This window comes from Capricornis sumatraensis, chromosome 21, assembly GCF_032405125.1.
Source record: "Capricornis sumatraensis isolate serow.1 chromosome 21, serow.2, whole genome shotgun sequence".
Taxonomy (NCBI): domain Eukaryota; kingdom Metazoa; phylum Chordata; class Mammalia; order Artiodactyla; family Bovidae; genus Capricornis; species Capricornis sumatraensis.
This window is the reverse complement of record NC_091089.1, coordinates 37,211,487-37,329,637: the sequence shown is the minus strand read 5'-3', so window position 1 is coordinate 37,329,637 and position 118,151 is coordinate 37,211,487. Positions and strand designations below refer to the sequence as shown.

The following is a 118,151-nucleotide window of genomic DNA, read 5'->3' as shown; positions in this document are numbered from 1 at the left end:
AAGCTCAACATTCAGAGAACAAATGTCATGGAATCTGGTCCTGGTGGTCGGGGGGCGGGGGCGCCATGTGGTTCATCCGCCGGACTTTATTACCTGGCCGAATTGATAGAAGAATACACAGTTGCAACCAGCAGGATCATAAAATCCATGATCTGGTTCTCCACAGCTGTGCTGATTGGCTTCTACGTTTTTGAGCGCTTCCCCACCTACATGATTGACGTGGGCCTCTTCACCAACCTTGTCTACTTTGGCCTCCTCCAGACCTTCCCCTTCATCATGCTGACCTCGCCCAACTTCATTCTGTCATGCGGGCTAGTGGTGGTGAATCATTACCTAGCGTTTCAGTTTTTTGCAGAGGAATACTATCCTTTCTCAGAGATGACGTGGTCTCCAATTACTTCACCAAAGGCAAGCGGGGCAAACGCTTAGGGATCCTGGTTGTCTTCTCATTCATCAAAGAGGCCATTCTACCCAGAAGGCAGAAGATATACTGACCCCCAAGGGAGGGGATGCTAGCGCAGGAGACGGAGAGTCAGGCCCCTGGGCCTCTGCACTGGGTGGGGGCTGGGAGTTGGAAGGCACCTTCCCCCAGCCCTGGCCCTCCTTCCCTCCACTCCCCTGGAAGCCCTCATCCCCACCCTCCTCAGGAGGCTCAGCTCAGGTCAAATCTGATACTGCTGGAGGCTGAGACCTCAGAGGCTGCCAGGGAGGAGTCAGGGCCTGCTTAGCCAGGAGGCCGCCACCCACCTGGGTGCACAGAAGCCGAGCCCCTGTGGCCCTCCTGCTCCCTCCTGTGATCGGTCAGGAGTTCTGGCTCAGCCCGGGCAGGTAGTGCCAGGGCCATGAAGCTGAAGGGCAGACAGTGATAACTGCCAGTGGACAGATGGCCGTGGGAGGGGCTGTGACTTAGCACTCGCAAGAGAAAGTTTTTGCTGTTGAACTGTGATTTCTGTCCAAGTGCTGATTCCCATTTGAATAAAGATTCTAGGTGGCACTGTTTGCCTTAATACCCTGAAAAAAAAAAAAAAAAAGAATCTGGTCCTGTCACTTCATGGCAAATAGATGGAGAAACAGTGGAAACAGTGGCAAACTTTAATTTGGAGGGCTCCAAAATCACTTCAGATGGTGACTGCACCCATGAAATTAAAAGACGCTTACTCCTTGGAAGAAAAGTTACGACCAACCTAGACAGCCTGTTAAAAAGCAGAGACATTACTTTGCCAACAAAGGTCCGTCTAGTCAAGGCTATGGTTTTTCCAGTAGTCATGTATGGATGTGAGAGTTGGACTGTAAAGAAAGCTGAGCACCAAAGTGTTGATGCTTTTGAACTGTAGTGTTGGAGAAGACTCTTGAGAGTCCCTTGGACAGCAAGGAGATCCAACTAGTCCATTCTAAAGGAAATTAGCCCTGAATGTTCATTGGAAGGGCTGATGTTGAAGCTGAAACTCCAATACTTTGGCCACCTGATGCAAAGAGCTGACTCACTGGAAAAGACTCTGATGCTGGGAGAGATTGGGGGCAGAAGGAAAAGGGGACGACAGAGGATGAGATGGTTGGATGGCATCACCAACTCGATGGACATGAGTTTGAGTAAAATCCAGGAGTTGGTGATGGACAGGGAGGCCTGGTGTGCTGCAGTCCATGGGGTTGCAAAGAGTGGGACACGACTGAGCAATTGAACTGAACTGAACTTAGCATACTGTGTTGTGCTTAGTCGCTCAGTCACGTCCCACTCTTTGCGACCCCATGGACTGTAGCCCGTCAGGCTCCTCTGTCCATGGGGATTCTCCAGGCAAGAATACTAGGGTGGGTTGCCATGCCCTTCAGGGGATCTTCCCAACCCAGGGATTGAACCTAGGTTTCCCACTTTGCAGGCGGATTCTTTCCCATCTGAGCCACCAGGGAAACCCAAGAATACTGGAGTGGGTAGCCTATCTCTTCTCCAGGGGATCTTCCTGACCCAGGAATCCAACCAGGGTTTCCTGCACTGCAGGTGGATTTTTTACCAGCCGAGCTACCAGGGAAGCCTCTAGCTTAGCATACTGGAGCTAAAAGCTCTCCTGATGACCTTGAGGAAGCCAACAGCCACATAAACTGCCCATAGAGCCACATGACAGGGAGCTAGTGATGGTCTCTAGGGTTTATGGGTAGCCTCTAGCTGACAATCAGCTACACCTCCTGGGAAATGAATTACTCCAACACCCTGAATGAGCTTGAAATCAGATTCTTCCCCAGTTAAGCCTCCATATGAAAACACAGCTGACCGACATCTTTACTGCAACCTTGTGAGAACCCCCAGAAGAGGGTTCAGCTAAGTTGTGCTTGGACCCTGGACCAAGGAAACCATTAGAAAATAAACATATTATTTTAAGCTGCTCATTTTGTAGTAATTTGTTATGTGGCAATAGAACACAAGTAGAGAATATAAAATGGTCTTAAAAATCATTCAAGATTAATAAATATCAGTGGCTCATTATTTATTGTAAAAATGTTTGAAATAAAGATTTCAGCTACTTCAATCAAAAGTTAAAACTAAGCAACCCACAGAGAGATTTTTTTTTTCTTTATACTTCTCTTTTTAAAATTGTCACAATTAATATTTACTTTTTAAAAAGTTTTTTTTTTGGCTCTGCTGGGTCTTCATTGCTTGGGTGGCTTTTCTCTAGCTATGGCAAATGGGGCTACTCTCTAGTTGAAGTGGGCAGGCTTCTTATTGCAGTGGCTTCTCTTGCTGCAGAGCACCAGCCCTGGGGCATGCAGGTTTTAGTAGCTGGAGCTCCCGGGCTATAGAGCACAGGCTCAGTAGCTGTGGCCCACTGGCTTAGTTGCCCTGGGACATGTGGTATCTTCACAGACCAGGGATTGAATTTATGTCTCCTGCATTGGCAGGCAGATTTTTTCCTACTGAGCCACCAGGGAAGCCCTGAACATTTCCTTTTTAAACATTAAAAAAGGTGATGGCACCCCACTCCAGTACTCTTGCCTGGAAAATCCTATGGACGGAGGAGCCTGGTAGGCTGCAGTCCATGGGGTCGGAAGAGTCAGACACAACTGAGCGACTTCACTTTCACTTTTCATTTTCATGATTTGGAGAAGGAAATGGCAACCCACTCCAGCGTTCTTGCCTGGAGAATCCCAGGTTCAGGGGAGCCTGGTGGGCTGCCATCTATGGGGTCACACAGAGTCGGACACGACTGAAGCTACTTAGCAGCAGCAGCAGCATGTATGTATTATACATATACATATATATATACGTATATTTAAATTTGAAGCTAATTGTAAAGGAGTAAGTCACAGAAAAAGATATATAGCTAAAAGTAAGATAGGCTAAAACATTCTGAGACATAAATGAAGACAAGTTTTAAATAGGAAAGCATCTTCACAAATTTTGTATAAAGTGCCCTTGTACTTTTTATTAAGGAACAGTATTTATTTATTTATTTATTTATTTAAGGAACAGTGTTTAGAAACCAAGAGCTGGGTCCTTGTTTTATAGTAATAGGTAGATAGGTAGGTAGATAGATAGATAGAGTTGTTTCTGTATCTATCCCTCTGTATTTCCATTAAGATAAAGGTGAATTCAGAATATAACTCTTCTATGTGGACTCCCTGGCAGTTTTAGGAGAACTTGCATCTCTTAGCGATGTTTCTGGTTTGTTTTTTTTCCCCCTTTAATTTTTGGTTAAAGCAAAAATCCTACCTATAATCAGAAATGACATAAATCCTTAACCTCCTCAGTTATATGGCGTTTCAGCCACAGAAATCAGAGGACAAAATGGTTTACATTGACAGAGAATGCAAGAACTGCAAATCATAAGACACACATTTAATGAAACACAAAATTTTAGGTTACATTCAATTTTTTAAAAATATAACTCTATATGGATTGTTATTAAAAATTGCAGATGGTTGCCAAATTATTATTAATCAACTACTCTGGCCCTAAATCCCTCAGTTTTAATTTTTATTGCACTGACTGCAGCACTAACTTTAGCACTAACAATCCCCAAAACTAACAAAGTCCAACCTTAACACTAACAATCTGACTTCCAAGTGATCGAGTTTTTTGGGAGATGTGCTGTACCCTAGGAACTGAACCAAGAGACTTGAGGATGAGAAAAGGAGTTAAAATAAGGAAGGGCTCAAGAAACAGGCAAAAAGTTGTGTTGAAAAGGAGGAATCCCCCTGTGGGACCCCCTGTGGAGGCCTAGGCAAGAAGCAAGTTGAACTTTTCGAAAGCTTGGGGAGTGGTCAAGGGGGCAGATGAGTCTCTGGTCCACAGCCCAGCCTGTACTGTTTATCATTGTGATGGTTAAAGTTTCCTCAAGGTTAATTTGTGTTTATTAGATTCAGAATATGGCAGCCAAGTAGTATCCACAATAGGGAGATGAATTAGCCTGCTTCCTCCAAGGTAACTAGAGTCATTTGAGAATACCTTCCTATGGAGCAGATTAATTTGCAGGCTCTAACCCAACTGGAGGAACATAGAGTTGATGCTTCTTCTTCCTCCTTCCCCAGGGGAAGGCCAAAGACACATTCTGTGTAAGACAGAACGACTAACAGACAGATAGAAAGAGAAAGAAAGAGAAGTTATCGTATGGACTCCAAGAGAAATGGTTGAAATCAAAATTGTCTTAATAGAATGTCAATATAATTACCCTTCATGCAGAGATGCAGCTTTCTGATCACATGTGGTTGGAAAGAGAAATATTTTTGGCCACTTTGACATCTGTGAAAACACCCTGCCCTGTTAATTCCCAAATAGATTGTTTACAAGTTAATGTGCCCATGGTAGGCAAGTGTGGAGTGGTCATGAGAAACACTGCAAGGATGTGCTAAAATCAGTCCTTAAGCAAGGCAACTCATTTAAGTTAAATTTAAAAAACAGAAAAGAGAATAGTATATTCTTACCTTCTTTGTTGAAATCTCCAAACTTACCTGTATACACATTCACATGTGTATGATTGATGGTCTTTGAAGGCTTAGGAGAGGGGACAATGATAGCCAAACACAAGTGAAGGTAATGATATTTTTCCTACTTCATCAAAGATCATAACCTATGGTAGCCAGAATTCTAAGATGCCCTCTTCTCAATATTCCTCCCGCTGATGTTCAAGTTTACTTTGGATACACTGCATTTGGTTCTGCTGCTGCTGCTGCTAAGTCGCTTCAGTCATATCCGGCTCTGTGCGACCCCATGGACTGCAGCTTACCAGGCTCCTCTGTCCATGGGATTTTCCAGGCAAGAGTACTGGAGTGAGTTGCCATTGCCTTCTCCCCATTTGGTTATAGATCACTGCAATAAAACAAATATCAAAATAAACAAGTCATACAAATTTTTTGATTTCCTAGTACATATGAAAGTTATTGTTTACACCATAGTGTCGTTTATTGAGTGCAATGATAGCATTATGTCTAAAGAAAATAACGTACATACTTTAACTGAGAAATACTTCATTGCTAAAAAAACAGTTAACCATCACCTGAAAAAGCAGGGTTGCCACAAAACTTCAATGTGTAAGAACTCAGGATCTGCAAGGTTCAATAAAACGAAGTGTGATAAAATGACGTATGCCTATGCACAGATTTGTATAGCTCCCTTCATGTGTAAATATGATGGCCCGTAATTTCTGTGATTATGTTGCCTTCTATGGCAAAGGTGAAGTGATTTTGCAGATGTAATCAAGGTCTGTAATCAGTTGACTTTGAGTTAACTGAAGCGGAGATTATCCTGGTTGGACAGATATGAGTTTGAGCAAGCTCTGGGACATGGTGAAGGACAGGAAAGCCTGGCATGCTGGAGTCCATGGGGTCACAAAGAGTCCTACACGACTGAGCAACTGAAAAACAACAGTAAATCAGATGAGCCTTTTAAAAGAGGGTCAGAAGAATCTCTGCTGGTATTAAAAAATATATATATATTTATTTGGCCATTTCAGGTCATAGTTGTGACATGCAAACTCTTAGTCAAGGCATGTGAGATCTAGTTCCCAGACCAGGAAAGGAACCCAGACCCCTATACTGGGAGCATGGAGTCTCAGCACTGGACCACCAGGAAAGTCCCTCTGGTGGCCTGTAAGAATCAAGTCTTCATGAGTTCTAAAGAGGCAAGGAAAGGAATTCTCTGAATAACCTTGTGAACTTGGAAGAGGACTTTAAGCCTCAGATAAAAGTATAGCCTTGACCTTTGAGTAGAATGTTAGTAGTGAGTTTTTCGTAAGTGATGTTTATCATGGTGAGAAAATTCCCTTCTACTCCTAGTTTGTTGAAGGTTTTCATCATGAAAAGGTGCTGGATATTTTCAAATGCTTTTTCAGCATCAAATGAGATGATCATGTGTTCATGTGTTTTTTTTTCCCCTTCATTCTGGTAATGTGGTATAGTTTTCATAAGTTAAACGACTCTTGTCTTCTGGGATAAATTCCACTTGTTCATGATGTATACTCCTCTTAGCCTGCTGCTGGGTTAGGTTTGTTACTATTTTGTTGAAGATTTTTTTCATCCATATTCATACGGGAAATTAGTCTTCACTTGCCCTTTGTTGTGATAGTTTTAGTATCAGGGTAAAACAGGGGTCACAGAGTAATTTAGGAATGCTTCTTCCTTTTTTATTTTTTGTAGGAGTTTGAGAAGTGTTTGGTGTTAATTCTTCGAATGTTTGGTAGAGTTCACCAGTGAAGCCTTCTGGCCCTAGGCTCTTTTGGGGAGAAAGTTTTTGATTTATGTTTCAATTTTTCCTTGTTATAAGTCAGTTCACATTTTTCTGTTTCTTCTTCCTTTTTTTTGGCTGCTCCAGGCGGCTTGTGGGATCTCAATTACCCAACCAGGGAGTGAACCCTAGCCACAGCAGTGCGAGTGCAAAATTCTAACTATTAGAACACCAGGAACTCCCCCCAATTTTTCTCTTCTTGAGTCAGTTTTGGTAGTATGTATTTTCCTAGGAGTTTGTCCAGTTTGTTTAACTATCTAATTTGTTAGCATATAATTGATCATGAAAGTGAAAGTCACCGAATCGTGTCTGACTCTTTGAGACCTCATGGACTATATAGTCCATCGAATTCTCCAGGCCAGAATACTGGAGTGGTTAGCCGTTCCCTTCTCCAGGGGATCTTCCCAAACCAAGGATCCAACCCAGGTTTTTCGAATTGCAGGTGGATTCTTTACCAGCTGAGCCACCAGGGGAGCCCATAGTTGGTCATAGTATATTTCAATAATACTTTTTGCCTCTGTTCAGTCCCCACTTTCAATTTGATTTTAGTTAATTTACATCTTCTTTGTTTTTCTTAATCTAGCTAAATGTTTGTTCCTTTGGTTGTTTTCAAAAAATTAACTTCCGGTTTTATTGGTTCTTTTGTTTTTCTATTCTTTATTTCATTTATCTCTGCTCTAATCTTTATTATCTTCCTTCTGCTAGCTTTGGGTATAACTTGCTCCTTTCTCTTAGTTAATTGGGGTATTGTTGTGGTCATGGTTTAGTTGCTAAGTTGTGTCAGGCTCTTGCGACCCCATGGACTGTAGCCCGCCAGACTCCTCTCTGTCCATGGGATTTTCCAGGCAAGGATACTGGAGCGGGTTGCCATTTCCTTCTCCAGATCTCCCAGACCTAGGGATCAAACCAGGTCTCCTGTGCTGCAGGTGGTCTCCTGCATTGCAGGCGGATTCTCTGACTGAGCCACCAGGGAAGCCATTGATTTGGGATCTTTCTTCTTTTTTGATGTGAGCACTTTTCAGCTATAAATTTCTCTCTGAGCACTGCTTGTGCTGCATTCCCGTGAATTCTGACACATTTTCATTTTCATTCATCTTAAATTATTTTCTGCTCTTTCTTTGGATTTCTTCTTTGACTCAAAGGTTGTTTAAGAGTGTGATCCAAAAAAAAAAAAAGAGTGTGATCCATTTCCACACATTTGCAAAATTTCCAAGTTTTCTTCTGCTATTAGTTCCATTCCATGGTCATATAGAATACTTTGTATGATATTCAATCTTTTAAATTTATCAAGATTGTTTTGTGGCCTAATGTAGACCTCTCTGGGAGAATCTTTTCACATTTAGCTGAGAAGAATATGCACTCTTGTTGTTGGGTGGTGTATTCTATAGATGTCTGTTCGGTCGATTTGGCTTATACTGTTGCTGCTGTGGCTAAGTCGCTTCAGTTGTGTCCGACTCTGTGTGGCCCCATGGACTGTAGCCCACCAAGGCTCCCCTAGCCCTGGGATTCTCCAGGCAAGAACACTGGAGTGGGTTGCCATTTTCTTCTCCAGGAAATCTTCCCGACCCAGGGACTGAACTCAAGTTTCCTGCATTGACAGGCAGATTCTTTACCACTGAGCTACCTAGAGAGCCAAAAACAGTTTTACTGAAGTATAATTCATGTACCATACAATTCACCAACTTAGAGTGTATAACTCAATAGTTTTTAGTATATTACATCATAAATTTGAAAAAATTATAGATTCATGTAGTAAGAACATATGCTGTGTTGTTACCAATGTATGTATTATACATAAAACAAACTTATCACTTAAAAATTAGTCACTTAAAAATTAACCATTTTTAAGTGTAAAATTCAGTGACATTAATTACATTTTCATGTAATCAAGCACATTTCGTATATTATGAAATCATCACCATTTCCATTTCCAAAATGTTTTCATTGCCCCGAGTAGAAACTCTATAACCACTGAGCAGTAACTCCTCAATGCTTTTCCACCAACCTCTCTGGTGACTTCTAATCTACTTGCTATCTCTATTAACTTGAATGTTATAGGTGCCTCGTATAAATGGGATCATGCAATATTTATCCTTTTCTGTCTGGCATATTTTACTCATTATAATGTCTTCAAGGTTCATCCATGTTATGGCATCAGAACATCACTTGTTTTTGCAGCTAAATAATAGCTCATTGTATGTATATACCACATCTTGTTTGTCCATTCACCTGTTGATGAACACCTGGAGTGTTTCCACATTTTGACTATTGTAAATTACATTGTCATACAAATATTTGTTTGAGTAAAGGCTTTCAATTTCTTTGGGTATATATCTAGAGGTGGAATAGCTGGACGGCTTCCCAACTGGTGCTAGTGGTAAAGAATGTGCCTGCCAATGCATGAGAGTTGGGAGATGTGGATTTCACACTTGGGTCAGGAAGATCCCATGGAGAAGGGCATGGCAACCCACTCCAGTATTCTTGCCTAGAGAATCCCATGGACAGAGGAGCCTGGCAGGCTAGAGTCAATTGGGTTGTGAAGAGTCAGACACAACTGAAGTGACTTAGCATGGACACGTGGAATTTCTGGATCATATTATAATTCTTGTTTCATTATCTTTTTATTGTGTCAAAATGCACATAGCATAAAATTTATCATTTTAATTATTTTTTTCATTCTAACCATTTTTAACTGTATACTTTGGTGGCATTAACTTCATTTGGATTGTTATTCAACCATCACCATCACCTACCTCTAGAATTTTCATCTTCCTATTAGAATATTTCCAGTGAAATCGTGTAAGTATGGCAGATCATGGAGGTAGAGAAGTAACAGATAAGACGAAGTTTGTACAGTTTAGCACTTGGAATTATAATTGGACTCACTGTCTATTGGCAACTTTTTCTGTGATGGAATGCTTGAGAGGACTCAAAGGGTTCACGGGAACACAAAACACTACTGAAATTTATATGTTCCCAAGCCAACAGGAAGGTAAGGATTGCTCTCTCATCTTTCTGGGAAAACAAAACACATCTTAAGATTTCACAAGAGTCTTGTTACTTTACTCAGGTTCTCATGGTTGGTGAACCTGATTTGGGAGGACAAAGGAAAAGCAGTAGTATTTGTTGGCTGGGATTGGGGGGGACGTGGGAATGATGCAAGTGTGCCTCAGCTCTCCAAGACAGATTCTTCTTTTTTTTAATTTATTTATTTTTAATTATTTTTGGCTGCACTAGGTCTTTGCTGTTGCTCACAGATTTAGTTGCTCCAAGGCATGTGGAATCTTCCAAGACCAGGGATCAAACCTGTGTCCCATGCATTGCAAGGCAGATTCCTAACCTCTGGACCACGTCGGAAGCCCCCAAAGACAGATTCTGACTGGCAACAGATGTGTGGGGGCTGATATTGTCCCTACTTGTGAGTGTAGGGGCTCACAAGTAGAGTGCCTTCAACCCATCCTGACACACAGGTCAAAGATTTTGGCTCCCTAGATCTTCCCTGGTAGTCCAGTGGCTGAGAATCCACCTGCCAGTACAGGGGACATGAGTTCAATCCCTGATCCGGGAAGATACCACATACTGTGGAAAAAATAAGCCCGTGCACCACAATTGTGGTACTGAGCCTGCACACCTCAACTGCCGAAGCCCGCAAATCTAGAGCCCATGCTCTGCAACAAGAGAATCCACAGCAATGAGAAGCCTGCTCACTGCAACTACCGAAAGCCTGCATTCAGCAATGAAGACAGCACTGCAGAAGGTAAATAAATAAATAAAACATTTATACAAGGATTATGGTCCCTAATATGTATGCGTTTCCAAGTTTGGCCACAGAAATGCTTGAGCTAACTCCTCAGACACTAGCCTTAGGTGCTTCTCAAACCTAAGCATGTTGGGATATATTTTTTAAAAAAGAATCAAAAGCACTATTATGTACAAAGATTATTAACCCTTTTGTCTTACATGTGAAGTAACTGAATCAGAGAAGTTAGGTGATTCGCTGAAGCTCATAGAGCGGGTAGCCTCAGTGTAAGCTTGAATCAGTGCCTTGAGTTCAGTGCTCATTCCGTTCTATCACGTTGTTTCTCTTCAAAGGACTGGCCCTATCTAACATGTCAGATGATTTCCCCTAAATCTGTTTCAGAATTCAAACAATTTCAGCTTAAGCACTGGCATGATACGTTCCAACAGAGTCATTAGTATTCATTTTCTGAAACATTTTTTCTCGAGCATTTATCCCGTTTTTCTCTGGCACTGGTATCCTTGCTTCTACTGCTTTGGGTAGGGCTGACACCACATCTAACTTATGAGTGACATGACACCCAGATGGATCATGACCTCAGCGTTTGATTTAAGGATGAAGTCATTGTCCCACAAGGAGACTTTTGCTGAGACTGTTGGCAGGGGGTGGGGAACCTCTTTTCTGGCTGAACTTCTAGCAGCAAGGATGAATGGAGCCAGGAGCTTGAGGCCACTTTCACTACAGAGGAAGTCAAGAAAAGGAGAAAAATGAGAGCTGGAGAAAAACTGAAGAAAGAAAATGAGAGCTGGAGAAAAAACTGAATTCTGAAGATGTAGTTTGAGCTCCTTAGTCAAAACACATATTAATCTAGAACTTGTGTGTGTGTGTGTGTGTGTGTGTGTGTTTCCCAGTAATATGACCTAAGAGATTCTCTTTTGGTTAAGCCAATTTGAGTTGAATTTTCTGTCTTTTGAGATGAAAAGATCCCAACTAATATAACATTGTTTTGATTGTTTAAAAATAATTTTAGGAAGGAAGAGAATGAAAGTCACTAAAGAGTAGCATTTTAAAGTATCATATCTAATTATGAGTCAAGAGCTTGAATTAGGGCTGCTTTCAGCTTCAAGTTACAAAAACAACTTAAACAAGAAAGATATTTGTGTCTTCACAGAAAAAGATGTCTGTAAGCAGAAAAGCAAGGAAGGGTTGGTTAACTCATCACACCACATAACTGAGGGCCCAGAATCCTTTCTACAGGCATAGATTGGGAATCTCACTTAAGTACTTCTAGATTTATACAATCAGAGTCTCTAGCTCTACTTGTCACAGATACGAGTCATCACAGTGAAAAGCCATGGCTTTGCATCCAGTGTGCAGATATATGCCATTTTGCAGGTTCTTGAATAAAGAGGAAGTTGGATCTTCTTGAGAAAGCCCTGGAACAGCCAAAAAATTTATCTTGTAATTCTCCCCACTATTTCCTCTCCCACTCCCCTTCCCAAAACCAGCAGCCATTTTCCCAATCAAGTGGGCACTAGGAAGGGGAAAGTTCCCTTAATGAACTCCTATATACTGGCTATGAGTAAGCCCATCCTCATAGGCACCCAAGAAGACACTGGGACCCACTGATCAGAGCGGTAGCTTGTGAAGGTCACGTGGTTAATCAACTCTTGTCTAGAGCGCATTGTACAAATATGTCAGCGAACCATTTATATAGTTCGTTCCCTAGTTCCTGAATACATAGTTGGAAGAGACATGCTTGGCAACTAGAAGAACATGCATATTGGCCGCCTGATCTATGGAGCAAAACATAACAATAAGGAAGTCCAAACAGAAGTCCTATAACTGCCCTTCCTTGTCAAAACGATAAACTCAAAGCAAATCACATCCCTAAGGGAACTGCAGAGATTAGTGCCACCATCAGACTTAAAAAAGGTGGAGACAGTGATTCCTGTCACCCCTCTATTGAACTTGCTCTTTAGCCTGCAAAGAAAGATGCCTCTTGTGTATTACAAAATTAACCAGGTAGTGACTGAATTGTAGCTACTGTTTTAGATATGGTCTCTAGTGGAGCATACGATTGTGTAACTCCAGCTATTGCTGATCTACAAAGAGCTTTTTTTTCGGTACCACTTGACAAGCATCATTGCACACACATTGCTCATATCCAGCAGGAGCAGCTGCACCCCTTTCACGTCTTTCTTCAAGGCTATGTAATGTCTACTGCTCTCTGCCATAATCTAGTTTATAGAGACCTTGATTGTCTCACCATCTTACAGAGAATATCATGCTGGTCCACTCCAATAATGTCATTACATTGACTTGATTTGGAGGGCCAGAAGTGATAAGAACACTAGATTTAGTAAGACACATGCTTACCAGTGGATAGCAGATAATCTCTAGGAAAATTTACATCTTATCACTTTAATGAAGTTGCCAGGAGTCTAGTAGTCTGGGGCACATCAGACTATCCTGTCTGAAATATAAGGCAAATTGTACCTTTAGCTGCTAAAAAAAGAGGGAGAAACACTGGAGCCTTTTTGTCTTTTAGACAAGATATATCACTTTTATATTGCTTTGTATAAGCCAGTCTTGAGTAGTTCCTAAAACAAGAGAAAACTCTGCAGGGCAAGCTTCTCTGTCATGTGGGCCATATGACCCAGCAAAGCCTGTGTTGTCATGTGTCTGTCACAGACTGTCATACAACATGGATCCTCTGTCAAATGTTAATGGTAGGATCCCAGTGCGAAACTCTGAGGGTTTAGTTCAAAATTAAGTCCTCTTCTGTTGATAAATATTTTTCCTTTTGAGAAATAGCTTTGAGTTATGGTTGAATTGAAATGCTTAACCATAGAATACAAACTGAGGTATATGCTTTGAACATGTGACCAGCATATGGTACTCCCATACTGAATAGGTTCAGGAACCAAGGGGTCAACATGGCTTTACTCATTTTTATACTATTACATAACCATCCTGGAAAAACTGTTTTGATTCCCATTTCTACACCTGTGTGTTTTATTGGTTGAAAGAACTTATTTTTCAAGTGAGGAATGTTTCCACCAGAGAATACCAAAATATCTCCACTGAACTGAAGGTTGAGACAGACACTTGAACACTTGGGGTTTTTCAAGACTGAAGACAAAAAGAAGGGGATGACAGAGGATGAGATGGTTGGATGGCATCACCAACTCAACAGACATGAGTTTGAGCAAACTCCTAGAGATAGCAAAGGACAGGGAAACCTGGTATGCTGCAGTTCATCGGGTTACAAGGAGTCGGACACAACTTAGCCACTGAACAACAACAACAAATTGACAAGCACAGAAGAGGGTTACTGTGTTGACTGAGTCATGGATTCTGATTACCAAGTGGAAATGGGATTCTTGCTACAGAAACGGTTAAGAAAGAACTGCATTTGGAATCAAGAGATACTTTGAGGCATATTTCAAAACAGTACACATAGATTCTAGTAAAATTTAATGGTAGACCACATGCATCAGGGCTCTCCAGAGAAACAGAGCCAATAGGATGTATATATATGTAAACACACACACACACACACGCACATACACACACATGGCACAGTTCTCAGGGGTGTGGTGGGTCAAAGAATCTGCCTGTCAATGCAGGAGACGCAGGTTTGATCCCTGGATTGGGAAAATCCCCTGGAGAAGGAAACGGCAACCCACTCCAGTATTCCTGCCTGGAAAATCCCATGGACAGGGGAGTCTGGTGGGCTAAAGTCCATGAGATCGCAAAGTTTGACATGACTGAGAGACTGAACACACACACACGCACACACACACACATTTGTCTTCATATAGATAACATATACAAAAATATAAAATATATTATTAATATATGACAATGTGTAATAAAAATACACATCTTTATAATAAAGAGACCGATTATGAGGAATTGGCTCATGGATTATGGAGGCTGAGCAGCCCAGAGATCTTCAGTCAGCAAGCTGGAGATTCAGGACAGTTAATGCATTCAGTCTGAGTCCAAAGGCCTGAGAACTAGGAAAGTTGATGATATGTGTCAGGTCTAGTTTAAAAGTCCACGGACTCAAAACCCAAGAGAAGTTGATGTTTTTAGCTAAGTCTAAGGACCAGGAAGAAAAAAAGCAATGTCGCAGCTGAAAGTAGTAAAGCAAAAGGAGCTCCCTCTTATTCAGACTTCTTGTTCTATTTAGGTCTTCAATTGTTTAAAAGAGAACCACTCACATTACGGAGGGAAGTCTGCTTAACTCAGTCTACTGATTCAAATGTTAGCCTTATCTGGACACACCTCACAGAGACAGTCACAATAATGTTTGATCAGATGTCTTGGTCCCCTGTCAAGTTGACACATGAAATTAATTATCACAGTAAAATGACCCACTAAGGACTGAGAGTAAAGTCCTTCAAAAATGAATACTTGAAGCACCTGCCAGGTATGGGACTACAGTCAGCTGACGTGTTGGCAGAGGGAAAAGGAAATATGAGCTGTGTAATGGAAAGAGGGGAGTTATAAACATCAACTATGGTCTTGTGACCAGTAACAGAAAAGAGAACAGTAACAGCTAGGCTTATTTTCATCCTTGCTTGTTGCATTCATTTCCAAGAGATGCCATAAGAAAGTATCACACATCTGGTAGATTAAAACAACAGGAATTTATTCTTTCACAGTTCTGGAGGATAGAAGTCCAAAATCAAGGTGTTGGCAGGGCTCTGCTCTCTCTTTGAAAGCAGTAGGGAAGAATCTTTGCTGGCTTCTTCCTGGTGGCTGGCAGCCTTTGACCTTCTTGTCTTACAGGGGCATCACTGCATTCATCCTCTGCATCTCTTGACACAAGGTCTTCTCCCCCATACATCTGTGTGTCCACATCTTCTAGTCTTTCCTTTTGTAAGGACACCAGTCATTGGATTCAGGGCCAACTCTATTCCAGTATGACCTAATCTTAACTTGATTACATCTATGAACACTCTTTTTTTCAAATAAGATTGTTTCACAGGTATCAGGGGTTACCTTTTCGGAGGACATAGTTCAGTCTGCAACACTTACGTATGAAACCAATTATTTTCCTCCTTCTCATTTCCCAGACTAATTTTTTTTAATTGAAGTCTAATTGCCATGTAACATTATATTAGTTTCAGATGGACAACCTAGTGATTTGATATTTGTAGATAGTGTAATGTGTGCTAAGTTGCTTCAGTCATGTCCGACTCTGTGACCCTATGGACTATAGTCCTCCAGCCTCCTCTGTCCATGGGATTCTCCAGGCAAGAATACTGGAGTGGGTTGCCATGCCCTCCTCCAGAGGATCTTCTCGACCCAGGGATGGAACCCAGGTCTCTTGATTCTCCTGTATTGGCAGGTGGGTTCTTTACTACTAGCGCCACCTGGAAAGCCCATATGGTGCAAAATGATCATCAAAGTAAGTTAACATCCGTCACCACCCAGTTACAGTTTTCTTGTGATGAGCACTTTTGAGATCTATTCTCCTAGCAATTTCAAATAAGCAACACGATATTTAAAAAGTTTTTAAAATGCATTTTGTTATTTTTGGCTGCGCTGGGTCTTTGTTGCTGCATGTGGGCTTTCTCCTGTTGTGGTCTGAGGTCTTTTCATTGAGGTGGCTTCTCTTGCTGAGGAGCACGGGACCTAGGACGCATGAGCGCTTCAGCAGTTGTGGCTCAAGGGCCCAGTTGCCCTGAGACATGTGGAATTCTCCCAGGCCAGCGATCAAACCCATGTCCTCTGCACTGGCAGGTGCACTCCTAACCACTGGACCACCAGTGAAGCCTGCAATATGGTATTAAACCATAGTTGTTAAGCTCTACATTACATCCCCATGACATTTATTTTATAACTGGAAGTATGTACCTTTGACCTCCTTTACCCAATATACCCACCCTCCAATCACCGTTTCTGGCAACCTCCAATTTATTTTCTGTAACTATGAGAACTTGTTTTTCTTTTTTTTTTTAATTCCATATATAAGTGAGATCACATATTATTTGTCTTTCTGTTTATTTAATTTAGCATAATGTTCTCAAGGTCCATCCTTCTTGTTGCAAATGGCAAGATTTTATTCTTTTTATGGTTGTATACTATACCATTGTGCGTGTGTATACACACATCACATTTTCTTTATTCATTCCTCCATTAATTGACCTTGTGCTGTGTTGTATTGTACAACTGCCTAGACACGACTCAGTGACTAAGCACAGCACATGTTGTATTGTTGGGTCTATGTGCTATGTTCTATGTCCAACTCTTTGTGACCCTATCAGGCTCCTCTGTTTATGGAATTCTCCAGGTAAGGATACTGGAGTAGGTTGCCATTTCCTCCCCCAGGGGATCTTCCCGACCCAGGGATCAAACCCAAGTGTCTTCTGTCTCCTGTCTTGGCAGGTGGATTCTTTATCACTAGCGCTACCTGGGAAGTGTTGGTGGTTGTCTGAATCTTCTCTCTTTTCTCTTGGTCTGTCTAGGAAAATGTGAATTTCATTGGTGGTTGTTTACATTAAAATGTAGGTTACAGGCTATCTAGGAGGAACTGGCTGAACTCGAATTAATATCTCTCAGATAAAAATATGCCAATAGATGGGAATTTGTGTCTTCTCTTCTTGGCGGAGAGAGCGAGATGGTGCAGGTATCTTCGTGTTCAATAGAATAGTTGCATGCTGTTAGGCAGATGCTTGATGTTACTTCTTTGTTATCTGTAAGTATTTAAGTACAACAGAGCGAGAATGGTGCTGAGTACCCCAGAGGGTAGACTATTCCCATTATTCGTGGGAGATCACTGATGAGAGAAGTCATTTTGGTTTCCTGCTTCTGAGATGGAGCTTACAGCAGCTCTGGTTTCCTCCTCAAGCAGGATGGTTTCAGGGGTTGCAACAGCAGAGTGTGCCTTGCACTCATGGAGCTCTGACTTTGGCAGTGGCAGTGACAACAGGAGGCAACTTTGGGCTCCTGGTCTCCTGCAGCTTCAGTGAGCATGGGCCCCTGATTTCCTGCAAAATAGCGTTGTTTCAACACCATTAGCTTCAATGGCACAGTGGTCATGGGTCCTTGGTAACATTCTTTTCTCTTCTAGTCCTGAGGGATAGTGTTCTACAGTATTTTCTAATCTCATCTTGCTTCTGTATCCCTTTGAAAACTTTTGCAAACAATTGACTACATTCATTAAATTCCTTGTTTGAGTATTTAGCATATTCTGTGTTTTCCTAAGTGGACACTAGCTGATACACTTTTCTTCTTGGGCACCCAACTAAGCTACATTTTTCCTCCCTTCAAGTTACATGTGGCTGACTTTTAGGAGATGGTATATAACTGAGTGATATATGCTGTTTGGGTCCAAGACTTTTGAAAAGTGAGTATGCAACCTTCTCTACTTTTCCTCCACTTTCTTAAGTGTGACATGGATAACTTTAGGGGATGGTGGAATAACAATAAGTCTCTGGATGGCCATGTGGAGGAAACCATTAGGCTATTATTTGAATGGGAAACAAAAATTGTATTTGAACCTTTATGTGCCTTGGTGTCCATGAGAGCAGATGGTGTTACTCTAGCTGATAAAGTTATTCTCCAAATATTACACATTTTTGCTGACTATAAAGCAGCCACAAATGCATTCATAGTAAAACAGTAGTAGGTGAACAGCAGAATTACTACATTTCTGGAACAAGGATTTATTTATCTTACTTATGGTTGGAATAAAAAGTCTACTATTTTTGAATACCCCTAAATGTTTCTGAACAAATGGGAAGATAAGCCTACATATGTGCAAAATGACTGGCATATTCGGAGATGTGCATATTTTCTAAACATGACAGACACATGTATGACACAGTGTTTTCCCAAGTGTGGTGTGACTACTAACTTAAACATCTAGGGATGCAGAAGATGATCCACTGGTGTCAAAGAAAGTGTGAAAACTTTCCTATTTATTTGGTTTCTTATCCTCTTGTAATTTCTATTTTTGAGTATGTTATGTAACATGCTACTACATATGTAAGTTATACAGTCATAACTACATATTGGAAGTACATGTTCAAAAATTTTGCACTGAAAAGGATGCGTGAACAAAAATATTTAGAGACCATTGGCAAACTTAATTTAAGGGCCTTGAAGTAGTCCTAGTGACATGATAATGTTATAAATTCACAGTGTTTTTAATGAGGTAATGGATGTATAGGAGAGTGTTTAATATATAGAAATTCACCTAGTATTACATGGGTTATAACTTTGCTTCTTTCTTAACTTTCTCTGAAATCCTGGATGAGTTACTTATTTAGTGCTGGTCTCATTTCTTATCAAATATGGGGATTAGGTTAATTTGATTAATTGTGCTCAGTAGTACTCCAAAAGTTTTGATGAGTTTCTCTAGAGCGCCTGCAAAGGTAGGAGGCAGGGAAGACTACGGGAAGACTATAGACAAGACTTTCAGCCTTGCTCTATTACTTCGTCTCGGGTACTTAGCTCCTGTTATAGGTCATACGTACACGGTAAGAACAGACGATTTGTCAAACGGCAGGGAACGGATGGAGGAAGAAAGGAAAACCCCTGGGCTAGATCACTTCTTAGCATCCATTTCCATTTTAAGGGCCAATAAAAAAACTATTATAACTAACCTCTGGTATTGAGAATAAATGCCTACTTAAATATTACATGATGTCCTCTTAGGTAGCTTCCCTGGTGGCTCAGACGGTAAAGCGTCTGCCTACAATGAGGGCGACCCGGGTTCGATTCCTGGGTTGGGAAGATCCTCTGGAGAAGGAAATGGCAACCCACTCCAGTACTCTGTCCTGGAAAATCCATGGACGGAGGAGCATGGTAGGCTACAGTCCATGGGGTCGCAGTCGGACATGACTGAGCGACTTCACTTTCATATAAAACTCCTAGGTGAGATAAATACAATCAAATGTATGGAAAGTCATTATCAATATACTGGGCTTGATGTAAAATGCAAGGTTGTGCTATTAAGAGTCTTAGCATCCCAGTTGGCTTTTTCTTAAGTTAGCTTACTTTACAAAGTCAACCACAGTGTAACTTGTGCTGTGGCTATATTTTTTCCTAAAATCTTTTTATCAACTTATTAATGCGTGTCATATGATCAATTTAACTGGTTAACAAGAAAAGAAGGAAACCAGTAAAGATTCCAAGAGGGAAGAGTTGGCAGAGAGAGAAAAGCACATCTAACACTTCCAGGATGAAAACGCTTTAAAATAGACTAGATATTAGGCTGGTCTATTTTGAACAAATACTTTAACTGTTAATTTTCTAAAATAAGCTCTGTTTGGTCTTTGGGATTCCATATTGTTTTTTTCCTGTTCTGAACATGAAAAAGTAAGAATACTTATTTCGCTACATTACTATTCATTGGTTATACTTTACATCTGATTATTTGATTTGGCCAGAATATTCCTTGCTCCCTTGACTCTCAGGAAAAGCGACAGCAGGCTGATTCGCGTCCTTGCTGCGCTGTGAACCACTTATTTTAAATCCCATACACCATAATGTCATTTAAGTAAAAGCAGCCAGAGACCACTCTTACAGCCCTCTTATTTTGTTGTTTTGTGACTGGGGGCCGAATTATGTAATGGATAGGGGTTGTTACAATGGGCAAGGTGCTTGTAAACTCTTTCCAGGAACTTGTGCTGTTTGGGGTCTACTTACCCCTCTGACTCCATATAAAGGTAAGACACATGTCATTCAGAACCATTTTGGTCACATTAGAAACACACCACTAATTACCCATGGTGGTCTGAAATGCTTTCAGTTTACATAAACAGAAACACAGGTCGCCCTTAATTTGTGTCATAATCTGTCCTACTCCTCGCCCTGTAAAAAGGAAGACTAAAATGTTCAGTTGAGTCGCTCATTATGTCCAACTCTTTGTGACCCCCATGAATCGCAGCACGCCAGGCCTCCCTGTCCATCACCAACTCCCAGAGTTTACCCAAACTCATGTCCTTCAAGTCGGTGATGCCATCCAGTCATCTCATCCTCTGTCATCCCCTTCTCCTCCTGCCCCCAATCCCTCCCAGCATCAGGGTCTTTTCCAATGAGTCAACTATTCACATGAGGTGGCCAAAGTATTGGAGTTTCAGCTTTAGCATCAGTCCTTCCAATGAACACCCAGGACTGATCTCCTTTAGGATGGACTGGTTGGATCTCCTTGCAGTCCAAGGGATTTTCAAGAGTCTTCACCAACACCACAGTTCAAAAGCATCAATTTCAGCACTCAGCTTTCTTTATAGTCCAACTCTCACATCCATACATGACCACTGGAAAAACCACAGCCTTGACTAGATGGACCTTTGTTGACAAAGTAATGTCTCCGCTTTTTAATATGCTATCTACGTTGGTCATAACTTTCCTTCCAAGGAGTAAGCGTCTTTTAATTTCATGGCTGCAATCACTATTTGTAGTGATTTTGGAGCCCCCCCCAAAATAATGTCTGACACTGTTTCCCCATCTATTTCCCATGAAGTGATGGGACCAGATGCCGTGATCTTCATTTTCTGAATGTTGAGCTTTAAGCCAACTTTTTCACTCTCCACTTTCACTTTCATCAAGAGGCTTTTTAGTTCCTCTTCACTTTGAGAAGGAAATGGCAACCCACTCCAGTATTCTTGCCTGGAGAATCCCATGGACGGAGGAGCTTGGTGGGCTACAGTCCACAGGTCGCAAAGAGTCAGACACGACTGAGCGACTTCACTCACTTTCACTTTCTGCCATAAGGGTGGTGTCATCTGCATATCTGAGGTTATTGATATTTCTCCTGGCAGTCTTCATTCCAGCTTGTGCTTCTTCCAGTTCTCATGATGTACTCTGCATTTTAAGTTAAACAAGCAGGGTGACAATATACAGCCTTGACATACTCCTTTTCCTATTTGAAACCACTCTGTTGTTCCATGTCCAGTTCTTTTTTTTTTTTTTTTCATGTCCAGTTCTAACTGTTGCTTCCTGTCCTGCATATAGATTTCTCAGGAGGCAGGTCAGGTGGTCTGGTATTCCCATCTCTTTCAGAATTTTCCACAGTTTATTGTGATCCACACAGTCAAAGGCTTTGGCATATTCAAAAAAGCAGAAATAGATGTTTTTCTGGAACTCTCTTGCTTTTTCCATGATCCAGTGGATGTTGGCAATTTGATCTCTGGTTCCTCTACTTTTTCTAAAACCAGCTTGAACATCTGGAAGTTCACGGTTCACGTATTGCTGAAGCCTGGCTTGGAGAATTTTGAGCATTACTTTACTAGCATGCGAAATGAGTGCAATTGTGCGGTAGTTTGAGCATTCTTTGGCATTGCCTTTCTTTGGGATTGGAATGAAAACTGACCTTTTCCAGTCCTGTGGTCACTGCTGAGTTTTCCAAATTTGCTGGCATGTTGAGTGCAGCACTTTCACAGCAACATCTTTCAGGATTTGAAACAGCTCAACTGGAATTCCATCACCTCCACTAGCTTTGTTCGCAGTGATGCTTTCTAAGGCCTACTTAACTTTGCGTTCCAGGATGTCTGGCTCTAGGTGAGTGATCACACCATCGTGATTATCTGGGTTGTGAAGATCTTTTTTGTACAGTTCTTCTGTGTATTCTTGCCACCTCTTCCTAATATCTTCTGCTTGTGTTAGGTCCATACCATTTCTGTCCTTTACTGAGCCCATCTTTGCATGAAATGTTCCCTTGGTATCTCTAATTTTCTTGAGGAGATCTCTAGTCTTTCCCATTCTGTTGTTTTCCTCTATTTCTTTGCATTGATCGCTGAGGAAGGCTTTCTTATCTCTTCTTGCTATTTTTTGGAACTCTGCATTCAGATGCTTTTGTCTTTCCTTTTCTCCTTTGCTTGTCGCTTCTCTTCTTTTCACAGCTATTTGTAAGGCCTCCTCAGACAGCCATTTTGCTTTTTTGCATTTCTTTTCCATGGGGACGGTCTTGATCCCTGTCTCCTGTACAATGTCACGGACCTCCGTCCATAGTTCATCAGGCACTCTATCAGATCTAGTGTTATGTAATCCCAAATTCACACGTAGTACAATCAGGCCACGGTAGAACTTTAATGAAAGACTGACCCAGAAGGACTCCGTTTCAGCAGCCGGGGCGGCATCCAGAGCCTCACTTCCTCCAGCCCCACCTCCAAGCTGTCCAGATGGAGTTCCCTGCCCCGCCCTCCCCTCACAGCGAATGGGACACGCCGGACCACCGGGGTCCGCCGGGACCATGGGGAGCCGCCTCTCCTTTGCCCCAGACTGGGGCGGGGCGTCTACCCCGCCCTGCTCCAGGCTGCGCACATGCGCAGTCTCACAGGGCCTGGGCGAGACGCTTAGGGCTGGATTTTCCTCTGCTTCTTTTCCCCACCTAGTCGCGCGACTTCCCCAAAGCCGTACACCGCAGTGTTACTGAGGGTCCTTTTCCTAATCCCTCAGAGGACGTGCTGCTCCGGCCTTGGGTGCGCCAGTACCCGGATGTGGAGCCGCTCTCGCCCGGCGGGGACTCTGTGGCGGGGCGGAGCGCGGCGGCGTGCGCGGGGGCAGAGAGAAGGGGGCCCCTGGGCCCGGGCGCTCGCCGGACGCCGGGAGGTACCATCACCGCCCACGGGGGAGGAGGCGGCGCCGGCGCTCGGGCGTCTACCCCGGGGCGAGGGCCCGGGGGAGAAGATAGGCCGGCAGTTAAGCTTGCTCCCCGCCGCCCGCGCCGTCTCCTCCGGGCGAGCCTCCCTCGGCCCCCTCCGCTCCCCGCGCTCCCGGTCGGGGGAGAGCGTGGTTTCCTGGCGGCCGTCGCTGTAGCCCGGCCGGGGAGCCCGGAGGAAGCGGGGGAGTCCCCGCCCACGGCCCCCTCCCCTCTGCCCGCCAGCAGCCGCCTCAGCCTCCGAGCCGCTGCAGTCCGGCCTCCAGTCCGAGAGGGGGGCGCGGCGGCGGCGACGACGGCTGGGGAGCGGCTGCGGGCTCGGGGGGGACCGCGCCGCCGCCCCCGTGAATTATTCCCACGTCCCCCGGGGCTCGCTGCCGCCCCCGCCGGCGCCGAGAGTCCGGCCCGGGCCCAACTCCCTTACGGGCCCCCCGGCGGCGGCGGCGGCGGCGGCGGCGGAGCCCGCGGCTCGGGCCCCAATGAGTAACTCCAGGAATAACCGGGTGATGGTGGAAGGGGTCGGGGCCCGCGTAGTGCGCGGCCCGGACTGGAAGTGGGGGAAGCAGGACGGCGGCGAGGGCCATGTGGGCACGGTCCGGAGCTTCGAGAGCCCCGAGGAGGTGGTGGTGGTGTGGGACAACGGCACGGCCGCCAACTACCGCTGCTCCGGGGCCTACGACCTGCGCATCCTGGACAGCGCGCCCACGGGTAAGGGCGGCCCCCGGGGCTCGGGGCCTGCGCGTGGGGCAGGGGCGACGCGGGGTGGGCCGGGGGGCGTCGTGCGGCCTGGGCGAAGCCCCGCGGTCCAACGCCTCCGTCGCCGCGCCTGGCCGGAGGGAGCGGGTAGGGAAAGAGCCAGAGGGAATTTTAGATTCCTTACCCGGTAAACACAGACTTACAGAAAAAAAGACTCCCTTCCCTTCCCTCCGCCCAGTCCCCAAGGGAAATGATGGCTGCACCAGTACAAGGATGCTTTCAAGCCTGGAAGGCACAAAGCACCGGGAAGACCACAGACCCCTCCCCTCTTCCAGGGAAGGGATCTGGAGAGGCCTGTCCAATAAGCCATTGAAATAATCAGCCGCCGATAAGTGTCTGAAGGGAGGCTTGCCTTGCCATATGGTGTTTCGTTGGCCGCTTAACAATTGCCGAGGGGCCGTTGGTACCTCGGTTTTGTTGCGATTCCCTTTCTTCCTCCTCTGACGTGCAGAAAGACTTGGGAGTTCTGTAGCTGAATGCCACTTGATACCCTGTGGACTGATTTTTCATCTTAATTGTTTCGTTGTGTATCTTTATAGCAATCGAAGGAAAAACAGTCTCAATATTGAACCCTTTCTTTGTGTTAAATACTCTCTCAAGTGGAAGATAGGCATAGGGGTCACCTGGTATCTTTTAACCTCTCAGTTCATCTGTAAGGTTAAGGCAGAGACTTATCCATTAACAAGGCTCTGAGTCATTGTCCTTGATTCACCAAATTTCAGGGAACTGTTGGTTACTGATTCTAGAGCTTGTTCTCAGAATAATTTAATCGAATTCATTTTCACGTAGATTTATCCTTGGGACCCTGTTCAGTAGGAAATAGTTTCAGATTTCATATTTGATAGTTTTCAGCATGCTTTAGCTATTTCTAAAGCTTTATGATTGAGTTTGGCAAAACCTAACAGATCCTGAAATGGGTACATAGTTATTGTTAGCGGCCAATAGAAAGGAAATTAACACAAAGGCAATTCAGTTATTGAATAGATAATGCCTAGAATTGTGTTTCTTAGCTGGTTGTTTAAATATTGCAGAAGATTTATGTGCAGGGCCAAAAGAAAAGATTTCCCAGTACAGGAAGGGACCACCAGTGTGTTCTTACAGAATACTCATTGCAAGCATATGTAAATATCAATGTATTGTAAATCTGCAACCCTTTTAAAACAGTGTTAAGAACCTACTGTATTATTCTCTTCTGTACTTCTGCTTCTTAACTTAATAGTACCTATTATTGATTGTTATACTATGCTATGCTAAGTCGATTCAGTCGAGTCCCACTGTTGGCAAGCCCATGGACTTTATAGCCTGCCATGCTCCTGTGTCCTTGGGATTTTCCAGGCAAGAATACTGGAGCGGGTTGTCATGTTCCTCTCCAGGGGATCTTCTCCATCCAGGGATCGAACTTGCATTTCTTATGTCTTCTGCGTTGGCAGCAGGTTCTGTACCACTCGCGGCACTGCGCCACCTGGGAAGCCCCTTGGTGATTGTTCCATGTTAGCGGATATAGATCTACCTTATCATTTCATAGCCGCATAATATTCCAGTGATTGTATGCAGTACTTTATTTAACCAGTGCTGTGTTGATGGACATTTGTATTGTTCCAGGTCTTATTTACAATGGTGTTCTGAATAAGTCCTTGAATATGTATATGCATGTGTATTGAGCACTCCGGAAGTGGAATTGCCGCATTAAAGGGTACATATATGTAACATTTTGGTAGATGTTGACTACATGCCCTGCAAAGACATTTTTACCAATTTGCCCTCCTAACAACACTGTATGGGGCATATTCTTGTTTCTGGACACTCTTAATTAAAATTTTATTCTGCTGGCGCAAGCTAAACTTTGACTACAACTCAACAATTTGAAGGCATCTTGGGATCCGTAATGGTAGGTTTATGGGGAATTTTAAGTATCTTTCCAGGGTAAAGGTAAAGTGTAACAAATCCTCTGCTGCAGCAGGTTTGGAAGGGATATTCCTGTTCCCTGTATGTTTTATAGTATGGAATATATCTGTCCTATAAATAGTTTCATTATCTTATGTAAAAACAGGTATTTTTCAGAGGTTTAAAAATCTTAGTTTACAAGATAATTTACACATTATTTAGTTTATTGGTATGTATCAATTCATCTTGTTCATCGGATGCTGTTAGCAAACGTTTTTAAAACCCCTATAGAGAATTAGTGTTAAGCAAATAAAGCAGGAAGGTAAAGTTTCTTAAAGGAGAAAACGTCTGCTATGTTAAAATGTAGAACAGTCCTGTTTACTGTTTGGGACAAGGTTTCTCAGTTTTGGCACTATTGCTGTTTGGAACTGATTAGATAATTCTTTCCTGGAGGGGCTGCCCTGTGCACGCGCCTCTGCCCACTGGTTGTAGCCATGATAACCAAGAATGTTTCAGACAGTGCCATGTGCCCCCTAGGGAGCAGGGTTGCCCCCAGTTGATACTCATTAGTTTAAGGATTTGTGCTTATGTGGTAAAAGTATACCAAAAAGTAATAATAAATGCCAAACTCAAGGGAGTGGATATCTTTACATTGAAGGAAGTGTAGTGTGGTAATTTTTTTGGTAAATTTTATGTTGTTAACTGGGTTGTGGGTGTGTAGGTGTTTGTTATATTTTTATGCCTTTTGTGTTCTTAAACTTCGTTTTTAAAATTCTTATAATATTTACCAGGACAACTGAGATTGGTTATTCAATTTTTTGTTTCTTATGTGTACTCATTATATGAACAGAAAATTTATTGAAGTCTGTTTGGGAATTAAGAAATGGGTGTGTTTTAAAATAAAATTCTGTGAAACTTTCTAAGAATTAAAGATTCTGGAGTGGTTGAGTCATTTTGAATCTTTCTTTTATTCCTTTATTGTGTTTTGGAGATTTTGTCTGAGGGTTGAATGTGGGATCTGTCACGTTTTGGCACATAAGCTTTATTTCTTTCGGGTGTCATATGATAAGTTTGAATTTATGGCTAGGATAGTCAGGCTTTGAAAAGAGGAGCATTTAGTGTATGTTTGAATGATATAACTTCTGTCTTGTATCCAGATATATTTGGTTAATTTGTAGTGAGTAAGAAGATTGTGTAAATACATATGTTATTGAATTCGTTGGGAGTTAATTTTGGGAAGTGTGTAATCAAGTAGGTATAGTCCATATTTTCTCATTTAGGTACCGACTTTATAGGATTGGGGAGAAATGTATTTTTACTCAGTGCTTTCTTTTGGTCACTTGACCTCAGTGTTGTATTGTTACCAAAGAAAGAGTGGAGAAGATAATTTGCGTTGCCTATCAAGGTTCTTTCTACCCTCCTGAGTATGCATATTGAAAGTTAGAAGTATAGATGGTTAGGTTTACTTAAAATCAGCTTCTGGTATTGTTGGTCCAGGCTGTCTTGGGGTGGTTCTTTGTCCTTTTCTTCCACCCCTAGCAAAGAGTGCTTCTTTGGTCACACATGGACCAACTCCTTAGACGTCATTACTCAGTTGAAGGCCTAGGAGTGCTCACCCTGGATAAAAAGGGAAGTCGATTAATAACCCTCAGCATTTCCTTCCCGAACCCCCCTATTTCTCCTCTGATCTACAGGAGAAAAGAGTGTTATCCGGGGAGAGAGCCTTGGGAAAAAACAGGACTTGTGTGAATAGTGTTTGCAGAGTAGGATGCCAGACCTGGAAAGGATGAGATATTGTGAGATGGTTTTTGCTAAAGGCATCTGTAAGGAAAGCTTGATTTTCCTAAAGAGCCTATCTATTTTAAGACTTAGGTAACATACCTTTTCCTTTTTTATCTTCATCTACTAAAACGATGTTTTAAATTATGAAAGTCCATCTAGTTTTAATACTCCCTGAAGATTGCAACTTGGTTGAATGAGGACCTCAAGAAATCAACTTGAAGTTCTCAAGAAATAGTTACCCCTCTATCAGTACTTGTCAGAGAGTAAGCATGCAGGTCACCTGGGAACCTTTAAAAATGCAGATTCTGATTTACTAAGTGTGGAATTCAGCAAGAGTAGTTTAAAGGCTCCCAGGTGATGGAGATGATGCTGGCCCTTGGACACACCTGGTCTTAGTTGTGGCATGTGCTTAGTTGCTCGGTCGTATCTGACTCTTTGCGACCCCATGAACTGTACCTGACCAGACTCCTTTGTCCATGGGATTCTCCAAGCAAGAATACTAGAGTGGGTTGCCATGCCCTCCTCCAGGGGATCTTCCTAACCCAGGGATCAAACCCAGGTCTCCTGCATGGCAGGCGGATTCTTTACTGTCTGAGCCACCAGGGAAGCCCTAGTTGTGGCAGGCAAACTCTTGAATTGCAGCCTGTGGGGTCTGGTTCCCTGACTAGGGATTGACCCCAGGCTCCCTGCATTGGGAGCACAGAGTCTTAGCCACTGGACCACCAGGGAAGTCCCCTGTAATGCTGTCTTAATATATGGTGATGGTTTAGTTCCTGAGTTGTATCCAACTCTTGCAACCCCACGGACTGTGTAGCTTGCCAGGCTCCTGTGTCCGTGAGATTTCCCTAGGCAAGAATACTGGAGTGGGTTGCCGTTTCCTTCTCCAGAATCAAACCCAGGTCTCTTGCATTATAGGCGGATTCTTTACCAACAGAGCCACCAAACTACAGGCTTATCTCTGTGGTTAGATTAGATATTTCTTTTTGGATGTGTCTCCAGGTAGCCTCCCACAGGTTCTCTCCTCCACCTTTAATTGCTAGACAGTGTGATTGCAGAGTACCCTGTGCTCCTTTCTGCTGCTACAGGGATGCTGGTTGTAATTGTCTTTTGCATGAGATTATTAGTTGGAGGGAAAGGAGTGTGTGTGTGTGTGTTTGTTCCTTGTATCTCCATTTTCTAGCAAAACCATAGCTCTGGATGAGTATTTTCTGAATAAATCACTCTTCTCAAAGAGCTTTGAACTCATTAGATGTGCAGTTGGATTCCTAACACAGATAAAAACAAACTCAGGCTTGGAGAGATGAAGAAACTTGTTCAGTTCCAAAGCTGGTGAATGGCAGATTATAGGAATGAAAACTCAGTTAATTCATTGCTTTTCCCCATCATCCTCTCTTCTGTTTATAGTAGTTCAAAAATGATCACCATTTGTACTACTTTTCCTGAGGGAAAGTTGACTAGAAAATTGAGGTAAATTGTTCTAGTCTGGATATGGTTGGTTGATTAATTTAATATAACACTGTTGTTGGACATTAATGGTTTTTCTATATGTGTATTCCACGTGTAACATGTAATCCAGCAGTATGGCACCCCTCCTTTAAGCCTCTTACGTTTAAATAATCCTGTTTTTTCATTGTTTTCCCATTTTTAGAAGTGGTGAATTGGTGTGGTTTCCTGTCTGCTGACTGGACCCTGATTAATGCAGTGTGTTTACCTAACTCAGTCTTATGTTTCTATTTCATTTACCAGTCAAGTAAACATTTTTATTGAAATTTAGCTGGTAGTTTTCCATCTTTTCTGGTCCTGATCATTTCTTACAAATGAATTAGAAGGTGTTTCACTTTTATATTTTGAATAAATGAATTCAGAATCCACTGAATTTAAGATGAAATAAAAGTGATTTTCTTTTATGGATGCAGATATTAGAGTTTATTGGTGACACACAGTGTTTCAGCATTAAAGACCACATAAGAGGGAAGTATCTTCAGATGTCACTTTTCACCTTGCTTACTCTAGTTCCCTTTGGACTGCATTGATTTTCTTATTTCTTGTCAGACATCACCTTTACCTGGAGGGACAGATTAAATGGTATAATTAGAAAATATATGTATCTTCTAGGGAGCATACTGTTAGCAACCACTTTTCATTCTAGAAAAGGTGTGCAATTTGGAAATACTCTTATTTTGTAGGAAAAAAAGAAACTTATTTTTGATTTTGACTCTTAAGCACTTTATCTCAAGATAATCAACATGTTGTTTTATATTATTAAGATGTATTCTGCAAGTCTGCCTATGTCTTAGTGTGCCAGAAGTGAGCAACATTGTTAGACCCTCAGCTGTCAAACTCCCACCCATCCTCAGTACACCTTGTGTGTGTTGTATGATTTTTTTTAGTGACCCACTGAGGGTTCTAGTATCACCTGAGTAATGTATAGTTACTAACCTAATTTCATTCTTTGGTGTTTAGAAAAAATAGTAAATGTGAAAGTTTTAATGGAAGTCCGTACCCTTTATTCAGAATGCTTGGGACTGAGTTTATAAGCTTTTGGATTTCAGAGCTGTAATATGGTATTCCACAGAGTACATATCTCCCACTTCCAGGCCTAGAGCAGCACCTGTCATATCAGATACACCAGTATTTCTGCAGAAAGCATATGAATACTTATACTAAGGGAAAAACATCTGCTTCACTGAATACGCTGAAGCCTTTGACTGTGTGGATCGTGACAAACTGTGGAAAATTCTTAAGAGATGCAAATATCAGACCACCTTACCTGCCTCCTGAGAAACCTGTATGTGGTTCAAGAAACAACAGTTAGAACCGTACATGGAACAATGGATTGGTTCAAAATTGGGAAAAGGAGTACATCAAGTCTGTATATTGTCACCCTGCTTATTTAACTTATATGCAAAGTACATCATGCAGAATGCTGGGCTGGATGAATCACAAGCTGGAAATCAAGATTGCTGGGAGAAATTTCAACAACCTCAGATATGCAGATGATGTGACTCAAATGGCAGAAAGTGAAGAGGGACTTAAGAGCCTCTTGATGAGGTTGGAAGAGGAGCGTGAAAAAGCTGGCTTAAAACTCAGCATTCAGGAAACTAAGATCATGGCTTCTGGTCCCATCATTACATGGCAAATAGAAGGGGAAAAAGTGAAAACAGTGGCAGATTTTCTTTTCTTGGGCTCCAAAATCGCTGTGGATGGTGACTGCAGCCATGAAATTAAAAGATGCTCCTCGGAAGGAAAGCTATGACAAACCTAGACAGCATATTGAAAATCAAAGACATCACTTTGCTGACAAAGGTCTATATAGTCAAAGCTACTGGTTTTTCCTGAATATTCATTGGAAGGACTGATGCTGAAGCAGAAGCTCCAATACCTTGGTCACCTGATGTGAAGAGCCGACTCATTGGAAAAGACCATGATGTTGAGAAAGATTGAAGGCAGGAGGACAAAGGGGACGACAGAGGATGAGATGATTAGATGGCATCACTGATTCAACAGACGTGAATTTGAGCAAGCTCCGGAAGATGGTGAAGGACAGGGAAGCCTGGCATGCTGGAGTCCATGGGGTCGTAAAGAGTTGGACACAACTGAGTGAGTGACTGACAAAACAACAACTTAGTCTTTTGTTCATTCAGATCAGGGTTTACCACTCAGTTTGCTGCTCATTTACAAAAAATTTGAGAGTTTTGGTATTTTGGAATAGATAAGAGATTGTGAGTGTATCTCTTCGATTTCAAAGCACATTCTTCTGTATTTCCTGGGTCATGTACCTCACTTTGCAAACTGTTGTACTGAGTTACTGGACAAGAGTTTATGCATGTTAAGTATCTGTGGGAAAATGGCTCTTTTAGAACGTTCCTCATTCTTTGCTCATATACTTTCAGATGTCCCCATGGCCAGTTTAGCTTGCCCCCTACCCCCTTTTAAACTGGGATGTTTGCATTACAATATACCACCTCCTCAGACCGAACTAGGAACACAGAAATAATTTGATCTTTTCCCCATAGATTAGCTCTGTGTAAATAGGTTCTTATGAAATAGTCTGGTATCTAAGTTATCTTTACAAGTTCATTTCTGAGGGAAAATGATCCTGAATTCTAAACAACTGGCTTTTAACTGAACTTGTAGAACACAACTAAGATAAAGTGGTGTTTAAACTAATGGAGGAGATAATGGAATGTAGCAGGTAGTCCAGACACTCACTTCTGGCTTGGAGTGACTTTGGGAGCATATTTACTTCAGTAGATGCTTGCTGTGGTTAGGGTTAGTTTATATTCTCTTTGCATACTCATGATAAGAGTATATGGCTTTCTCCCAGGGGTGGGTTTATCGCCTTGATAATTTCGTTCCTAAAAAAGCAAGAAATGGGGTGGAAATTTCTGATATAGGGAGTTTTGTAGGGCTAGTAGTGATAATAAATCATGAAAGCTTGGGATTGTGATGTTTTACATTATGGTGCCTTGCTTACTTCCCTTTCCCAGCCTCTCTTCGTGGAGTAGTGGACAATGCACTGGGTTAGTAGGAAAGTTAAAGTGTTTGTTCATTCTCTGTTTCCTCATGTGGACTTGTTAACTAGAGGAACAGACATTTACCGGACTCGTATCATGTATCAGAAACTATGCCAAGCTTTTTACGTACTTTATCTCATTTAGTCCTGATAAAAGTGTTATTTGATTGCCTTCATTTTACTGATAAGAAAACAAGCTATGGGAAATGAACAAGTGTGCCCAAGATTTCATAAGTAATTGGTTGATGGTTGAGGTTCACATCCAGGCTTGTCAGTTCCCCCCACCCCCCATACTTTATAACATTAATCTCTTTAAACTTTAATTCTTCACCTGTCAAATGAAGTTGGAGTAGGTCAAGATACATAGATGTTTTGCTTCTAAAATGAAATAATGAAGTTTTATCTGTTAGGAGGGAAAAAAGTGGATAAAGTTCTCATTTTTGTTTGATTTCATTTTCTACTCTTGTGTAACAAGTGCTAAAAATAGCAAATATATTACTGAAATTGCTAGTTATGTGTCTAGTTTGACACCTTGTTTCTTTGGTTTGAATTGTGTGAGGCATGATTGTTATGCAAGCTTTTCATAAAGTAGAATAGAAAAAATAGATGAGAGACTAACTTGGCCAACAGAAAAGATGAGAGAATCATAGATTTTGAGTGAGATGCATTCAAAGACATCTCCTTAACTCAAAATAAGAGTTGGTTGGAAGTCGATCGTGTTTCACTTTACTGCACTATTGAAATTAACTAAGAAATAGATAATTTTTTCATTTTTCCAGGGAGCACTAGTGATACAGAACCTGCCTGCCAATGCAGGAGACCTCAGTGACAAGAGTTCAGTTCCTGGATGAGGAAGATCCCCTGGAGAAGGGCTTGGCAACCCACTCCAGTGTTCTTGCCTGGAGAATCCCAGGGACGGGGGAGCCTGGTGGGCTGCCGTCTATGGGGTCGCACAGAGTCGGACACGACTGAAGCGACTTAGCAGCAGCAGCAGAGTCAAGAGCATAAGAAGCCAGGCTTTGTAATCAGACTCACATGGTTTGAATTTGAGCCCACATATCCTCAATTTCTTCATCTATAAATGAGAATAATAATGCCTACCTTTTAATATTGTTAGGAAGGTTATGTGATACATGTGAAGCACCTAGCTTGGTGTACTGATTTAAGTAGTAGTTAGTATTAATAATAATCTTATTTTCACTAATTTACTGTTTCTCAAGAGTAAGGAATGTGGAGTATACCAAGCAGCTGGCAGGTCACAAAGGCCTCACCCTCATTAGGAATTTTAATTACACTTCAGTCAGTTTCTAAACAATAAGTACTTTGATGGTTCAGGGAGGATAAGATGCATATTCTAGTTGGTTAACCCTCTTTAATCTCTGTAAACTTTTTGTCACATTGATTTGGGGTTAAAATTGAGTGAATCCATAAATCAGAAATAGGAATTTCTGGTTAGTTGAATGACCTCAGCAAATAGTTACGCGACAATAAGTAATTGCGTTTAAACACTGGTTGATGACTTGTAAATTACTTTTTACTGTTAGGTGAAATCTTTTAATTAGGGCGAAAAGGTAGAGGGTTAACTAGGCACTGTACTAGTCTACTAGGAATGCTTATCTTTTATTTTAAAAGTTTATTACATATATTTAAGATATACATGTACATGAGTGATTAATAAATACCTGTGCACCTATCTACAAATAAAGCACTTCTGATGTTTGAAACACTGTACTTCTTCCCAATTTCATTCCCTTCCTCTCCTAAAGTAACCACTATGTAGAAATTCTGCTACCACTATGTAGAAATTAGAAGTTCCTATGGATGTCTTTACATTTATGCTATGTTGTATCTATCTGTAAACAATCAACAGTTTTGTATTCTTATATAATTTTAAAATGGAGCATTATGGTTGAAGAGTTCATCCATGGCGAATTGTGTGGCTCTTAAAAATTCATTTTAGATACTCCATTATTTATCTAATATATGTCTGCACTCTCTTGTTAATGAACATTTATATTATTTACTTTTGCTTCACATAATGAACTGCTTATAGTGGGAAACCTCTCTTTCGATCATCTTTTCTCTCTAGAAATTTAGCAGTTTACTTAGATAAATCAATGCTTTGTGGATTTGAATTGTTTTCCTTGCCTCTTTTAAGAACTTGTGGTTATTGATTTCAATTAGCATGTTTTACCGTTCTCATAAAATTAGCCAACAGAAAGACTTAAGCTATGTAAATTCTCTAAGTTATTGAATTTAGGCGAGATGTCATTAAATGTAGAGCAGATGGTCATTTAAGTATTAGAATGAGTCAAAAGCTATCATCAGGTGGTTCATTTAACAGTGGCAGATGTTTTCATAAAGCTTAGCAAAGGGAAAGAGCATTACTCTCTAGGGTGATATGGTATTCTATAAGGAGAAAAAGCACTAATGGGTTTAGTTAAGGAATTAAATTTCAAGAAAGGGAAATTTTAAGGAATAACTCTTGCCAGGTTTTGAATGGAAGAGAACAGTTTTAGGTGAGAATGAATTGGGTGGATGAAGTAAGGGCAAACAAAAGAACTACCAAAGTAAGAGGTTAATGAAATGTTGGCCTTGTTCGTTTAAGGCTCTTTCTCCTTTTTAATGTTTTCTTTAAATATCAACTTTTGTTTTAAAGTCAATTCATTGCATTGTCATTAAAAATTCTCGCCTGCTCATTTTGGTGTTGGAGCAGCTGCTTTGTTGACTTTGTCCAGCTCTCAGCATTGGTCTGTTTCACAGCTGTTCAGTAACATTGTTGGCATTTGAACTGTGGGAACCAAGAAAGGATTTGGATGTGCTTAATGGTTTTCTTGACGTATTCTTAAAACCATGAATTGTAGGAGGGTTTTTTGGTTTTAACCAGTTATCATTGTGTGTTTAAATGGTTCCATTTAAAGAAAGCGTGTACTCAGATTATGAGCTGATGAATGTTATCATTGTACTGTGTGGAAAATGCACTTAGAGATGAAAAATATGTAAATAGGGGACTAGCTGAAACCTGGACTTGTATTTTTTTGGTCAGGTGGGGATACATTTTCCCTTTGGCTCTCATCAATCCGCACTCCTTTGAAGAGCTGGACCAATAGTTTAGGATGTGCCTCTCAGTGTGTATTGGGCCAGTTTGTTTAGTATGCTTGGCTTTTTGTGATGGCATAGGAGACCTATCTTAGACCTTGTTCAGAAATGTTACTATTGTGTGGACATTTACTGTTACTGCTCTTTGATATTATGAAGTTTTGGGTCCCGGTGTTTTCCTTTGTTAAGACAGATTAAGGAGTGTACGTGTTAGGTATGCATTTTATTTTCATAAGCATGGAATAACTAGGTTAGGCTATGGGTTAAAAGAAAAAAACTTTGAGTTGTAGTTATGTACCACATTGCTAATGTAACAATTTGAAAATTAGTTACTATAAATCATTGGAGTTCCTTGTATTTTTATTTTCAGCTTTTATTTTAATTGTAAGGGACATATACCAGCATTTCTGATGCTTATGCTGCATATTAAATGCCCCTTCTTACCCAGCTGCTTCCTAGAATTAACATACACTGAGTGTAGAAAACTTGAAAAACCACAAAGGGGAATGAATCCCATCAAGCACATTTTGGGGGTTGTCTTTCTAATTTTTCTGTGCACATGTGTGATACATATAATGTAATTTATTTACCAAAGTGCTATATTGTAATTCTTAGCAAACTACTTTATAAAATAGTAATATTGTTTACCATCTCAGTAATGTTTCTTCTGCAATGTAGTTTAATAACCGCAGAGAATTTTCCATTATGGATTACCTTAGTTTATACATAAATAGTCTCATATTTTCAACATCAGTTATGTTAAATTTTTATTCACTACAAAAAATTTAGTATCATGGGGTGTACCTTTTTAAAATTTTGAAGGTGGGGGTCAAAATCTTATAAAGCATTTAAAACATTTTGTAGGTACCTTCTGTGTAGAGATTGTATCAATTTATGTTTCCCTCTCAACAGTATCCATCTGACTGGCTATCTTGACACCATCTTCACATACACAGATGTGTTATTTGTAATATGTGCTGATTCAGGAAGATAAAGTTGGTATCTCTTGTACTTCCTTTTTTAAGTTATGAAATTATAATAAACAGACATTTCTCCAAAAAAGACCTACAGATGGTTAATAAACACATGAAAAGATGGTCAGTATAGCTCATTATTAGAGAAATTCAAATCAAAACCCCAATGAGGTATCATCTTACGCTGGTCAGAATGGCCACCATCAAAAAGTCTACAAACAGTAAATGCTGGAGAGGGTGTGGAGAAAAGGAACCCTTTTACACTGTTGGTGGGAATGCAAACTGGTTTAGCCACTATGGAGAACAGTGTGGAGATGCCTTAAAAAACTAGAAATAGAACTGCCATACGACCCAGAAATCCCAGTGCTAGGCATAGACACCGAGGAAACCAGAATTGAGACACACCTGTACCCAATGTACATTGCTGCACTGTTTACAGTATCTATGACATGGAAGCAACCTAGATGTCCATTGGCAGATGAATGGATAAGGAAGTTGTGGCACATACACGCTATGGCCTGTTACTCAGCTGTAAAAAGGAATGCATGGGGCTGAGTCAGTTCGAATGAGTGGATGAAACGAGCCTCTATTATACGAAGTGAAGCAAGTCAAAGAAACACCAATACAATATATTCATGCATATATATGGAATTTATAAAGATGGTAATGATGACCCTACATGCAAGGCAGCAAAAGAGACACTGATGTAAAGAACAGACTTCTGGACTATGTGGGAGAAGGCACAATCATCTTATGTGGGATGATTTGAGAGAATAGCAAGTTCGATGCAAGAAGCAGGGCACTCAAAGCCGGTCTGCTGAGACAACCCAGAGGGATTGGGTTGGGGAGGGAGGTGGGAGGGTGGTTCAGGATGGGGGACCCATGTACACCCATGGCTTATTCATAATCGGTGTATGGCAGAAATCACCACAATATTGTAAAGTAATTATCTACCAATTAAACGATTTAAAAAACCAAAAAACTAAATAATTCAAAAGTGTGCAAACAGCAAACAAATGTGGAAGTGCCCTCCCCTTCCTCATCTGTGCTGCCTCGACCCACTGTGTGCAGTTGGGAGGAGTGGCTTGGTTTTCTCTGTTTGTACACTTTCTGTTCCGGTGTGCTCACATGGGTATGTGTGTGACTTCTACATTTTGTGTCATGCTTAGACTTAAGATTATAAAAGATGCTGTTCAACTATTTTTTCTAGCACTTTTATGATTTCCTTTTTTCATATTTAGCTCATTATCCTTATTTTTCCTACACTGTACTGCAGAGAACTATAATTTAACAAAGATTGTATCTTATTTTTAACTTGCTTTGTTTTAGTTGCAATGGTTGCATAACAAATATCCCAAAACTTTGTGTTGTGGATAATACTTGTATGCTCGAGGCTTAGTGGGGAATGGCTTGCCTCTGTTCCGCCAGTGTCTGGGGCTTTAGTGAGAAGAGTCAACAGTGGAGGGGCTGGCCCAGCCAGGCTTCCTTGGGCATGTCTTTCCACCTCTCTGTGGCTTCTCCGAATGGTCTCTCTGTGGCAGCTTCAGGTAGCCAGACTTACTATGAGAGAGCTCCCAAGGCATGGCGGGCTGGGGGTGGTGGGTGGCATGAATCTTGAAAGGAGGAGAGAGACACATGGACAGACAAATGGCATAGAAATCCTACAGTGTCACTTTCGCCACCTTCTGTTAACCAAGGCAAATGTCCCCTCTGGTTCAGGGGGGAGGGGAACAGACCTGCCTGTTGATGGTCACTTGTCATTCATTGTCCTGTTGTCAGAGGAGCACTTAGGGTGGATATAGTGAGATTTTCTTTAGAAAATAACCTGCCACACCCTTCCTCCATTTTAAGTATACACTCAGTTTTCCAGGAATGTAACTGATATAAAATCTTAAATAAAGCAGGTGTATATCTGTATTTCAGTATTAAAATCGATGAGTTAAAAAACTGCTCATATTGTGATTTTTGCCATTTCTTATTAAAAGTGCCGATTTTTATGAAAATTCACTTTAGTAGCCTTGCATCAGATATGACAGTTGTTCAAAGTCTTTGTCTGTTGATAAGTTTTAGAATTTACCTTAAAATCTTAATGTGAGCCAGGATAATTTCTTTCTTAACTCTGTAGACTTTTGCTATTTGTGTTGGGAGATAATTACAAGAATATCTACAAAATTATGTTTTCAAAATGAACACTTTAAGGAAAGGTTTAAATAAAAATATAGCAGATTCTTAGTAACCCTTGTGATTAGCCAGATTATGGATTCCTTGCTACTTAGGAAAAAAAAAACACACACAAAAAAACCCTCCTCATATGATTGAAAAACACCAAACAAATCCTTTTCTCTGTACTCATTTATACACCCCAAAAGGAAGAATAGATGTAAATTGCATTTGGCTTTCTGATTTATATTCTAAAAACACTAAAGCATGCAGTACCAGTGAATGCTGGTAGCTCTCAGTTGTGCAGCCATAAATTTGGTTTTTAATTTTAGTTTACAGTCTGTTAAGCTGGAGTCTAATCTCCTTTGGGCCTGTGGCAGATGATCACTTCCATGATTGAAGCAGTCAGAATTAATTAGCCTTAGGCTAGAATGGGAAGGGCCGGATGAGCTACCCTTGAGTAGGTCTGTCTCGAATGGCAGGTGTGCCCTCTGTTGCTATCGTGGAGTGAACACAATGAAAGGAACCCAGGGGATAGGTACAGCTCAGGGAAGCTGTAAGCTTTGGGGAAAAACCAGAGATAAAATAGTAATTAGTGAATGGAGAGGGTGGGTAATTTGCTAAAGTGAAGGTCATCCACACAGGAATTAATTGATTATTCTCCATATGTAGTCTCTGGGAAATTGAGAAATTTGTTCTTTAATTTTTGTATAAAGTATTGCTGTATTTGCCAAGGATATATGACAGCTTTGATCACTAAGTTAGAATTGGTTGACTAGTGCATTTAATATATCTCTGTTAAGGTTAAGTGCAGTCTAATTCCTCGTGTTTGCCTTTTTGCTCTGATGCCTTTCTAAGTGTGTGTACCTCTGTTACACCACTTCAGCTTCACAGTCTCTCTCTCCATATTGTCCTGGTCTGCTTGGGCTGCCACAGCAATCTACCACAGACTGGGGGATTTGTAAACAGCAGGAATTGATTTCTCAGAGACTGGGTAGGCCGAGTTCAGAGTGGTGGTGGCTAGTTCGGTTCCCTAGTGAGGGCTCATTCCTTCCAGTGTTCATTTCTCCCCACCCCATCACTCCCTCCTTTTTACGTCTTAACCATCTCAGCTTAGGCACTTAATTTAGAATCTGGTTACCATCCTTATAGAGATTTTAAACTTGGATATAGACGTGAGTTAAATAGGGTTTTTCTCTTTTCCGGAAGTAGCAGTAGTGTATTAGTTCTTGTTTAGTTACAGCAGTACTACTTTTATATTAGAGTTCTTGCATATTCTGCACATTCTCATTTTATTCTTAGAACATACCTTTCCTTTAAAGATCATATCACTTCCTCCTATTAGTTCTGAGAACTAATAGGGCTCACTTTTTATTTAATTATTGGAAAATTTTCTAAATTTATACAGAACCGAAAGTATAATGAACCCCTGTGTTAACTGTTACCCAACTTCAAATGAGCAGTCTTGTTTCATCTCAACTCAGCGTACTTCCCCTCCCTCTCCGCTGTGTATTTTGAAATAAATACTGTAGTTTTACATGTAAATATTTTAGTTAAAATGACTTTTGTCTACACAGAAAGCTATTGACAGAGCCAGAATTTGATGTAGGAGGGTGTCAGCTTCGGGCGTGACCATACAGCATGTTGTGAAGTAGTGACACTGATGTTCACAGGCCGCACATTGAACAAGCGATCTTATGTAACAGAATAGTAAAGGAGCATTATTCCCTCATCTTATTACCATACAGTGTCAGTTTCTTCACTAATTTGTAGTGGTATTTTTTGTGGAGATTGTTTGTTTTCTTTTTCTAGCATTTATTACTTCTTTTTCCTTAAGAAAAAAACAACAACAAACTCAGCTATGTTATTTCCCATTAAACGGGGAAACAAAAAGTTGTCAATACCTAGGGATAAAAGCTTAAGTTAATTGACAGTTTGTTTCTGATATTATGAGAAACTGTCTTCTTCTTTGGAATTTTTACCTGGAGAATAGGTTCGTGTTCCTCAAAAAGTGTTTTGTGTGTTTGAAGTCTGAAACACCTCCTTGATGATAAAGGATTTTTCCTTCTCTCTCTGCATTGAACCTAAGTTTCAGGTTTGGATGAGAGCAAGGAAAGTGCTACTGAGAAGTGTTCTTACTAATGAAAAAAGAAGGAATAGAAAAGGTTTAGTCTGTAATTTGTACTCTTTAGAATATTTGCTGTCTGTTATCTTGAAACTGTATATGGTTCATTTGAAATATTGTTTCTTGCTTTATTGAGCTATTTTGTAAAATGCTGTGTTCCTATTTTTTCCCTCAGGGAATACTGTTCAAATAAACCATACTTGAAATTAATGTCAGCATGCATCTCTGTTTTAACAGGCATCAAGCACGATGGAACCATGTGTGATACCTGCCGCCAGCAGCCAATCATTGGCATTCGGTGGAAGTGTGCAGAGTGTACAAATTATGACTTGTGCACCGTTTGTTATCATGGAGATAAACATCATTTAAGGCATCGCTTTTATAGAATTACCACACCAGGGAGTGAGCGGTATGGGAATCAATTTTTTTTTTTTCCAATTGCAATTCTTTGTATCTGTTACATTTTTTGGTACCATTCAACCTTAAAAATAGGATTAGGAAATAGCTTCTGACAGGTGGTTTAGTAGGAAATAGCAGATACCAGGCTAAATGAGGACCAGGGCTACCACATCACAAGAAGAGAACTAGTACAGACGGAGCTATGTGTGTTTCTGCAGGATAATCGGGGCTGTTTGTTCTTGTATAGAGACGTGGCCCTGCTCAGTGTTGGGATGTGCAAGGGTGGCCCAAGGAAGGCTGATGGTTTTCTCCGTATGCATTCTATCCTGTGAACGCTAGGGCACAGTTATGGAATCAAGAGACATTTATTCAGACTATAGAGCTTTAAGACTGTACTTGGGTAAATCTGAAGATAAATAGGGCATGATATTCTTAAAGCAGTTTACAGGTTAAGGGATTGTTTGATCAGCAGTGATTATCATGTGATGTTTCAGACTGTATATAGAGATACATAAAAAGTGTTTTAGGTGCAAAGAGAGGAGTGTTGAGTGTGAGTGGGTGCAGAGTTTTCACTGATGGCATATTCTCGGGGAGCTATGACTAATGCAGAGAAACAAGAGTCAAGTCGGTGAAGGGAAGCAACAGAAGTAATAGAAAGATGGATTTTTGTGTCATACTGTCCTGGTTCAAATCCTGGCCCTACCATTTGTTGAGTCATTTTCTACAAATTATTTAGTTTTGTCTTTTGCTTACAGTTTTTCAAGTTGGAGTATAGTAAAGACATTCTGAAAATGAATAGAATAGTGAGATGAAAGTAGAATTTAAAAATCCCAGTTCTTTTTGATTTTTTAGGAATGAGAAGGCTGTAGGAAAATAAGGGATGGAAGGCTTTGGAGAGCCATGCTTGTCTAGGTAGCTGCATGTGGAATCTTTTTCAAGGTCCGTAGGCTTTTGTAGGTATACACTGCTTTAGAGACAGTTTGGTGTAGGTCAGATCCAGGCCACAGGTGTATTTTGCTTGACTTGCTCTCAATTTTTGAACAATTGCTTACCTTGTAAAACCTGTGAAAGGTGAATTTCTGTGAAAGGTGATTTCACAGAAAAATCAAGTTTATGAATTCTAACTCCCCCTCCCCCCCAGGCTGTCACCACAGGGCCTGCATTTGTTCCTGGCAGCAGTTGGCTGAAGCCCAGGAGCATCTGCCCCGTTTAGACAAAGCGTCCTCTGGCGCTCACCAAAGTCCCTACCACTCCTTATTGTCTTCCTCTGCCCAAGGTCAAGTGCCATTTGTCATTGCTGTGGTGCTGTCGCTCTTAGGCCTTCGTTTGTAGTGTGTGCTTGGCAGTTGTAGGGTTTTGTATATGCCATCTCTAAAGTAGTGAAGGCTTGTAGTGATACTCTGCAGTGGTTAGACTGGATTCATGTATTGATTCCATTCCAGGTTAACTTTTGTGACCTTGGGCAAGTTATTGATGCTTACCTCTTTGGGACTTTTTGTAAAATGAGTAATGTAATAAATAGTACCTTTATCTTAAGGTGGGTAACAGAATTTATATCTCTCTAAGTGTTTTTATGTATAGGAAAAGCTAAGTGAATATAACCTGTTGTTATTATTCCAACTACTAGTGTCTTCATCAGCATAACTTAGGGAATGTGGAAAGTATTCCTGTTACTTGCTGTTATGGTGTTAACCAGAGCAAGGAAAAATATTTTCAAAATAACCTTTTATATGGTCTTTATTAAAAAAAAAAATTGCCATCCATTACCAATTTTATTTTTGCATAAAATTGAAAATAGAATCTTCTTTTAGGGTTCTGCTAGAGTCTCGTAGAAAATCGAAGAAGATCACGGCCCGAGGGATCTTTGCAGGTGCCAGAGTGGTGCGAGGAGTGGACTGGCAGTGGGAAGATCAGGACGGGGGGAATGGACGCAGGGGAAAGGTAAAGGGTGTTTCTGATCCGTCATGTTATTCTCAAATACTGTATATTCAGTAGATGTTAAAACTATTATAGTTGAATTTTGTGGCCCATTTTCTTTAAGGCCAATAACAGTTTCTTAAACTTTCATTTTTTCTTCCCCTGGGAAGAAAAACAATTGTTCCCTCTCTGCTGTACACGTTGGTGTTCAGTGAGAAGATTGGTGGGTAGGTTTTTCTTTTCCATCTTCAGGCTTCACATTGCCGTTTTGCTGTCCAGAATGCCTTTCTGAACGTCCTCTTTGGGCCAGTCCTCCTTAAGCAGTATCTCATGCTCTTGGCTTTCTTGTTATTAACATTTCATGTGAATTTACTTGCTTTATATTCCATTCCCTCACAGATGCGTTTCTGAGGGATCATAGGCAGAGTGGTCTGGGGGTCAATTACAGCATTTACTCTGAAGGGAATTTTGTAGTCTCTTTAATGGGTTGGGATAACCAGAGATATCAGGGTAAGTGGGTTGTTGGTTTTGCTTATTTTGGATCTCATGTTGCTTTTGCTGATGACACAGTCGTTGATTCAGTCAATAAATCCTGAACGTATGTTCTGGCTATTTTGCTCAGTGTACTGAATGTGTTTTCACATCCTGAATGTGTGTTCTGGGTGTTTTGCTCGGTGTACTGAATATATTTTCAAATCCTGAATGTGTGTTCTGGGTGTTTTGCTCGGTGTACTGAATATATATTCAAGTCCTAAATGTGTGTTCTGGGTGTTTTGCTCGGTGTACTGAATGTATATTCAAATCTTGAATGTGTGTTCTTGGTGTTTTGCTTGGTGTACTGAAATTAATAGCATTTCCCTTTGAGACTTCAGCATCAGTCCCTGTTCCACTATTACCTTCTGTAAAATATTGTTCTTAGCATTAAGGAATGATGACTTTAAAGTCTGTGTCATCTGAGGAATTCTTCCTAGGGACTTGAAGGCCTCTTGTACTACTTGGTGCTGTATAGATTTTTTTGAATTTAAGATTTTTAAACATTTGTCAAATAAGATGTTTTCCAAATTCAGAGTATTGCTGTGTTGATTTCATTTTTAAGTGATAAGGTCTAATGTTTAATGTTTGGAAGTCAGACAAATATTTCAGTCTTTTATCTTTTAAGTACTTTTATTTTTATTAAGGAAGCAATGCTTTTTAAGAAAAACTTTAGTAAATATTTACTGACCACATAGGTGCAGGACTGCAAGGAGATCCAACCAGTCCATTCTAAAAGAGATGAGTCCTGAGTGTTCTTTGGAAGGACTGATGCTAAAGCTGAAACTCCAATACTTTGGCCACCTCATGCGAGGAGTTGACTCATTGGAAAAGACTCTGATTGGGAGGGACTGGGGGCAGGAGGAGAAGGGAACGACCGAGGATGAGATGGCTGGATGGCATCACCGACTCGATGGACGTGAGTTTGAGTGAACTCCGAGAGTTGGTGATAGACAGGGAGGCCTGGTGTGCTGCAATTCATGGGGTCGCAAAGAGTCAGACACGACTGAGTGACTGAACTGAACTGAACTAGGTACGGGATTCTGTTCCAGGCTTGAAGGTTGTAGGAATAAACAGAAAAGACAAGGCTCTTACTCTTCGAGACCTGTGTTCTCATTAGAGGAGATGGAGAACCAGAAATTCAAGTCTAAGTTCTGTGACCAGGAGCGTTAGGGTCACCTGACAGCTTGTTAGAGGCTTGCTAGGTAATAGGTCACCTCCCTCCTGGACTTTCTAAATTAGAATCTTCATGTTAATAAGATACCTAAGTCACTCAGGTGCACATTAAAGTTTGAGAAGCACTTTTCTTTCTTTTTTTTTTTTTGTATTGGGGTATAGCCAGTTAAAAATGTTGTGAAAGTTTCAGGTGGACGGCAAAGGGACTCAGCCATATATGTACATGTATCCATTCTCCTCCAAATTCCCTTCCCATCCAGGCTACCACATGACATTGAGCAGAGTTCCCTGTGCTATGCTTACAGCAGGTCCCTGTTGGTTATCTGTTTGAAATACAGCAGAGTGTACATGTCCATCCCAAACTCCCTAACTATCCCTCATCTACCTTCCCCACCCCCACCCTGGGCAACCATAAGGAGAAGCAAAACTGGACCACAGACCAGTGTGAGTTTGGGGAAGACACCATCTCTGGCTGAGTGGAGTGCTTTGGCGGCATGCTTGGCAAGCCAGTGGCAAAGCAGAGGTATCCCTTGGGGGGTGGGCACAGGGACAGCCTTGTCCTAGTGCAGAGGGTCTTGGTGAGTGGAACTCAGGCTGGGTGTAACCCTCTGCTTTCCTCTTTGGCTTTTCCCTTTGTTCAGTAAACAGCTTCTGCAATCATTTACAGCAATCCTGTGTCACTTGGGGTGTATAAAACATATGTTGAAGCTTGAAGAATAGTAGTGAAATTTTAAAAAGTAAATTTTATTCCTATTCTGTGGATTAAAAAAGAGTGTTATGAATACCTTTAAAAGCCTTCTGTTTACTCTTTCCCAGCCGCAAGCCCTGCAAGGTAACTAATTTTGCCTGTCATTATTCCCTTGTTTGTCTTTATTATTGTATGACTTAGTGCTCTGTATTACAACATTTAGGATTTAAGTTTCTGAGAAACCAAGTAGCAAGCGGAAATCTAGCCTTTGTAAAGACAGAGCAGAATTGTGCTTTTAGACGAAAGCTTCTAGGGAGAAGATAAACTGAATTCAGTCTCTGGATAACGGCATCCCTGGGAGCTCATAGGAGTCTTTCTGGGGTAGTCAGTAGACACGGTCATAACTAGGTCCTGGAAAACACGGGGCTCAGCATGGTCAGGACACCAGGAAGGGCAGAAGTATGGACCATGTGCTGTACACTGGACAGGAATATAGTCAGAGGGTATGTGTTGTTTGCTTCCAAGCGTACCATGATACATCTCAAAGTTTTAGGAATAAGGCAAAACAGAATATTTTGTGAAGTGGGATGAGAAACCTCGGCTGGTTTAGGTGGCAGGGAATGGGGGGATGCAGGTGAAAGTGGGAACCTCATCATTACATAGTCCAATAAGCCAAGTTCAGTTGAGAATTTGGGTCTGGCTCTCTCAGGCTGTGTATCCTTAGGTCGATAAAGCGATATGATGGCAGTGGACATCTTGGTAATGAAAGCCTTCAGCATGTCTGGCCTGTGAGTCACGTGGCTGCAGTCCGATTGCCCTTGACACCTGGTACCCAGCAGGCATCTTGGCAGCCTCCTCTGATGGATGCCTTTGTCTCTTTCCTGGCTGGATCTTGTGTTTTCTGTATCCCATTACATCATCTTCCTTAGTTACTCTTCCTTTTGATGGAGTACACGTCCTAGTAATGTTTTTTGAAAGAGTGCCCGAGAAGTAAATTTTTTAATACTTTCATTCTAAGAAGTGTTTTAGCTTTATATTCTTCCTCACACTTAATTATGTGGTCAGAGGGTTAAAAAACTTTTTCATCACCTTTTCAAAAGCAGTTGCTGCTAAAGCCTGAAGCCACGTAAATGACACTTCTCGGGATTATTTATATTGACACTTCTTAGGTGGAATGCAGAGTAGCAGTTTTGAAGCTTTGAGTAATCAGTATTACATTTTTGGTTTGTTGATTTAATACTTGTTACGTTTTAGGACAAAAAGAACAATAAATGAAACCATCTTGCACATAAGACTCTGAGTGAGGGAACTTAATGTAATAGGAAGTCTTCAGGGTAACATTATTTAAGCACATGTTTGAAATGCAATATAATTTTTGTCTTGACTCTTTCTGACTGTGTGTGTGAATGAATAAAGTTTTTAATTCCCCCTTTTCCTTCATGGCTGGCTTCTCTCTCCCTGTCCTCTGGTGTAACCCACACGAACCTAGTGTAACCCACATGAAGGTGGTAGTATATTCTTATCTTTTTTTCCTTGAGGTTCAAGATTCCCCATTCTCATTACTATGTGTTCTCAACTGTATGGTTAGTTTGAGCCATATTAAGGGATAGATACCAAATTGGTCTGATCTTGTATTAATACTGACCCCATCTATGGCCTATCACATGCCTGCATATACCATGGTTTTTTGCATGGTGACAACAGTGTTAACACAAAAATAAGCAGGTCAAGTGCAGGCTTTGACAGACATGATGTAAGGATAGCATTGAAATGTGTCAGTTCAGTTCAGCTCAGTTGCTCAGTCGTGTCCGACTCTTTGTGACCGCATGGTCTTAACTATCTGTGTTAGTATTTCAAGACTGTTTTCATTTTACCAATGCTTTAAATATATGTTAATTGCCTCATACACATACACTAGATATATTTCCTTCCCTTTAAAAAACTTTATTATGGAGAATTTCAAACCTACACCAGAATGGAAAGCATAATATAACAAATCCCTGTGCACCCAACATCCAACTTCAGAATTTATCAGTGTTTTAAAAACTGCCATTTATTTGTTGAGGAAACCAAGTTCTTTGTATTTTTCTGATTGATTCTTATGTGCTCTTCTAACTGTTGTATTTCTTATAAACTTGTTAGATGTAGAGAAATGAGTAGATTCAGGTTCAAGTTTATTTTGGCAAGAGTACCTCATTACTGGTGTGTGTACTTAGATCACACATAAAGAAGGCAGGTAAAGTCTTGATTATCCTATTAGTGGTGTTACGATTAATCAGTGCAGATATTGTCAGTTTGATCTTTACAGAATTTCTCAGCGACCTTCTACCTAATGGTTTAGTAGCCATTCCACACATACTTATTAATCAGAATTGAAAGTAAGAAATTAATGTAGTTATTTTCTTATGCTTTCTACTTTATTTCCTCCTTGATAAACTGAATCACATTAACAAGTGAAGTGATTTCATTTAGTGATTCACAGTTTGAGTAATGAACTTGCTTACGTTCCAAGTAATTTGAAATTTAGGATGAATTCAATTTAAACAAAATTTGTTTTTTAAAAGTTGATCAAATGCTTTTTTGTCCCTCTCATAAAAGCACAGGCTTATTTAATCTAGCACTGCATTTTTAAAAATAAATGAAATAGACTCTGACTGTATTATAATCAAAAGCTATTTTTCTTTCCTACAAATTGCATGTTTCACTTTAGAATGTTAGAAACTCTTGCTTTTGAAGATTATGCAGTGGTTAGTTGTGAAAATCATAAAACACAGCATGGCAGCGATGGACTCCGCAGTCAGGATGGTAGTTACCTCTATTAAGAGGCAGGAGGGTGGGGTTGATGAGAGGCATGCAGGGGACTTTAAAAGTACTGGTAATTTTCTTTTTCTTAGTCTAATGTTCATTTCATTTTTTAATTATTTTTTAAAGTTTGTGTTAGATTTTTATAACATAATTTATTTTAAAATTAGAAAGAATAGACTTACTTACTAATGCTTTGAAATATTATTCAAGTATTTAATCAAGTCCTAAGCATAAAAACATTTTATCTCACAGAAGCACTGTAAAATATGTGGCTTGCAAAATTGTTTCTTTAGCACAAGGTGAAGATGAAGTGGTCATTATGTATCTTATTTGAAATAGCAGTCTGTTTTTAAGGGCATACCTTAAAAATTACGTTTAGTATCAGCCTGGCATTCTGAGAAACTATGAAGGGTGGTTGGTAAGTGTCAAGATGGAAAAAGAGTTGCGCATGTACAGTCTCCCAGTCTGGGGGGTAGACTGCTTCACTTGAAAATCCCCAAGTTCAGTGCTCACTGTGTGTCATTTTTGTGTAGTTGATTCTTGGCCCTAAATCAGTAGCAACTCCAGTTTTTTTTTTGTTTGTTTTTTTTTAATGTTAACTGCTCTAACGAATCCGTCTGGTCTGGTGGCATGTGGGGCCTGGAGGTAGTGTCTGGATTTCCATTGTAGTCGGGGGTTTTAGCTTGGATGGCCTGCTTTTCAGGGCAGCTGAGGGGCACTGCTGGCGGAACCAGATCTCTCAAGCCTTCTTTAAACACGGCCTTTGAGCCTGTGCTCATCCGCATTCAGCTGATCAGAGAGCTGGGTTATCTTGAATTGTTCTGGGTATTTGGTCAAAGATTTTACATTTTGTATCAAAAAACAGGTTTAAAAGAATACACTGCTGTTAGAAGGAACCCTTTAAGAGTAAAGATTTTAAATTTTGAATTGAATTATGTATTTGCTGATAATCCATCAGTGTAATCACTAAGTGTCTCAATATAAAATTTCTGCAGTAGTTCACCCCACTCCAGTACTCTTGCCTGGAAAATCCCATGGACGGAGGAGCCTGGTAGGCTGCAGTCCATGGGGTCGCTGAGCATCAGACACGACTGATCGACTTCACTTTCACTTTTCACTTTCATGCATCGGAGAAGGAAATGGCAACCCACTCCAGTGTTCTTGCCTGGAGAATCCCAGGGACGGGGGAGCCTGGTGGGCTGCCGTTTGTGGGGTTGCACAGAGTCGGACACGACTGAAGTGACTTAGCAGCAGCAGCAGTAGTTTTAGGGACTTCCCTGACCTCTATTAAGAGGCAGGAGGGTGGGGTTGATGAGAGGCATAATAAAATGTAAAAAAATATTTCTAATTCAGTTATATGTTAGAAGTGACATATATTTGGCAAGTAAGTGTTTTTCATGATCCTGTTAGACAGGATTGTAACTGAAGTAATTTTAAAGATTTAAATATAATTAAAAGAATCAGCCTCTCCTCTCTTCTTAAAGATTTTTTATCCCTCAAAAATTTCCCGTAGGTAACAGAGATCCAAGACTGGAGTGCATCAAGCCCACATAGTGCAGCCTACGTTCTCTGGGATAATGGTGCTAAGAACCTGTACAGAGTTGGCTTTGAGGGCATGGTAAGTGTAAGAACCATAAAAGATGAAAATATTGGATGGGTGAAAGAAAGGAAATTAAAAATAGCCCTTATTGTAATCTTTCTTTTTTTGTTGTGTCATTTCCTTTTATCATAATACAGCCATCTGAATCATGAGTATGCAGTAGGAAGGAACATCTGTAAAGTGAGAATTTAGTATAATAGGTGTTAACATTATTTTTAAGGCTTTTTTTCCCTGTATTTTTAAAGTGTACTGTTGATAATTGAAAATGACTGACCTAGAAACATTAATCAAGTGCTTAAGGAGTAGTATTTATATATTGGTTGATTCTCATTCTTTTTTGATGGTGGAGTAGCACTCCTTGTATGGTTATGCCATTGTTTATGAAATTTCTGTTGATGGGTATCTGGGTTGGTTTTTTGTTTTTGTTTTTCATTGTTGCAAGCACTGTTTCAGTGACATACATCCTTGTGCATATGTCTTTGTACATTTATGGGTATATTTTCTTAAGATAGATTCCTAGAAGTGGAATTGCTAAGTTAAAGTATCACATTAAAACAGTTTGACCCATGACTCTTTGGCTAGGATTGAATTAAATGTGAACTCCAGTGGCAAAGGAGGCTGTAGCTAACAGAGAGTTGGATTGTGTGTGTGTGTGTGTAAAGGAGCTCGTTTTCTTAATACAGTAAGTATATATTGGTCACTTTATACATATATATGTGTGTGTGTATATATATATATATATATATGGTACTGTTAGGCACTTTTAGGTAATCTAGTTCTGCATTTTCATAGTCACCCTCAAAGTTTCTCATCTAACTTCACATTTTCTGTACTTTTCATTATACCACAACTGCTTCCCCATTCACATAAATACTTAATAATTTCTTATTAAAGCTAAGTGGGAAGGAACTTAAGTTAACTAAGTTATGGTAAAATAAGGACTAAAAGTGATATAAATAGGAAATCATCTGGACACAGACTCAAAAGACTGGATTTGGTACTTTCCTTTTCTGCCTTCTGACTAGTTTTGGATAATTTCCTTTATAAAATGAGTCAATGCCTACCATGTATATCTAATAAAACTGATTAGAAAGATCAAATGAGTTCACCTCTTTTTGGTAAAAGAATCTTTTAAATGGAATGTATGATGTACTTTTTAAATACAAGATTTTTGTTTTAGTTCTTATTTTCCAGCATGTGTTTTTGAAAATATTTCAGTGGTAAAGATCCAGACATTTTAATTTGAACTACAAAAGAAAGCTTAAAGTATGACATAGCTGAAGATCAAGTTTATAGTTGTTGATGGGTGTTTATGAAAGCAGTGTTTAGTGTGATTATTAACCCAGAGCTACTTCTGCTGAGGATAATGTTCTGAATGAACATTTTTGCCTATTTTAGGTATTGAGCTATACTTGAAGCTTTCAAGGGTGATTTTTTTGGTTTCTTCCCTTCTTTGTAGTCTGATCTGAAGTGTGTCCAGGATGCCAAAGGAGGTTCTTTCTACAGAGATCATTGTCCTGTGCTAGGTGAGTTAGCAGACGAGAAAATTTCTAAATAATGGGTCAGAGTTCATGGAATCAGAAAAGCGTTTCAACTGGGCTTTAAGAAAATTAGTCATCATTAAAGATTTTTAAAGGCATGCTCTTGATTGTGTTTGGTTTTAAAAGTATTTGTTCTTTTTTAATGATTTATTTAGTGTCTGAAAGAGTTGTCATGTCTTACTAAATTGATGCGTCAGTTATAGGGCATACCAATACTGTATAAAACTTTTTTGTTTTAATCATGAGCTTGTTGGAAAATGTGTTGTATTACCATACTTATACATACTTATACTGCTGACAATAAGAGCTAACAATTTAATATTTATAAATTCCTTAGAATTTAATTCCTTTGAAAATATAACAGCTCCAAAATTAAAATAATATGATAAATATAATGTATGATTAAAATAAAGAACAGGAAAACCAAAACTACTTTCATTTTATAGATTCTTCATTGTTGCTACAATGACCATTTGCCACATTGTTCCGATTAAGCCTTTAGGGTCTTCTGATTTAGCTGTTTTGGTGTGAACTCACTGTGTTCCTCTTTTCAAATAATTTGTTTTCCCTTATTGCCCCAAAGTGCTGTTTTCTTGCAGCATACCTTAATTTTTTAGAAAAAAGGAGAATATGGAAGAAAATCTTATGGTTTTGATGAGAGATGAGATCATCTCTCTTGCATTCAGAAACATTCTTCTTTTGTATTTGGGCTTTACAAGAAAAGTGTAGAATCAACATACACATTTAGGATCCCTCAGCATAGTGTTTGATGATCATGCATACTTTGTTCCAGAAGTAGCTTTGAAAATAATCTTGGAAATGGGCTTTTAAAATATATAAAAATGCTCTTGAGGCAAAAATCACAAAAACCATTTGGTAAATAATAATAGTAAGCACTTCAGAGAAAACAAAATTCCAGGAGTCTCTTTCATATTCTTTAGTTAGCTATCCTGACTCTTCAGCAAGTCATCCAGGCAGAAAGGTGAATATTACCAGTGCCCAGAGCTTTGTGTTCTGATAGTCAGTGTCTTGTCATCTATAGATTCTGCTCCTCTTCAGTCATTGTTATAAATCATTACTTTATTTCTGCTTTTGAGTCTGTTTGTTTTCTTTTCTTTTTTTTTTTAAGGCTGTATAATTCTAGATTTTTATACTCACATTTTATTTTCAAAACATTTTAAGATTAGATAGTAACTGAAACTCAACTGTCTGGGGCTTTTAAAAAAAACTTAAAACAGTGCAGTTGCCTGTTGTTGCTGTTTTCCTTGTCCTTGGTCACCTCCCTCTGCAATTACAGGTGAGCAGAATGGCAACAGGAACCCTGGTGGGCTGCAGATTGGTGACCTGGTCAACATAGATCTTGACCTTGAAATTGTACAGTCTTTGCAGCATGGTCATGGCGGATGGACTGATGGCATGTTTGAGACCTTGACTACAACTGGAACAGTTTGTGGCATTGATGAAGATCATGACATTGTAGTACAGTATCCAAGCGGCAATAGGTTGGTTGTATTTCTTAATTTTCAGTAATGGCAAGTGAAATTTGTCTACAGAGGAACTCTGAGCCTACAAAAACCAAATAATATGACATCACAAAGACTTTTTACAGCTAACTCTTCAGTAGTAGAAGAAAATCCAGAATACCTTGGTAAAGTAGAAGGAAGCAAGTAAGAACTGTGTGTGTGTGTGTGTGTGTATGTGAATATTCTGTGCACTTTTTTCTCCCTTTAGTGAGCAGAATACATTGTATCAGTATTGGGTCCAAGTGTAGCTAAAAAGTTGTCTGTTCCTCGTGGGCTGCCTCAGTCTACCCTGAATAAACGGTAATAACAGTGAACTCCTCTGGTCCCTGTCTTGTGTTGGCTCACGGTGACGCAGCTGTCCCTTGCCACACACTCATCGGTATCAGCAACACAGTGCTGTGTGCATTTATTCATTTCTCTAAGCTTCCTTACACACCATCCTTCCATACACACACCATCCTTCCATGCTCCTTGTCTTCCTCTTCTTTGGATAACTCCTCTGCCTCCTGTAAATACTGAATATATGCCTGCCTCCTCTCTCCAGCTATCCTCCCTGGTACATGCATACAATATTTGTCTGTTTAAGCCTCCTATTATCCACTAAAATGGTTATTTATTTGATCTCTAGGTTTCAAGTTTCTTGGAGACTGGGCCTGTGCCTTTTATTTGTTTATCCCTAGGGGCCAAAATGTATCCAGTTTACTAATACTTGTATAGTATTTTAGAGAAAAAATAATAGTTAATTTTGTCAAATCTTTATTACTACCATGTACTTAAAGAAACTAACTTTCCGAATTTCTTTAAGGGAGGGTTTATATATAGAATAAGAAAAATAAACATTAAATTGCTAACTGAAGTATAGACTTCGCTCTAATTGTGTTCAGATCTGGAGAATATACGTGATCATATCAGGAGATGCACAAAAACCATTTGACAAAATCTGATATCCTTCATGGTAGAAATACTAAATAACCTAAGAAGAGAAGGGCCTGATAAAGGGCATCTCTGAAATCCTACAGAGCAGCGTCCTCAGTGGTAAAAGACTGAATGCTTTCTCCTTTAAGATTAGGAACAAAACCAGAATGTCTTCTGTCCCTGCTTTTATTCCATCTTGTCCTAGAGGGTCAAGCTGTGGCAGTTAGGCAAGAAAAAGAAATAAGAGGGAGAAGAAGGAGAATGGAAGAAGTTAAGCCATCTCTGTTCACATGCGATGTGATCTCGTGCATAGAAAAATCTAAGGAATCAACAAAAAAAACTGTTAGAAGTAATAAATGAATTCAGCATAGTCATGGGATATAATATTAATATAGAAAATAATATAAAAAGTGTATTTCTCTACACTACAACAAACAACCTGAAGATGAAAATAAGAAAACAATTCTGTTTATAATAGCATCAAATAATAAAATACTTAAGAATAAATTTAGCCCAGTAAGTACAAGATGTGTACACTGAAGACTATAAAACATTATTAAAGAAATTAAAGATGACCTAAAGAAATGGAAAGATGTTTCATGTTTATGGATCAGAAGATCTAATATTGTTTAGATGGTGCATTAGTTTCTTAGAATTGCCATAACAGATTACCACAGAGTGGCTTAAAACAGCAGAAGTTTCTTCTTTGACAATCCTGGAGGCTAAAAGTCAAGGTGTTGGCAAGACTGATTCCTTCTGGAGACTCTGAGGAGAATCTGTCCTGGGCCTCTTTCCTGGCTTCTGATGGTTGCTGTAATCCTTGGTGTTCCTTGGCTGGTCAGTGTGTCACTTGTTTCTCTACCTCTGTCTTCACTTGGCCTTGTCCCCTGGGAATGTCTGTCCCTGTGTCTTCATATGACCAGCTTCTTTTTTGGGATGAGGCACAAATTTTATTTTAAAATTCACTCAAATCTCTGGTTAGTCAAGTTCAATATCAGAGATTATCTGATTCTGAGAGCCACATAAACTTTCCTCTGGCCCACTATTTTCTTTTCATCAAGCCAGCACTTGTAGCTTAGCCTTCCATGAGGAAAGAACCCTAAGGAGGCGTAGAAGAAAGTTAATTGAGCTCATGGAAATTCTAAAATCTTTCACATAGAAGATTATGAAAAGATGGTTGTATATGACCTTTTAAGGACACCAGTCATTGGATTTAGGGCAAAGGATTTAAAGACATTTTTAAACAGAAGATATTAATGTTGCTTGGTTGTATCTGACTTCACGACCCCATGGACTGAAGCCCACCAGGCTCCTCTGTCCATGGGATTTTCCAGGCAAGAAGATGGGAGTGGGTTGTTATTTCCTTCTCCAGGAGCTTTTCCCAACCCAGGGATTGAACCCTGGGCTCCTGGCAGGCAGATTCATTACCATCTGAGCTACCAGGGAAGCTTCTCACAGAAGGTACAGAAATGGTCAATGAATGCATTGCATTAGTCTGCTAGGGCTCCCTTAACAAAATATCACAGACTGGTGGCTTAAACAACAGATGTTTATTTATTTATTCTGTTTTGTTTCCTGTTCTGGAGGCTAGAAGTCCAAGATCAGGGTGCCATGAGGGTAGGTTTCTGGTGAGACCTCCTCTGGGCTTGGAGAGGATTGGTTTCTCATTGTCCTCAGATGGCACCTCGCCTTTATGACATCATTTAACCTTACTTTTCTCCCTAAAGGCCCTGTCTCCAAATACAGTTATATAGAAGCCATAGAGCTTTACCATGTGAAATTTGGAGGGACACAGTTCATTCTGTTTCACCCTTGAAGAGATGCAGGACATGATTAGTTACTGAGGAAATTCGGTTCACAACCACAATGAGATACCACTTCACATGCTAGAATGGCTAGAGTAGAAAGGTAGGATAATTACAAGTGGTGTTGAGGGTATAGAGAAATTGGAACCAAGCCCTCCTACATTAACAAAAAGTAGATGAAGTGGTCTAAATGCTTTGGAAAACAGTAGTTTCTCAAAATGTTAAATACAGAGTTAACATATGACCTAGTATGTCCACTTCCAGGTTTATATCCAAGAAAATTACAATGTGCACACACCAAAATCTGTACATGGATGTTTGTAGAAGCGTTATTCATAACAGCCAACATGTGAAAATAAGCCAACTGTGTATTGACTCCTGAATGGATAAGCAAGTTGTGGTATATCCACCCAATGGAACATTTTATTTGGTTATAAAAAGGGATGGAGTACTGACATATGCTGCAACATAGATAAATCTTGAAAAAAATGTGTTGAGTGAAAGAAGCCTGTCACAAAAGGTTACATACTATCTGATTTTATTTATAGAAAATGTCTAGAATAAGGAAATCCATAGAAACAAAGTATGTTACTGGTTGTTAGAGGCTGGGAAGAGAGAGTTGATTTCACAGTGACTGCTGATTGTTAGGGGGGTATCTTTTTGTGATGATGAAAATGGAATTATTATAGTGGTTGTTGGTTATACAACTGAATATACTAAAACCACTGATTTATACACGTTAAATGAGTGAATTGTATGTGAATTACATCTCAATAAAGAAGGGAAAAAAATTTTAATTTAAGTTCAGAATAGCATGTATTAACACATATTGTCTTAAATGGCCTCTTATTTGGAAATGGTAAATTAACACAGATTAGGATTATTACTTGCAGAATTCTTCCTTGGTCCAAATTCTCTTGGGTACTAGTGTTATTAGTAACATAACATTTGACTTTTAGAAAAAATTTTTTTTAATTCTTTATTTAAGAATAGTTTATTAAGTACTTATCCTGTATTAGGGCCTGTGATTAGTGTTAGAATTACAGAGACAGTTAAGACATGGTCCTCTATTTTGAAGAAGTTTCCCTTTAAATTTGGATAGATAAAGTCAGAAATAGATGCACTGAAATGTTTTAAGTAGTTGGGAGAAGTGAATTTTCAGGCTGTTCTCAAGCTACAATAGAAGAGTGATCATTTCGCTGGGCTCTCTGTTAAAACCGTCACTCAGCATATTGATAGAAGATCTGCATTCCATATACAGTGGAATATTAACCGTGGTGTCTAGTGGAGTGCAGAATGGTGATCCAGGTGTGTTTGTGTGCAATGGAACTTTCACTTTACATGTTTCTGAAATGTTTTAATCTTTAACAACGAGTGTGTATTACTTTTATAACAATTTTTAAAGCATGCAAGCGATAATAAATCTAGACAAAATGGTGTCATGCTAGTATGGTGAGATTATGGATAACTCTTCTCTCAAATTTGTGTAATAAATTCTAAAAAGAAATACAGATCATTCAGAATGTAATCGTAAAGGATTGCTTTACACTTTGTATGTGTTATAATGCTTTTCTCCCTCCAGTGGTTAACTGTGAATGTTGTGCTAAAGTTAAGGAAACTTACCAATTTTGAATTTTGGCTTTGCTTTTTAGGTGGACCTTCAACCCTGCTGTTCTCACTAAAGCAAACATTGTCCGAAGTGGGGATGCTGCGCAGGGCGCAGAGGGAGGCACCTCTCAGTTTCAAGTGGGTGATCTGGTGCAAGTTTGTTATGATCTGGAGAGAATTAAACTTCTACAGAGAGGTCATGGAGAATGGGCAGAAGCTATGCTCCCAGTAAGTGTATATAAAGTCCTTTGGGAGTCGGAACTATAGCTTGCTTACGTAGTTTTGCAAAGCTTTGATGACTTTAATTTTAGAAACTATAAATTAGCTTAATCCTTTGAGAATTGTACTCTCCACTGGCAGCTTAGCATCTGTATGCCTTTTATTTTCTAAATTTACTTCAGTTAGAGTAACTTTGTTATTGTTTAGTTTTTTTTATTATTTTTATTGAAGGATGATTGCTTCGTAGAATTTTGTTGTTTTCTGTCAAACCTCAACATGAATTGGCCAAAAGTATACAGATATCTCCTCCCTTTTGAACCTTCCCTGCCATCTCCCACGCCATCCCACCCCTCTAGATTGATACAAAGCCCCTGTTTGAGTTTCCTGAGCCATACAGCAAATTCCTGTTGGCTATCCATTTTACATATGGTAATATAAGTTTCCATGTTACTCTTTCCACACATCTCACCCTCTCCTCCCCTCTCCCACATCCGTAAGTCCATTCTCTATGTCTGTTTAGTTGCTAGGTTTATCCAACTCTTTGTGACCCCATGGACTGTAGCCCACCAAGCTCCTCTGTCCGTGGGATTCTCCAGGCAAAAATATGGGTAGCCTTTCCCTTCTCCAAGGGATCTTCCCTGACCCAGAGATTGGATTCGGGTCTCCTGCATTGGCACGTGTATTCTTTACTGCTAAACCACCAGGGAAGCCCTTAGATTAGCCTGGGACGATCCATAAAGGGCTATAGTTAATATATGATAGATAAATCTAATTTGATAGAGCCTTTAGTGGAGAATGTAATGTTAAGGTGAGACAAAGAGGCTTCCTGATCCTTCACCCCAGAATGACAGTGACTTTCATACTTCTGACTTGAAATTAGGCTTGATTCCAAAAAGGATTTAAACATAGATGTAAGCTTTGAGCCCTTTTTGGTTTAAGTTTTTTTTTTTTTAGAAATCAGATGTTCTTTTTTTAGGCTAGATCAGTGATAGTTTGGACTATTTGAGTTACAAGTTTTCTAGAGGTATCTTAAAAGGTTACTTTTTTGAATAAGATTGTCATGATTATTTTTATATTCTTATGGAAGTGTAATAGTTTTATTAAAATATTTTTTAAAGATATAGAGTTTGTGGCTAGTAAATAACCCATTTGAATATGATTATCCTTTAAAAGTTTTTTAAATTAGGAATCAAGTAAAATGAATACTTCAAAACATGTGAAAACTGATGATTGATTTCTATAGTGTAGACTTGGAAACATAAATCTAATCTTGTTTTTAAGACTTTAGGTAAAGTTGGCCGAGTACAGCAGATTTATTCAGACAGTGATTTAAAGGTGGAAGTATGTGGAACATCTTGGACGTATAATCCAGCGGCGGTTTCCAAGGTGGCGTCCGCAGGATCAGCCATTAGCAATGCATCTGGTGGTATGTTCTGTTTCGTGTTTCTTTAAAAGCAATGTGGTTTTCGTTAGAGCCTTTCCTCATTCCCCAGTTCTGGTACACAGGTAATGTTGTATGTGATCTTGATTTCTCTCAGATCACATTACCTCACTTGCATATTAACTACCTTTTCAGTTCAGTTCAGTCACTCAGTCGTGTCCGACTCTTTGCCACCCCCATGAATCGCAGCACGCCAGGCCACCCTGTCCATCACTAACTCCCGAAGTTTACCCAAACTCATGTGCATCAAGTCGGTGATGCCATCCAACCATCTCATCCTCTGTTGTCCCCTTCTCCTCCTGCCCCCAATCCCTCCCAGCATCAGGGTCTTTTCCAGTGAGTCAACTCTTCACATGAGGTGGCCAAAGTATTGGAGTTTCAACTTCAGCATCAGTCCTTCCAATGAACACCCAGGACTGATCTCCTTTAGGATGGACTGGTTGGATCTCCTTGCAGTCCAAGGAACTCGCAAGAGGCTTCTCCAACACCATGATTCAAAAGCATCAATTCTTTGGTGCTCAGCTTTCTTCACAGTCCAACTCTCACATCCATACATGGCCCCTGGAAAAACATTTTAAACTTGCACTAAATGTCTCTCTCTCTCTCTTTTTTTTTTTTCTAATATGACGAACCACCTTTGCACTGGCTGAGGTATATATACCATGTGAAAATTCCATAAAGATGTTCTTTTTCTCGGATAGATCAAGGGCTTTTCCACGTCAAAGAGGAGATACCTGAAATTCAACACACTACTCCTTAGTCAGAACATTTGTTTTCTGCCACAGAACCATCACTTTTTTTGACTGCCTTATATATTTTTTTAATTTCCAATATTATTGCTAGCAGATGGCTTTCTTTCTGGATATTTTTATATATCAGCCGTACCTTTTCTATTGTTATTTTATGAGAGGTATTGTACAGGCCACAGGGGGTAGAGAGAGCTGTGCTGAGATGTGAGTATGCTGGATACTTGGGTAGACTCAGGCCCTTTTCTTCTCATGATCCAGCTGTATATCCACACTCAGTTCATTAAACTGGTTACAACTTACTGTATGAATATAGCTGACATCCAGAAGAGAAGATGGAGCCATAACTGTGCACAGTAAGAAAGTAAAGGAAAACATTGGCTGACCTCCAGCTTTATTTTGTACTGCCTTGTACTTCCTCTTGATTGTGTCTCATCTTTCCTGCTGTAATTTGCTAATGTGTTTGAGGTTAAATCAGGTGGTGTTTATTTTAACCTTGTGGTTAGATAGCATCACAGTAGGCTGATTTTTATCAGGCTGGCCCCAAATTTCAACCATAACATCTTACAGAAAAACCCAAATGAACTTTTTGGCCAACACATTACATATTGGAAGAGTGAAAAATTGTTAATATCCTTTTCTCAAATAATGTGGATTTGGTGTTGGGCCTTACTTTGTGGCTTCTTTTCCTTTCCAATAAGTAGGTCCTAGAAGTAAGGAGAACTGGTAGATTGTCTACTGATCAGTGCAGCTATTTGGAGAAAAAAAAAAAAAACCTTACGAAAGGGTTTATATAAGCACATATCTGGTTCTTTCTTGTTTTAGTCAGAACCAGTCAGTTGGCACCACTGAAGTATTTTATTTTAATATTTTCAACTGAAAATTGGTTTGTCCCTAAAATATTTCCCCAGAGGCTATAGAGATTATATTGCTTTTGTATCATAATCATTGGCTTGTTGCATTGAGGTCTGAGAGCAGTAAGATACGCTCAAGACCTGAAAGGCAATTTGTATCATCATGATACTCCTGTGGTAGTGTGTTCATTTATAATATCTTTGGTATGACTCCAAAATCTTGAATTGTAGTTTGTGTGTAACTCTCTTTTTCTGAAATTTTAACTTGAAATACATGAATTGGAGTAAACCAGGAATAATGGTGGGCTCAGATTTAAAGCAGTTTTATATGGTAGTAATTGTAGCTTGCAAGGGTAGTATCTGTAGGTTAGTACCAAAGTAATATTAATGATAGACGTACTAAAACAGGAAAAGTATGTATTATAGGCATGTGGGTAATGCTTGTCTGTTAGTAGTTAAGATTTGAGATCCTCCTATATTAGCAGCTTTATTTGATGCTTTACAGAAAGACTCTCCCAACTTTTGAAGAAATTATTTGAAACCCAAGAATCTGGTGACCTCAATGAAGAATTAGTTAAGGCTGCTGCCAATGGAGATGTTGCTAAAGTGGAAGATTTGCTAAAAAGACCAGATGTGGATGTGAGCATTTTAAAATTTATTTTGAAGCATATGCAAAAATAGAATAGTTAAAATGAACTTTTTACTCAGCAGTTATTAAGATATTGCCACATGTGCTTCATCTGTCCTTCTTCCTTGTTTTTCTAAGGTATTTTAAAGATGACACTGGGCATTATTTCTTCATTGTGCATTTCTAGAAGATATTGACATTTTCTTATTTTAGTACTGACTTTTGAATATTATGATGTCAAAATTTACTTTTAGGTTTTTAAGTAGTTAGAGTCCTTTGGGGAAATTCAGTGAAATTTTCTCATGTAAATGTTATAATGTTTTAACAATATATTTTAGTAAATTTTATAAGCAATTGTCCATCCTTCTTTTCAAAACATTTAAGCTTTCCCCCTCTCCTTGTGAAAGTTGACTGTTTTCATGGTTCATAATTAGGAATCATGCATTTTGTAAATCTTAATAGTTTATGTTGTAATGTTACCATTCACCAAAGCCATAGTTTAAATGGGTTCAAACTGCAAATTCTGGTTCTTGCTTAGTTATTCACTGGCTTTAGCATCGCTACTGTTCTGGAACCAATACCATGTCAGTCAGTGCTGGCCAAAGGATTGTAGGTTGAGTGTCACTTTGAACCATTGTCACTGTGCAGTGAGGGCTTTTGTTACCATATCTTTGTATGTAAGTATGCCGGACAGTTAGACAGAGATCAGATCTATAATTTATAAGGTGAAAGTGAAAGATGGTCCATTGTGTCTGACTCTTTGCCATCCCATGGACTATACAGTTAATGAAATTCTGCAGGCTAGCATACTGGATAGCCTTTCCCTTCTCCAGGGATCTTCCCAACCCAGGGATCAAACCCAGGTCTCCCGCATTGCGGGAAGATTCTTTACTAGCTGAGCCACAAGGGAAGCCCAAGAATACTGGAGTGGGTAGCCTATCCCGTCTCCAGCGGATCTTCCTGACCCAGGAATCGAACCGGGGTCTCCTGCATTGCAGGCAGATTCTTTACCAACTGATCTGTCAGGGAAGCCCGAAATTTATAAGGTATAAACATCGTATTCCTACGCTCTCCTGTGGCGTTTCAGGTTTGTTGGGGATCAGCTGCAGCAGCATGGCACAGTAGTTTCTTGATTGGTTGTGAGCTATGTCACAAATAGTATCAGATATTAAAGTACCAAATGTTTTTTTGTGTTTGGAACGTAGAGTCAGACTTCTTTTATATTCACTTATGCAGATTTACATTTTATTACACTTAATTTTTTCTTCATTACTGATTTATTTTAGTTGTTTTTTTAGAATGTAGTACATTCTAAAAATTTTAAAGGAAAAATAGTTCTCCAAGATTTGTTATGAAAAGCAGCATCTCCTTCTCAGTGCTATTTTCCTTTTCTTCAGAGGCAACTATTTTCATCTCTTTCAGCTGATTTCCTTCATACAGTTACCTCCTCCTCTTTCAGTAACATACTTCTATTGTTATTTCTTGACTTGTAGGTTATTTCTTGACTTGAAGTTATGTTTTGATACTGCTCTGTGAAGGCAAGGATTCCACTTTCCTTCTCCACGTTTAGCCCATCCTTTCCACGCACATGCATACCTCTTCCAGGTTCTTAATGTGGTATTGCATTATAATTTTGTTAATGTTAGAATTAATTTTGCATGTTATTATTCAAATGGCATGCATATCTGAGCTGTGGAGGATACTCGATTGTGTTTTATTGCACAACTTTTTGCTTTCCTTGGTGTTCATAATTGTTCTTAAAAAAAAAACAACACCTGAGGTGTAATTTACATACAGTGAAATACATGGATCAGTCAGTTTTGACAAATGCATACACCTATATAACCCACAGCCCTATTCAGATGTAGAACACTTCCATTGTTCCAAAGGGTTCACTTGTCTGTCTTAACCCCAGGACATAATCTAAACACTTTCGTTTTCATTTGTTAGTAATCTGTATTGTTATTATTAATTCTTCTCCAGAATTCCGTTTTAACTGTGTAATCTCTTAAGACATTCAGCACATCTGGTTATGTGTGCGTTTCATCTCAGAGAGATTTCTCTCAGTGCCTCTGACAGGATCCATCTAGAATGGATCTCACTCACCATCCTCCAGGTTCCTTTCCCCTCTTTCCTGTGCTGGATTTCTTGTTTTCTTTATCCTCTGTCCCTCTGTCTCCAATTTTATTCTGTTTTTTTGTGAAGTATGGGGCTTTCAGTAGCTTCTTCAGAAAAAGGGTGCATGAGAAATATACCTTTAGTATATAACTTTTTTAACCTTACTGTTAAATTTTAGATGGGAAGAGAATTCAAGTTTAGATACCATTTTCCTTCAGAATAATTCCATTTTCTTCCAGCATTCAGAATTGCCATTCTGATTCCTGATCCTTCATGGGAGCTGTTTTATGTTTTCAAGCATGAAGATCTCTTTTTTCACCAGTATCTGAACTTGTACAGTGTTGTGGATCTGTCTTAATCTGTTGCTTTTAATGTTTGATCTTTTTATCCTGGAAATGATGTCTTTCATATATGGAAATTTTGGAAAAGTTTTTAATTTTAGATTTTCGTTTTAGAGCAGTTTTAGGTTTTATAAACTGAAATGGAAAGATATATAGAAATTTTCCATCTATTCTGTTTGTTGAGATTGTTTTTGCTCCATTGTATTACCTTTGCTTCCTTGTTAAAAATCACTTGACTGTATTTATGAGAGGCTGTTTGTGGGCTTCCTGTTCTTTTCCTTTCTTCCGTCTGTTTATTCTTTGGCCAGAACCACACTGTCGTGATTACTGTAGCTTTGTAGTACGCCTCGGAGTCAGGCAGTGTCAGTCCTCCAGCTTTGTTGCTCTCCTTTAATGTTGGGTTGACTGTTCTGGGCCTTTTGCTTTTCCATATAAACTTCCATACATGTAACTTGCTGGGATTTTAATAGTGATTATGTTAAATCTGTGGATCAAGTTAGGAAGAACTGACATCTTTGACATTATTGAGTCTTCTTATCCACGAACATGGAGTATCTCTCCATCTATTTAGTTCCTTAATTTCATTTATCAGAGTTCTGTAGTATTCCTCATGTACATTTTTACACATTTTGTTAGAGTTATACCTAAGTGCTTAATTTTAGGGGGTGATAATGTAAATGGTATTGTGTTTTTACTTGCATTTCCTTGTTTATTAGTAATACTAAGCATCTTTTTTATGTTCATGTTGGCCATTTGAAATGTCGTCTTTGGGAAAAAATGTCCATTTTTCCATGTTGCATTTCCATATCCATTTATACAACATTTGAGGTGAAGAAAAGATTGGATATTACTGCTTTATAGTAGAACAGTTGAACAGTTGTGTATAGCTACCCTGGTAACTCATTTATGTATCCTTTGTGATAGTTTGCTTATCATTGACATTTGGCTGTATTTGTTGAATTTATTTATATTATACTAGACAGTATCTTTTCTAAAAGTCTTCCATTCACCTCATTACTTTTTTTTTCCATTGAAACAGACTCAGAGGTTTAATAATAATTAAAGTAGACACATATTTAAAATAAATGTAACTTCCCTTTGTACCTCCTTCCCTCTCATCCTTTTCTATTTTCAACTTTTTGATTGGCTAAAAGTTCTTCCATAACTCTTTTAACAGTGGAACTCTCAGAGTGCCTGAATCCCTCCCTAACTTAGAAATGTGATACAGATCACATTTCTGGTGATCTGTATCAGGATATATAGAACACCGACCTGAATTGTTCTCACAGAATCATTCAGTTTGTTGGGTTTAAACCTACACCATGTGTATGTATTGACTCTTCCCTTTTTGTGACATTGCTTTATCCTTTCTTTTTTGTATTTAGGTGAATGGACAGTGTGCTGGTCACACAGCTATGCAAGCTGCTAGTCAGAATGGACATGTTGACATTTTGAAGTTACTTTTGAAGCAAAATGTGGATGTAGAAGCAGAGGTAATTAAGTTTTAAAAATATTTAAGTAAAAATTAACATCCTAGAAATGGTCCTTCTGTATCATCGAGATAGATGCTTTTTCATATTGAAATTTAATATTAACTCAAGGCTCTTCTGATTAAAAAGAAAAAAATTTGAGGAAAGACAATGTGAAGCATTTTGTGTTTTTCTGTGATCTCTTGATATCCTAGGCATAACCCTAAGTGAAGAAGGTTGAGTTTGCTTTTGCTGTGGTAGGACTACTATGCTGTTGAGAGCTCGGTGGTATTTACCCATGACTCATACTGGGAAGATTGAGGAAAGAGGAATATAAATCACATGGGGCAAGATTTTTCCTGATCTATGACACGCAGAGGGCTTTCCTTGTTTTTTTTTTTCTCATGAGGGAACCAGTAAATTAGAATTTGTTTAGTCTTACTGTTTCTTAACCTTAATATGGGTTTTTTAAGATTTTACAGTGTGTGTTTATCACTCTATGTATGTATATGTGCTTAGTTTAATGTAGAACATGTTCTTATTAAAGGAGAAATTAATGATTCTTACTGGCATTGAAATTTCATTGGCTGGTGTGGACAGAGGGCTTCCTTTGTTGCAGTTAACTATAACTGCATCACTTAAAAATATATTAGAATTGTATTTGCTTTCCTCTAATGCAGGATTATTTAGGAGTAAGCCTAATTCTATCAAATTCAAACTAGGCAAAATGTTGCAATTTTGTCCAAGTGACACTCACATCTGAGGAAGCTATTTAATAAGGATTTCAATGTTAGAGGGCAAAATTTGTGGATCAGCCTGTTTTTACTAATTATAAAAATTTAAAGACATGTTTGGAAACAGAAGTCTTACATTCTTTTTGCTTTTTTCCCCCAAATGTGTATATCTTGAGTTGCTGAATAGCTACTAAAGAACCAGTGGTATTTTAGGTCATCCTTGATGTTGGCATTTTCTTTTGTCTAGAGCTTGATTTTACATTAGCATATTAGACATTTATAAACTATAGTCAAATTATATAAGTTTTATTACTGTGATGTATTTATGAATGAGATTATATAATTTGACTTTACGTTTACAGAGTAACTTTAAGTCACATCTTTCTTGGTTGTGAATTTAGGAGCCCAGTATGTGTTGTAAAGATTTTTTTTTTTTTGGGTGATGCAAGAGAGACTTAGTATAATGTAATATTTTGTAAATACTACGTTTTGAACATCCCATTTTTTAATGAATCCAGAAACTACAAACTAAAATATTACAACCCTTCTGACCTTTTTTTTTGGCCACGCCTTGCAGCATATTAAAAAGCAGACATATTTACTTTGCCAACAAAGGTCCGTCTAGTCAAGGCTATGGTTTTTCCAGTAGTCATGGGATGGATGTGAGAGCTGGACTGTGAAGAAGGCTGAGCGCCGAAGAATTGATACTTTTAAACTGTGGTGTTGGAGAAGACTCTTGAAGAGTCCCTTGGACTGCAAGGAGATCCAACCAGTCCATCCTAAAGGAGATCAGTCTTGGGTGTTCTTTGGAAGGACTGATGCTGAAGCTGAAACTCCAATACTTTGGCCATCTCATGTGAAGAGTTGACTCATTGGAAAAGACCCTGGTGCTGGGAGGGATTGGGGGCAGGAAGAGAAGGGGACAACAGAGGATGAGATGGTTGGATGGCATCACCGACTTGATGCACATGAGTTTGGGTAAACTTTGGGAGTTAGTGATGGACAGGGAGGCCTGGCGTGCGATTCATGGGAGTCGCAAAGAGTCAGACATGACTGAGCGAGTGAACTGAACTGAACTGCAGCTTGCAGGGTCTTAGTTTCCTGAACAGGGATTGAACCTGAGCAATGGCAGTGAAAGTGCCGAGTAGTAACCACTAGACCACCAAGGAATTCCCTAGACTTTTCTGATTATAAAGAAAATAAGCTGAGAGGCTTTAAAAATCAAAAATTTTTTTGCCTGATTTTTTAAAAAAACTATACGTTGTGATTCAGCATTACTAAACCTTACAAAGTGAGACTGTCCATAAATCTGTGTTTCTAAAGACTTGTTCACATGAGAGGTTATGTAGAGTAGGGCTACAGCAAGGGGGCTGGGAATGAAGTTGGCACTATGTTTCAAGAATAGGGTTTTTTTTCCTTTCTTAATTGAGCTCAAATAAGCAAAGCAGTTATTACTCTCCACGTAAGATTGGAGTTGGAGTGAGGCCCGTAGTTTGTAAATAACATCATTCAATTTGGAAACTCCATCTGTTACTAAACAGATATATGTGGCCTTCTACCATACTGCCTCTTTTTTTTTTCCCATTCTGAGCATTTTCTGTTTTAAAAACCATTGTAGGCAGATGTAATTTGTAGAGATAGTGTGAAAAGGGGGGTAATTACACATCTGATGAAGTTAATAACACAGTTTCCCAGTGGGTAAAGGGAAAACTACAATAAAAAAAATGGGTTGAAATATAAATCATTGCTTAAGACTAAAGCAAAAGTTCAGCAAAATTTCGTATTTCTAGAATGTAAGATTCAACATTGTTATAAATAGCAATATAATTTACTTAAAACAGTGATTCTTAATTGGGGGGCATTTCTGTCCCACAGGGGACATTTTGTGGGCACATTTTTGACTGTCATAACTGTCTGGTGGGGAGCAAGGGACTGACAGGTGTGTAATGGATAGAAACTGAGGATGCTACTAAACATCCTCGAATGTACAGGGCAGTTCCCACAGCAAAGAATTATCCAGTGCAAAATGTCAGCAATGCTGATTGGAAATTCTGGTTTAAAAGAGGGAGAAAATAGTTAATTTTTCAAATGCACTTAAAATTATGGTTCATCGTTTGTAAATTAATTGATCTGTTTGTAAATTAATTATTGGAAATTTTAAACATTTGTAAAAATAGAATAGTTTAATGAATCCTGTGTACTCATTATTCCACTTGAGTTATTTTTTCTGGCCAAGTCTGTCTTATCAGTACCCTCTTAACTCTCATTTCCTCCACTGAATTATTTTAAAGCAAATCCAGATATCATATTATTTCATCTGTAAATAGTTTTAGTGTGTATCCTAGAAGATAAGTGCTCTTCTCTTAAAACCTTTATTATACCTTTAACACACCTAGACACAATAATTTAACAGTGACTTTTTAAAAATCCAGTTTTAATAAAAACTTTATAGTTAGCTGGAGAATAAAGAGAAGAATACATTTTGTTCTCTGGGACTCTCATTCTGCATCCTTTAATTTCCTTCTTCTGCATCAGGAAGTGAGCTCAGGATAGTATAGCTCACAGATTGCAATCTATAGCCGGAAGGCCAGGTCCAGCCCTTCATTTCTTTTTAAAAGTGTTATTGGAACACAACACACTCATTCATTTATTTTATTGTGTAGTCTGCTTTTGTGCTCCAGCTGCAAAATTGAGTGATTGGTGTAGTTGTGACAAGAGATCATGTAGCTTATAAAACTTATATTTACTTTCTGGCCCTTCACAGAAAAGTTTGCTGGCCCCTAGTATAGATGACTATTTCAGATTTTTTAGTTGATGTAAGCTGTTAGAAAGCTAAATTATTTGCTCTATATTATACCTTTCCAATATGTGATGAGGTTACATTTTTTCCCTATTTCTTTTTCTTAGGGAAAACTCAGAGCTATTTTGGAAAGTTGGTTGTCTCCATGTATGACCTACTGAATACAGTAGGGTTACATCCTGTTTCCTTCTTAATGTGTAGGTAAAGGCACTGAGGACTGTGGGATCTTAGGTATGTTGATTTGGGTGAGCTCATTTTTCATCCTCCAGGGACTCAGTATTTTTTGTTTTCCTACTGATGAAGCCCAGTTTTAAAAAGTGAATTCTTTATAATAAGTTTTTCAAATATAGTACAAATATATACTGATGATAACAGCAAATTTTAAGTGGTTTTATTGTTTAAGATTAATGAAAGCTCTTTTGAATGGAGAATATTAATAGGGAATAATACTAGACTTTTGTCAAAAAACCCAAGTTTGAATGGTATTGTTGCTGTCTAAAATAATATTTGAGCTAAAAGTTTAATTGGTTTAACCTTCTGTTTCCTCATCTATGATAATAATTTGAAGGGGTGGAGAGTTGAGTAATGGAGACAGTTAAGATACCACTTATAGAACACAATGGAAATTTAAGGTTTCATTATTATCTGTGTTGTTATTAAACATTTCTCTTCAACTAGTGAATGTTTGGAGAAGGAAATGGCAACCCAATCCGGTGTTCTTGCCTGGAGAATCCATGGACAGGGGAGCCTGGTGTAGGGGGGTCCATGGCGTCGCAAAGAGCTGGACAATGACTGAGCGACTTCACTTTCACTGTTCTTTTCAGTGAAAACTAGCAATTTCTCAAAAAAAAAAACAAAAACAAGGAACAAATCCCAGATGCTGATTCTATCTGATTCTGTTTATCTGGTTAATGAAAACAAAACTGTAGAAACATTGTATTTAACTGTAATCTGCAGAGGAACTGGGAAGTAGACTTTGCTGCTAAGTCGCTTCAGTCGTGTCCGACTCTGTCGGCAGCCCACTAGGCTCCTCTGTCCGTGGGATTCTCCAGGCAAGAACACTGGAGTGGGTTGCCATTTCCTTCTCCAATGCATGAAAGTGTAAAGTGAAAGGGAAGTCGCTCAGTCATGCCCGACTCTTCGAGACCCCATGGACTGGAGCCTACCAGGTTCCTCCGTCCATGGGATTTTCCAGGCAAGAGTACTGGAGTAGGGTGCCATTAAGACTACTTAATTCAAGGAAATTCTTTTATGGAAAACAAATCAGGACTCAGAGTAATAACCTCCAGAATGGCTCTAGGAATTAGCATACATGGTTCCTAGGAAACCATCTTAGTTCCGGTTATGGCTAGAAGCTTTTCCACTTCCCTTTCCGTACACACTCCCCCCACCCCAAAATACTGATACTATTAAAAACATGAAAAGATCCAATTTATTAATATAAGACCCAGAAAACAGTCCTTTAGGTGCGTTTTGCAGGAAGGCAGAGTGCAATCTGAGATTGCCCAAACAAAAAAGGTCAGATTTTTAAAGGGGCCATATCAGTTTTATAGTCCTCTCTCATCAGCACCTTTATTTAGTTGCACAGGTTGGGTCTTAAAAGTCGTCATTGATTCCTCTTTTTCCCCTGTACTCCTTATTTGGAATATCACTAAATCCCGTTGGCTCAGTGAAATTTATCCAGAATTCACACAACTTTCATCCTTCCTGCTGCCACTGTGCTGTCTCCTCGCACTTCTCTTCCCCAGATGTCTTCAGGGCCTTTTCTCACTTCTCTCAGCTATTTACTCACACCTTCCCTGGGAGGGGTCATTGCTTGGCTGTCTTGTCTTTCTTCCCTGCTATCTTTTCTCCTTGGCATTTCCTCCTACCAAACATTTACATTTTATTTACATATTTCATTTTTAATGTTCTCTTTACTCCACTAGAATGGCAACTGAGGACAGGAGTTTTGTCTTGCCTATTGTTTTATCTCTATGTCCAGAACAGCACTGAGTTCATAGTGGGCACCTAGTCCATGATTACTGAATGAATGAAAGAACACAGCAGAATATACTGTATCCACATAGTCTGTTCAGGTTTAAGTATGATCAGGATAGCAGCATCTTGATTAATTGAATGAGTTTTATAGACAATAAGATGAGGTGCAATGTTACTTATGATATTTGAGAATAATAAAATAGTTGACATAATTTGCTGAAAATAAATTAGAAATTAGAGTTAAACTAATTTTGTGAGAGGCAGGGACAGTTTCATAAGAGAAGAGTTGCCTGTACTGAGTTTTAAAGAATGTGTGTTTTCAAGCCAATAACGTAATGAACAAGAGCATTGAAGTCTGAGAGCAGCACATGAATATCTGGGGTCAAGTCAGTTGGTTAAGTTAGTTTTATGTGTGAGGGACGATGGCAGCAGATGAGTCTGGGATGGTCCGCAGAAGTAGGCTTTAAAAGAGATTTGTTCTTTATAGAGTTACATGAAAGAATTTTAAACATAAATTTTGTGTTTTATAAAGAAAATTCTGTTTTTTGTATGAAGAATAGATTGAAGTAAGAAGGCTGGGTGAGCTATGGAAGTAGGTCAGGTGAATGAGAATGAAAGAAGGCCTGAATCACTTAGATGTAGAATTGGACAAGAGAGAACAGAGCCTAAACTGAAGGGTGAAAGCTGTAGAATTTGGTGCTTGCTTGTTAGGGTTTCAGCAAAAGGAAGTAGATGAGCATGACTGATAGGTCCTGAATGTGTTGACTGTGGTTTTGTCAGCCAGTAGAAGGGAAGGTGGAACAAGAGCAGGTTTTAGAGGCTGGGAGGAAACGAAGGGGAGGAAGAGGGTAGAAAGGACCAAGATCAATGTTAGATTAAATTTGGGGCCCCTTTGCAGGTCTCTTTAGATCACCTTTTGGAAGTGAGCTGTTGTGCTGGGCCTCAACAACTTGTTTTTGGTGGCAGTATCAGAGACAGAATAAAGCTCTTGTTGTTTGAAGCCTTTTGAAATACTTAAGATAAATTTGGAAGAAAGCAACAAAACCTGGAAGCTACAGTCTTTGTGCAAGCGAGGTTTTATAATTTAGACTAAAAATCTGGAAATTAATTGTTGTTTTCTAGTGCATGTATGTATGTATTTTCCAAATTTTTTACATTTTCCTTATGTATTTCCCTTTGACATATATATTTGGGTTTTAATTTTTTAGGTATTATTTTTTTTTAACATAAGCAAATTGTTGATGGAACCTGCATTAAAGTGTTTTTGTAGCAGTTCTCTAACAGTCATCAGTATATGGTACATTTCATAAATAGTTCCTGTCTATTCAGTGAGTCTCAGTGGATTGATGGTCTTACTTTTAATAGGAGTACCACTAGATAGGCTTAAAAATTATAACAGAAAATGAATCTGGACTGGAAGTTAGGAAGATCTTAAATCTAAGATTATGAAATACTGAAATGTGTTACTAGAGAAGTTAACAATATACACACACAAACTTTTTTTTTAAGAAGCTTGTTTTTGTTTTTGTTTTTCCTGGGATTTTAGACATAATACTGCTGAGAGGCACAAGAGTTGAATCCTTAAACTCTTTCCTGTAGTAGTTTGCTAGTTCCTTTTGGCTTAAGGTTGAGAAGTAACAAAAACTCCTAACCTTGTTCTGCTGAAATATTAGTAAAAGAGAAGTTCTGAATTGTGGTTTCTTGGCCTTTTAAGAATGATTGTCAAGCCATTGTGGACTCCTGCTTGAGCAGTTTTATTTTTAGTATCTATTTGAGAAAATACGCAAAGAAAAAAACTATCTTGAATTTAGCAACTGTCGTGTTCATTTGTTTTAAATGTATTTAACCATGGTGATATTTATCTGCATTATCTTTGTAAAGTAGTTCAGAAGCCCAAGTGCAATATGGATTTTCAAACCACTTGCAAAAACTAGAGTCTACCAGGGGCTACCGTGGGTTGGAGGAAGTCTGAGAGTCTGCTTACTTCTGAGTGTTAATATTTGAGATGTGTATGGAATAAAGCAGTACCCTTATAATATCCTTCTCCATCTGCATCTAACAATGAGACTCTTTTTGATATGGACTATGTATATTATCTTTATGGTTCAGTACAAGCATTTTTTTAAAAAAGCAGTCTCTTACATTTGAGAAACACTTAAGCAATTGGGTCCTTTCTATCTCTCATCTCCTCAGAAATACGCTAACATTAGGTGAGGCATACCTACTGGATCCCTCTGAAATAGTTTTGGTGGTTTGAATGTATAGAATTATACTTGTTTGTGTTTCATTTTTATCTTTAAATGAAGTGCTTAATGATTTTTTTCTGTTCTTAAATATATAGAAAAGTGTATGCTCATCAGCTAGAGATAACCAGTGTTAACATGAGGATGTATTTCTCCCCTTAAAGGTGGTTGAGATCATCCTGTTTGGCATTCTTCCTTCTTTTTTTTAAGTTACTCAACTGTTAGTATAATTTCTGTGTTATTAAAAAGTCTGTGTAAGATTTTTTTGATGAAAGAACTTCATCTATAGTTGTGATCTAACATTTTTCTAATGTTGGCTTGCCATCATGGCTGGTAATTTAGGAGTACTGAAGAATCAGACTACTTCTGATGTAACTGTTGGTCTAGTATGTGTATGCATGATGTAATGATCCAGGTCATAATTTATCTTTGGAGCTAATCACTAGTCAAATGAATTTCTAGTTACCTTGTTGGCTCCACTCTGTTTCCTTTTCTTACATTAATCTGGTTCTTGATGAATTATTACAGTAGCATCACTTTTTTTTTTCTTTCTGAAACATTCACTGACCGAGACTTACTGCCGCTGTTTAGGATAAAGATGGCGATAGAGCAGTCCACCATGCCGCTTTTGGAGATGAAGGAGCCGTTATAGAAGTGCTGCACCGGGGCAGCGCCGATCTGAACGCTAGAAACAAGCGCAGGCAGACACCGCTTCATATTGCTGTCAATAAAGGTCACCTTCAGGTGGTGAAGACGTTGCTGGACTTTGGCTGTCATCCCAGTCTTCAGGTAAGACCATTGCAGAATTATACTGTGCAGGTATTTCCAGGATTCTTTTAGATGGCAATACTAGTTTGTGTGGCAAGCATTCCTTTGTTATCAGTCCTTTCTGTATGCTCAGTCATGGTGAATGATTCCAAAGGTATAGAATGCCGTAAAATTGGCAGCTATTCCTTCCTAGAAAAGCCTTTGTTAAGAAAGTGTCAGTAAATTGATTTTGTATGGGGGGAGTTGGTGATGGGGATTTGTAAAACTATCAGCTAGGAGTTGATTTAACTTTATTGACCATGACAGTGAGCTTCAGCAATTCATAATAGTTACTTCAGAGGAGTCTAAATTATTTTAATTGTAGCTTAGTTTATCTTAGATTGTTGGTCTAGTCCTTAATCTAGTCTTGGAAGATATTCTGATCTAGAAAATATATATGGAGTTTTAGGATTGATTTTATAATAGGTATGGAATTTTAGGGTGTAACCGTTAATGGTAGGAGTGTGGTATAGCAGCCCATTGTAAGCTAATGAGTTCGGTGGGGGTCAGCTTTTCTATCTCATTAAAATTTTAATTGTATTTGAGGATACATCCTTGTTTTTATTTTTTATTTTCTTTGGAAAACTATAGCATGTTTATTGTATTGTTCATCTAGATTGACTAGAAATTTCTTTACTATAGTGAGGCTAGTATTTCTTGCCTGCATTTTGAAATTTAACACGCAGCATGTTTTATTACTGGTCGTTGGATATGGCTTCTGTTTTTCTTTGCTTAGTAGATCATTATAAGAATTAACTTTACATATAATAATTAATTGAAGAAGAGCTAATGAAAATCTCTTAAAACTTTGAAAAAAAAAAAAGGATTCTGAAGGCGATACTCCTCTTCATGATGCAATAAGTAAGAAACGTGATGACATCCTGGCAGTTCTTCTAGAAGCTGGAGCAGATGTTACCATTACGAACAACAATGGGTTTAATGCTCTACACCATGCTGCACTGAGAGGAAACCCCAGGTAAAGATGCCACCTTTTACTATTTCCTATGCAATTTAAAAATAGTTTTCTGTTGCGGGCTCTCTTTTTCTGATGCTTATAAAGAAGTGATTTTGGCTTATTTTAATATTTTAAATTATTTTAAAATCTGAGGAAATTATGTCTTCATTAAAATAGATTAGTTTTATATGGTTTTTTTGGTTAAACTAATACAAGTATCATGAAATGACTATTTAAATATATGTTAAATATGGGTATAAAATACCAGGAATACTTGCTTGTATTCTAAAGGTTTAATTAAAATGCATTCCACCTGGAGATTTATGTGTCTTCAAGATCATTCTCAGGCGTCCTCTTACCAAAACCTCACGTTATCTGTTTTTTTTTTTCTTTATTCCAAGTTGTCTATTTGTACAGTAATTATTTTTTTAAAACTTTTGACTAAAAAACTTTTAAGTTACCTAATTTTTTATTGATAATATAATTAACTATAGACTTCTAGTACAGATGTCTTCTAACCATTGTTAGGGTAATAGGTGGTCTACTGAAAAAAGTGCTTGTTGCTGAAGTTTGAGAAAGACTTTTGGGAAGTCATAAAATTCATAAAGGATCTGCAGAGTCTCACAGAAAAGAAAAGTGCTTAGCTTTGCTTAACGTAGAACTTTCTGTAAATGAATATTTTGGAACAATTTTACCTTGAGAAGCATTTTGGAAAATTCTGGGGAATTCCCCAGGGGTCTAGTGGTTAGTACTCTGTGCTCTAACTGCTAAGGGCCTGGGTTCAGCTCCTGGTTGGGGAACTACCTTGTGGTGAGGCCCCAAAATAATAATTATAATAATAGTAATAATAATAAAAAATAAACTCTTTTAAAAAAAGAAAATTCTTCATTAGATGTTTTGTGTTTATAGTTGAATCAAGCCACGTGTATTGACTGAGGAAGATGTTTACTTGGAAGTTTATTTTGATAATTTAAAAATTTTAAATTAAAAAATTTGAGATGTAATTGACATATGATTCTATATTAATGTCCCTTGTGGCTTCCCTTGTGGCTCAGCTAGTAAAGAATGCGCCTGCAATGTGGGAGACCTGGGTTCCATCCCTGGGTTGGGAAGATCTCCTGTAGAAGGGAACGGCTACCCACTCTATTTCTCTGGCCTAGAGGATTCCGTGGACTATGTAGTCCATGGGGTCACAAAGAGTTGGACACGACTAAGTGACCTTCATTCACTTCACTTTACTTTATTATATTAATATCATGTGTTAAAAATAATGATTTGATATTTGTATATATTGTGAAGTGATCGCCACAGTATGTCTAGTTAATATCCATCACCATGCATAGTTCCTAATTTTTTTCTTATGATAAGAACTTTTAAGATCTATTCGCTCAGCAGCTTTCAGATATACAATGCAATATTTTTAACTGTAGACACCACGATTTCTTATTCTTTGGTTCCCTGTTGCATTTTTACATCATGTTTCCTTTTACAATAATTTTTTGCTTTTTTTTTTTTTTTTAACTTCCTAAGATCACCACTAGAGGGTGAGCACAGAAAACAAAAGGAGTTTATTGAAGTTGACTATTGGTATTGTAACAATAGGTATATAATCTAGGATGAAATAAATGGCCGTATTTTAGGTTATGTCTTGATTTGTTTTTTTCAAATTATAAATATTTGAACACTTCAAATATTTAATGTTGACACTGTAAAGGAGAGAAAATAGTATTATATGTTCCCTGCCTTTCAAATAAACGGTGTGATGGTGGTGATGATAGATTTACCACATGCAAGTAGTTAACATGCATTATCTCATTTAATCCCTTGAACAGCTTTTTGAAGCAGGAAGAAGGTGTTAATATCCTAATTTTATAGGTGAAGAATATGAGGATTATAAAGAAATGAAGTTTGTCAATACTTGTATTCAAGGTCTGCAGCTGCCTAGTGGAACAGCTGGAACTTGAGCATGGTCTCTTTGACTTTAGAATCATTTGATCTTAGCTGCCTTATATTATTTCCTCTGTATTTTGGGCTGTATGTGAGGTAAGGCTGGAACACATGGACAGGGAATGATTTAACCAAGAGTATAGCAGTACATCAAGCTGACGTGTGTGTCATGAGCCTGTCTTTTAAGTTTATCTCCCACTAATTAAAACCTCTCTGCCTACCTAGACCTTCAGCTTTACTGTACCACTCTTGCTCCCTAAAAGTTTCTGCTTTTCTTCTTCATTGATTAAGCACTTTCTTTCTTTAGGATGCCCATAACCGACTTTCTCCCTGAGGTCCTAGATTTGATCTTTGAAATTATTTTCTGTTTGCTCTATACTTCCTTGTTCTGTGTTCTTGTTTTCTGCAGTTATCTTCTTTGTGCTGTCCCTTAGTATGTGCATTTTAAAGTTTCTTTCTGTTAAAATTTTGGGCATAAATATTTGTGTATCTCCCATAATGCCTTGACTATAGGTGAGGACTCAATACATGTTAGTCTTAATTTGACAGGACATGGACTAGTAGCCTACCAGGCTCCTCCCTCCATGGGATTCTCCAGGCAAGAGTACTGGAGTGGGTTGCCATTTCCTTCTCCAAGGGATCTTCCTGACCTAGGGATCAAACCTGGGTCTCCTGCATTCCAGGCAGACGCTTTAACCTCTGAGCCACCAGGGAAGCCTCATGGGTGAGGACTCAGTACATGTTAGTCTTAATTTGACAGGACAGTGTTAGATATCACAAGAGTATATAATCAATTAAAATAAAAATTATGTAGAGAAATTGTCAGGAGTTCATACAGAGCAAGTATTTCAAGTTAGAATTGGCAAAAAGATTTTCCTGAGGGAATTTAATTTAGGTTATATAATATTTTTAAGTTATAAAGTTTAAGGTAGATTAAAAACTAAAGTGTTTAGGAGATGAGTAACTTTTAAATATTTTGAATTGTTTAACTTTATTGAGCACATTGAGAGCAGGCTAGTATATTTAATAATGTTAAACCAAGGAGGGGGAAAAAATACTACTTCTGTTTCTTTAATTCTTGAGAACTCCTCCAACTAGATAATTGGTGTCAGGTGACATAAAAAAAGAGAAAAAAATAAACACTTTCATTCTACAACAAAGTGGTGCTTTAGTTAAAGGTATATGACTTCTTAATTCCTATTTGCTTAAAGACATTTTATGCAGTTGTGACTGTAGATTGCCAGATAAAGGATGATTTTAATTGAACATGAAAGAGTATGAGATGATGCAAGTTATTTATTTGTTGTAATTGTAAGCTGGGTTATTTTGAATTTTTTTTTTTTTTAAATATCAGATTTCTTATTCTTAAAATTGACTTTTCTTTCCTGGTACTAACCAGTGATGTCATAAGACAGAAGGAACCATTTAAACTCAGAATTAAGAGGAAAAAGGTCTCATTTTGCAACTGAGGAAACAGGTTCGGAGAGTTGAAATATCTATATAAGTAAAAGGTAGCAATGCTGAGGATTTTGTTCCTTTTTTGTTCCAAAGTCTTTTGGTTCAGTATCAGAAGAATTACATACTTACTATGTCAGTCTGTCCGCCAAATGCTCTGCAGTGTCACTGTCTCCTTTTCCACTTTACCTATCAATGTTCTGATGAATAGCAGTCAGTTAATTGCTAATCATATACAAGGTAGTGACTCAGCATTTCTGGAGTTTTGTTTTACATAATGTTATGAAGTGAAGTGAAAGTCACTCAGTTGTGTTCGACTTTTTGTGACCCCATGGACTATACATACAGTCCATAGAATTCTCCAGGCCAGAATACTGTAGTGGGTAGCTTTTCCCTTCTCCGGGGGATCTTCCCAACCCATTCAAACCTAGGTTTCCCTCATTGCAGGCGGATTCTTTACCAGCTGAGCCACCAGGGAAACCCATATAATGTTACACTTTTCATTAATTTAAAATAGTGCATGTCCACACTGTGGCATTCCTGTTACAGTTTCGGGTGACCTTCACAGATATTTTCTTCCTTTGAAAGAAGTTGTTTGTTTTTTTTTTTTTTTAATTTTGTGGCACAGTCTGCATTTCTTTTTTTTTTTTTTTTTTTGCATTTCAATATCATTTCATTTCTGAAGGACAAGAAATTTAATACAGAGACCATAAATGAATAAAATAATTTTATTTGAAAGCCTTATATCATTCACACAGTTTTTCACCAGACTGTTTATTAACATCATACACTATTATAGCTCTTTGAAGTAGAATCAACAGTTACAAATTATTTGATTTAAACCATAATTTGAATAATTTAAATAAGTTGAAATTAGTTGACATGTGATTGATAATGATAAATGAAAACGCTGGCTGTCCTGTAGTAATCAATGCATAGCTACAGCTGGTTGAAGGGGACCAAATCCATTGAAGAGGCGATTTGGTTCCATTTTACCAGCTCTAGCAAAGCATTGCCGTGGTGCTAGCTGGGGACCTAAAACAGTTGAAATGTTTTTATTTGTAAAATTACGATTATGGCCCTTCCTCAAATGTTAAGAGAATCTTGTATCAGTATTTCAGCCATGGATTGTCAAACTTTATTTTCTGAAGGCACTTTTCCTGCTGTTTCCCACTCCAGTCATGCAGAAGTCTTTACCCTTTAGCACATTGTTAGCGCATTAAGGAGTTACCAATGTACATCTTTGTTTTTAACACCTTTGCTGAATCCTTAAATATAGGCAGTGACCTGTTTCAAAAGCAGCACCATTTAAAAAGAGCATATAGACCTTGATGTGTATCAGAGTAATGTTTTCTATTTATCTTTGAGCAGTAAACCAAATAAGCAGGTGAAATAGGTTAGGGAAGAGTACTGCTAGTCAGTCACACTTTGCTACTGCACTTCTTTTTTTAGCATAATACTTAAGGACTAACAGCAAGTTGCTGACGGGGGGAAGGATGAATGGCCTTAAGAAAAGTACCTCTGGTACCCTTTGGTTTATAAATAGATGACACGTGTATTCAGTGTATTGCTTAGACTTGTGTTGAAGGAACTGCCATGCATGGTAGCTTATTTTTCTTTATTTTTGCTTATGTAGTGTCACTAACCATAGGTTAATAGTTGAACTCTTTTAAAAGTCTGGTTCCTTGACTGAATTCTCTTGTCATTTCGGGTACAGAGTGCCTGGTTACTTCTCATTAAATACATTGTGGTTAGCACTAATCATGAATTTGAATATGAAAATTACCATTAAAACTCAGTACAGCAAGTTTTTGTTAAAAGGGAATTGCAATATTGAGAAGGGATGTCTTCTGAAAATACCTGTTTAAAATAAAACTTTGAACAGTTATAGTTTGCCTTTAAGGTAAGTGCTCTCACTGAAATATAAACAGTAAAAAAATAGTTGTGTTTTGAACCAAACTGGGAGAAGGTCAACACTAATTCAGGCAATATTCAAATACTTCTCGTATTAAGTATATCCTGCATCTGTTGGCTGAACGGTATCATGCTCCTGGTGAAATTAATGTAACTACAATTATTTCCATCATTTATTCTAATAGAAAAGAAACAGGTGTTAAATTGCCTGGACTTAAGTGCTGAAGATAGCAATAAAACTGACTTCTATTTTTACTAGTTATATGGGAGCTGTTTAGCAGATCCAGTTGCTCAAGTGTGCTTTGGATGGCAGTTCAGTTTCATATACTGGCCATATCGGGGCAAGAGAGGCCAGGGGAAAAAAAAAATAGTACAGCATTTGATAATGTCAGCATCTGTTATCCCTGTCAGAGAGACAGTTGAAATGTTTGAGTTACACCAGTGTCAGCAGATGCCCAGAGTTCAATATGCACTCAGTTAAAAATGAACAGCTGATCTAAGTGATAGATGTGACATTTTAGAGTGATTGAAAATACTCTTAGATATGTTGAGTTTACCTTGTAAGCACTAAAGTCAGTGTATAATTATACTTTTTCAAATGAATGATAGATACTGTCATTTTCTAAGGTTTGTAAGCTCTTAATATTGTAGCAACAAGATTCTTAGTTGCTGGAATGTTTTAAAATAATTATTAAAAGCTTTTGTACCCATAGAATGGTGAATATAATTGCTTATAAAGCATAGACATAGTAATACCCTTTGAGTAATTTCATAGAGGAACCTCTATTTTTGAGGTGTATATTGTCAGGTTTTGATGTTTCGGGCATGTGTAGTTAAACTTAATGAATGGAATATGAAGCTTTGCCATCCTTTTTGTGGATAATGAGGAAGAAGGTCTATTCTTCAGTGAGTTAAACTTTGAACTGATTTTTTTCTATAAAAACGTAAAATTTTTAAATTAATGAACTTTTTAATTTACAATATTCTATAACTTCTGTGCTTTTGTGTAAGTCATTCTCTCCTTTTTAATCTGATTAAATGAAAATCACCTTTTGACAATTATCTAGTTGTCTTATTAAACAGAAAATTAACAATTCATGGATAACCTTATGGCCATTTGTATTCAGTTGTGACAAAAAATTTAGACATGTGATGACATATGTCTGAATACTCTAATCAAAAGAAGTGATTAGAATATATGAATATTAATATTTCTTTTGTAAATCTATTATAGTAGCTTAAAATAGGTACTAATAAATTGTTGCTAAGAGCTTTATCATTTATAATATCAATATATAAGTATATACTGTACAAAATAAATTTTACATAAAATACAAAATGTATTTTAATATCTCTAGCATACTATAAACAGTAGGCTATCATGTTTATAAAAAATTGAATTGTATTTGCCTAGTACCAGTAAAAGATGGTTATTCTTTCTGGATAAATTGGTTTCATGATTGTAGTGTTTCATTTTATGTGCCCTCTTTGGAGAAAGCAAATTCAAGGATAGTATAGATAATAATTAATTTATTTTAATATTTGGCAGTCTGTGACCAGTGTGCCCTATTGATTTACACCTGTTTCCCAGAATTTTATCATTTTTCTTGAATAAATCATATGTCTTGATTTAAACTAAGTACTTACATAGCATTGAAAGTGGAAACTGGATTAGGGAGAAGGACAGGGACCACTTTCTTTTCTTTGAGAGTAGAATTTTACTTGAAAGATAGTCTTTTAAAAGTACAACTATGTCTGTAGCTTTCAGAAAGAAAACTTAAAAACACCAAAACTTGCTTCAGGAATTCTTCTAATATTGTTAAATTATAATTACATTGTTGATTATAATTATTCTTCATATCAAAATATGAAGAATAGCTGTTGAAATGCAAATGAAGTCAGCTTTTGTTAAATGTCAGCCCTACTAATATGATACATTTAAATTAAAATCAAATTGTGGAGACAGAAAATGGGTCACTTATATCATTTTTTTGTACTAGTATCGCTGTTTTCTCTTTTGTATTCAAATTTTAATCATGTGAGTACTTAATTAAAAAATGTAAAATGTAGTATGCTTTAAACTTAAAAGATTTAAAAGGAATTCCATGTTAATTTTAAATCTACTTCAGTAGAACTTTTTTCCTCCTGAAATATAAATCAGCAACATTTAGTTTCCATCTGAAAGAAGTAGGTACATTTTCTGGTGTTAGTATTGCCAAAGGTCACCTCTTTGATAGGTTAATTTAACATATGAAGGTCATTCACATAGCTGCAGTCTAGTTTCCTCTTGGTGGTTTATTGCCTACCAAAAATACATACTTCTTTACATTCCATAGCATTGTATGTTCATATGGGTACATAAAGAAGTATGTACTCTGAGTAGGTATTACTAAGTTGTTAGCTGTAAAAACATGAAATGTTTTATTTTCCCATTTTTTAGTAAAACTTTCAGCTTACTGATGGAGAGCAGTGGTAGATCATTTGCAGAGAATATCAAAGACTAAACTTTATAACAGATTTACCTGAGGCATGGCATTAGTGCTGTTTATGGTTCCTTGTTCTTGGTGGATATACACTTCTAAACGTTGACCAGTTATCTGTTGAACTTTGTCCTGGTTTGGTTCTTTTTGAGAGAGATCCATTGAATCAGTGGGAATTTACAGAGTGTATTTCAGAAATTGGTAAGATTAGCCTAGTGTTTCTTCATAGTCTTCAGAGAAAATTTCTTCTTATTTTGTAGTTTGCTTCTAGAACCTACAAGTAGACAATAATTAATTTGGTGCATGTTCTTTTTAGCAGCAAGATATCTTATTAAAGACTTAATAATTAACCAATTAGTACTACTTCTGATGTTGACTCTAAAGTTGAAAAAACAAGGAGAAAAACTGGATCTTTTTAGAGTATGAATGAACTGAATTTCTTTTTAATGATAATTTTTTTTGTTAGTTTTGTTTTTAACATCACAGATAAGAACTCATGATCATTTGAAAACCTCTGTGTTGTTCCTTTGTTATTACTTACCTGATTTTTGCAGTTTGGTGATCCTGTCTGGGTTAAATATAAATTTAGATAAAGGAATTAATATCTAATTTTCGTGAGTCGAGTGGTTCTGATACTTTGATTTTTTTTTTTTAATATGAAGGATAAGTACCAGAACAATCAAGTTTTCCAAAGTCACACTTAAAAGAACTGAAAGGAATTAGCTAGTGAGCAGTTGGGTTTTAGCTTGATCTTTAGCATGAAAACAAATTATAGTTGGTGAGTTGCCTTTTATTATTGTGGCATTAAGAAGTTAATTTATAAGAAGACCATAAGAAAATTTCAGATCTGAAAGAGGAGGGGGTATAAAAGACACAGAAAGTAGAATTCCTGCAGCGCATTGTAAGAAGTGACTGTAGCTCATAGAGAGCCGAGGACCACGTAGCAGGAGATGGTCCAGTACTACAGCAGTTTCAGCAATGCAGCATTTGAATTTCACCATCCATATGCGGATTTAATTTTGTGCCCAGCTATCAGAGGAAGCATTAAAAAGCATTTTGTGATCTCCCAAGTTCCTTGGTTGACTAAACCTTGAAAGAGTTAATAGTTTTTAAAAGATAGTACGTTCTGAAGGCAGGTGGCCATTTCCTAGGGATACAGAATCACCACTTAATCTGAAACAGTAAAGACTGACTCTTTAATAATGTAAAAGACAGGAATGGACTTGTACAGGTTTGACATTGAGTCATCTGTCATGATATTTGAACAGCATTCCTTTTTACACTGCACGAGGTCTCTGCTTGAACTGTGAAACGGCTATGCCCAGGTAGAATTTAACAGTAAAAGCATGTATTGAGTCGCTAATAGGTAAGCATGCAGAAAACCATAAGCCTCCATTAAAGTACTGTCCTGTGGGTGCTGTGTTACCTGTAAGCTTAGTGTCATGAGCAGGGAGAGAGAGAATGACCCAGAGAGTCACGCCAGCAGCAGCCATCTCTTCTTGATCGGCTGTTCACTCTTTTTGCTGAATCAGCGCTTCTTTTCATGAGCCGGGGGAAGTAAAGGGGAAGTATCAGTGAACACAGGACCCCACCTTTTAAGATAAATTTGAAAAACAAGTGAACAAACACAGTATATCAGCCATCTTTTCCCTCTCCCTTTCCTTATGCTTAGGGAGGAAAAAAAAAAAACTTTAATAAAATTGAGTCAGCGTTGGCCATTTGATTTGGAATGTCCTATTACTGGTATTGAATGGATATGAGTACCTTGTCTCTGGTGTATAGAAAGTGAAGCAACCGGGAAAGGTTGCTTCAACGGCCAAGAAAATGCACCTCACTAATTGCTCAGATGGAATGCTTCAGAAATGGGGAAAAAGTTGCAGAGGAGGTTACTTTTACAATCTAAAAAAGAGACACACACACACACAAACCCGGCAAAAACCAAAACACACCTCACTCCCCCCCACCAAATAACTGTAAACATTCACCCTGTTTCCTTTGCCCACCAGAGGACACTGGGGTCTTCTGACTTCTCAGGCAATATTCTGCATCTTTCTTGCTGTGGAATTTTTGTTTGTTTGTTTTTAGTTGCCAGGATTAGGTGGTAGATCTGTATTGAAGCTACCTTGTCATATCCAGAGGTCAAGTCTGCAAGCAAGGTCGGACTTCCACATGGTCACTACAGAGGTTAACTTATATTCTTCCCTCAGTGGCCACAGGCTGAACTGTTACAGCTTTATAGGCAGCTAAGCATTTGAAACATGCACTCCCAGGCAAACAGGCTCTCTTGTGCCTCTCTCTTCCCTGACCATATTTAGTCAACCATAGCAAAAAATAGTCTCTCAGCTGTCGATTGTCGATCCAAAAGCTGAGGAAGCCTCTATCTTGCTTTCTGCCTATTGATTGTTCATCCTGCGGTCCAAACACTGCCTTGCCATTTGTCCTGCATTTTTTTTTTTTTTCAAAGCACTGCCAAATAAAGCGGTCTCTCATGTTTCCACTTACACATCCCAGATTTATACTGAGCTTGCGCTGAGGCTAGGAAAGCCTGATGCGGCTGCCACTATACTTAGAAGCACTGCAGCGAAAAAAGGAAAGAGAAAAAATATTACCCTGGCTAGTAGCAAGACGGGCTTTAGACAGATATGGGACAAGTAAAGTCCCTGTGCTGCCAAAATATATTTCATAACCTGTTTTTTAAAATCAGTAAACAAACAAAAATCAGGATAATGATATTTTGGATAGCTCAACGACTGAAGGGATTTTGTAGTGTTACCTTTAGAGCTCGTCGTTGCTATACAGTCTTTTTAAATTTAATGAGTAATAATTGAATGGAAAAATATGTAGAAAGGGTACTAGAACCATTGTATTGAAGGTGAAGAGATCACTCAGGAGGAAAGGAGGAATGTGTAAATGAAATCTTGGAAATGGTACTTAAAACTTTTAAATTAAAAAAAACCTTTAATTCAGTGTCAGTTTTAATACGTTTTTTAGTAGTGCTTAGGTGAGAAACAGGGTCTGGTATGCTTTTTAGTAATTGTGTTACTTTTCTATCGAAACTTTGTATAGTTATATAACTATTATAATGCATTGATTAAATTCTACTTTATTTTCAAATGTGAAGTGGTTTTTTTCTCCTTTCTACATTGCTGTTCTGCTTTACTTTTCTGAAATAGCATTTAGGCATGGTCATTTCACACTTTATTACAGACTCAGAATAGTTATTAACCTTTCTGTAACTTGTTGTGGGTGTTCAGTCACAAAGTCCGACTTTTGTGACCCAGTGGATTGTAGCCTGCCAGACGTCCTGTCCATGGGATTTCCCGGCCAAGTATACTGGAGTAGGTTGCCGTTTCCTTCTCCAGGAGATCTTCCTGACCCAGGGATCGAACCCGTGTCTCCTGTATTGCAGATGAATTCTTTACTGCTGAGCCACCAGGGAAGCCCTTCTGTAACTTTGTCACATAACACATGTTGTAGGGGAAAAATACTTTTGTTCTAAACTTTAATAGTATATCACCATAAATTTTAACCTTGAGGTTTATTTTTTAACCAAGGAGAAAAAAAAATTTAACATCAAATTCCGCAAACCTATGGTGGTACAATTTAAGATCTAACAAACCTAAGAATGCCTAGGAAAAACCAATTATACCTTGTTCTTAATTCATATGTAGTCTCTTAAGTATTGGTTCGGTTCAGTTCAGTCATTCAGTCGTGTGCGACTCTGCGACCCCATGGACTGCAGCACACCAGGCTTCCCTGTCCATCACCAACTCCCTAAGTTTATTCAAACTCATGTCCACTGAGTCGGTGGTGCCATCCAACCATCTCATCCTCTGTCATCCCCTTCTCCTGCCTTCAATCTTTCCCAGCATCAGGGTCTTTTCCAATGAGTCAGTTCTCATCAGGTGGCCAAAGTATTGGAGTTTCAGCTTGAGCATCAGTCCTTCCAATGAACATTCAGGGCTGATCTCCTTTAGGATGGACTGGTTGGATCTCCTTGCAGTCCAGGGGTCTCCAAAGAGTCTTCTCCAACACCACAGTTCAAAAGCATCAATTCTTCAGCAGTCAGCTTTCTTTATAGTCCGACTCTCACATCCATTGATTCAGTTAAGAACCAAAAAAACTTAACAGTTTTCTGAGCTCATTCTCCTACAAGGGAAATTCATTCTTGACATCCTTTTTGTCTTTAGCATTTTTTATAACATAGCAGTTTAATTATTCTGAATGCTGTTTTAAAACAGTGACATAAAGCATGCTTCTATAGATATTTGGGCAGTTTTATAGAGCCAGCTTTCCTAGATACTGAAGTAATTTTAGACACATTGTGAGAAGATGATGCATATCAGAGTACAAGATAGGTTAATTTTCAAATTTTTAAACTACCTCATATTTCCTGACCATTTGGTAGCAGTGAAAGTCCTCCTTTCCCACCTCTCAAGCAAACAGTTACATAGTGTATGAAAGGACAGGCACTTTTCTAAGGCCTGTAAAATCCCCATAACAGTCCTACGAAATAGGACTTGTGATTCTTTACACATTTTATAGGTGAGGAAACTGAGGCATAGAAGGTAAGTACCCTGCTCAGGTCACCAGCCCTTTTGTTTGCTGGCACCAGAATGTGAGCCCAGGTGGCTTGGCTTTAGACTTAGATCTTTACCCCTGTTCCTGCCACTGCTGTGGTTTATAATAATGCAAGCAGTTAGGGCCTGGACTCTAGGGGACCGGAACCTATACCAGAAATGTAGCATGTTGAGCATTCTTGGCCCCAGTATGCTGAGAAGAGTGACCGTTTGTTTCTTCCTTTGTTTCATTCAACTAAACTTTGAGCACCTCATACTAGGTGCACACAGAGGGAATGAAGTTGAGTAAAGTGGCTTCCCTGGCTGGCAGTGTAGAAGAGGTCATTTTAGTTGTCCTCTTTTAAGAATGATCGAGTCCTCACCTGTACAATGCTCCTGCAGCCTGTATTGTCATTGCATATCTGTCATTTTGAGCTAATTTCTACTGCATTACCAAATTCCTAGTTAATAAATTCAAGCTAAATTAATGAACCTTTTAATTACGATATCTATCAAAAAAGAAGTTTGTGGGGAAGAAAATCAAGCACACCAAAAAAATTAAAATTTAGCATTTGAGTCATGTCTGTTTATCCCTTTAAATAGATGGAAGAAAATAAAAACTGTCCATATTCATTTGCTAGAATGATTATTACAGATAGCATTCTTGTCTCCATCCATTTAGATAGGGGTGGGTGTGTATTGAATAAAGATGTGTTCAAACTGTTTTATTAACCTGCTCTTAGCATGGCCTACAGGACTTCTGCTTGAGATTTATCAACTTGCTTGGCAGGTTTGTTTATGGATTCTGTACTAACATGCTTAAATTATATTTGAGGGATTGTTCAATATTCAGAATTTATTGAACCCCTAATGTGCGCTATTATTTCAATGTCTTTTTTACATTCAGTAATACTAATATGTAAGGCCTCCTCAGTTTAGCTACTGTGGTTTGCTTGGAAAAATGTTGCCCATCTCTGAAGAAAGATTGCAAAGCATGGCAGGTCCTAAAAATGGAGCCATTGCCATTTGACTGTTACATACCACTGCAGACAGCTGCTTGTCCCCTCTGCTTCTTAGAACTCATTTGTTCATCATTCAGCAAACGTTTGAGTATTACCATGTGCCAAGGATTATGCTCGGCACCACTATTAGTTGTTCTGGAACTTAATGCTTCTTTGGCACTGTTCACAAATGCCTGCCTAACTGGTAGTAAGATCTTATCCTTAAACCATCCATGTCCTTAACCTTTTGGAAAACAACCAGATTGAGAAATAAAGAAGAGTGTTTGAACTTTGGGGAAAGTATCTTCATACAGTGCTCCACCAGTGAGAGTCTGTTGGCTTAGTAAAATTATTGATTTATTGAACTGGTAACATCCTTATCCCAGCAACTCTAAGGGCCTCAGTGCTTGCAGCATAACAACAGAATCCTCTTAATTAGCTGAGGTGCTGTGGGGAACAGCTGACCTTCGTTGGTTATATTGTGGGGTCCTCAGATTGCCCCACAGGAGGAAAGGAGACAGACCATTCAGAACTGCTCTGGACATGAAGGGGAGGGGACCAGAGACTGTTCTTTTTTTTCTCTTAGCTTATACTGCAGGCTGGGCCCAAAGATTGACTTCTTTTGAGGTGTTGTGTTGTTTTTGTTTGCTTTTTGTGAGGCAGTAGTAGGTCAAGAACTAACATTAATTAGCAGCTTTCTTATTAAGATGAGAAGATTATAGATTGCTCTTAAAATTAAGCTACCCCAAATCTCCAGTATAGAAGAATTCCAGATCATTGATGTGAATACTCTATCTTCAAGGAAGTGGAATATAACTTTTCACCTGTTAAGAGTAGGCTACCTGTAGTGACTTCCTTCCAAAGAGTGTAGCTTATTATTCTGTAGTAGAGAAAGGGAGCAAAACAGCAGCTCGACAGTGGAGAAAGTGGACAGATGCTACCTCAACCAGATGGCCGTGGTAAACATTGACAGGTTAAGTCATGTTGATAGTGTGCACCCTTGATGTGATGTTGATAGTGTGCACCCTTGATGTGATGGAATGGCACTGTCTTTGAAACCTCCTCCTCAAAACTCATAATCCCAGTTGCAATCATCAGAAAACATCAGACAAATTACAAGCAAGGAGCATTCTATAAAATGACTGATTAGCACTCCTCAACACTGTCAACATCATCAAAAATAAGGAAAGTCTAAGAAACTGTCACAGTGAACGGGAGCCTTGGGTGCCATGACAGCTAAGTGTAATATGGTATTCTGGAGCCGAGAAAGTACGTTAAATAAAACTAAGGAGATCGGAGTGAAGTATGGTCTTTAGTGAAGAATTGGTCTTTAGTTAATAACTGTCAGTTCAGTTCAGTTCAGTCACTCAGTCGTGTCCGACTCTTTGCAACCCCATGAATCGCAGCACACCAGGCCTCCCTGTCCATCACCAACTCCCGGAGTTCACTCAGACTCACGTCCATCGAGTCGGTGATGCCATCCAGCCATCTCATCCTCGGTCGTCCCCTTCTCCTCCTGCCCCCAATCCCTCCCAGCATCAGAGTCTTTTCCAGTGAGTCAACTCTTCGCATGAGATGGCCAAAGTACTGGAGTTTCAGCTTTAGCATTATTCCTTGCAAAGAATACCCAGGGCTGATCTTCTTTAGAATGGACTGGTTGGACCTCCTTGCAGTCCAAGGGACCCTCAAGAGTCTTCTCCAACACCACAGTTCAAAAGCATCAATTCTTCGGTGCTCAGCTTTCTTCACAGTCCAACTCTCACATCCATACATGACCACAGGAAAAACCATAGCCTTGACTAGACAGACCTTTGTTGGCAAAGTGATGTCTCTGCTTTTCAATATGCTATCTAGGCTGGTCATAACTTTTCTTCCAAGGAGTAAGCGTCTTTTAATTTCATGGCTGCAGTCACCATCTGCAGTGATTTTGGAGCCCCCCAAAATAGTCTGACACTGTTTGCACTGTTTCCCCATCTATTTCCCGTGAAGTGATGGGACCAGATGCCATGATCTTAGTTTTCTGAATGTTGAGCTTTAAGCCAACTTTTTCATTCTCCTCTTTCACTGTCATCAAGAGGCTTTTTAGCTCCTCTTCACTTTCTGCCATAAGGGTGGTGTCATCTGCATATCTGAGGTTATTGATATTTCTCCCGGCAATCTTGATTCCAGCTTGTGCTTCTTCCAGCATAACAAATGTATCATCCTAATGTACAGTATTAACAGCAGGGGTGAGGAACTCTCTATACTGTCTTCACAATTTTCTGTAAATCTAAAATCTGAAAGTTTATTTAAAAATGGCAAAACCAAAAACTAATCTGACCACTCCTAGCTAGTTGTTGACTTTTGTATTAATTCTGATTTGGGGCTATTTGCAGTATTTCTCCACAACTTATAGCATTTAATCAGGAGTTGATTTTGTTATAATTCAGTTATCATAAGGTAAGTTTAGTCTTATATTCTTTTAAAAGTATATTAAAACAAAAAGTATATTTCAGAATAAATTTTATCAAGACCAGTCTTAAAAAGATTTAGTTATATGAAAGGGAGCCTTTTTTTATTTGAATGCTGATGACTTTGAATTTGTGAAAATTATGAAATGGGTAGATTTGTGTGAAAGGGGTATAAGGGCTAGATTTGGAAGGGGGCTGTTACAGATGTTCAGAGGAAAGGTAATGAAAGTCTATATAAAAGTCTATATTAAAGATATTATATAGGAAATAATAGTTTAGTTTTAAAAGGGAAAGTCAGTAGAACAAATTGAGTGCAGGAGTGGGAAGGGAGGAGAGGGTCTAGAATGATTCCCGTATTTCTGACTTGGGTGGCTGGTTTAATGATAATAAGAATAACCAAAATCAAGAATACAGGAAGAATTCTTGGGAAGGAGAAAAAGGGAAATTTGTATTGTGTACTTCATAGGTCTATAAACTTAGAACTGTAATAACACTATTATACTGAAGAGCTTTAGACTATACTAAAACATTATATTACATTATCTCATTTTAGTTCTTATAGTACTCTTTTCATGTGACTTTATAGGCCCATAGAGATGACTAACACTAACATTAATAAAAATGTCAAATTATTTTTCATAGGACAATGTACTGAAAACTGATAGCATTCTCGTGATTCTTTTGGAGGGTAAATTCGAGTGCTGGGGTTCGTGTCACAGAACTTTTTCTACAGATAAAGCTGGTGCTACACTAATAGATTATTTTTCTCATTCTTTTTCCAGGCTTCACAGAGAATAATTCTTCACTCTCTTTTTAACCAATCATTATTTTCCGGAAAAAAAGAAAAAGACATGATGTTTATCTTTTTTACTTATAATTCTGTTCTGTTGATTTTTTTATCTATTATTATCCTGATTTGACTTCTGAATCGCCTCTTGTACAAGTCTCTTTTTCCATAATTATCTGTTTTATTTACCTAATTATTATCTGGTGTATTTACCTTATTTGCCAATATAACACTGTTTCTATGGGAAATAAAAATTTACCATGATTCATCTCTAATACTGTGGGGCACAACCACAGTAAAAACCCAAAAAAGCGCCCCCCCATATCTTTACCTTATTATTTTTAATGATTATATTTTGTCTCTAATACAACTTTTTCACATGATTTAATACTTGTATCTTCAAAACTCTCCAAAAGAGTCATGAAACGATAGATTCTGTTTCTCACAAGGTCAACTGTGTAAGGTAGTAGGTAATGTATGACTTTAGCCTCATGATTATGCAAAATCCAAACACTTGGTAGTATATTGTTGTGCCATATACTTTTATCTGTCAAGGATTTGAGTCAAAAATCTACATAATTTGTAGTATTTTATTTTAATCCACTGAATGGGGAAGTTTAAAGTCCTTACAGTTACTGAAAATGAACTAAAGCAAGAATCTTCAGCTTTGTATGAGGTCCGTGAATGGAACTTGAATTTCCTCAAAATTATATGTAAAGATTTTTATGTGCATTTTTTGGGGAGGGAATGGTTCCTGGCCTTCCACAGATTTCCAAAGAAGTCTGTCATTCATGGACAGTGATTTTAACTTTAGTAACAACCACTGAAGGCTGTCTTAAGTTTTGATTCTCAGTATGCCTTGGGTCATTAACCTGTTTGAAAATCTGATAAAAGCTATAAACTTCCAGATATGAGTACAATTTTAGAGATTCGTGGATTCTTTAAAGCATGTTCTCAGATGTCTTGGACTTCCTACGTGGGATTCATGGACCACTGCCATTAAGGAGACATGTTATGTATCACATTAGGTCTTAGTTTCCTTATTTTAGAGACTTAACAATTTCTTTTACACGTGTTCTTATTCTGCATCTTCAGACTGTTTCTCCATACGTTTAAAATATTTCTGATTAAGATTTTTCTCTCCTGTGTGTCCCCTTAGGAAAAACTATCCCAATATGTATCTTACTGTTAACTTCTTGCCCTTTTATACTCTATTGACACAATTTTAAAGCTTTTCTGCCTTTACTGCCTTTTTAGGTGTTGGGGAACATTCAGTATCTAATTCATATATCAGTGTTGTCTGTGCCAAGTCCAGTACTGTTTATAGAAGCCGTTCATTATCTCAGGTGTCAGTCTTTAAAAAAAAAATAACAATTAGTGGACAGATATTAAGGGAAATTTTTCCCAAATTAAAAAAAAATTATTTTTAGATTTTTCCCAAATTATGAGTTTTCCAGACAAAATCTTTGTTAGGAGAAGTTACTGATGATTGGTAAGAAAAGTTGCTTCTTATTTTGCTTTCCTTTTTGAGGGTAGGCTAGCCTTTTCTTTACAAAGCATGGTTTCTCAGTAGTTAGTTCCCCTGATCTTTTATGGTTTAATCTTTGGTGCTCTTTAGGATAACTTTCTTGTTTGTTTTTTTTTTTTTTGCTTTGGAGATATTTGGTTATCATATTGTAAATTTTAAATATTTGATTGCCATTTTGTATGTTTTGATATCAACTAGATTTAGCACTACTAAATGACATATATCAGATTTTTAACCCCGCAGAATTCATGATAATCTGCCAGCCATATAATATTTGCCTTAATTATCACTGTTTTTCCCAATTAACTTTTGTTACCTGGTTGGTCTTCATTAACTCTTTCATTAATATATACTACTCTAATTGAACCTAAGAGATTCCACAAATTCAAACTGTGTCCTTATTAGGGTATATTTCACCTTTGGTTTTTTTTTCCCCTCTCAGAATATTTCCCTCTGTAGCACTCCCATTCTATTTTGATTCTACTCTCCAAACAGTGATAATTTGTTTACCTCTTAAAATGTCAAAGGGCTGTGCATTTGAGATTTAGAAATTTTGAATTTCTGTTTGTCTCTTAAGGGCATAATTTTCTTTAAAGAGGAATATTTTCATTTGATTTTAAGAGTTTCTTTTGAATATTTTTTATAAAGAAAATAATAAAATATATAACTAAATATCAAATTAATATAAACTTGCCTTTCAGTGCAATGCGTGTTTTACTGTCTAAATTACCAAGACCGTGGATTGTGGATGAGAAGAAAGATGATGGTTATACTGCCTTGCATCTGGCTGCCCTTAATAATCATGTAGAAGTGGCTGAACTGTTGGTGCATCAGGTAGGAAAAGCATTTCAGTAATTTTTAACAATTTTGGGTCATTGCTTATCATTGATTTATTATTACTTCATCAGCTACTTAGGGATGAGATGGTTGGATGGCATCACCAACTCGATGGACATGAGTTTGAGCAAGCTCCAGGAGTTGGTGATGGACAGGGAAGCCTGGTGTGCTGCAGCCCATGGGGTCACAAAGAGTCAGACATGACTGAGCGACTGAACTGAACCACTAGTAGATTACAGTAAAATCCCATGATGATGCAAATTCAGCTGTAGTATGAATTTAGTCTTATGCCTAACAGTGGCGCTTCAGTGGAGGGAAATAGTAGTGGGGGTGTGGGTAGGGTGGATGTGGATCCTTCATGCCTCCAGTATTCTCTCTGCACAGTCTTCCTGAGTTGGTCCAACAAAATAGGCATCAACTTGAAGGGATTTTCCAGAATCACTGCCACTGTTGTGGAAGTGTCACTCAGCTATATCATCACGAACCAGTATGCTGATGTCTAAATCAGTGTGGTGCGTTGCTACCAGGTGACACCAGGCTGCAGTTAGGAGCTAGGGACTCAGTTCTCAACAACTGCTGGACCCCTTGAATCTGTGACTGGATAGCAGGGTAGGCTCACCTTAGTTATTTCATTTATCTTAGGAATAAGATACCTCTACATTTTTATGAGCTCACATTTTGAAGGGAACCTACTGATTGCAATTTTATGATGTTTTGGTATATTCAGCAAAATTTTTAAATGCTTCAGACAAGCATATGCCATAGGGAAGCAGTAAAATTTCCAAAGAATTATCTGTGACTCCTGACTTCAAGGAACTTACAGTCTAGTTAAGAAGATGAAATGGCAGGGAAAATTTAGTAGATAGTACATTATGTGTAATTGGGTCTTAGATCGTAAGATGGACTGTCTGTACAAAGACATTTAAAGAAAGAAACAGTTCAAAAGCTAAACGGCCTTTCTCCTGCCATTATAAGCCTTTATTATTAAAGTTAATTCTCTTAGAAGTGTTGTTAACTATGATAAATTCCTTTTCATCCTAAATCCAAACTACTGACCTAAGCCAGTACCACACTGTCTTGGTTGTGCTTAGTCGCTCAGTTGTGTCCAACTCTTTGCAACCTCATGGACTGCAGCCTACCAGTCTCCTCTTGTCCATGGAAATTCTCCAGGCAAGAATACTGGAGTGAGTTACCATGTACTTCTCCAGGGGATCTTCCCAACCCAGGGATTGAACCCAGGTCTCCTCCATTGCTGGCGGATTCTTTACCAGCTGAGCCACCAGGGAACCCAAAGAATACTGGAATGGGTAGCCTATCCCTTCTCCAGGGGATCTTCCTGACCCAGGAATCGAACTGGGATCTCTTGCATTGCAGGCCGATTCTTTATCAGCTGAGCTACTAGGGAAGCCCACTGTCTTGGTTACTGTTGCTGTATAGTAATCAGTAACTGAACTGAAGTAATAACTAGTAACTATAGTAATCAGTAACTGCAATCAGTTACTCAGTTGGAGTAAGTCCTCTAACTTTGTTGTTTTTTTCTCAACATTCTCTTTAACATTCTAGGTCTTCTGAATTTTCAAATACAGTATGAGGACTCATTGATACATTTTCAGGAAGTACTTACTTAAAATGAGCTGATTATTTCGGTGGCACTGTAATGGAGATTCAAAGGGAGCTGTGTTTGACTCTGTATTGTCCTTTGTCCTGTAACTGTCCTTAGGTGGAATCACCACAGTAAAGATAGTTTTAAATGTGCCGTTCTGTTTCAGAAAGCTTGCTGTCCCACCACTTCCTGCTAGCCACATCTGTTGCCATAGAGCACAAGGTCTCGCCCTTGGAGGGGCGTCAGCAGCAGCCAGTGTCATGGCTTCCGCAGAGAGAGTTAGGTTATGTGCTTCCCTCTCGTCATGTTCAACTGTGAGCCTTGTTCTTCTTTCAGGGAAACGCAAACCTGGACATCCAGAATGTGAACCAGCAGACGGCCCTCCACCTTGCCGTGGAGCGGCAGCACACCCAGATTGTGAGGGTAACGTGTCTACTAAAGTGAATCTTACCCTTTTAACTGATATGTTGTTAGGCTTCTCAGAAGGCTTAGTTAGAGGTAAAATTATGATTTTAGCCTTTAGTATTTTAATCAGTTGGGTAAGGAGTTTTAATTTCTAATAGGGAAAATCTTAACTGTTAGATTCAAAGTTTTTACAATTTTGTTGTCAGGATTTGTAAATTCCTGGAATACTAAATCAGAGAATTTCAAAGTAACATATACATTTTTAAAAAGTATACTTCCTTTTAATTTTTATAATTGAAAGTGAACTGTAATTAAAGGCTTTGGCTGGACATTTGCCAAACATTTCAAAGAAGCTGGCATACATATTTTTATTTTACTAATCTGGTGATTCCAGATCAAATACTTGAAAGATGATCTGTTTAAACTTTTTTTGTAGAGCAGTGATTCTTAAAGTTTGGAGGCTGAAGCAGCAGCAATAGCATCACCTAGGGCTTTGACAGAAGAGTAAATTCTTGGGCCCCATCTCAGACCAACCAGAGCAGAGCCTCTAAGCGGGGAGCTAGCCATCTGTGGTTTTATAGGCCCCCATGTAATTCTGATGCAGATTTAAATTTGAGAAACCGACCTACAGAGACGTTTTATATAATCTTTTTGAAGCACAGTGAACAAAAAAAGAGCAAAATAGTAATTTGCCAAAACAGGTAGGACTGTATGCTTGAGACTCATTTCTTTGTATGGTGTTTTTCTAAAACTCTGATAACATTTGTGGAAAGGTTAGGGAATTTGTTAAAGCAAAGTTTTATATTTACTACTTAAAATATCTGTTGTGGTATTATCAATTATGCATTATATGTAAGAGATTATAACTTAGTAAATACTTCACATTTATAATTATTTAAAATTCTCTTGCCAGAAATTCTTCATTTCTGTGATGTTTGGACTTAAAACCCTTACAACCACACATTTGGAGAGAATTGACCAAAGGGGATGGAAAAAAATAATGCATATTTACTTAAATAATAGAAGAATTTTGAGTATTGTGATTTGGTCCTATTGGAAATACTTAAAATATACCAACTCACATATCTGAAATTAAAAGGAGAGGAAAAAAAATGTCCTGAATTTCCTCCAGTTATTTTGATCTTAGAGTAGAATAATTAAGCTGCATATTGGTTCTTGTTTTTTCTGCTGTCCCTAGTTCAGTATGTTTGAATAATCAAGCTCATCATTATTTGTAAGGAGTCACAGGGATCCAGAGAGGTGGCAAGCAAACACATAAGTTAACTTTCATGGCAGCCCCATCAGATAGAGCTCTCACACTGTTACTTTAATTTTAAATTTTTTCAGCTTTATTGTTATAATAGACAGATGGAAATTGTATACATTTAAAGTATACAACTTCGTATTTTGATCCAGGTATACGTTGTGAAATAATCACTATAATTAAGCTAATTAACATAGCCACCATCACATAGAGTTTGTGTATCTGTTTGGTGAGAACATTTAAAGTCTGCCTTCTCAGCAAATTGTAAGAACATGATACAACACCATGCAATGGGGGGGCTCTCCAGAACAAACTCATCTTATGTAACTGAAACTTTGTTACTTTAGATGTATTATAATTTCTTGTGGGTGGAATACTTTAGGAAAAAGAGACATTTTTCTCTTTTAGCTTTTGGTCCGTGCAGGCGCCAAGTTAGATATTCAAGATAAGGATGGGGACACTCCTCTGCACGAAGCCCTGCGGCATCACACTCTGTCTCAGTTGCGTCAGCTTCAAGATATGCAGGATGTGGGGAAGGTCGATGCTGCCTGGGAGCCATCCAAAAACACGGTGAGCAAAGAAAGATAATCGTCACTCAGGAGGAGCATCTTTTAATGCAAGGTCTTATATTTATGGCTCATTGAACCTGCATCTGATCAGATATTTCATCAAAAGTACAAATGTAGGAATTTAGTTTATGAGCTAAACACGAGTCAGTACTGACTGTATTTTTTGCATTCTTACTAAAAGTTGTTTGGTTCTCCTTATGCAACTTAAGCCATTCAGACAGGATTGTTGTGGTGTCTTGTGGTTTGGGGTTGTATTTCCTTATGACTACTGGTATTGAACATCTTTTCATTTGCAGGTTTACCACCCATATATATTTGACAAAGCTGTCACTTCAGACCTTAATTTATTATGTTGTTGAGCTGTTTTCTTACTACCAATCTGAATCAAGTTCCATATCAGATATGCGATATGCACATACATTCTCCCAGTCTGTGGCTTGTCTTTTCATTCTTTTAATGGTATTTTTTGAAGCAGTAGTTTGGTTTTTTTTTTCCAGACTTTAAACTTTTTATTTTGAATCGGCGTATAGCCAGTCAACAATGTTGCGGTAGTTTTAGGTGAACAGCAAAGGAGCTCAGCCATACGTATACATGTATCCATTCTCCCTCAAACCCCCTCCCCCCTCCAGTCTGGTACATGACATTGAGCAGAATTCATGTGCTAGCACAGTAGGTCCTTGTTGGTTATCCATTTTGAACATAGCAGTGTGTACATGACCTTCCCAAACTCCCTAAGTATCCCTTCCTCCTAGCAACCAGAAAATTTTCTAAGTCTGTGAGTCGAAAAATAGTAATTTTAGTGGAGTCTGATTTAGCAATTTTTTTCTTTTATTGTTTGAGTCCTGAGAAATCTTTGCTAAATCTAAAGTCACTAAGTTTTTTTTCTGTTTTGTACTAGAAGTTTATAAAGTTTGATCTGTTACACTTAGGTCTGTGATTGAGTTTGAGTTAATTTTTATATACACAGTATGAAGTATGGGTCATCTTTTTTTGCTTGTGGATATCATCATTCCAGTCCCATTAGTTGAGAAGTCTCTTTCTACTGAATCGCTTGTTGTGCCTTTATCTAAAATCAGTTCTGTTAATCTGTGTCTTTAGCTCTGTAATGCCAACGTACTGTCTTGATTACTGTAGCCTTATAATAAATGTTGAGGTCAGTCCAACTTTCTTCCTGTTTTTCAAAGTTGCTTTACTATTCTAGGTCCTTCACCTTTCCATATGAATTTGAGAATCATTTTTAAGAATGTAAAAGGATTCTGAGACCAAAGTGTTTGCTAGTTGCTGCCTGTCTTTCTGTATGACCATGGGTAAATACTCTAACTCCTATGTGCCTTGTTTTTCTCATTTTAAAATGAGGGGAAGGGAGTAACCACCTCCGTAGGGTTGTGAGGATTAAATGAGTTAGTTCATGGAAAGTGCTTAAAATAGTTCTTAGTCCTCTGTAGATGCTCCATCAATGTTAACAGTTATTATGACTGTTTTCACACAAGATGTGTGAGTCAGTAGCTCAGATGACAGTAGAACCTGATTTGTCTCATTCTCCACTTTGTGTCTTAATTCCTAGTTCTTGGTTCTTTTCTCAGTTCTCTCTCCCCTTATTGTTTCAAGTTGGTTGCTAACAGCTCCAGGGCCAAGTTGTTAGAAAAGGGAGTGCTGTTTCCTCAATATCTAAATCAGAAGTTCCATTCTTGACTCTTACGGGCCTTAAGTAACTGGATTTAGATTATGTGTCACCCCTGAACTAAGCCCAGATGCAGTGGGTATCTGACTGAGCTGGACCATCTTTGGTTCACTCTGAACCTGAAGGATGGGTCAGTCCCCATACTGTACGCCTGAGGACGCTGGGGGTGGGTAAGAAGGGGATGATACTAGGACTGCGCCTGGTAAGTGTCCGTCCTGTCTCTGTAGTGTGCGTGCTCTTTCCAGACACTTTCTTATTCACACATACATGTTCATATATACATGCATACATATATACGCAAGCACACACCACACACACACAGATGTATGTATGTATGTATATTTGGTGATAAGAAATGATAACAGATTCCTAAAGGGGAAAATAATGACTCTTTTCATATGATTTCAGTTAATAATGGGACTTGGTACCCAGGGGGCTGAGAAGAAGAGTGCGGCATCTATTGCCTGTTTCTTGGCTGCTAACGGTGCTGACCTTAGCATCCGAAATAAGAAGGGTCAGTCGCCACTTGATCTCTGTCCTGATCCAAGTCTCTGCAAAGCCTTGGCAAAGTGTCATAAAGAAAAAGTCAGGTTTGTATTATTTATTTTCATAAAACCTAATATTCTGTACATAAAGTGTCATGTGGTTTCACAATTAAGGACTTAGTTCTTGTCATTAAACATTTTAGTAGTTGTCCCTTGAACTTTGTACTTTCTTTCTTCTCGTAATTTATGTGTAGTGATGAAATGACACCTCTTTGGAATCCATACATAGAGCTGTGTTACAGGGAAATTAATATAATGAAGTATTTTTTTTATTGTAGTATAGTTGATTTACAGTGTTATTTTCTGATGTAAAGCAAAGTGATTCATGTATACATTAATATACATATTCTTCCATTACGGTTTATTACAAGATACTGAATATAGTTACTTGTGCTATATAGTAGGACCTTGTTGTTTATTTTATATTGAATATGTAGTAGTTTATATCTGCTAATCCCAAACTCCTCTAATTTATCCTTTCCCTACTCCTTTCCCTTTGGTAACTGTAAGTTTGTTTACTGTGTCTGTTTCTATGTCTGTTTTGTAAGTCAGTTCAGACTGTATCGTTTTAGAGTCCACATAAATGATAGATGATATTTGTCTTTCTCTGACTGACTTTGCTTACTGTGATAATCTCTAGGTTCATTCATGTTGCTGCAAATGACATTATTTTATTCTTTTTTTATGGCTAAGTAGTTGAATATAGAGGTATATACATATCTTTAAGTATATTCTTAAGGAACATAAAATTCTATTAGAGAAAGACAGAATGTATCTAAAAATATATAGATAAAGGCACTGTAATTACTGCAATAATAACTTAAACACTGGGGTGTACGGGAAATCACTCTGTGTGTGAACATGTGAGCATGCGTTTTCATGAGTCTCTGAAGATTGTAGTAGAAACAGTGGTAGCTGTAGCTGTAGTTGGTTGTGGATATGTATTTCTGTGTCATGTATATGTATTTATGGATGTGTTCTGCCTTTCTGTAATAGAATCTTTATGCTCCTTAAGGATAAATTTAAAGAAATGTCAAAACAGCAGCTGCAGTGACCTATTTTTCACAGTTCCCCGTCTGTTGTGGACTCCGATGAAGCTTCTTCTGTCTGTTCTTAGGGCAACTAAGATGGGCTCTAGTTAGGATTTTTGTTTTATTCCTATGTCTTGTGTCTTCCTCAGCTGGTTCTGTATAGATAAAAAAAGATTGAGTGAAACTGTTCATGTTAGTTTTTTTTTAAGCTAGTGTTTTTGACTTCTGTGTTAGAACATTCACCCTTTTTCATTGGGTGAGGATTTGTTCAATTGAAATTTGAATCGTGCTATATGTACTAAAAAAATGCAGAGAGGTAGAAAAATATAATATATACAGTGTTTCATTACAGATGATAAGCTTAGTTTTTAAACATAACTAAAGTGTTTATGCAAACGAATGATGCTCTAGGTGTTTTAAAACATTTTAATTAACGAATTTCTAACAAATGTTCTGATAGGTTTGATTAGAATTACTTTCTTTTATTAGTGGTCAGGTGGGCTCTCGAAGTCCTTCTATGATCAGTAATGACTCTGAAACCTTAGAAGAGTGTATGGTGTGCTCCGATATGAAGAGAGACACCCTGTTTGGCCCGTGTGGGCATATTGCTACCTGTTCTCTTTGTTCGCCACGAGTCAAGAAATGCCTCCTCTGTAAAGAGCAAGTTCAGTCCAGGACCAAGGTAATATGTTTTTCATACAGCGTTTTATTATTGTTTGATCTCTGAGACTACAGTTAATGATAAATAAGATTATATGATGCCGTGTGTCTGTTTTAATTTTGTTCTTCCTAAGCAAGATCTAAACATGGGAATGTATTATTTATACATTTATCAAGACACCAGTTGAAACATGTAAACTACACTGTTAGTTAAAAATAAAAGTTGTCTACTATTTTACTTTCAGAGTCCCTTATCACCTAAAGATGTGTTTAATTCCACTTTTGGTTTTAGTTACATGTTTATTACAGGTCTTTTGAGTGCATGAATTGTTTTGTATTCCTCTTTGTAGAAGACCAGTTGATTTTTTTCAGTAGAATGTCACATAGCCTGGATTTATTTGATTGTGTTATCATGGTGTGCTTTGTTTCTATATCCTTTTTATTTCTTTGAACTGGAAGTTAGATCTCACAGCTTGATTAGTTTCAACTTAGACATGTTTGGAAAGAAAACTTCATAGATGATGCTACTCATTTGATATTGTATCCCACTCTTCAGTAGGCAGATGAAGTTTGATAGTCCTGTAATTCCTTATGGCCAAATTCTGTATATCTGAACTTTTTATCTCATCTGACTCCTTTTGTTTTTTGAGAAGCAGATTCTTTTCTGAGTTTCTGGTTTCTTTCTTTTTTCCCCATGTAACTTAGTGCTTTATCATCTTACTCATTTTAGTTTATGAAATAATTGATTTTCTTTAGTTTTTCTTAATGTGTGTATACGTAAAGTGAGGTTTACGTTTCTTACAAATAATTTCTTTCAAAGTGAGTAGCTTAAATCAAAAGATACTTTGGTTTTCTTTGGCTTCATTTATGAAGGTTATACTCTTTTTTCTTGTTCCCTTGTTGTTCTTTTTATTTTTCTCTAGATATTTCCTAAGCTATACATTGACATTCATTAGAAACAAGTTGGCACTAATTCTCATGATGAACTAGCTGGGAGTGACTTGAAAGGTGAAATCTTGCCAGTGCTTCTTGTATTTACATAGAGCTTCTTCTAAGACTGTATGTTTTTTATGATCCAAATGACTATATCATTGGTAAAATTTTAGGCACAGGAAAAACTTCCAGGAGTTATTTTGGGGTGAGAGGTATTGGATTAGTAGTACGTATGTAATTGTTTAGCCTGTTTATAAAGGGGAGAAGGATATACTGGCAGCACTCACTGTATGCCAAGCACTGTGTTGGCATTTCATATGCATTACATTGATGTCAACCCTGCTTTAATAAATTAATGTGAATCGCTTTACTTGGTATTTATAATTTGCTTTAGTTACCTGCTGACAGAGTAACAGTTTGGGAAAGAATCTGAAAGAATAAAAATTTAAGTCATTCTCTTGTTTTTAGATTCTGTGTGTTCTGCTGTTGTGCTTGAAACTTTTTGTTAGATTAAACCCTATTTCAAAAACGTTTCTTGAGCACTTGTTTTATAACCAAGTCAGAGATGTATATGATAGTTCCCTGCTATAAATTAGTAATCTCTTGACAAACTATGATTTAACAGTAAAAGCTACTCTTCTGTATAGGGATGTCATCAGTGCTTTAAGAGAGACGTGAAGTGAGTTCAGATCCCAGGGTTTTGTAAAGCGAAGTCTCATCTTATAACCCTTATTGATCCTCTGGTCACTCTGGTGTTTTCAATTGAAAAAACTGAATCTCAAAGAAGTACACTGACACTTGGGTCTTGAACTCAGTTTTCTTGATTCTTAAGTCCCTATTCTTTCCTCTGTGTTATGTTATACAAACAAAATAAAAACCAGTGTCTCCAAGAGAGGGCTGACAGAACAGGAAGGTAGAAAGGAAGGAATATGTTGTTACTCCTTTTTAGTCCAGTTCTGAACTCCAGGAATCAGAAAGCTTTCTGTTTGTATTTTAAGTTACGGAATTTTAATTCCTGTGCAAAAGTACGAGAACTTACATATACCCTCCCAAGAGGTTTGTCAGGTTGGTTGTGGAACCTTTGAATATAAGGAAATAGTGACCCCAAGTGGCTAAAGGATCATGAACATCTTCATGAAGATAAATTGTGAAACTATTGTTTGGATGAGGAAGAATAAATGAGCTTGGTCTGTTTAGCAATTAAAGAAATACACATGTGAAATTATGAACTATTATTAACCATTCTCGTCAAATTGGCAAAAACAAACTTCAAAAATTGCTAGCCAGGGAAGTGGGAAATGAGTACTCTCTTAACACTGCAGTTGGCTGAATCACTGGGTTCACTTTTTTTTTTTTGAGAGACCATCCTGAACAATATATATACAAACCTTTACAATAAACATGCTTTGATATAGTAGTTCCACTCCTGGGTATATAACCTGGGGAGAAAATCCAGAAGGGGTAACATTTATGCTTGGAAAGATCTTTTTAAAGAACTAATAGCTGAATGGGTAAGTGATTATTATATTGGTTTGCTAGATTATTTTAACGTCTTTATAAACAATTCAGATATATAGGCAGTTGTGTTGGGAATCAACACATCTTTTATATAGTGAGGAGCAGAGAATCATCATGTGTTAGGCACTGATTGTATATTAAGCGTTGAACTAAACACTTTACACATAGTATCTAATTTATTTTTTTTTTTCAACTGTCACATTTTAATGTTTGGCCAGTATTTTAGCACGTATAATTCCTACAATATTTATACGAAGATACCCCTCTCGTAGAGATGGCTGAATCAGTCAGAATTCTAGCTGCTGATGTTTAGGATTTTCATTTCTTCTTTCACCCAGATTGTGCCTGCTCTTCTTTTTAGCTTACTAACCAACAGATAGCTAACGCACACACCTTTGAACCTTACCATGGTCCTCACTCCTTCCTTTAGAGAAAGGAAAGACTTCCTTGGGAGCTATGAAAAATATACCTGTCTCCAGGGTATGGGTCCCTTAGCCACTTTTCCAGAGTCTTCCTGTTTTTGCTCCCCTTCCCGTGGTTGTGCTGGTGTACTGCATAGCGTTAGCAGCTTGGGGACTTAAGGTCATCGTTCCCTTCTTTGTAGTCAGATCTTGAACAGGCCTAAAGCCTGGATGTGTAATCGTAGACTTGGAAAGACCACCCTGGTCTTGCATTTTATAAGCTGTAGGAGACTGAAATTTATTTCTTTCAACTGTTTTATATCAAGTTAGAAACTTAGCAGATATCTTAGATTTCTTCTTCTCTATTCTGTGCATTTTATTAGTTACCAAGTCTTCTTAAATATTTCTCATAACTCTTTCTACTCCTCTGTCTTATTCTGTCTTACTTCAGATATCCACGCCCCCCGCCCCCAAAAAATCTAATAGTTAGAATTGTTCTAGGATATACCTCAATAAGGGCCACCTAACTCCTCTCCCTGTCTTCTAATTGACTCTTACTACCTTGTGAAGAAGGATTGTTCTTTATTGTTCAGAGTTTTTAAAAGCTTCATCTCCACAGTGTTAGGTAACTTGTTAGTACTGGGCTGGAATTGGAACCCAGGAACATTAAGATTCTGACCAACCATGTCTTACTGCTTCCCACGAAGTTACTGTGTCCATAGCAAGGTCTAAGTTGGGAAGGTCCAATATTCGGTTGTTTAGGTGAAGAGTATTCTTAGGTGGACAGTATTCTCAAGTGACACAAGTAGGGGTGAATGTGTGTCAGAAGGAAGGAGGATGACTGAAAGGTGAATGTGGGGCCAAGGGTGGTGGGCAGGTGGGGGTCAGAGAACCAGAGCAAGCTTAAGAAATTATTATACACGCAGAACGCAGATTAAGTGGAGAAGAGGAAGAAAAACTGAGGGAAATCACGATTACTCTGTGGAGGGCTGTGGCTTTAGAGATCAGGGGAAAGACTAGTTCAGAGCTCTGGGCTTCAGCCAGTGGCTGGGGGGAGGGTCCGTGTTCTGGGCAAGGATGTGCTAGGTGGCATTCCTCAGATGTGGATCAATAGACCCCTCCTTCCTCCTCCTCAAGCTTCAGCAGTCTGGCTAATCTGGCTAGGCTTTTATGGATGTTAGAAATCTATCTTATCTCAGTCATTTGTCCTTTTAATGTTTCTCTCAAAAATAGTTTAAGCAAAAAAAGAAAACTGAAGTCTAGTCTGTTCTCCCTGACCTCGGAGGAAGTGGAATTTTTGGTGTCATTCTTTCAGACAGGTAGGGAGACTGAGGTAGAACGAGGCCAGCGTAGCTGTGGTGTTTAAAAAAATGTGAAAATAAGTGACCAAGAGACTAGATAGAGGACAGAGGAGAAGCCTGTGGTAAATTCCTCTGTGTGGAAGAGTTTCCTTACAGAGGAGCAATGCATTTGGATACAAAAGGAGCTGTTAGAGCCACTCGGTTTATTTGTAGATGTTCACGCTTACGCTGTACCCTCTTTTTCGCAGATTGAAGAATGCGTGGTATGCTCCGACAAGAAAGCAGCTGTTCTTTTTCAGCCGTGCGGACACATGTGTGCTTGTGAGAGTAAGTAGCCCAAACAGAACTTCCTCAGAATTATCATAAAAATAGAAAGCGAAGCAAATTATATCTTTGAATTTTTTTAAAAAGTAACTCATGAACAGAGGAGTTGGTAGCCTCTGGGACTCCCCATTTGATCTCTGTACAGATGTCAACGCTCTCCCTCCTTAGTCCCGAGTGTCAGCGAAAGCTGGAGGCACTGCATTCCCCCAGCTCAACGTTTTATTTCATTTGTGTGTGAGCACAAATGAAATAAAATGACCTCTTCTCACATATAGGAGAAATTTGTTTCCAAAAATGAACATTGAAACATTTAGTATGGCCTTTTTCCACATATAAAATGAACGTGTCTTCATTTGTCTACACCTTTGTGGAGCCTCTCCTGTGTACACTCTCCACTGCTGAACCACTCACGGCAGCTATTTGGGGCAATAATTTCTGGCCTTCTTAACCTTCCTTAACCTCTACGTCAAGAGAGCTTATAGAAATCTTTTCTTTATGGAGGTAATATTAAAATTTAAGAGGCATTTTAACCTTTGCTTTTACATATCTCCCTTGTTCTTTGCAAGTTAATATATTTAGTATTAATGTTCTCCCTTTTAATTTTTACTTGTCAGTGAAGGATTTTAAACATATTTAACAGTTTATACTTAAATGGGCCCAAGCTAAAACATGGTGTTTCCTCTCATGAAATAGTTTAGTCACTTAGGTGTTGGTTTTTAGTATAAAATCTGACTAAAGTAACAACTGTGTGATAGATTAATCTCATTGGCACAGATTTGCTTTAAGCATTGGTTTTTTTTTGGCCACTTGTCAACTAAGAAACGATCAAGGTTTTCTGCTGTAACATTCTGCTCAAAGTTAATTGTTTTTGTTTACCAGAGACCGGTATAATGGCTATTATCAGCTGTCAGAGGGCAAGAAGAAAGAGAATTCTGTCTTAAGTAAAAAGAGCTCAGGTTATACAAGTTTTCATAGCCCGGGAGTTAGCCAACATTTTCTGTAAAAGGTCAACTAGAAAACATTTTTGGCTTTGTGGGCCCTGTGATTTCTGCAGTAACAGCTCAGCCCTTTCTGTCTGCTTGCCTCTGCCATTGTAGTGCACGAACAGCCTTAGACAACATGTAAGCAAATGGGTGGGACTGTTTTCCATTAAAACTTTATTTATAAAAGCTTAGTGACCAGTTGGGTTTGGCCTGCAGTCTGTGGTTTGCTGATCCTGTCATAAAGCTGGTTATAGTTAATAGTTGGTAATGTGGACTCTAGAGCCTTAGTGCAATATTTTCCCTCAGGAGTTCCCCAGAGTTTTTATATTTTTGCTTTAGAATATAACGAGAGCAGCTGCTGATTTTATTGAGTTCTTAATTTGTGCCAACTATTGTAACTCTTTTTGAGTATTTCCTCATTTATTTTCGTAAGAAACCTAAAAAGTAGATTGCTTTCTCCTTTTTACAGATATCTTGTTATTGGTAAACATATATTTGCTAGAGAAGCTGAAATTGCAGGGAAAAAATGTCCCTTTCTCAAGGAGTATATAGTACAGCAGGTGGTCCAGTCTCCACAGCACAGTCATCAAGGAAGGAAAAGTTACAGCCCTTTGGACAGACTGAAGAAAGATTTTATATAAATACTATAACAACCTAACTTAATAGTTACAGGAATTTGAAATAATTTGTTGTTGTTCGGTTGCGAAGCTGTGTCTGACTCTTTGTGACACCATGGACTCTAGCCTGCCAGACCCCTCTGTCCTGCACTATCTCCTTGAGTTTGCTCAAATTTCTGCTCATTGAGTAGGTGATGCTATCTATTTGAAATAATAGTGGCTACAGAATACTACTCAGGCTGTTAAATTATAAATTGAAGAGAAAAAAGTCTGCCCTCAGATTGAAGACAAATCCCAAACCAGTTGTCTGCTAGCAGTAGTTCCTACCTGGTTCATCTTGCCTAGGCCAGCATCTGACCCATCTCCTTTTAGGCCTTGGCACAAGATCGACCTTGCCAGAGCTGCTCTCTCCACCAGCATCAGCACTGTTGAGTCTATGGCCCCCTTGTCCACATTGGTGATTTTGTGCTTTGTTAAGGTTTACTATCTTATCATAAAGATACCCTGCCACAGTTTTTGTTATTTTTCCTGTTTTTGAATTGACAGAGACACTTGGTACCATAGGCTAAGATACGGAATATACTTTTCATAATAAATGCTAATGGGAAAGGATGTGTTGAAGCACTATGTGTTATTTTATAATTAATTAATAACTTTAGGTGTAATATTAGTAGTCCATAACATAGAATTGTGCCTGAGAATTTCTTCTTTGAATGGGAAAGCATTGTACCTCTAATATAGAGGTATTAGAAAGATAGTCCATTATGATGAATTGTCCTGACTGCTAACATTAAAAAAGTAGTCACTAATTTTCTTGTTAGATTGCATCAATTTGATAGGAGGAAGAGAACTGTATAGTATATTTTAGGAATTGAAGGGACTAGTGATAAAATACTTACAAAAGAAAGTAGTTTTAAAAAATATCTTGCTGGCAGCCTTATAATTCTTGTTACAATAGTTAAATTCATGAAAGGTCTCTCCCTCCTTTGTTCTTAAGCCTTAAGATCTTGAAATATTTATGTTACATATTTTTAAAAAAATTTGAACCTTCCCCTCAGTTTATTCCAGTGTATTAGAAAATGCCGTTATTTTCATAATGATGGGATTTCTACTCTAGAGGCTACCAGTGAAAAATATGCTTTCTTCGGTAGGTAACATCTTGAGAAGGTAGAATTGTGTATCACTGTAACTTAGTGTTTATCTCACTGTTAAACGAGTGGAGGAAGGCAGCCCTGTTCGTGTTTTCTTCTGTGAGATGTGTTGTGTTGCCATTTGCAGACTGTGCCAGCCTGATGAAGAAGTGTGTGCAGTGTCGGGCAGTGGTTGAGCGAAGAGTGCCCTTCATCATGTGCTGTGGAGGGAAAAGTACAGAGGATGCCACCGATGATATCTGTAAGTGGGTTTTCTGATTTTGTTGGGACTTTCATAGACACAGCTTCTCATGCGGCACTGTACTGTCTGCTTGTAAAACAGAGGGTCTGTGAGTTGAATCTGCAAGGAACAGGCACATTATAGGAAACCTGAAGTTGGATTTTTCTAACTTGTGATAGGAAATATCCATGTGTGTTTTATAACAAAGTATTGTTGTGTTCTTAAATATACTTTGGCTATTTTTAAGATGAAATTTATTGTGTCTCAGGGCAGGAGGACATCATATTAAAAATTATTTTTTCAGTTTACACATGTATTAACCTTATTCCTTTATGTAATAGTTTTACCTAGTGTGTTTAATTATTTTATGAAATAGTCATTATTTGTGACAGAGTAACTATAGATAAATGGAAGTGTAACCCAGTGAATAGTGGAAAGATGAAAAGTAAGTTATTTACCTTCAACCTTTCTGTACAGTTGACCCTTGAACATCATAGATTTGCACTGCCAAGGTCTACTTAAACTTGAATCTTTTTTTTGGCCACACCAAAAAAAAGCTTCTGGAATTTCAGTTCCCCAACCAGGGATTGAACCCAGGCCGCAGCAGTGAAAGCCTGGAATCCTAACCACCAGGCCACCAGGGAACTCCCAAAACTTGGATATTTTTTAGTAGTAAATACTACAGGACTACATGGTTCCTGTGTGGTTGAGTCCAGTAATGTGAAGAAACCATGGATTTGGAGGGCCACTGTAAGTTATTTGTTGATTAACCCTTGTGTTGTTCAAGGGTCACCTGTAGTACAGCGGTATAAAAATAGTTTTCATCTCTGCTCGAGGCGTAAACTGGATGGTCTCTTTGACTTCTTTGTTCTATGTAGGATGAGGAATAAAGTTAGTGTAGCCAGTTTGTTTTTATCACCAATAGAGCAGGGTGAAAATCCTGGGGACAGATTAACCAGAGTAAAAGTCCAAGTATCTAGAGAATAGGAAAAGTGAGGTAAAAAATTTCCCTCCATTTAGTAGGTATCATGGACCTTTCTTTCACGGAGTTCCTCATCTCGGATCAGTAGCAACAGGAGAGCCTTGGAAAACCCGGAAGTCTCTTTGTAGTGTGGATTATTGTCCACCTGAGTTAAACATAATTAGAAATTAATGTGTAAACCTATTTCTTTTTGAAGATTATAAATGAAGAACTTTAACATGAATGTCACTGCTGTATCCATTGTCCACGTGGGAAAAGTTTTTTAAGAGCATTCGAATAATAGTATCGTGTTTTTAATAAATAAAATAATAATTTTGAAGTTAAAAAATCATTTTTGCTTCACAACAGTCATAACATTAAGATTCTTTGTGTGTGCTTTAGCCAGTGGGAATATTCCGGTGCTGCAGAAGGACAAGGATAATACCAACGTCAATGCGGACGTGCAAAAGCTGCAGCAGCAGCTACAGGACATCAAAGAACAGGTAATGGTGCTTCTCCACGGTGAAGAGCACCTCCCAAGAGCGCCAGTGCATCTTTTTCTGAAAAAGTACTAATGTTGTCTATAGCAGGCGTGGTTCATATTAGTGTGTCCCTTGTAGTATTTGAATATTTGCAGTCAGCAAGATCTGATTAGAAGATTTCACCAAGTACTTGACAAAATAGGAGACTCACCGCACCCAACATGAAAAAATTCTCCATCACACTTTTCCTGCCTGTCAGATTGAGGAAGTGTTAGAAACTGTCAGCATCGAGTGTTCAGGCAAAGTACATAGTAGCCGCAACTCACACAGTGCTGATGGGAATATTAATTAGTAAAAACATTTTGGGAAAGTTTGTCGTCATCTCATAAAACTAAATAAGATTTTGTTTGGGGATGAAAACTTGGAAAAAATAATCACACAGTGTTTAAAATCAAAGGATGGTGGTTGTTTTTGGCTGGGACATGGGGGCAGTTTGATGAGTAGTGATGGTTCCGTTTCATGACCTATGTTATTTACTTACATTTGATTGGTTTGTGAGCTTTTATTAAACTGTACATTATGACCTGTGCACTTTTCTCTATAGATGTGATACTTCAATGAAAAGGAGAAAAAGATACACACACACACACCCTCCATAAGAAAAGCAAGGGAAAGACAAATGTTAAGTTCAGAAACGTCATTATCAGTGAGGGGTAGGGGAGGGCATATCCATGCCTAAGCTGGGTGGGGGTTATTGGTTTCTTTATATATTATACATACCAACAGAAGTACTCTTTCATATCTGCTTAATATTTAATAAAAGCAACATTAAAATGAAGATGTTACCTAAAACTTACAGGTTCTGGTTTAAAAAAAGTCTTTTTTCCTTCTTATCTTACCATTTGACCCAGCAATTAAATCTGATTTAATTCAAAGGGTTGAGCACAAAGGGTATTGTTCAGTTGGCAGTCACATCAGTGTTGCCATGCAGTTGTTCAGAGTTCCACTCTTGTCTTTTCTATCTGAAGTTTTTTCTTTCTTAGATAATCTTTATGTCCACATTTCATCACTGAAGTATTTAAATAGTTAAAACTCATTTTCTGTGGCATGTTGCAGTTTCTTACCCCTTCAGGGTTACCAAGAGAAAGCATCTGAATAAGTCTCTTTAAATTTTAAACCTCCAATCTCTCTCTCACCCCAATGTCTCTTTAAAAAACAAAGATTTATTTTTTATGCTATTAAGGCTATATTAATCCAAAGTAACTTACCCTGGACTGCACAGATGTGTTTACTTTTGGAAATAAGAGTTATTGATTAACTACATAAACCTCTGGGAAATTTAATGAAAAAGAAACTATTTTAGTTTTACAAAGCTACTTTGGCTTTTTAAAATAAAAACTGATTTTTTTATCCCCTTTCTTCTCAAAACTTCGAAGATAAATGTGAAAGTTTACCTTGGAAGAATGGAGCCAGCAAGTGAGACTGTAGTTCTTTTTTGCTATTGCTTTCTTCATGATTTCTGATATTGTCAGAGTTGGTGATTACATTTTCCTATAGACTTCAGGCCTGATTTATTAATCTGGACATTTTTATTTAATTATTTTATTTCTGTGTTATTTGGGAAAGGTATAATTCAGAATGAAGTATTAAGATAGATAATGTTTTTATAAACGTAGAATGTGCTTTGTGAATGTATGTGTGTTTTTTTCTAGAAAATTTCATAGAAATATACTCCTGAATTCTTCTAAGTTGATGAAGTTACATTTAGCAATAGCTAAGGTTAATTGTTTTTAACCAGAGGGTCTGTATTGAAGGCAGTGCAGTGTAGCTTCATGTCTAAAAGCAAGAGCTCTGGGGCCACATGCGCCCAAGCTCGAATTCTGGCTCGTCTTTAGCCTCACCAAGCCTCAGTTTCCTCTTTTGTAATGAGAGTGATACGTGCTTTGGGCCTGGACCACATCTCGCATCGTGCTTGGTGTGTGTGTATGTTCTTAGCAATACCCTCCACTGCTTCCTGCAATACATTGTGTCATTTTCATACAAGAACAACCTGGTACCTAGAGCTGGAGAATCAGTCAGACTGAAGGGGCTGTTTTCATCCTTTTCCTATTAGATTTTGGCATTTGCATTTTTAGTTTTATGTACTATTTATTTTATATAGTACCATTTTATACTGACCTGACAGTACAGCCAGTATTTCTGTTTTTATAAGGATGATCTTAAAGATTCAAAAATTTAAAAGTGTCCAGCAGCCAAAGATTATTTGACTACAACAAAAAAAAAATTAATGACGTTGCAGAGTTGTCAGATTATACTTTCAAACTAGAAAATAGCTCAGCATTTATTACTTTGTTTATTATCTCATATTGCAGACAATGTGCCCTGTGTGTTTGGATCGTCTGAAGAACATGATCTTCCTTTGTGGCCATGGGACGTGCCAGCTCTGTGGAGACCGGATGAGTGAATGTCCCATCTGTCGAAAAGCTATCGAACGGAGGATTCTTTTGTATTAACTAAGAAACCCCCTGTGTTCTGTTAGCTAAAATATTTTGTCCATGAGATCTTAGTGAGCTTTTTAAGCTAGTTGGAGGTTCTAATGAATTAATTTTTAATCTTATAGTTTCTTTGCTAGAGTGTAATTAGACTCTAAATGTACCAGAACAACTACAACAAAAAAACTCTACAAAACAGTGTTTGAAGCTGTGTATTTTTGGTTTTCCTTTCAGTTGAAACCTCAAATCCGTGTAATTCATATAATTTGCGTTCTGCATCTAAGGGAGAAAGTCCTTTAAGAATCTCCTGTTATTTTTTGTTTTCATTGCATTTTCTCTCATAGTTTATAAACGTTAGACCTCAAAAGATGTACTTCCTTATGGTCAGCTGTCTTTCAGTTTATCTTGATTTTTACAGTGAGTTGACACAGGTACCCAGAAAGGTCATGCATCATATGAAAGGTGCAAGTCAAACTATTATGTTTCATATGTTAAATGATAAAATTATAGTACAAGTTCTGCATGATTAAAAGAATACTGAAGCGAGGATTCTCCTTATAAGGTAACATAAAGTTATCCAAATGATTGTCTCTGAATTCTCAGAGTAAATGGAAATACAGAATGAGAGAATAGTGACTTTGCGTTCAACTTATTTTCTGGATTCAAAGGAAAATTGTTTTACTTGTTTCAAAATGACTGAGACATGAAAAGTAAAAATAAGCAATCACAGTGGGGAATTGAAGGCAGGGCGGGTGGGGGCATCCAATACAAGAGTGCTTATTAACTGTTATAATTGCCCTTCTTCCCTTAATTTGTACACTGTTTTGTTCAGCCAGCTTGTAAAAAACTGACGGTGCAAAATGGGCCTCAGTTTCCCCTGGGGTTACTTATTCAGGCTTGATCTGACCAGGGAAATGGTATTGCCCTGGTTGGGCCCCCGGGGTTCGGTTTAACTTTCCCGATGTGCTGAGTAGCAGTAATCTGGGAAGAGAAAAGCGCTGTCCTCAGTAGGCGATGCTCCTTTCTCCTCTGCGTCAGTTCTACCAGTGTCACTGTTTCTATCTTCCTCAGAGGGCTCGCTTCCATTATCTTTTAGACAGTAGAGCTGACTATAAAGAAAACAGTCTCTCATCATACCTAACAATGGGGATATTATTTAACCTGCCAGCAATATCCAAGACCTTGTAAATAACCGGTGATAGAAACGTAATTTAGAAGGAATGACTAGGATATTTACAGAAATATGTCTGATTATCTGTGTTTTTGTTTTATTTTACTCTGGAGCATCTAATTATTTTTTTCTCTTTCAACATCTGGAATGAATATACACATAAGTAAGTGTTTTGGGGTTCATTGCTGCTACATTATGCAAATATCACCTGTTTACAGTAGTATCTCTATACGTGTATAAGTTTACTCCTAAGGATAAGTATCTTTTTTGTGGGTTTTTTCCCCTTTGACTCTGGGTCTTATTTCGGTTATCCTGCTGCAATAATTAAATTTGAAAGTACAAGGTCTCTAGCCCTCATAATATCATGTTTCTGGCTCATTGATGCCTGCTGCCCCTGCAAGTCCTGGTGAGAGCAACGGAGCACTTTGCTGCCTCTCTAGTCTCGGTAATTCCATATCTGTGTTTAGAGGAGTGACTTACCATTTAGAACAGCAAAAATTTTTATACATTTTAAATTTGAAAATTTATATTGACTCAGTTACCTAATAACAGGCTACTGAGGCTGTTGTTGAAGCCATATTTTGAAGTTATAAAAAGATAGAACATCTGTCCAGTGGTGTTCACATAGAGAGACAGACTATTTTCTTTCAGATCTGTAAACAGTGTAAGTCAGGGTTTTCCTTCTCTTCCATGTGCTGCCCATCTCTTTTTCCACAAGGTCGATTGTAAGGAGGGAGCACCTGGCTGACTCGTGCATAGCTTGACCAACCAGAGAATTGTATAGTCTGGAGCTTTACTTCACTTAAATTCTTGTTATAGGTCTTTTGAGCTACAGTGCTTAAGCTTACATCCCTAAAAGGCAGTTTCATCTTCCAGACTAGCTTATTTCCTCCATATTAAAAATATAATAACCTGTAAACTATTAAAAAGTTATGAAGTCACTGTAACTGTAGTGTTGTACACTTGTGGATTTTCTCCATTTGTACCACTTTGAAATTTGTCTAGTGAAAAGAAAATGTTTTTTCATTCGTGTTTTTATGCACCTGAAAAATAATTTTAAATTTATTTTCAGTTTGTGAGAGAGAATAAGTTTAAGAGCGTCATTATTTAAGTAACTTTCCTCTAATTCTATGAAACTGCTACCTCTTACGATATGCCTCAGCAGTACTCCCAGTTAGGACGTGTCCTTGTCATGATCATCTTTTTATCTTGTGCCTCGAAGGAGCTTTTGCTTTTCCTAGAATCGTTAGGAAAAAAAAAACACCATCACCAAAACTGACATGCATTCACTCAAAAATGTATTTATTGAGCTTCAGGAGCAAGATACACAATGGTGAAAAAAATTGTCAGCTTCTAAGCACATACAGAATTTATCATGCAGCCATTGTGTATTTGGAGTATTCTTTTCAAAAAAAGGGATCTAAAGATACTGATAACATTTCTTCCTAATGTTTTGGAAGAGCTGTCATTAGGGTTCCCTCTCTGTACCCTCTCACCTCTACCATATTTTTTCTTTTATTCTAATATTGTCAGCTTTGTGACCCAAAACATACACACAACTTAACCATATGGTGCTATTCTAATAGTTTTTCTTCCCATAATTTAACATTCTTGCTGTTTATACTATAAACATAGTTCATTTTGTTGGGAGCAAGGAAGTTTTTCAAGAGAAGGTCATTTTGTATTAGTATTGGAAAATTATTTTACATAAGTGTTTTAGTTTAGCTGGCCAAATTATGCTTGATTATTTGTAAATTCAAACATTGCAGATTGATCATCTAGCTACTGAGGCGTAAGATTAATTGATAATGTTGAAAATAACTTTCTTAAATTTATGTTTTTGATGGCTTTAGCCTGTAAGAGCATTTAGCAAATTGCAATGCATGCTGCTTAAGATTTGTCCAATTCAGATTTCACAGCTTGCTCGGTCATTTTTACGTGGCAGAAATAGATGCTCTTGTGTTGTAATGTGTTGCCCAATGCTGTTTTTTGTTTATTGTGAATTTTGGACCCTTTTGGACTAGGAATTATTTAAACTTATGAACTTGGAGAATTGGTGATGGAATTGGATAGAGGGGATGATAGGGATTCCAGTAAGTAAAAAAAGAAAAGTCAGTTTTTGAGTTTAGAGAAAAATGGAGATCATGTAGATTTTATCAAAGCAGCAACGGTAGAAGTATATTCAGCTTTCTCATTTTGCAGAATTGAAACTATACCCATTAATCAGCAGTCGTCTTCTCCCTCCTCCAGTGGAATAGAATTTTGATTAAATATAAATGGAGAAACACCTGAATATCTTAAGAGTTTGTATTTGCAAGACCTACAGTGATGGTGAATAATCAAGTTTGGGGAAGACAGAATTTCTCTTCTCCCTCCCAGTCATCATCAGTCGTAATTGAGTAGGTTTTAAATATCTGTTAATTAGAAGGGTTTATTTCATTTTGAGTCAGAGGGGAGAAACACACTGTTTAAACATTGTAATTAGGTTAGCACTGAATTTATACTAAATTGACAAGGCATTAGAACTTCTCAAATTTTGTGTGCCTTGTTGTTGAAAATGTGTTTTCTTTAAGTCTACTTGTAACTGTTTTCAAGATGTTTTTTTCCTCTCAAAAAGGCATCCTGATTTTATTTGCTTGGGTATTATAATAGGAATGCTTACTGATATTACTTGATGAATCATGTATAGCCTTGGAACCTTTACATAGATGTAAAACTATAACAGTATTAATTACAGTTGTACTTCTTTAAAACACTAAAATTGATGAAAAGCTATTTTCTCATGTATACATTGCTTTGCTACAGCGAGGGGGACATTCTTTTAGGTTGAGCCTCAGTGTGCTGGTAAGTGGCTGGTTGTGGGTGAGACTAGAGCATGAAGATATGAGCTAGATGGTGGAGCTGGTGAGTTGAAGTGTAAGCTGCTGCATGGGCACACTCTGCCTCCTTTTCTGCTGGAGTATTTTCCAGCATTTATTCATATTTGTGACTAAGGAGGAGATGGAAACCTGAGGTTAAAAATTGAGATTTTTATTTTGTTGAGGAAGCAAAGATGACCTGCCACATAAATGTGGTGCCTAAATCCGTAACTACAAGTTGCAATTAATAATGAAATGTGTAAGAGATAATATTGCTGAATTTTTTTTTCTTGTGCAGTCTATTTAGTTTTGTTTCATAAACATGACTTCTTCCCTCCAAAAAGCAAAATGGTCTTGTAATTTTCTATAGAATAAACAAATGTGCCATTTTGTCTGAAATCGATAATTTCAGGAAGTTATTGAAAGTTCTGACTCAGGGCTTTTTAACAGTTTAAGCAATTGTTAGTTATATTTTGGAAAATCCATCTACATAATTCTTCAGTGCCTTGCAAGAATTATCAACTTGGCAGCACGACTAAAACTTTATAGAAGGTGGTCTTTGGTGTGTGTTTATCGTCATACACACATTGATAAGTTGTATTTCTTAGCTCATGTAATAGCGATTCTTCTTGTGTGCTAGGTTTGGGTAATTCTTTAAAGGAGGTTTTCTTAGATTTGCACTTGATCTTTTTTTTTTTAAATGGATTATTTATGGCCATGACACTGTTACCAGGAAGTGCTTCTATGTTAAGTCATTATGCCAAGTCATGTGTCAGTAGCACCTGGGAAGAGGAGCTAGAGTTCATACCTTTTGCTGTTTTAGCGAAAAAGGAGAATCTGTTTGGAAAACAGGTTGTCTTCCCCGCAAATGAAAAGAAGACCTTTTGTTTATATGATTCGGTTAAAAAAACTTTTTTTTAAGAAAATCATGAATTGCATGACTCTCTTTAACGCTGGTCTTACTTAGACTGAATCCACAGAATTTTCTGTTCAGTATACTTGTGTCATTCTAGATGCTTTATATTTAGTGATAGAAGGCAGTTTAATTGACTCATAGCAGTGTTTTGCTTTGTATTTTTTCCAGTGTTTTTTAGCTTTCATTTGATTAAAGTCTTGTTTGTGAATATAGTTTTTGTATGGCAAATGATTCTCATTTATTAGCTTTCTCTTAAAAAATGCTTAGCTAGAGCTAAGCTTTTAAAAATAAATGCAAACATTTACCATTAATAAAGCATATGATGTAATATCATTATATAATGCTTTTCACTGATCTTTTGAAACTGATCTTTATAGATGTATACATGAGTTTTTATTCTTTATGGCATTTGAAAACAAATCTCAATACATCAAATCTTTTTATTGGGAAGGAAATTGTTATGTCTTTGAGAAACAAGGAAATATATCTCCAATTCTATACAAGACATGGGTGCTCACGTCTAGAAGGCTGTCATGGCAATTGTTTACATTTAAGGTACCTCTTTATCAATGGGGCCAAAGGTTTTCCTATTTTAACACCTCACATTCTCAGGATTAAGAGATATTGTAAAAGTAGTCTAAAGGGTAAACTTGATAGAAAATAAATCGACTAGTCATGAAAGACACAACTTCTTCTATAAAAAGTTTATTACACTTCAGAACTCCAATGTAGATTTCATTTTCAAGAGGTACACATTTTAAAACAATGATTTACTTGACTTTGTTAGCATTTTGTGACTAAATCAGTAATAGAAGAGTTTGTGGGTTATTTTATTTTTCAAGTTAATAGAAGTACTTATTTGTGAAGTTACTGGGAGGTTGTCTAGTTTAGTTCA

The 118,151-nt window shown here is 38.2% G+C and overlaps 1 protein-coding gene across 1 annotated transcript; it reads left to right on the top strand.

Annotated features, from left to right (window-relative positions):
• The first annotated feature begins 23,552 nt into the window (after positions 1–23,552).
• MIB1 (MIB E3 ubiquitin protein ligase 1) lies at positions 23,553–112,429 on the top strand. Its single transcript, XM_068993693.1, has 21 exons — positions 23,553–23,781; positions 40,607–40,778; positions 42,580–42,709; positions 49,399–49,503; positions 50,945–51,011; positions 52,324–52,528; positions 56,922–57,105; positions 58,378–58,522; positions 60,643–60,776; positions 64,610–64,717; positions 73,042–73,239; positions 74,082–74,233; positions 93,035–93,167; positions 95,110–95,196; positions 96,851–97,012; positions 99,101–99,282; positions 100,758–100,950; positions 105,330–105,408; positions 108,284–108,397; positions 109,740–109,840; positions 112,192–112,429. The coding sequence occupies exons 1-21, from the start codon at positions 23,553–23,555 to the stop codon at positions 112,330–112,332; spliced, it is 3,021 nt and encodes a 1,006-aa protein (XP_068849794.1). The 3' UTR covers positions 112,333–112,429.
• The last annotated feature ends 5,722 nt before the right edge of the window (positions 112,430–118,151 follow it).

What these genes read in the sequence shown, in the direction of transcription:
- MIB1 (XM_068993693.1), top strand. Translation starts at nt 23,553, where the DNA reads ATGAGTAACTCCAGGAATAACCGGGTGATGGTGGAAGGGGTCGGGGCC. An exon ending in GGGCAGAAGCTATGCTCCCA is followed by an intron (nt 57,106 to 58,377) that starts GTAAGTGTATAT and finishes CTTGTTTTTAAG; the next exon opens with ACTTTAGGTAAAGTTGGCCG. An exon ending in TAAAAAGACCAGATGTGGAT is followed by an intron (nt 60,777 to 64,609) that starts GTGAGCATTTTA and finishes TTTTGTATTTAG; the next exon opens with GTGAATGGACAGTGTGCTGG.